A 142,028-nucleotide genomic window follows, 5' to 3' on the forward strand; every position below is an offset into this window, starting at 1 on the left:
AAAAACTGTATACTGTGAAATACAGAGAGATTTATCTGGCGGTGATAGGCTTACTCTGTTCACCCAAATTGCAAAAAAAAACCAAACATATTTTCTCACTGACACCAGATTTACTTACAATGGTTTTGAGATATCTGTCTCTTAGCTTTTTGCCTCCACCACACCACAGTGGAGGTAAATTCTGTAACGTAGAAGTGTGAAGTCTGGGCTAACCTCCGTTCCACCAGCTTATGTGACTCAATGTAATCTCTCATTTACCTAGTTGGTCTTTATGAAGAAAAATGAAACTGGCTGCTGAGGTTTTAAAAAAAAATTTTTACTAGTGTGACTGCACGTAAACGGATGTCATCGTACCTTGTTTTCCTGTGTATATATGATCTGTCAACTCTCTCTTCAAATGTCATTTTCCACCTATTTAACTGTAACCTCTGCTGTCTAAAAATGTCTGTACAGTTCAGTCCTCTATCCTGCTGTTATTACAGACATGTTTGAACTAGCTGTGGCTGCTCCACTTGCTAATGGACTTTTCTATTGGACTTTTCAACAGACTATTCTGTTGAGCTGGTGACAGAGATGTTGTTCATTAAAGGAAAAAAAGACATATTAGATCAACAGTTTAAAAGTCTACCAACACTTTCTAAACAAATTCAGTGAACTGCATGACAACTTGTTACAGGTTATGTATGTCTTTATTTTCTCCTTTGCTCTCAATGAAAATGGCTGTCAGTAATCTAATTCTGATTAACCACAGTAATGTAAGAATGATGTTGCATTTTCTGCATGTCACAAGCACATAAACGGTTTCATTCGCCTCCATTGTGTTGTGCTGGTAACAGAAGTTTCAGACACTAATATCTCAAAAACTATGTAAATGAAACAAAACTATCTGCATGTCTGGACACCACTAGTGAAGTGTTTTGTGAAATGACACTTTAACTTGGAAGTAACTAAATTATTACACTCGTGTGTAATAGGCCATGTTGTAGAATTAGTTGGACTTCCCCTTTATCCCGTATGTATGTGATGTATCTCTTGATCAGCTTGAACTTTTGACTGCTGTTTCTCTTTTGCAATGCACTTTTTGATACCAGATAAAATTGTCATTTGGCCTCCATGACGCCAGCAGAAAAGCAAGTGCAGTCCAGTTTCTATTCTTCATCGGTCCTTATCAAATGACTGATGATACGGACAGAAAACAGGATGTGAATCATTTTTTAATCTTAGCCCTTGAAAAAACTCCTTGATTTATCAGAACAAAGTCTCACTCCATTCAATCAGTGGGTCTATCTGTCCTACTTGTCATCCTTCTTGGAGGCTTGAGTGAACAACAGGCTTTTGAACTTTGAGTGAGAAGTCCACAACTGGGCAGCCCTGTGTAATGCAGCCCAGGGAAATGATGTCCACATGTGGGGAGAAATACATGGCTAAGTTGTCTGGAGTCACTCCTCCACTGGCTTCTATCAGTAGAGTTGGGAACTCCTCCTTCAGTGCACGAGCTGCAACATGGAGCTCCTGAAACAGAGAGACAGGGTGTATTATTTCATGTGGAGGTACTGTAAGTGGCAGAGGGAATAGAAATCAGGCAATGAAAATGAGAAATGACCCGGGCTTGTGTTCTTTTAATATTCTCTACCTGAGGTTGAAAGTTGTCCAGCATAACAATGTCTGCTCCTGCTCTGGCCGCCTCTCTGCCCTCCTCTGTGGAGCAGCACTCCACCTCAATCTTACTGCTGAAGCCGCACACTGACCGGGCAGCTTTCACAGCCTATAGAACACACAAGGTTATTACTGAACACAATGAGGTTAACGTGAGGTGTAACGTGAGTTTCAGCTTAGATTCTGTTAACTTGTCTGTTTGCAACATACAGAAACCAAACTTCCTAAAAATAAATGTGATTGCAACACATAACACCATGAGACTCACACAAAGTTTAGAAAGGAACAATACTGTCTGTTTCATTTTGACCTCTTGGTTATTATTTGAAGTATTTAACTGAAAGTTGAATGCTCATTTCTCAGACAGTATTATTAGTAGTAGTATTTATTAGTTTGATCTTATTTTGATATATGCATGGATTAATTAAAAAAATATACTATCAAAATATGAAGAGCAGCAGCGTGTTGTTTTTTATTCAGTCTTATTAATGGTTTTGCTGTGTGATGTCATTTAATCACTTTGTGCTTGTGAAACTGTGGGAGCAAACAAAGACCATAATAATGTGACTTTCATAAGCAACTGACTGATACTGACTGTGAAATTTGATTTAATTTTTCCACATACTGTAACTTCTCATAAATGGTTTTCAAAGTCAAATACTTCAGTGCTATAAATTCAGAGGTATTCATGCTTATAAACTGCCATAAAAACTGAATTTGATAAGCCACTGAATATCTTATCATGGAATTGAACCTATACTGAATACAATGTTTATATTTTAGATCCACATCTGACTATTGAATTTGAGAAACTTTAATATACTGTAGTTTTTATATTACATTACATTTTATATTTATATTATTATAGAGCGATTGAATTTTCTGTCAGAATTTGAGAATTGTAAAATCAGTTCTTATAATCAAGTTTATGAAACTGTACAACTTTAAAAAGAAGGGAACTGAAATAACTTAAATACAGATAGTTTCCAAGTTAAATATTTTAATACTATAAATTCAATTGTATTTATATTTCAGAATTACATTTTCAGTAAAATTCATTATTACATATTCAGTTATATATAACATTCAAATTATTGAGGCCTTTCTTTGCTTCCATATATACTACCATTTAACTTTTATACACTCCATTGAAAGGTTTGTATCTTTCCAGGCTGTTATATTTGTTATTGGAGAATATACATTGTCTGTGCAATATAAAGTGGACCAGTGGTGCAGTTGCCCACCTCTGTGATACTCCCTGATGCCCAGACGTGGTTGTCCTTCAGCATCACCATACCACTCAGGTCCTGCCTGTGCATGGACACGGCGCCAACCAACATGGCATACTTCTCCACCAGACGGAAGCCCGGGGTGGTCTTGCGTGTGCCAGCCACTTCTCCATGCCAGCGTCCTGCCGTTGCCATTGCTTGGAGCTGAGCACAGCGGGTGGCGATCCCTGAGGCCCGGGCCAGGCAGTTGAGAGCTGGCCTTTCACCTAGGAGCAGGCACCTTGCTGGGCCTCGAACCACAGCGGTCAGTGTGACAGCATCTGGACCTTGTGGAGGTGAAATAAACACAATGAGTCGAATGGAGCCTAAAAAAAATCACATCATTTATTATATAAGTCCAAATAATAATGATTTTTTTTATCCTCAGTTTTATAATCAGGTCATATGAATGTAACTACTTGCCTGGTCAGTAAATTACAGTAAATCTGTTGCATAGCAGCCTGTAAAACATTTGATGACAGCCTGATGTCACTGATGTTGAGAGGGTTATAATACAGCCCCCTAATATGCAGGTCTGCCCATTTCAGGATCCCATGTAGTTTGCTTATAGAAATAGAGTTGGTGTTAAGGATGCATTGCTTTACATCTTATAAACTATTTATAGCCATTTGGAGTCAGCTCAGTCCATGTCATGTTCTTTGATTTCCCAAGTGCATTTAATACAGTACAGCCCCACCTCCTGGCCTGGAAACAACATTTTTATTCACCTATACAGGCATAGCCAGGTGTCATATCATCTTCAGAAATTTTCTGATGATTCTACTCCTGTTGGCCTCATACTGAATGGCGTACACCAAACGAGGCTGACAGATTTGTGAGCTGGTGTGATGTTAATATTACCTCAACTTTTGTATTCCTACGATGAAGGTGATAGTTACTGACGGCAGAAAAAATTATCATCTAAAATTATCACGTTGAAGTTGTTTCCTTTTGAAAATATCTTGATAAAAAATTGAATTGGTCAGAAAATGTTGATGCTGTTTTTTAAAAAACACAGTCCAGTTGTCCAAAGTCTTGATGTCAGTAGGAAGTTTTAGAATGTTTTCTACTGGAGCTTTGTGGCCAGTGCCTTAATGCTGTTGCCTGTCAACAGGCCCCCAAAACACACAGTGCCAGTCAAAAGTTTGGACACACGTACTTATTCAAAGGTCTTTCTTTATTTTTACTATTTTCTATAATGTAGAACAATACTGAAGACTAGAAATATATAAAATAACACATATGGAATCATCTAGTAAACAAACAAGTGTTAAACAAACAGACTTGGTGCTTCAGGCTAAATCCCTGTCTAAGGGCAATGTGCCATTCCTCTATAATCTCTTATCTCCAATTGATGACTCGTCCGTGCGTAAGAGCAATTCTGACTGGGAAAGTGAACTCCAGATGAACATTTCTGATGTTCTCTGGAAAAGAGCATTGGAGGCAGTTAATTCCTCCTCTAGCTGCGTTAGACTGCCTGTTATCCAATTCTGTTATCCAATTTAAAGTTCTCTTTAGACTACACTATAGCAGAGGCAAACTTTTCAAACTTTACCCAGATAGGACCACGGAAGCTTGTGACAGATGTTCCCAGACGCCCTGCAACCTAACACATATGTTCTGGACATGCACTAAATTGTCTAATTATTGGCAGTCATTTTTTAAATCTATTTCTGATATCCTAGACATACCTGTTACTCCATCGCCACAGATAGCCATTTTTGGGGTGCCTCCTGATGAGCTTAAAACTACATCTTTGCAGAACAATGTAATAGCTTTGCGTCCTTGATTGCACGTAGAAAAATTCTTCTCCTTTGGAAATCTTCACAGCCACCTTCCTTTAAATCCTGGCTACATGATTTATTATTCCTATTGAAACTAGAGAAAAATAAATTCAGCCTTAGAGGGCATCCTGAGAGATTTTACTCGCACTGGAAACCACTACTTGTTCATGTGGACAAACTCCATGCTGCTGAAACGTCCCCTTAATGCTGTGCACACATCTTGCCCGGTCTGCCTCCTCCCTCTTGACATGATCTCCTATAATTAGACTGACTTAAGAACAGAGGGTTGATCTGTTGATCATGCAGAGATGCAGGCAGCAACAAACAAACCATCAACTTCAGTGTTTTATCTACATTATTTATTAATTAACTGGATGTACTTATCTACTTAATCTGTAATTTTTTTTCTATAATTTTTATTATTATTTATTTACCTATTTTTTTTTAATTATTTTTGTATATTTACTTACTTTTACTTTTATTACTATTTTTAACTCAGTTCATTTATGTACCCTCTCGTCTTGGTTATCACACTGTTTTTCTGGCTACTAATCACACTAACCTGTCGATGACCTAAAGGTCTGTGGGATGAATATATGTGGGTGGGTGAGGGGTGGGGGGGTATACAAAAACAAAAAAAACATATGTCACTGGATGTATTGTTTACTGAAGCTGTGAATAAATAAAAAATATTGTTATAAAAAAAAAAATCATCTCATGACCCCTCAGATTTATCTGGTGAGCCTTTGGAGGGGCAGGACTAAACTAGCTAACTGTATATAAAGTAGTTGAAACTAGCTCCACCTCCAGCAGCTACAACAGTAACATGCTGCTCTAACACTGATGCTTCAATATTAATAATCTAATGATGTCATATATAATAATATATCAGTCAGAGACTGAGCAGAGACAGAGTCTACTTTTACTGTAATACTTTAATTACATCAAGTGCATAATACTTATGTACTTTTACTGTAGTAGGATTTTTCATGCTTTTACTTGTAATGGAGTATTTTTACGTTGCTGTATTGGTACTTTTACTTAAGTAAAGGATCTGGATACTTCTTCCAACACTGATGGTTCTCCAACAGTCTTGAAAGAGTTACCACATATGCTGAGCACTTTTGGCTGTTTTTCCTTCACTCTGCAGTCCACCTCATCCCAAACCATCTCAGATGGGTTTAGGTCAGGTGACTGTGGGGGCCAGGTCAACTGATGCTGCACTCCATCACTCTGCTTCTTGGTCAAACAGCCCTTACAGAGTCTGGAGGTGTGTTTTGGGTCATTGTCCTGTTGAAAAACACATGATAGTCCCACTAAGAACAAACCAGATGGGATGGCGTGTCGCTGCAGGATGTTGTGGTAGCCATACTGGTTAAGTGTTCCTTGAATTCTGAATAAATTGCTAACAGTGTCACCAGTAAAGCCCCCCCACACCATCACACCTCCTCCTCCATGCTTCACAGAAGGAACCACACATGCAGATACCATCCGTTCACCCTCTCTGCGTCTCACAAAGATATGCCGGCTGGAACCAAAAATCTCACATCTGGACTCATCAGACCAAAGTACGGGTACGGGTCTAATGTCCATTCCTGTTTCTTGGCACAAACAATTCTCTTCATCTTATTGGCCTCCATCAGTAGTGGTTTCTTTGCAGTAATTCCACCATGAAGGCCTGATTCATTCACTCAGTCCCCTCCGAACAGTTGATGTTGAGATGTGTCTGCTACTTGAACTCTGGAAAGCATTGATGTGGGCTCTAATCTGAGGTGTCATTAGTTGGCGATTTCTGGTAACTCTAATGAACTTCTCCTCTGCAGCAGAGGTTACTCTTGGGTGGTCCTCATGAAAGCCAGTTTCATCACAGTATTTGATGGTTTTTGCAACTGCACTCGAAGAAACTTTCAACGTTCTTGAAATTTTTCAGATTGACTGACCTTCACGTCTTAAAGTAATGACTGTTGTTTCTCTTTACTGAGCAGTTCTTGCCATAACATGGATTACTAAAGTATTTGAATAGGGCTATTTGGGCAATGGGGGGCTACATGAACATAACATTTTCAACCAGAGTTGGAGGATTTTGGTTATTTCACATGAGATATTACTGTTTTTGTAGGTCTTCTGGGTGGGTGAAGTGAGTGGGAAAAAGGTGATATGTATAACTCCATGCACCAATCATGATTTAGCAACAACTGAATCAAAATGCAACAATGTGACAGTGGTGGGGTTGTTTGCTGATGTTGCCAATCTGATCAAACTGCACCCACAAAGTCATAAAGAATGAGATTAGCTGAGTTTTTGAGTATTTAACTTTTGATGAATAATAACTGTCACTGTCTTACTTCAGTTGAATGTTTGAGCTTCACTGTGCAGAATAATGTTTGTGTGCAGTTTGACACTAGAAGGTTTTCACATTCATCCGCTGAAGGAGGAAAGTTTCTTTGTTTACCTTAAATCTGAGTTTAAGGCGTGTACCTATGAGCATGATTTGTGACATCACAACTAGTGTGGAGCCAAGTGTGATGAGGAAACTTGAAGCCTCCAGTGCACATACACTGAGAATGGACTTACAGTGAAGTAGGAGACATCTTGTGTCCAGCAGTCAAACTTTTAAAATGAACAATATTTGCATATTCAGAGATTCTGGACTTTTCAATGAAGTAGAAGAAGGAGATGTAATTTTAAGGATCTTAATGGTATAATTCAACTTTTTTTGTGGAAAAAACATATTATGCACAAATTATTATTCAGAGCAGAGTACTTTTATATACAGACTGGTGACAAATTAAAGGAAAAACTTGTACAGGTCTGAATGCTTGACCCCTACAGTGAGGGGATCTGGTGGCTCTGTTATTCTGTTGGGGGAATTTTGCTGGCATAGTTTGGGTCCACTTGTCCCCTTAGAGGCAAGAGTCACTGCAAATCAATACAAAGTTGTTCTGAGTCATTACCTTTATCCTATGATGAAATATTTCTATCCTTGCAGGAGTGGTCTCTTCCTGGATGACAATGCCGCAATTCACAGGGCACGAGGGGTCACTGAATGGTTTGATGACCTCACTGTAGGGGTCAAGCATTCAGGCCTGTTCCGGTTTTTCCTTTAATTTGTCACCCATCTGTAGATCTTAACACATGTCTGGGGGAATCTTTAAGGTTTCATTTTATATCATACAGATTACCTATTTTATTGGTCTCATTTTTAAGTGCATAACTTTTTATGGCCTTTTCATTTAATGGGTCTGTGGGCGTCTGAGCTACACTAATGTCTCCTTGGAATATGTGTTAGTGTGTTAGTGTTAGCACTGAAGTGACAGTATGTCTTTCATTTTTTGACTTGTGTCTTTTGTCATTGTGCATGGGTGACCGAGCTAGTTTTCCCCCTGAGGATTCATAAACATACCTAATATCTTGCTGCTTTGGATGAAAGTGTGCAATGCCTACCAATCTCAGCTCCCTCCTGGTAACGCCAGTCCACAGTGCAGCCGACTTCAGTGAACACTGCTGTGAAGAAAGGGCTCCCTGCCAAGATGCTGTGTGGTGTTTTACAAAGCAGCCTCGCCTCGACTTCCTGTGACCCCACACATACCCCTGCTGGGTCAAAGTTTGGTGTGTCCTCTGCCAGCCACTCTCGTGCCAGCTGGGTCACAGTGTGAGGTGGGATTGAGTGTGCTGCTGTGTGTTTAGGTGGAGACATTCTGCGAACAAGCGTGAAAGGAGGAAACTGTCATTTGTTGCTCCATTGACATAGAAGCAAAAACTGAGAGCAGATAAAGAATTCACAGTACTTTCACAGTGCTTTCTTGAGTTATAATTACGGTGTTATTCAGAAAATATGAAACCATGACTATATGGATGACACATTTAAAGTCTGATGGTAGATGTAATGTTCTTCTCACTTCATTTCTTGAAGAGAATGACAGTAGAGAAGTTGCAGAACAACAACAACTGCATAATCAATGAAGCAGTTATGACACTATGACACTCATAACACTTTTTTTCTAAAAAATAAACAGTAAATTTCAAAATATGCAGACAATATATGGTGACAAATTAAAACAAAACAACTAAATAAGAGAGTGGAGAAACATAACAAATGTGAATGCCTCCTTAAGGACATGAGGGGTTACTGAATGTTTTTATGGGTATAAAAATTATGTGAATCAAATGATATTTCCTGTTAGAATCAACATATCTCAACCCATTTATACAGCTGTGGGAGATTTTGGAGAGATGAATGTTTGTTGGGGTTCATTCTTGCAGCAGAGAAAATCTTTTACAAGGAGCACTGAAGCTGTTCTGGAGGCTCGTGGTGGAACAACACCTCACAGAGACACATTATGTTGTTTTTATGCTAATTTCTCACCCATCTAGTGGCAAGCTTTTGTTTCTGTTTCCTTTCCATGAATTAACTTTCAACATTCTTTCAGTCTAACCTGCACACATAAACAAATGGAAGGACAATGTGGCTTTTTTTTTGAAGAAGTCACTGCTATATCATAAGCCACAACTAGGTTCACAACCAGTTTAAAATCTAATTATTACACCCAGAGCATGTTCTGTCACAAGTGGAGCAGTTTATAGGTAACCAGACTAAGATATAACTAGGTGTATTTAATTGGAGCAGAACAAAAAAATGCAGATGAAAGATCGACTTACTTACATCAGTGGCTCTCCTTTTCCTGTTGGTCACAGACTGAGCTGTAGTGTAGAGCATATAGAGCCACAGGAAAAATGTGATGTGGAGTTTGACCCTGTGTCCATGTTGGAATGTTTACAAGCTGTCAGAGAGTTAACATTGATTGTTTTGACCAAGGCTGGTTTACAGGCCAGAGTGCATATTTGAAAAAAAAGAGATAAATTCAATGTACTTAACCTGCTATAGACCTGCTTACCCACATACTGTGCATTAGTTAAAAATCTGCAAAAGGCCTTTTTCACAGGAGACATTTTGACTTGTTATTGAAGGAAAGCAGAACAGTTACTAATAACATAAAAAATATTCTCTTTATCATTCAAGTATTCCAGGAACCCATGACAGTGTCACAATGATCCAGCAACCACAGTAAACCTTTTTTACAGCAGACATTCCACTCAAGTGTGCAGGAGTGAACTGATCAACCCTGAAACTGAAGCAGATAAATGAAATTTAGCCATTATACATTTTATCATTTACACTTGTTCTTTTCCATCTGTGACATGTCAAAATGTCTTCTGTTTGTGTGTGTGTGTGTGTGTGTGTGTGTGTGTGTGTGTGTGTGTGTGTGTGTGTGTGTGTGTGTGTGTGTGTGTGCGTGTGTGTGTGTGTGTGTGTGTGATTGAATTACAATGAAAGTAATTGGGGATATTGTGTGTAATTGTTATTTCACTACAGCACAACAAACAAGCCTACACCTGCCTGCTTCCTAAAATTGGCTCTCCACTATGATGAGGATGTTTTTGGCTTCCCTTTCTCTCACCCCCCAAGGGCGTAGCCAGTTTGCCAACCATGCAAAGGGAAGTTATTGCAACACCAACTGTGGTGATGAAAAGTAACAAAATGATGTACAGTACAGACCAAAAGTTTGGACACACCTTCTCATTCAATGAGTTTCCTTTCTTTTCATGACTATTGACATTGTAGATTCACACTGAAGGCATCAAAACTATGAATTAACACATGTGGAAATATGTACTTAACAAAAAAGTGTAAAACAACTGAAAATACGCCTTATATTCTAGTTTCTTCAAAGTAGCCACCTTTTGCTTTGATTACTGCTTTGCACACACTCTGCATTCACTTGATGAGCTTCAAGAGGTAGTCACCTGAAATGGTCCAAACTTTTGGTCTGTACTGTATGTGTAGCTTAATGTCATCTCTGGCCGGCCCTACTGTCTCCACATGGGGAAGCAAACTGGAGGAACATTAGGAGCCTCAGACTTCACATCTGATCAGATTATTGAATAGTCCTGTACCACTTTCTAAAATGGTACCATTTACATGGTTTAAAATTTATATCTAATTATTAGAATCTAATTATCTATTAGATGTGAGAAAACTGCAATGCTTTACTAACAATTTCACAGCAGATTTCCTGGCTTCTTAGAGAGTGTAGAACTCACAACCTTTTATTAATAACTTGACATTTTAAAAAAATGGCATCCACTGATTAAATTCTTGGGCTATGAAGTTAAGTTAAACTGATAACAGAATTAATGTTTAGCAATGTTAAATTATTTTTTTCTTTTCTATTTTTCTTTTTTTGTGCTTGTTTTTGTTTTATCCCTGCAACTACATTTGTACCCTTTTTCAAACTACCATGAGCCAAATAATTAATACGTTGAAAAAATAATTAATGACTTGAGTAATGACTCAGACAGTCAGATACATTTTCCCAAACTGGCAACCCAAACGCTCATTAGCTTATAACTGATCTTTAAATAATTAGTAAATTATTCATTAACCATTAGCCATTGGTTATCATTCATAAGTTCATTATCACGGGTGTCTTATTAGGAAGTGGTGTCAATAGTGCTATAACTGCTCCCACAGTCCAGTCATTAAGTGGTTTTGGAAGATGTATTTGCCTCTATTGTGGATATTATTTTAAGATGACGCTGACCACAGTCTCAGTAGCACAATGACAGGAACGTCCAGGCTTGGAGCTATTTCAGCATTTCCCCTCCAGGGTCTACTGCGCAGCGGTGGTGACGTCAGGCAGGCCTGCGCGCTCTCGACGCGTACAAGCACAAGTTGAGGCTTCCTCCTCCACATCCAGAGCAAGAACCAGGAAGTGAAAGTATACACATGGAGGGTGTGTCATTCCCTGCCAGTGTATGTTTTTATTTTTAAAAACATAGTCCTCCTCGGATAGAATAAATGGGGGACTCGGCGAGGACCAAGCGGCGGGAGCAGCTGAAGCGCTGGGCCGGCTCCTGCACCGACAAAGCGCCGGCCGTACCTCGGCGGAGATGGCGGGGCGACGCCGAGAACGGAGCAGCGGAGCCGGAGGCCGAGCTCTGCGAACCGCCGAGGGACCAGCCAGTGTTGGGGAGAGATGGAGTTAGCCCCCTGCTGAAGAGACGGTGAGGAAAAACCTCCTCTGACACACTGTTTGAGCAGTAAGGGCCAGCCTGCCGCCAGATAGCTTAGCTGAAGCGTCTGGAGACATGCTAAAGCACGAATGTAACGTTAGTGCGTGGGCTTCTACAGACCGGGGTTGGACAAAATAACAGAAACACAACACAGCAGCCCTGTAACAGTTTAATAACGTTACCCGTGTACTGAAGCTAATAATGTTGCGGACTGTCGAGGTGTTTGGCCATTTCTGAGGCCGCAGTTTGTTGTGCTAGCTCCCTGTTAGCTCGCTAGTTAACTGTCTTTACAGTCTGTCCTGGTGAGTTTCCTTGTGACCACTGTCTTCCTTCCTTCCTTGGGCATATATCATTATCGTTTCTGAGACTGCCACATCATTTTGCAGTCTTTGTTTTCAAGCAGTCAGTAAAATTCAGGCAGTGACTATCTCTTTTAAACCTTACACTTTAGCCTAATGATAATTGACGAATTGAATATGCCAGACGTGTATTATAATTTAATGTTTAGTTGCTTCCTCAGTTGCAAGTCTATCAGAAAGTCAGAAATGCTGCGAAATTATGAATTACTGAAGATGTGGGGACGTGAGAATGAATGACGTAATGATAAACAACTGCATTAGCACAGAGGGGTCACAAGTAGATCCACATACTAACACTGACTGAAAGACACTTAAAGGGATATTTGTGTGATAACACAGAACATTAAGGCCTCAAAGTGACCAAGTTAAAATCTGGTCATATTCAGCAGTTCCTATATCAAATCAACAGATCCTATGATAAGATCAAAACCGACAATGAATAGATCCTGCTAACAGGAATTGTCTCTGTGTATTCTGATACAGCTTGTTCCTCTGTGCCTCTTGTCGTCCAAATGTGAGGCAACAAGAGGTTGTCCAAAAACTATTAAAACATCTTCAGTAAGCCACACTGTAGCACTGGGTGACATGTTCCTTCATTTCCATGAACAAAGACACTGTAGTCAATCCCACATACATCGTCCTGCAGCTGGAAATACTCACTGGCACAACAGATTCAGGGCTGAAAATAGTCACAAATACAAACATGATTTTGTTCCTGTTAGAATAAGGGATGCAAAAAACTACAGCGCCCAGCTCTTTCAGGAATTTACCAAGCCTTTTTCAAAATTAAAGTATATATTTGTGGACTACATATTCAGTAGGAACTAATGGGCGTGGGGTAAGAGCCACAGACAGGGTAGTGAAGTCTGAAGGTATGTAGAGGGACTATCACATTGATGGGATTTGTTGACAGTAACAAACCATAGATTATCGTCAGCTGTTTCTTTTAACTCAACCTCTCTGACAAATTCATCAACTCAGTGTTTTTTTCTTGCAAAGTTATTCTACTGCCTTAAAAGGTGTTTCTCTTTTGTCTACTCCCTGTATGAACATAGTGGTGCTACAAGGCATGCTTTTCCCCTGAAATTGATAAACCAGCTACAACAGCTAATCAGTGATGCCATCTCGTTGCCTGCATCCTCTTTTTTTTAGCAAAAGGGTGAGGTTTGACAGGGCTGCAGAGTTCCTGGCGGCTTGTGCCTGCGGGGACACAGAGGAGGCCCAGATGATGCTAGTGGAGGCCAGAGAGACCAAAAAGAACAATGAGGAGGACGTACCAGAAATTATCAACTGTTCTAATGCTGATGGAATCACTGCTCTCCACCAGGTAAGACAGTCTGTCTTTCTAAGGTTTCATTGAAATGATTGACTGATGGATAAGAAACTTATTTACAGTTGTATTATTTTGTCTCTGGTTTATTTTCCTCTCTGCAAAGGCCTGCATAGATGGCAGCATGGAGATGGTGTCCTTTCTTTTGGAGCATGGTGCCAGTGTGAACCAGGTTGACAGTGAGGGATGGACACCCCTGCATGTTGCTGCCTCCTGCGGCTACCCTGAAATTGTGAGGTAAGTAGTATATGTCTCTACAGTTAGCAAAACACAACAGCGTAACAGCTGTGTAATACGGTACTATTTGTCACAGTAGGGACTTCAGAATGCAGCGTGGGTGCCAGACTATTTCTGCATTCAACAATACTAACATTGTTGTCGTGTTTGGCAGCACAACAAGCCAGCTAAAGCATGAGTGGGCTGGCCTGGCACACAAATGCATGCAGCTCAAAAGATTTAAGAATTGATGCACCTTTCTTTTTTTCTATGGTTTCATGTTCCTTGCCTGTGAATAATGTCTTTTACAGGGCTTTACAGGGATATGGAGTAGCCAGCCAGTGGAGTGGGGAAAAAGTAGCTAGGAGGGTCTGGAGGCATGCCCCCCCCAGAGAGCATTTTTGGCCCAAATTTGGTGGCCTCTGGCACATTCTAATATACACTGATCTTAATTGTTGCATATTTTCATGAGTTTGCCTACCCGACTGTAAACATGTAGTGAATTATTGTAAAGCAGAATTAGGCTTATTGTTCACTGTGCACACACAGTCTGTAAATAGCTGTAGATATTTAAAACCACATCTATTCCTGACTGATCAGAACTTTTGTAATTAAGAATAATTAGACCTTATTTATTATTTATTTATTGACACCTTCACTTTTGAGTTTATCAAGACATGGCACAGTGATGGACTGACAGATAGGCATGTTTCTCTATCATCATGCTTGCATTGTTTAGAAGCAGAGGCTGGTGATCATAAATGTACATGCATAGCGAATCGCTACTTGATAAACAAAACTATTTTATTAGAATCAAACATTAATATAATAAAGTAGCCTGCTGGGCTTAGATGAGTAGTCGGCCGTTTGGCCGGCAGCCGGCGCTTATGGACAGCTCTGCTTTTGGCCTTCCTTTGAAGGCACTGCAAACACAGATAATGTGATGGGATTTGGTGTTCTCTGTTTAGAGTTGGTTGTCCTTGTGTAGACTTTGTTTCTGCTGTTAAATGGATTCTCACTCTGTCCATGTTTGTTTTGTCAGTTTCCTTTTGCAGGATGGTGCATCTCTCTCTGCTGTGAACTGTGATGGTGATGTTCCTCTGGACATTGCTCTGGATGAGGCCACTGAGTCTCTTCTCCAGGAGTACACTGTGAGACAGGGTGAGCACTGTTCTTTGACAACTGCACACCCCATTTAAAAGGATGTGTCATCATTTGTGCTTAATCTAGGGCAAATGTTTGTGTTATGTTTCGTTGATTACAGTATACTAGCCTGTATATGGTTGTATTCGCAGTGCTGGATATAGTATGGAAAAATGGCCACCCATTCATGAAAAAAGTTTCCCTCTTTGTGGTTGACTTCCATTTTGTCATTCCAAGATGTGTGCCTTTCTGTCCATCTATAGTAATTAGTTAGTTAGTAATATCGCCCTGCCCTTTTTGGAATGTCTTTCTGAAGATTTTTTTCATTTTCAATTCATTCTCTGTTTGTGTTCAGGTGTGGATTTGGAGGCAGCTAAGCGGCTGGAGGAAGAACAGATCATGACAGACGCCCGGACCTGGCTGACTGAGGGCCCACCTGCCGATGTACGGCACCCCAGGACCGGAGCCACCCCACTGCATGTGGCTGCAGCCAAAGGCTACCTGGAGGCTCTCAAGTAACCATCTCCTGATGTTTTTAAAAACCAATATATAATATACTTGCCCCTAGGAATGGTTCATCGTTTTCTTCTTCAGATCATCTTTACCTCATTGTTTTGCCATACACTGTCTCATGCACTTCCTCCTGCTCGGCTCTTTTGTTGTCTAGGATACTGTGTCAGTGTGGGCTGGATGTCTCGGCTACAGATTTTGATGGCTGGACGCCTCTTCATGCTGCAGCACACTGGGGTCAGGGGGAGGCCTGTCATATTCTGGCTGAACAGCTTTGCAACATGGAGGCCCGCAGCAATGCGGTGAGGCCCACAAAATAATGAAAACTTTTCTCATTACAGCCTCACATTCAGACAGAATGTCATATTTCCATCTTGGTCATGATATTTTATAAAATGAACTCTGCAGGGTCAGACCCCCTTTGATGTAGCTGATGAAAGCGTTGAGGAACTCCTGGAGGAGTTATCACAGAAACAAGCCAATGTAAGAAAGTGTTTATCTTTACTTGGTGAATTTATATGATTTTAGCAGATCTTTTGTGTTGATCACTGACAGCTGTATCTCTCTGCAGTGGCGTAATGAACAGTCTATACTGGACAGGCAAAACCAACAGGGCTCCACCGCTGCAAACGCGCAAAACAAACGGCGGAGGTGAGTGTCCACCTGTAATCTACCCTGAATAAGCACATTTTTCCTAAATAAAAACATTTCAATTTTTCATTCCTGTGAACACCAAGGGCATGTTTCCCTGACAGGTATGTTCATTGAAACATGCCTTACTGCCAGTAACACCTCTATATATTACCTACATGAACAGAGCTTGGAAAGATTGTAATAATAATAATAATAATAATAATACCTACAATAAAAGATAAGAGGTGCAATGTAATCAACACAGGAAATTTGAAAAGTCTTCTTGGAGATCCTCTGTGCCAACATCTGTCCCCACTTTCACACCTTCCAGGAGCTCCGTGTGCAGGATGAGCAGTAAAGACAAGATGAATGTGCAGGATCAGTCTAAAGAGAGGGGCATTTCAGGAGGCCTGGAGCTGAGCGAGGAGAAAGAGAGCAGCCCAGGTAAACCATTTGCTATGTTGATAAGTTGGCCTTAAGTAGTTCATTCTCTGTAAATACATGTGATTGTGCTGATTCCCATAGCTGCTGGTTCTCTTTTCCCAGAAAGCTCCACTGTGTCCAGTCCAGACACTGAGAGTGTGACCACATCCACCATCAGCCCTGCTGACAAGGTAAAAATCACAAAGCACAGTTCAGTATGTCACACAGTAGGGCTGGGCGATATGACCAAAATCTTATATCCTGATATAGGTAATTTCATATCCAGATAACAGTACCTATCCCAATATAGCACATTTTAATTCAATGAATAAATAGTTGGTCCATCCCCTCCGTCTCCCCCCGCCGGCATAAAGCCGCCTCTGTGTATGCTTTTACATAGCATGCTGGTGTTCTGCATTCAGAGGCGTGACAGAGATCAGACTGATCAGAGCTGTAAACTCTGCCATGAGGGAGTACAAAAACATTACTAGGACGAGGGGAGGACATTTCTCTTTGTTTGATAACATTAAAAGTTAAGTTAGACTTTTCTGTGGGCTCATTTTAAAAAAGATGAGAGATAAAAAGGGAGAGCGAGCGCAGCTGTGGTCAAGTGAGCTAGAGAGTGAATGAAGACATGGAGCGCTGGTAGGGATTGTTTGTGATTGTACTGATTGTTTCACAGCTGTTACGTTCTAAAGCACAAACACACCCACACACCTCTGCTTAACACCGTGGCTGTACGCCGCACCGTCTGATTTGGTCTGAATACGGGCTAAGAGGAGAGCAGAGAAGAGTAGCGCGACCATAAATGATAGCAAAACACAGTAGAGACTCTCACACACTGAGCTGAAATTAAAAGAGTGCACATGAATTTGGTAAAAAACATAAATAAAGACAGTCTCTACTGCGTTTCATTTATGGTCGCCGTCTTGCAGTTCTCTGATATTTTCCGTGCGGGCGGGGCTGAGCCCTCCGTGTGTGTGCAGCGCAGTAGAGATAGACAGCGGAGATAGACAGTTGGAGAGTTGGCAACAACGTAACTTGTTACGTTACTGTAGGTGCAGTAAAAGCTTCACAAGTAAAAAGCCAAGAAGAACAATTTATCAATGTAATATATGCAAAAGATGGACAGACTCCAAATGATGAAAAATATTGCTGTAAAGAGTGTGATTTGCGTCACAACGAAATAAACGATAGAGCACAATATGACACAATAGACATTTTTCTCTCGTCAAACAATATACATCGTCATATCGCACAGCCCTGTCACACAGTAGCTTCCTCTTGCTCCAGTCCTGTTGATGCCATTACAACTTATATGAAACATATCCTTTTTAAAAAACAAAATTTGCATGTCAGTCGGACGGAAACATAGCTGTTGTTTGGATGGGGATTTTGTCTGAGGGTTTTCAGCTGTGTATCTAATAAAGACAGAAATATAAAAAGATAATTTGAGGATATGAAGAGAAATACATTTTCCATTTTCATTTATATCCTATACATGTCTAATGTATGTACAAATTTTAAACCAACTATGCTCATGAATATGCCTAATGAGGAAGTACATGTATTGAGGTTGGAAAACTTTTCAAATCAGTTTGTTTAATCTAAGAGTGTCAGCCCACATGGTCACTAACACACCCAGCATTTCATCTAAGGTTTCAGACACACCCTTGATGTGTTGAAACTGCAGATGTGTAGACTTTTAGGCCAGATTAAAGAAGGAAGTAAAAAAAAGGTCTCATTTCAACAGTATACTGGCATTAATCATGTTTCCCCACTGGCATGATAAATTTCAAATTTAACTGGTGACAGTTGATGAAAGTTGGGCTTCTGGTCTTTTTTCTTGTCTCATATGTGCTTCAGACGCCAGAGGAGAAAGATGAGGAGGAGAAGGAGCAGGACAAGGCGAACCGCACTGCCAGAGTCCAACCCACTCCTCAGACGAGGGATGCCACAGCTGAGAGTCCCAACACCCCCAGCGCTGACCGCCGCAAGTAAGAAACGAGTTTTGAACAGAAAATAAGTATTATTGTACTCAACGTGTATATATTTATTATTAATAACTCACGCTGGATTTATGCCAGCAAGCCTGTTTTTTTAAAAGTTTTTGGTGGCAGAAATGGTGACACTCCCAAGTGTTAAGAAACGACTTTTTAACAATTTCTTTTCTACCAGTATGTTGTCTTGAGTTCTAATGTTTGGTGTTTGTTTTGTGGATGTTTGTCTGTTCAGGTTTCAAGCTCCAGTCAGAGACGAGGAGTCGGAGTCTCAGAGGAAAGCTCGCTCTCGACTGTTGCGTCAGTCTCGCCGCTCCACACAGGTACAGCTCACTGAGGAGCTCTGAACTGAATGCATCTTTACACTCTTCATTTGTTTTCTGTCTTTCTATTCAGCAGCAGAGACCCGGAATCATTTAGTCACTGTGAATTCTATATAACACATATATATATATATATATAAATTGTTGTTAAGAGTCCATGCTGCTATTAATAGTGACACTTTACAACTTATCACACCCTCTGGTGTTGGTTTCAGAAGCTGTATTAGCTCAGTCTGTGATTCTCACGCATATCACTGTTAAAAACAAACTCTGACCTCGTATTGACTGATGCTCACTCATCTGGTATAACTATCTCACTAATGTGTGTAAGCGCTACACATTCTGTGGATGATTAAACTTTTGTGCGCTGAAAGACAACTAACCTGCCTGAACACAGCAGTGGAATAGAGTGAATCATTTACTGGTTTAATGATGTAGTTAAGCTGATTATTGCAGGACCGTATTGACTTTAACACATATACAGCATCAGCATCTTTACTTATTCTTTTCATTCATGATGGAAAAGTTTCATAATCTTTTTTTGACCAAGAAACAGTTGTGAATGCAGCAGAAGGCCTCTGAGTGTTTTTGTTTTTGCTCTATGCTTGCAGGGTGTGACTTTAACAGACTTGAAGGAAGCAGAGAAGAGTGTGCCTAAAGCTGCTGATCCCCCGCCTCGCAACATCCAGCCCGTCAGCCCCATCGTCACTCTCACGCCTGCTGAAAGGGGTGAGTGAGGCTGAAATGCAAAAGGAAATCTCTTGCTTACAGTCTCAGTGAGCTGTGGATTCCAAAATTCATTCTCCACCTGTGTTATTTTACCAGCTAGATTGATTTTTGTAGACAGGTGTCTGAACAATTCCTCCTTATCAAAGTAACAAACAGTCACCCGGGCTGATATCATCTACTGATTTTAGCATTAGCTTTTATCACAGGTGTATCGGTGTTTATATTGGCTGATGTGTACGAAGAAATTGAAGTTGAGAAATACCAAAAATATATTTGAGGTTACTGTGTCGCCATTGGATAGTTTGTCCACCAGAGATCTCTAAAAAATGTATTTTCCAGCTGTAAAATGTCTCACTCAGTACATATCCTCATCACAACTCTTTAATAACCATGTTCAAGGGTAAAAAAACAACTGTTAGCTGACATATTGCTGTTGGATTTTTTTTAAACTGTCAAATATTGGTTTTGATATCATCTGTCAGGCTTTGTTTACCAGTCACATTGTGGCTAGAGTCTTACTTCTGTTTACTGTAAGACTACTAATGCAGTACTGGGTGGAGTACTTTGTGAGATGGACAGCTTTTAAAGGAAATGATATTTTCTCACATTGAAGGACCACTGCTAGGGTGGTTACCACATACTTTGGGTTGAGTGCATCCTCTAAACTTCGTCGTAGTGGTATCACCCCCTCTCACACTCCACCCTTGTTTTCTGAACCGAGCATTTCCCCCTCTGACATACAGCGCTGTGCAAAAGTATTAGACACTAAAAATGAAGTGAGGATGCTTTCAAAAATAGTGCCACGAATAGTTCAATAAACAAAAGAAACCAAAAGGAAATCAATATTTGGTGTGATCACACTTTAAAACAGCAGTTCTTCTCAGAACACTCACACACAGTTTTTCAGGTACTTGGTGGAAGTTGGAGAAGTTTCCACAGTTCTTCTGTGGATTTCGGAGTCTCAGTTGCTTCTGTCTCTTCATGTAATCCCAGACTGACTCCATGATGTTGAGATCAGGGCTCTGTGGGGACCAAACCATCTGTTGCAGGACTCCTTGTTCTTCTTGTTGATCAAGACAGTTCTTTATTACTCTGGCTGGATGTGTGAAGTCGTTGTCATGCTGCAGAATGAATTTTGGACCAATCAGACGCCTCCCCAATGGTGTTACATGATAAGAATCTAAACACATCAAGTGCCTAAAACTATTGCACAGTACTATGTGTGATCAACACCATTGTTAGGGAAATCAGCATGTGAACTCAGTGAACACATCTGGTCAGAATGGTTTGTACTCCTCCAAACACATCTGGTCTGGATGTTTTAGCTAGCACCAGTTTTCTTTTCAAAGTCAAAAACGGCAGCTTGTTCATGTTATCTGAGCTCACTGATCAAGTCTCAGCTTGCAGTGATCTGGGGCCGTATTCATAAAGCTACCTAGCACAAAGAGTTGTTCCTAGTGTCAAAATTCTAAGAAAATTCTTATGAACTCTGACATTATCTAGAATTTCCCCTTACAGTTGAGGAGAAACCTCTTAAAAGAATGAGTCATATCTAGCATAGGGGTCAACCACACGTCACTGAGGTTAATGTTTATGTCCCTTCCTTGCACAGAGTTGCTTTGAGAATTTTCCTAAGAGACTGAGGCTAAAGATAAGACGGTTTCCTTTTATCACACAAAGTTACATTTGGAAGATGGTGACATTGTTACTGAGCTCAATCCTGATCTGTGCTACAACCTCACTAGCTATGCTTGTTATATGGTTAGTTATTATTCATGTTGTTATATTTTCTCCATACATGTAACATGAGACATATTTAGTTAAAAATGTGACTCTGCTGCAAAGCCTCTGCACCGTCAGACTTCATAGGTGTTTTCTGTCAACCTTTATGTGTCTCAGATACAGACCCGGTGAAGCAGGTGGAGCCGGAGGGAGAGAAGCGTCTGGGAGTGAAGGACAGGAGGAGAGGGAGGAGGGAGAGACGCTCCACTGGCATCGTTCAGCTGGGTGGAGAGGTAAGAAACCACTTGACATCATCACAAACACAGCAGAGATCTCACTGCCAGTCAGGTTGGAGACTTTTGTTCAATTTAAACAAGCCAGAATATGTTTATTCACATTCACTCTTTAAGTTTTACAGCAATATGTGAGTACTGCAAGTAGTGGAAAGGATGGCCAAACCAGTTCCTCTTTCTCATGATGAAATAGAGTATTTGACTGACTGGGTACACTTTCCCAATGGGGGAAGATGACTATGATGATTGGTGTTTCTAGTGAAATGTTTGCAAGACTTGCATGCACTCAATTTTGATGTAAATTAGGTTTAATTTAATTTAAGAAACCACTTTCACTGCAGTCTGTACATTCTAGTTGGCACAGTTGACATTCTTCTAATTGCAGATATTATTGATGAGACTTTTTGAAAGGATCATTTTACATTACAGCATTTTGAAAGAGGTTTAAGCAAAGATAGTAAATATTCCAAATTATTTCATTACTAGTTTAGCAGAACCCTTGAGTGTAACACCAGGCAGTACACATTTTTAATTTCAACTTTGCAAAATGTTTACTCAGAGAAACTTGATACAGCTATGAGTGTCAGTTTTTAGTTTGCACATAAGTTAAACTAACCTGTTATTGCAGGGATTTCAGTCATATTTGAACATTGCATAGAGAAGTATCAGATTGATGTGAAATGTGTGTATTATTTCAGATTAGACATGCCAGTAAAGTGTAACTGTAGTGCTGTGTAGCTGAATATGAACCTTTTTTATTTCAGAATGAAGATGAGGATGCTCATTCAGACGATACAAACAGTAACAGCATTTCCAAGTAAGTGTTGCTGTTTTGGTTCTTGTGTATTTGGTTTCAGTTTTACTCTCCATGTTTCAAAGATGATACTTAATGCATGCAGAGGCTGTTAGAAAGTTAGAAAATAGCAAAGATTTCCATTTAATCCTGAGGTGTAATTAGATGTCAAGTTTGGTGTTTGGACTTTTCTTACACAGCAAGATGTGGGGGATCTGATCATGTCACGTGTGTCAGACATGACTTCTGTACTTGATAAGAAAATGTATATGCACCTGCTGTTCTGCCACGAGGTGGTTGACAAAAAGGTAGTTTGATTTCCAGGACTTGAGGGTAAATGTTTAGTGTTTTAAATGTATAGTCCTGTGTTGCTGTGAAGGCTTTAAGTCTTTGTGTGTCTCTGCAGTGAAAGTCAACTGGGAGACTCGTCAGCTGACTACAGAACGGTACGTGTTTGACCCTCTTCCCACAGCACAGCGTACACATTCCTGAAAAATACACCTAAGGGGTGAAAGTGAATTATAGCTGAGATCTAGATAGACCAGAGACAGGAATGATACCCAACAGGCTTTAAAGAGAAGTGAACAGAAACCCCCAGCAGGCTGTAACATCATATTTCACACCTGCGCACATGAAGCTTCTCTCTCCAGCAGACTCTCCTCTGAAGTGTTTGTGTTTGTTTCCCTCTAGCTGTACTTTAAGGTACTGCAGGATAACCTGGCTATGAAGGACAAGCTGCAGGAGATGGAGCTGCTGCTCTGCCAAAACAAAGTGGAGCTGGAAAGACTCCGACAGGTTGGGCAGGTTTGCTGATGCATCCGACCTTTTGATAGAGAGAGAGACAGAGACAGAGACAGAGTGTGTGTGTGTATGTATGCACAGAGGGATGCTATGTGGGCGAGTCAGCCATAATAAGTAGAGCGTGTCAACTTGGACAGCAACAAAAATCATCCCTTAATAGTTGTTAATGTTTCATTTTATGGAAGTCTTGACTTTAAAGTATAAATCATAAACTCTTTAAAAGTCGTCTTTGTTAGGATTTGTTTATCAGAAACTTCTTTACAGATCATATCTAAGAATTTGGGCTGTTTTTTTTTTTGTTTTTTTTGCTACTTGTTGAGTATTGCTGTCATGTTTTGTGTGTTGCGGATGTTTCATTTTGAAAAGAACTCTTTAATTCAGTGTCTGTTGCAGTTGTCATATCTGTAATCTGCTTTTATCTGGCAGAGTCAAGAGAGCAGCTCAGACAGACCGGCCCTGCTGGAGCTGGAGAGATTTGTAAGTCTGCTTTGTTGCTGTATCAGTAACACATCTCAACTTTTTTTTTTCCCTTCAGTTCACAAGCTATATTTAGAATGTGTGAAAGTCTTTTTTAAATTTTTTTTTTTTTATGCCTCCACACCAGTACCAGCTGCGGCCAGAGGTATAATGTTTTCAGCTTCTATGTCCATCCGTCCATCCATCCCATTCTCATGAATGCGATATCTTAGGAACGCCATGAGGGAATTTCTTCAAATTTGGCACAAATGTCCACTTGAACTCAGGCATGAACAGATCAGAATTTGGTGGTCAAAGGTTACTTTGACCTCTCAAAACAAGATTTTGGCCACAACTCAAGAATCCATACACAAATTTCACTCAAATGTCTAATTGTTGACATTTTATATCCAAATAGTCTCTGAGTGAAGACAGCATGTTTCTCACTGGAATCATACATGTCAATATAGTGATAAGAATCAGATTCAATCAAACAGTGCTTTTGTTTCCTGTTGTGTGAATTCAAACTTGGCTTTGACAGGTGTAATGAAATGTAAGAAGAATATGCGCTCTGTTATATTAATAATAGCAGATGAATTTCTTGAATTTCAGTCAGTTTGTGTGTTCACAATTTTTTTTTTCCACAGGAGAAGTTGGCCCTCCAGAGGAAAGCAGTAGAGCTGGAGGATGAGCTAAAGGTACAGATGTTCACTTAAACAATGATTACCACTGTACTGAGTCAACTGGTTGAAATAATTTGATGCTCTAATCTCATAAGTTTTACATTAAGTACAGCTTTGCATAAATAATGTTGCTGTCAGATGTAAAACTCATTCTCACTAACATTTTATTATAGGCTGTTAAGCAGGTTTTCCTCCTGGGATCCATATAAACAAATCAAATCAGTTTAAAACCATTTAAGAAGAATCACATAAATATAAAAACATTTTTTAAAGTTTCATATGACACCCAAATCACTAAATCTGACCCCTGACCTGTCATTTAGTCTAAACCCAGTGTGTGAACCACCAAAGTACCACTAGCGGTCACTGTATATGAGGTTTAACTTAACGCTACAGCAGACATGTTTTGACTGAGTTTTAAAGTCATACAATTCAGTATGAAGTCAGATGTCTCCAGTTCAAATCATTTTATTAATTCATAAAAATAAATATCTTTCACCATGTATGATCTGATAAATATAACACTGTCACATGTTTGAAACTAAAATGATATTGTATAATTACATTGAATTACATTCACATCAGTCTGCATTCATTTCTGATGACAGAAAGAGGCTTACTGACAAACTACAGAGGTCAGTTATAAATGCACCAGCACAGCAGTGAGGTCATGTGATCAGTCCGACAGTAAAGAAGGAAAGTGAGACAAAAGATCATAGATGATGATAAAAAGACAAAATAAATAATCAAAGTTACAGCTGATTATGAATTATTATTTTTTTCTGAAACCTCAGAAATATCTGACTTAATAATTCACAAGTTTCAAAAAACCAAACACACACGGACGCCTCACATCAGCCAAAGACTGACGTTCAATAACATTGAACCCAAATTTAATGGATACAGTGTTATATTGTGAACCCTCACACTACCAACTCTGTAATCATATAACTGTCTTGATGACGTGAACACTCGCAAGTCGTTATGTAAATCTACCATCCATCCCATATGACGTGAACACAGCATTAGCACTCGCTGTGTTTTAAACATCAGCAAGTTCCCGTGTCGCTGAACTGTAAACGTTCTAAATCTCAGCTAAGCTATTAAGATGCTATGAGACACAGCAACAGCCCCATCAAGTATTTGAATGTCTTCCACATGCCTGAAGCTGAACACTCAACATGAACACATCCCTAACAACAGCACAACAACTCCAGCGATTATCTTGTAAAATAGCTGAAGAAATAAGATCTACAGAAAAAGCTTCATTACTGTTTTTTTTTTTTTTCAAGAGTTTAAAATCTGAAAACATCAATGTGTCATGTTTTTCTGAAGGTTCTGGGAGACCTGAAAGCAGACAACCAGAGGCTCAAGGATGAGAACGCCGCCCTCATTAGAGTCATCAGCAAACTCTCAAGATGAACCTTAACAAAAAAAAAAAAAAACAACCTCCGTGGAGCAAAAAGTATTACAGGATTCGTCTTTAGTCCAACTCAGAAGACGCAAACCAGGAACAGAGACAGAGTCTGATTCAAGACTAACAGCACATTCAACAGTAACTGGAACAATGTATAGATTTCAGGGTTATTAGCCTGTGTTTGGGCCTTTATGTTTTGGCAGATCTACTGTATAACAAGCTGAACTGCACCTCCTGTGGATCGACAGGACGATCCTGTTCACATCCACTTTTATATTAAGTTTTTATTGTTGTATTTTTTAACTGGAATATTTTATGTGCTTTGCTCCTATACTTTGTATAAAATCTGTATTGAGAGACTTAAAGCCATGCACAGTGGGAGCTCATGATAATGTTTTAGATTGCTTTCTTGGTTACCAGAAATATACAAAAAAAAAAAAAAATGACTTAAATGTGCCAAAAACCAGCCCCAGTCTTGCATGTCCTCTGGGGAAAACTCCAAGTGGTCAGTGTTGTTTCTCAGGATGAGTCTGGGTCGATGCTTTCTATTTTAGTTGACTGCTGTAAAGGTGGACCAAATTTGCATGCCCATCTCTCCGCACTCCTCTGAATGTGTATTTAATATACTGTATATATTCATGTACAGGGGCCATCTGTCCTGACTCAGTGACGTGTGATGGTGCGTGGAAGTCAGGTGCAGCTCATGTTCAGAGGGACTGCTACAGAAAATATTTGTTACAAAAGTCAGATCTTTCAAGGGGTTGTGGAAAAACGCATGTTCTATCCTTAGTACTGTAAGTGAGTAGTCATTTCACTTTGCCATTTTGACTGGACGCTTCTGAAAGCAACGACTCCCAAGCTAAGTATTCACCCTGTGACGGACGGCTGTTATTGTTCAACAGACAGGCCAGATGGGTCAACTTCTGAATGTTTACTCCAGTTTAAAGAAAAAACTTGCATGTCATATAGTATTTTTATGCTGTGCCTTTCCATATACATTTGTAAGTAATATTTCTATTTTGCTTTGGCAAATATACACTGTTCAGTATAAAATACAGTATGGGCATAAATGATTCAAGCTCTCTTGTTTCTGTTTCTTTTTGTGAAGCAGAAGTTCAACTCTGGAAAGAAAAACTTGATATTTGATTATGGAGATGAGAAATATTGGAGGGTTGACACAAGAGTCCAGCTGATGTCAGCATATTGCATACATATTGGTGACCACAGACCAATAAATGATGAGAAATAGCCAAAAATATTTTTGAGGTCATTAAGAAACTGTCCCATTACAGCCACTTGTGCTCAGCTGTAAAATGTTCCACTCACTACATGTCTTGGTCACAACTCTTAAAAAACTAAATTGAAATACATCAGCTGTCTAGATATCTTGATTGTATTTGTATTCTTTAACTCTACAATATGGATTTGGCCTTGGTCAGGTTCAAGTCAACATTCAACAAATTTGTATTGAAGGCCTCAGCTGGTGCATTCATAAAAAAGAAGCCAAAACCTGCTCACTGTTAACGTATATTGGACTGCTGTTAATGTCATCAGTCATGATCAAGTTGAGAAGATTCACAGTATGAGCCAGACAGCTCACCCTCCACCAACTTGTTTGTTGTGGACTTTTTTTTTTTTATAAAGCTGGATCTTATTTTTTTCAGACATTTCTAAGATTAGAGGGGACACCAAACTATCAAGAATTCCTTTTATAAAAGAATTAACAAGGTTAAAACCAGTATTTTACTCTATGAAAGGTTATTTTGATTAAAAAGCTGCATGTATGCTATTTATTAACACCTTTACTAAAAAATTGGAGGCTACAATTAATAATTATTGATTAATTTGTTGATTGTTAATCGTTTCATCTATAAAATGTCAAATAGTAAAAGATTAAAAAGATTAAAGCCCATTGCAATTTCTCAGAGCCTTGGATGACATCCTTTTTTGTCTAACAGTTAAAAATACTCTTCACAAGGATATAAAAGCAGCAAAACCTCACAGTTGAGAGACTGGAACAAAATGTTTGGCATTTTTGCTGAATAAATCTCCTTTAGGTCTCCTCCACTCAAAAATGTGTTTTGCTTATTATTACTTCACATGGATGTTTGAGCTTCAAAGTTAGTTTTCTCATTCATCTGCAGAAGAAGCGTTGCTCACCTTAAATGTCAGTTTAAGATGTGTTTCTATGAGCATGACTTATGACATCACTGCTAGTTTCCAGCTAATTGTAGTCCAGTATGCAACTTACGCGCACACACACACACACATATAATGGACTTTTCAGTGAAGTAGGAGACATCTTGTGTCTAACAGTCAAACTTTTGAAATTCAAATATTTACATACTGATAGATTCTGGATTTTTTCAACGAGGGAGAAGGTAGAGATGTCATTTTAAGGATTATAACAAAGTAATTTAACATTTTTGGTGGAAAATACCCCACTAGACGCAAATTATTCAAAACAGCATTTTTTTATGTCTTAAACATGTCTGGAGGGGATCTTTAATGATCAGTGTGTTCAGGTTAAAGCAGCACCACTTGTTTTCAAACCAGCACACATGTTAGAGACCAAGTTGAGCAAAATCTTTATTGACCGAGAAGAGCAATCACAAATGATGATAGAATATACAACCCCACCAGCATGCCAGCGTTTTCATAGAAACTGTACAATGTGAAGGAATGTATGGAGCAGGAATACATAGTTTTCAATATCAGAAGAAGAAAAAAAAAAAAGTTTTACATCCATATGTTCTTTTACAGTACGAGTCGATTTCAATTTAATGTTACTGGTCAGTTTTAAAACCCTCCTCTCTCATTACATACTGAGCATGTGTTTCTCTGGTAGTGTCACCTGACTCTTTATGTCACTGTTGTCTCTGTCTGAGAGGGTCACTGGGTAAAAAGGCTGAAGGCCTGGTCAGTTTTCTCTTCACTACCAGCTCTGGAAGTTAGCGGGTGAGGTCAGACACCGCCGAGGTCTCCGGCAGCAGCAGACGGTGCCTGGCCAAGCCTCCTCCTGTGCTTTCTCTGGTACTACTCCTCCACACAAGGATCTCCTGACTGCAGGCTACGAGTTTGAAGCAATCTGAACGTGCAAGGGGGGGCTTTGTAGGGGGGGGATGATGTACATTAAGGCAAAGGGGGAACAACACAAAAAAAAAGAAAAAAAAAGACACAATTTGAAATGTTTGTTGCTGTTTTTCTCCACATGATCATAGTTGGTGATAAGGCCTCATGGCTAAAAGGAGTGCCGAGATTCATCAATACTGATTTTTTTTTAAATGGGTTTGGTATCTTTTTTTTCCTCTCCTATTCTTAACATTCAGTCCCCTGCAACTACAAGAAATGTTTTATGTTGGGATGCAGTGGGCGTGTGCACAGCTGTATCTGAGTAACCTGTATAAACAGTCTCCACTACAACAGGGCTACAGATGGTTATTAGTTGATAGCGAGAGTGAGCCCTTGATATACAGACTACCTGATAGCAAATACACACAAGGCATGCTAATTCTGCAGAGCTCCTGTCCTCCTCAGGACAGGATAGACATTAAGAAGTTTAGTCGATACATAAGGCAGCTTCTTTTTTACCCTTACTATACTTTTTACTCCCTTGTTCACTTTGGCCCCAGTCCCTATTTGAAGGGGAGTGGGTGAATACATTTAGGGAAAGGGAGGGAGGCGGCGTAGAGCAGCTCTGAATGAATTGTTCTTTTTTACAAGGCAGGTATTGGTAATTATATCAAAAGACAGCAAGCAAGTAGGCAAGCAAAGGAATGCTGAATGTAGCGAGGAGGGGGGGGGGGGGGGGGGGGGGGGGGGCAGGTGGATGTGGTGGGGCCTGCTATGAACACAACAGCTGATTAACAGTGATGTGAATACAGTCACAATACACAACCATTGATACAATTATATAAAAAAGGCAAACAAAAGTTGATTGTACAGTTGCTTTTCCACATGTACTTCATACTGAGAGAGGAAGACACCATTCTGGAGAGGTGGAAGGCGGGGGTTAATCTCTTCAAGCAGCAAACGACTGGGACAAAAGAAACAAACAACGGGGGAGGGGCTGGGGTGTGAGGGAGTAAGGTGCTACATGGCACAGCTCAGTGAGTGAGTGAGTGAGTGAGTGAGTGAGTGAGTGAGTGAGGATGGCAGATTGGTGAACGGGTGTGCAACCAATGAAACCTTAAGGAGGGAGGAGATGGACGGACGGACGGGTGGGCAGGGCGTGGGTGAGTGGGTGGGGGGGTTGGGGTTGATGGGGGACTGCTGCTACCGCTGCTGCTACTGATGTGGACAGAGAGGTGGGAGGGACGCTGAGGTGTTAAGACAGCGAAGGTGGGAACTAAGGCATGAGAGCATGAAATGCACAACAGAGGACAAACAAGGCAGAAATGAGGGACACGGGGCAGGGATGAGGGGGGGGGGGGGGGGGGGTGCTGAGGAACACACAGGGCTGAGGGATTTGTTTCCCTCGCCCCCCAACACAAAGGCCTCTTTTAGTCTTTCCAGTCTTTCTTGATGTTGAGGTTCCACTCCCAGGACAGGTGGTCGTGCTTGTCGTCATCGGTGAACTTGGATTTGATGACGTAGTTGCCGCGGGCCAGAACACCCTTAGGGGCCTCCTCCATCGTGGTCAGGAAGTCGTATTCGGCGGGACGAGGCCCGTAGCTGCCCACCATGTAGTCTGATTTATCAACTGTGCACAAAGAAGAAAGGACACTGTGGTCAGAGAGAAAAAGGAAGGGCAAATGTGTACATGAAATCCTCGTCTATGCACACAAACACAAATCTTAAATTTGCAAGAAAGGCTATTGTCTGTTTTGCTTTCTTGAGATCTTCTTGTAAATATATAAATGTCTCCACTTTGGGTACACGGATTATATTTCTCTCAAGGGAGCGCAGGACATTTATAATAAACAAACCGATGTGGGACGATAATGAAAAGTTGTTTCCAGGATTCTCACATGGTCAGTTGATACTTGACATTTCATTGTTTTTGCCAACAGCAGGGTGGCAGACCTGACTGGAACCAGGTCATTATTTGTTAAATATTTAACATTCAGAGGACGAAGTGGTGTGTTTGTGGACATAACTTCCAACAGGTCAACAAACACTGTTCACTCACTCTTCATTCCTTTCCTGTATGTCTGCTGCACATACTTCAGACCTGAAACAATCTCCCTGTTCACCTGCGGAGACAAAAACATTGTTAGAGACATCTGCCACAACAACCAGTGTTAGAGTGATAACAGGGTAGAAATTAAGAATGGCTCGAGGCTAAATTGTCCCTAAAACTTTATTAAAAGCTTCTGCCGAGGTTGATAATACCCTGTTTTAGAATAACACGTGACCGTGACTAATATCCCAAAAGTACAGCATGTTATTTTGGAATCTATTGGTCTATTGGGGGATCCTCAAGACAAGAAAATAGGGCAAATATTTATCAGAAAAGATAAATACACATCTTAAAGCAGGAAAATGTTGTCACATAAGTGCTGCTATTATTGTAAGAATCAGGACAAAAGTGACATCCCCCAAGACCTGCTGCCTGTTTCCAGCAGTGAGACAGATGTGTGGCATGTGAGATGCATTGACATTTAAACAATGACTACTAATTAATGAAGTATGTTAATACTCTTACATACATTTTTGAAAAAACAAAAATCATTCTTTTCAACTCTTTTACTTCTACCACAACTCAAGTGCTGCAGATGAATGTTTGCTGTGAGTAAAGCTGGAAAATAAATAATATCAATATCATGAGATGAGACTGGATATTTCCTGGGATTGTTTGTTGTAGTATGATATAGTTTTAATGTATTTTGCTTGTTCTTGTGTTGATTTTATATTGACTTTGAAATCTTTAAACGGTGATTTTATTGACACCCGGTAAACAGATTTATGACCTGCAATCAAATCACTATTTCATGCTTGTTCAGTTATCTGTTCACATAAACAGAGATATGCTAAATGAGAAGCAAAATCTTCAACACACAGACTTGAGTTTCTGCAGTTTCCTCCTAATTATGACTTATTAGACATTTTAATACCATACAGAATTAGGGATGGGAATTTATAACATTTTATTGATACCAATGCCATTATCGATTCTGCTTATCGGTCTGATTCTTTATCGATTCCTGATCAATTTTCTCTGTGGAAAAAAGTAGGCCTACACAGGTTCTCAGTGTTAACGCGACTGTTTTGTTATCTCAGCTGTTTATCAATGACTTTGCATGCTGATGAATATATGAAATATAACTGGTAGATAAGATAAATGGTCCACAGCCAAATGTTAACTACACTAATTAATGAATGAACTAATGTGAAAGCATCTTACAGTCTCCTGCCTGTATGAGAATAACAACATGAGGAGGATGAGGAGTGCTCCGCTGTGTTTAACCTTAACGTTATATCTCCAGCAGTAGAGCAGCCTCTCTGCTGCACTACTGCCTTTTCACAATCACAAAGTCCAAAAAGTGACAGAAAACCAGCGGAGACACTAAGGTCTACAATTATTTAGTAATTTACTGACTTTCATGTCCCATTTTTGTCAGTACCCAACTGTATATAACAATAATTTCTATTAATATAATAATGTGACCTAGACCCAGAGTGGCAGAAAATTGAGGGATGGATTAACAAATTACAAAATAATTAATTAACTTCAGTTTTTGCTAAATTTGCCACTTGCCACATTTGAGTGAATGAGCTTCCTATCTACTGTAGCTAGTAGTAGTGACAGTGTTTGCAGCAGGTCTGATGGTGCAAACTGAAACTCCAGAAAACAGGATTAAACAGCTTCTTGCAGCACAATCCACTGTCAGCCCAGTCTGACTTTATAGATGTAGAACGTCTCCTAACAGCTCATTAATGTTGCTTTCTACAGCAGTCAAGAAAATATAAGCTTAGTACTATAGGCCAGCCTAAATAGCACAGCCTGGGTCTGTGATTTCAAAATAACATGATGAATGTCAAATTCATCAATCACCTCCAATTAGTGTATTGGGACAATCACATTTTCACAACTGCAACAAATAAAAAAGGGACAGATATTGTTTGCTCCTATTCCAGAGAAACAGGCTATGACCATATTTCTGTATATATCTGTAGCTACAGCAGCCCTCACCTTAAAGCTGATCTTTATTTTGTATTCAACTCCCTCCTTCAGCACAAAGGCCTGCTTCTTAAAGGCTTCCAGGTCTCCTGTTAGAAAATAAAAGAGAAGAAAATGCACAAGTATGAGTATTAAGTTCATCATAGTCATAATGATTCATTCGTTGGGAAAATCCAGGACAAAATCCAACAACACCAAGTTCCAGTTAACTCCTTGACCGTTTGAACACAAAGATAACTTCTATGAAACAGATGGAGGTGTTTTAAACTGCCGTCTTTACATGATCGTAGCTCATACAGACTAAAGTCTGATGACTCATTCTTCTCTTTTGAGTCAGCTGAATAAAATTTGGGAGACATAAGATGTTCCTTGTTGTCAGCTGAGGGACCATCCAATGCCCTTGGTTGGCTGTTAAAATTCAAAGCTCTTTATCATTTCTTGTTTCACTTTGGGAATATTTTGCTACGAGCAACAGGAAAGCCCGCCATCATCAAGTAGTGTGAAGATCTTTACAAGGAAACATTAAGGAAGCTCTTTAATATTTCCTTTAAATTATTGATCAACTATGAGTGATGAGCATCAGAGACGAGTAGGACACTGTGATGTGAAAGCATTTCATTCTGGCTGGAGAGCTGTGACTGGACTGTATCACCATGAAGAGCCAGACACTCACAGCCTTCTGATCTGTATATATTCAACATTCTATCACTGATATGCATGCTGTTTTTGTTTTTGGTGGCTTACGATGAAATTTAAATATTTAATGTTAAATAATTCTCAAAACTAACAAGGTTATTAATTGGTTGGCAATTAACAACAGTTAATTGTCATGTAAAAATCTGCTGCATGCATATAAACACGCAGCCCCTGGCACCATTGTTGACAATTATAACTTCTCCCATGAGACATATTCTATATTTTTACAACTGTTTTACCAGCACCAAGTTTAGAGCTGCAACAATTAGTCAAATCAATTAGTCAATCGAAAAGAAATTAATCGCCAACTATTTTGTTATCGATCAATCATTCAAAGTAATTTTTCAAGCAAAAATAGCAAATATTTGATGGTTCTGGGTTCTCAAATGTGAGAAATTGCTGCTTTTCTTGGTCTTACATGATAGTTAATTGAATGTTTTGTGGTTTGTGACTGTTGGTCGGACAAAACAAGTCATTTCATGATGTTACTGTATCTTGTGCTGTAGTATATTGTGATGGGCTTTTTTCACTGCTTTCTGAGGATTTATACAACACATGATTACTTGATTAATCGAGACAATAATTGGCAGATTCATCAATAATAAAAAATAATCATTAGTTATGGGTGTCCACGGGAGGAGTTATAGTTGTTGACAAATATAGTGTATTATAAACCATTTATTAACTGTTTACATACTGCTTATGAATGCTAAATGGAGGCTTTCAGTAAAGTGTATCAGGTTGCATATACAGAGTGCTAAAACACTTGCACTCACACTGTGATTATGAGGCCTAGAGGCTTTAAACTGTTAGAGAGAAACACCAGATACTATAGACATGATAATAATAAATCAGGATTTCTTTTTCTATTCCATAAGTCAACAAGCCTCTGAAAATTTTTTTTTGGCAGCCACCATGTTGAGACTCACTGTCCTGTAGTTCCCAAGCCTCTAAAAACAGGCTCTTGATTTGACTGTTAGCTTCCAGCAGCATGTTCCTGCTGGGCAGAGAATGCGTTCTTCCCGAGGGTCCCTACATCACAAGGGGCTGTTACACAGACACTGCAGTGATTCCTTTACTGGAAGTAATCAAAGTTTGTATGACTCATCCTCAGCAGGGTTTAACTTTAACTTCACATACACCTTAAAGATGCATTTCACCCAAACAAAACAGTCAGTTTTCATTTCACAATCAGATATCATTTGTATCCTTGTCTTTATGTAAAACTGCTTCATTATTCCATTTTAGGGAACACTGGCTATACACACACTGAGGTAGTTTATTGAATGTCCTGTACAATCAAATATAACACAATACAATACAAAAGCCCTGCAAAAAATTTTGATGTGAATATTCACTATGTACAGCAAGATCTGTGGATTATCCAGAGTTAATGGAATAACACCAAAAACGTTTTCCAAAGAATCTGATAACCTTTCTAACATTTTCAATCTCCCTTTCCACTTGTGCACATCTCTTTTTCAGTCCAAACATCTCAGTCAAAACACAGTAATTTCAAATTTGGCTTAATCTTCATGGTTCTTAAGATCAGAGGAGAGACAAACACAAATCTTTCTTCTTTGAGAAGCTGACCCTAAAAGGCTTTAATGCATATAATGAATTTAAGTATCCCGTGCTGGTCTGAATATTGTGTTTTTGGGGGTATTTTCAACCTTAATGACTACAATTCAAACCAAATACTTGATGACAATGTGGTCGGATTTTAAGAGCTGAATCTCAGCATTAGCATGAGCTATCTGTGTCTTTGAGCTATCAGTGGTGGGGATACTGACTGGAAAACCCATAGCCAGTCAAACTGTTTTAATTTTATTTACAGAATGGGCAGTCATTATTTTTAGCTGATACAGTAGGAAAAGCTAGACTGATACAGGGAAAGAGGAGACACAGGACAGAATGTTCTATGTGGATTCAAATCTAGGCCAGCTGGGGCATGAGCGGATCCAGAGGTGGGAGTCTTAACCACTAGATCATCACTGGGAATATCATGAATACAGTCTTAAAACAGAGCCAGCGCGGGGGTCAATAGTGATGCTATATTTGACTGGGACAAATATAGTTACTTGTGTTTCGAAATTGGATGTAGAATAAGGACAAAGGTACAGAAGGCAGCATTTCTGCATTGAAATTATATCTGGAGAATATGGGGGAATAACGTACTGTTGATTCTCAGTTCTACTATGAATGTTTGACAAAAGGCACATATTTAGGTTAGAAAGTGGTTAATATCTATTTTTGCTGCATATAACGGTGTGAACAAAGACTCACCTTGCAGGTCCAGGACCAGAGGGTTTGGGGCGCTTTCACAGATCAGAGACATCCGGGTCACCTGGACATTGGGAGCAGTGGGATCTGAGACAGAATGAAAAAACAGACATTTTCAAACCAGAGGTTTGATTTTTGTATATTTACTGCTCCTTATTAACTGCGTAGTGCAGGGTTTCCCATTAATTCATATATTTGTTGCAGCCTGCCTCAATATCAACATTGCCTGCCACATATTGATTTTCTATTTTCTCTCTCTCACACACACACACAAACACATAGCAACAGAGCTGTCTGTGAATAGCATGATGTTACACACTCGGTACAGCAGGTAGCAACATGCACCTTTAACGCTGGGTTATAGTCTGCCAGTAAAACCAAAGAAGAAGAGGAGGGGGTATGTATGGTTGTTGGTTTTTCCGGTTTTTCCCCACAAAGAAGGCTGGACAAATCAGTCTGGAGATCACGTTTGGTTAGTATCATCTGCACAAATTTGTCCAAAACTGATGCATTTAAGTTAATTCTAATAAGTTAGTCAATCTATGTTCTTAACACAATCTCAGAGACCCAACTCTTCAAATAAGTTATTAGCAATTATGTTCAAGCTCGAGCAGACCTTCCATAATCCCGGGGAGGATGTAACGTTAAATTAATTTTGGGATGAATTTGGGACGAGAGTTGGAAATAAAAGGACAAAGTGCGCAAAAACAGAACAAGTCCAACTCCAGACAGCTTTCTGAGACTGTTAGCGTGTTAGCCGGTGTGTGTGCGTGTGTGTTGACGGTAAGTTAGTAACAGCAGCTCAACATGTGTGAAGCCATTAACCCTGCTGTATTCTTGAAGGATGAAGACTTAAGTGGTTAATTGTAGCACCGCTAGTATAAAATATGTGCAGTGGAGCACCTCATATGTGGTACTATTTAATAATAATTTCAGCTTAGGCCAGGCTCAAAACATTTTCAACAGGACTGCGCAAGATCTGTGTCCTCTAACAAGCAGCTGTCCAAGTGCGTGAGCTCAGGGGAGCTGAAATCAGGACAGCTCTGCTGTAGTTGGGACAGCCTCTGCATTAATTAGACTTCAGTTTATTCCCAGTCCCAATGAAGAAACCTTCTCTCTTCTCCCAGAGACAACATACTGATTATCAGGGGTTCAACATACTAGAAAATGTAGACTAAACACACACTACTCCCTCTGATATTCTAAGAGACAACATCTGATCTGATCTGAAAACCTCAAAAGACCAGTTGGACCTGGTGTTGTGCCACTTTCACTCGACAGTGAGGACATTTTTATTTGGGCTGCAACTAACAATTATTTTTATTATCAATTTAACTGCCAATTATTTTTTCCATTTACGATTTAGTCTATGATGATAGCAATTTCTTAGAGCCCATGATGACGTCTTGAAATTGCTTGTTTCATCCAATCAACAGTCCACATTGGAAAAGCTGAAACCAGCAAATACATGGCATGAAAAATGTCTCAAGCCATTGAACAATTTTGTCAATCTACTAATCAATAAATTGACGGTTTCAACTCTCATGTTTTTAACAAAGAGGAAAAAGATCCAAAGCTCAATGTTGTGGGTAAATTCACCTCCAATTACCATCTCAGTAGAAAATAAAGACTCTGACATCAGCAACAGCATGTTTTATGTCATAATATCAGACTTCTTCTTCTGTTTTTCCTAACTCATATACTGTATGAAGTTAATTCCATCATAACAAAATACTGTGACACAAACAAGCCTTGAAGTACCTCTCCTCACAAACTTCAGCTACACCTCAGAACTTTTAGATCAGTGGTTCTCCAGCTTGTTGCACATGTCTATGAGCTGCATCCAGATCAACCAAAGGCTGACTGTTTCTTTGTAAGGGAAAATCAGAGATTTCTTTTTAACACATTATACACAAATGTGTTAAATTATGCTGATACCAAAAATAATTGCTGAAAACATGTGAAAAGACTCAACTATGTAGTACTGAATTGTGGAGTTGGACCGTTTTTTTACATTTCTGTGTTCAGGATTTTTTGGGCGGGTCTTAAATGGTGGATCCATGATGTAAAGGGGTGACTAGCATGACCTTTGCCCCTCTATATTAACACTAGAGCGCACATACTCATAGTTACTATTTTTACACTGAGTAGTTTTACAAACAAAAAAATCGCAGACAACTGGGATTCACTTTAGATAATATGCTGTTACTGGTAAATGGGGCCATCTTCAGTCAAGGTTAGTGCTCAAGGAATTTTTATTTTAATTTAATTAATTTAATTTAATTTATTTTAAACCCAGGTGAAGCATCCGTTGACGGGTGGAGGCGCCAGCAGCTTCTGCTTCAGCACCAGCTGTGCGGCTGGGTGGTCTCCAGCCAGAGGGAGAGCATTTACCAGGCAGCACTTCACCAAAAAGCACGGTGTGAGAAGCTTTTACTCCACGGATGATGGACACAATGACCTGACCCCCAAGGACGTTTCAGCAGAGGAGTGAGTAATGTTAAATGCACCGAACTCCATTCAAAAAAATGACAATCTAACATAATGATTGGTGATGGATCGCTTGTTAACTTGTCATTTAAGTTACATGTTTACTGACACTAGTCCACATTTACCGACAAAATTTGTGCCAAATTAAACAGTGGCTCCTAACGTTACTTTATGTTTAAAATATCATCCATGTTGCTGACCTTACACCCACAAACAAGGCCTATTTTAAATTGTGTATTTTTATACAAGAGTTTGGTATCAGCATTGTTAACTCAGAGGCTGTTCAGTTGGGCCCTGCTTTCAGTGTCTTCAGTTGACACGACACCAGTGTTTCAGACCAGAGAATACTGCTTATTTTTCCACGATTTTGAAAACTTTTTGAATTTTTTTTTTTATACTTGGCGATTTTTTTTGATCGTTCAAATTTGACTGGGTGGTTAATTACACATTTACAATTACACACAAACTCAGAAAACATATTTATTATTGCTTTACATGGACTTTAGAGTAACAATCTCGAAGATCTCCATTTTGTTCTCTTTGGCAGCACCATATGGCGATAAGCGGTAATTGCTGGTGGGTTTTTGGACCTCACTCAGCTTCACTCCCAGAGATCCAAACAGTGTTGCTGTGTGATGTCATGCCAGCACAAACGCATTAAAGAATGAGTCTGTTGTGTTAGCCTACCCTCTCTGGCAGATCAAGCACTGGGTGATGGAAAACGCATCACTAACTGCGCCACATGTGATTTGAATGCATCAATCAAAATGATCAAAATACTGCAAATGCAAGAGCATACATCAGTGCACTCGGCGATAGATAGTGACTCAACAGACATTTATTTAAATGAAAATCTTCAAGATTATAACTTTAACTACTTTTTAGAGGCTGAAGAGGTAAAATTGTGTTGTAATTTACGAGAAACAAGCAATGATTAGAAGAAAGTCTAATCCCCAACGTTATTAGATTATACCTCCATTAAATTGCACCTCATACTTTAAAGTGCAAACTATGACACTCTATTGACCAATCAGGTATCATCCTTTCCATTCAGCAAAGCAGAGAGATTGTTCTACATAAAGTTGGATTAAGGTTTTATGCCACCTAAAGTGTGACAATTATTTATTTGACAACTTCCAATTTTCTTACTTACTTTCACCTGCTCATTCAATTACCCCCTCTCTCTCTCACTCTCTCTCTCACACACACACACACAAACACACACACTGCATTACCAACTTCAGCAACTCCAGAGCCAAGCAGGGCTTCCTTATATTTGCGTAGGCTCTCATCATCCTTATCCAGTTCCTGGATCTCTTTCACGCTCTTTTGGGCTGGAGGCTTGTAGTTCACCGGCTCCGGCTCCTCGTTTTCGGCGGCAATGGCTGCTAGCTGCTCCGGAGTCACCTCATCCTCAGCCATGTCTGGAGACAGAGTGAGAGCAGGGGAGGAAAAATGGTGGGAATAAATGTGTGCAAAAGACAGCAGGTCAGGGATAGAAAAAAAAAAAAAAGAGGCTGTAAACTTCAATTTTTAAATGCGCAGCACGCAGGAAATTCTTCCTGTAATCGTAATGGACACTTGGCTCTTGGGAAAGAGGTTGTAAATCAGTGGACAAACAGATGACCACAACAATAATGCTGGTGAGGAATGCTGATGGAAAGCATGCAGCCTATTGAATCTTTAGATGCACTGAGGTGGAGCTGATAAAACGGCTGCGGCTGATGACCTAATCTAGCTGTGTGGTAACATCTGAGCACACTTCTCTGAAATAACATCACCACTCTACAAGAGTCATGAAATGGACCAAACAAACAGTTCAGTCTGTCACTGCTTCTTCCATGCTATAAGCTCACAGCAGTGTACAACACACGGCTTTAAAAATCAGCTAATGCACTATATTTCTATTTTTGATATCAGGCTACATGACAGATGTTCTGCATAGAAAATACCATTCTGTGAAGAACAATCTGCAGTACAAGCAGAGGAATTCTTGTGCATACATAAAATACTACAATTCATGTCATAAAATGAGGACTAAAGAAGAAAAGGATGGGCGGGTTAAATTAAGAAAATGGGTTTCAGTTTCACTCTGAAAGTGAATGAAGGGCTCGACATTAAGGCTTGTCCACTTGTCTGGGGCAAGTGGATGTTTTGGACGACAAGTGGAAGAGAAATATACTTGCCCCACCAGACAAGTTAAAAATAATAAACAAAAACAAACAAACAGACAAACAAAAAAAATACTGTGTGTCTTCACATTATGTGCCAATTATTACTCAGCTATTAAGTTAAATGAATACATTCAGAACAGCAATTTGAAACAAATGCAGTTTTCTCCATGATACATCCATCTCAGAATGGGATAGATCAGTGCATAGGCTGTGTGCGTAGTGAGTGTGCGGTTGACAGAGACTGTGTGTGTGTGTGTGATGGCGAGCCTGGTGACAGGAGCAGAGCATGAAGTTAGCAGTATAGCTGTGAACGTAGGACATAAGAAACCTCACTGTAATATGATCATATTTATATTTCATGTTTAACCTTGATCAATGTATTTCTCTTGGTGGAAATCTGATGTTTTCACATCACAGATGTTAAAGAACAGCATTACAGTCCCAGTGAAATGGAGGTTAGAGTGTCTTTAACCTCTGTACTGAGTCATTTTACCCAAACAAGTGACTTTTTTGCCTGGACAAGTGAAAGGTAAATTTACTTGTTCAATGGACAAGTTCCTCAAAAAGTTCATGTCTAGCCCTGGAATAACCTGGTTTCTTCATTCTGTATTTCCCTATGGTGAGGTCATTCCTTGCTAAGGAGGGTAGTAGGAAAAAATCCATCTGCCGAAACACAACAAGTAACAAAAGCAGGAAGAGCTTTGTTTATGCCAAAAGATTTGACATTCACATTAAGGCCATCCCACCCTCAGCACTAGACAGGCGCAACAGGCCCCCGATCCCCACTTGAGACTCAAGCAATGCAGTGCAGACAATCAAATCACTACAATTTGTGTCCATTCCTTAAAGTGACATCCTCCTACACCTCCTTAGTGTTGCTAGTTTATCTTTCATCACTTAAGTGTAGCAATTCAGATATTGTAAATAATCATGGCAACATTCTGAGCTCTGATACACCTGAAGAAACATAAAGGGTCACTCTGTGTATAACACTAACTTGCTCAAATGTGGAAATACAAGCAGGGTGAATTAAGAATGTAAACTCTCTCAGGGCATCTGCAATGAGCTTAATCCTTCACTGTCATGCCAAATACACAGCTAGTCAGCTGACCTGAACAAATGGCAATGTAGAACTGTGTAAAACTTGCAGATATGTCAGAAGACATTTTACATTTAGCTGTAATGACACATAATTGTAGGAGCTAACTTTACCTTCATCTCCACCAAACACTTCTCATCAAGTAATAATGCTTTAATACCTATTTGACATCAGTTTACATAATGATAGCAACCACAGAGAGAGTGGTAGGTAAATCATGGAAGTGATTGAGAAAGTTTTAAGATATGATAATAGGGCTGCAAAGCCAATTGTATATTGCAAATACAATTTCCATTATTAATCAAGCAACAAATTGTAATATAGAAGTAAAAACAGCTGTACAATATTTCATATCTTAAGTCACCATAACATATGCAATCATAATCTTGTCAACAACGGTAAACGGTTGCTGTGATTATCTCTATATGGGTTCCTCCTCCTGGTTTGACGTGGGAGTTTCTGAGCATACCCTCTTCCCAAGTCTCTTCTCTGACCTGCCCAAACTAGCAGCCGTCAGAGGAATGTCTGCAAGCATTAGGCGACTCCATCACCTGAGGAGCTGTAGGTCTGTAGTCACAAACGTGCCTGAGCAGGAGCCAATAACCTGCTAAAATTTTCCCTTTTTTCATCCTAACTTTTCCACCACTATACTACATTGTACACAAATTCTGTTACCTGAACAGAGGAACCAATGACTGGTGACTAAATGAGAGAGGGATTCATTTGTAAAATGACCTCAGCTGGTTACACAGATTTTCTGTTATCAAATCTCACTTCATATGACACTAATATGCACTTTTCTGATAGAAATTCAAATAGAGCTTATTAGAAGCAAGTCCCCTGGTACATCTGAATAATGAAAATGTGCTTCTTCTCTTGAAATTGCGATATAGACCTGGTAGACGATTGGTCATATGACAAGGTACTGCAGCAAAGGAGTCCAGACTCTTTTTACTGAACATTCCTTTGATCTCAGAATACACTCCACTGTTTTGCATAACCAAATTTGATATCTGCAAGAAATTTTTTTTACATCAAGGCTGTTTGTAATGACAGGAGAGGTGTTGGTGGGGGAGGGGGCTTCAGAGTGGACGCATTATGTAACTGCTGGCATTAAACCCTCTGTCACTGTGGTGAAAAATCAGTGCTTCTATTTAGGTGGAAAGGATCCTATAGAGTGGTCATGTCTGCTAGCAGGACGTTGGCCTCAATTAATGTTTAGGATTTTTTTGCTACTGTTTTACATACCACTGTGAATTTCTAACATGACATATCTGCCACGCTGTTCTACTTGATCACATGAGCTTTGTTTCTATATTTCAGATGGGTTCAAGAGACCCAAGATTTAAAGATGGGTCAACCAAAATATATAAGAGGCCTCATCATGTGTTGTCATGCAAAACATCAACACAAAGAAATTTCAGGACTGCGCTGGAATCCAAAGTGAAAGGCCCACCCCACCCAGCCTGAGGGGAAAGAAGCAGCCTTTAGCAAGCAAACTGCTCACTGAATAAGACAGGAAGCTAGAAACTTCAAATGCACATAAACAGAGAAGTGCAAGAGAGGCCGGAATGTGACTAACTGAAGTTTACCTCTTCTGTCTGACCTGGGCTTCTTCAAAGTAAATCCATTTCAATGTTAAACACTAACAAACTGCAGAGCAGAAACACCATCTGTCCAGTTTCTTCCTGTTGGTCTGACACAAAGATTAAATATCACCTAATACAGAATGATATATGGAAATATTATTAAAATATTTCGAGGAATTATTATTTATTCCTATTAACAAAAATGTGAAACTCAAGATTTTTTTTCCTGACACATCAAAGCTATCAATCACAGCTTTTAGAAATCAGTGCGAATAATTAAATCACTGTTTGCTGGCAAGAAATGAGCTGTGAAAACAGGGTTATGATCATTTACAAATGTTGCCTATATTATGCAGCGTTATTGACCACGAGAGTATCAAGAGGCTGATCGCAGCTGCCGTAGAGATGAAACAGTAACATGTCATGAATGTAAAGGCTTGCTCCTCCTGTATACCGGCAGCTTTTCACGCCACCGGCTAACATGTTGACGAGTCCGAGTGATAAAAATGGATTTCTATTTAACAATGGGTCTCAACTTTTCTTGGCGCCGAGCCTTTCCTACAGGGTGGGACTGAAGGGAGAGACAAGTGGCTAGCTGCTGGGTTGCTGGGAACAATCCAGCCAAGCTAACCACAGCCTGCGGGCTAACATTAGCCGGACAAGTTATCATCACTTGACGGAGGGCAGGAGGGAAATAAAAACCCTTTTTGCGGCGTGTGCCGGTTAAGAATGCTCTAGAGATGCTGTTGCTCGCTGCAGCAGAAACCGAGAAGACTTACCTTTATATTAAAAGCAGTAGTGATTTCAGGAGCCTCTGCGGTAAGTGCGTTCGTAGCTCTGCGCTGCTGAGCAAGTATGGCGGACAACGGGACTGCCGGCGCCGCCCCGTGCGTCCGGGAACATGTTCGCGCACGTTGCACGCAGGGGACGTGCGGTGCGGTGCGGTGCGGTGCGGTGCCGCGCGCACTCAAAAATCGGTTTTCAGATAAAATTATGGAGCCTTACTCTATCTTCAGTCTTAGAACACTGTAAAGTATCGTAAAATACGATACGAGACGCACAGTTTTCTCCTCTGACGGCTGCAATTAAAGGACGGCTCCGTCAAGGGCACACAAAACTATACAATCCTTTTAACTTTTTACCATTTAATATTTATTTCGGCACTCTTCACGTCTTTGCACTATTGGTATCCTATTTACAGTTCACAGAAACGGTTTTTCCCGTATATAGTCATTCCTCGTGCATATTTCTGAAGATGTAGTATTCTGTGTAAATACAGTGAGAGCCACTAAACCAGAGTCGAATTCCTTGTATGTGTAAACATACTTGGCCAATAAAGATGATTCTGATATTAGGATGAGCTAAATTATAGAATGGATTTTTCCACAGGAGGACTGGAAACCTTGTCCCCACCACTGACATTAGAATCATATTAGGAAAGGATCTCTTCACAGCCAGTATGGACAACAAGAATTACAGTAACTAATAACTCTTTGAAAGTGTACAGTATCAGTCAAAAGTTTGGACACAATTTCTCTTTCAGTTGAATGGGAAGGTGTCTATACTTTTGACTGGGACTGTATGTGGGCATGTTAGTAAAGTATACTTGAAAAATTGTGAACCTGTCCTTTTTCAACCTTACGCTAAAGATGTTTTGCAAACTGATTTGGGCTATCCCTAAATTGGGTTTTATTAGAACATTTTGTCACTTCTGAAGCCAACGTTACTGATAGTTATAAAGAGATACAAAAGCAAAATATTCTTACAGCACAATTCTGTTTTCATTTGGTGATATTTGGTTTCTGTCCATTTTAACATGGCTGACACTGTCATACTTAAGAGCAACAGCACTTTATGTCCTGGGAAGAAACATTTCTAAATAAACGAACACCAGATGATTCAATATAATGATTTATGTACAAAACCCTTGGAAATATGTCCATATGTCAAGTATACAGTACCAAGTGACAGAATTGATGTACAGTAACATTTAAACATCACATTAAACGGTCTATCAAACCACTGAATCATGTTTACATGATTGGGGAAGAAAAGAAAAAAAAAAAAAAAAGACAAATCTATCATGTTGCAGGAAGCTGATGGCCTAAAGGAAAAAAAAATCCTGAAAACATGGGTACAAAAATAAGAAATATTAAAATCAACAGAATGCATTGGTCCATAAAATAAAATGGCTTCAAAACAAGTGTAATGAGGTCCAATTCATCACGTCCGATCAACCAGATAAAAACAAAACATTTTTTAAAAAAACAAAAAAAAAAAGGACTTGATGCAGGTTTCTGTCCGGGTGCTTCTAACTGGTGTCCATCTGAGACTGAAAGATGAGACACAAGATCAGCATTAAATCTTCACAGTAGAAGAAAAATACAGTATAGATAAAGGATTTTATGAAAAGCTAAGGACATACCATAGCATTGTAAGCATCCAACTGGGCATCCAACTCTTCTGCAGAAAGTTGGGGCCTGTTTCCACTTCCCCTTCCCCGACCTCTGGAACCTCTGCCGCCGCCGCCACCACCACCTTGCCTCCGTTCACTCCTTTCACTCCGTTCATTCCTTTCACTCCGTTCACTCCTTTCATTCCTTTCAAACTTGTGTTGGCCAAGCCTGCTCCTGTCGAACCCTCTGTTTGAACTGCAAAAGAACAAAAAGACCAGTCATTTTTAGATGAGATGTCATTTTGCAGGAAATTAAGCTAGCAAGCTCAGCTTGGGCGGTATCTTTTTTTTTTAACCTTCCTGACATTTCACCGGGGTATGGGTATATGACGGTATTTGTGGTTAAAAAAAAAACAAAACAAAACATAAAAAGCTTTGCTGCTGGTGATAGAAGTCATTGTAGCATATATGACATTATCTAGCCTTCAATGCTGTGTGTCTATTATGCAATTAGCCCACTTAGACAAGTCTTACTGTGTTTAAATTCTCATGGTCCATAGAATAATGAGCAGAAAATAAGGAAATAAGCGTCTTTCTTCCACAGATTCTTGCTGGAGGTCCTGATGACACTTTTTTCCTGCAGCCAACACATCAGTGGGCTGAACAGAGATGATGTGCGGGTGTAAGTGGCAGACTAGCATGTGTGGCTAATAATCTGCTTTTGTAGTTAGAAGAAGTCATCTCAAGATCAAGAAGTTATATGTGGCAGTATTTTCATGATTCACTAGCAGTCGCCATCTTTCTCAGCTCAGCTGCCTGATCCACGAGTAGAGACTGACCTCTGGTGGCGTAGCCATGTGCTACAATACATCACCTCAATACAGCATCTCCAGAAGAGTTTAATAGAAAGAAGAGCGCTTGTATTTGACAGTATTGAAAAATCACACAGTCAGGATTTCTAAATACTCTCGTATACCGTAATACCATGATACTGCCCAAGCCTACTAGTAACTGATTACAGATACTTGCATTTGTGACTATTAGTAAAGCAAACTCTGTTCATAAATGTTGTTTCCCCATATTTCACAATCAAGCTTCCCAAAATCTATAGTTTATTCCTACATTCAGAATGAATGACCCCTTTTATGTGACATACCTTTGTGTAGGCTGTCTACTCTGTGTGTCAACCTCTGAAGTCACTTGCTGGATTTTCATGGGGCGGCCTAAAAGAAGAAAAAAAAAAAGTATTAACACATGAAGTGGTGCATTTCTTCTAAGCGCTTTTGAAGAAGCATCCAAAGTAATACAACACCACTGTAGCATGAGAACTGAATCCTCACCATCGAGTGGGACACCATTGTAGTGCTTCATGGCTTTGAGTGCATCTGCCCTTGTTACAAAGTGAACATCTGCAGTTCCTTTACTGCGGCCGGACCGGTCATAGTGTACAGATATCTTCTTTAATTCTCCAAACTCTTCAAACAGCTCCTGGAGGGCAAAACAGAAATGTCAGTCACACTTTCAACACTTTGATGCTAGCAAAGTGGATTAACAGGGTTTTAGTGAATTACCTTCATATCTGAGTCGGAGACGCCAAAGTCCAGATTGGAAACTAGCAGCTTGCCACTACTGTCTTCACTTCTTTCTGGTGCCCTGCGTCCACTGGTGTGCTCCTCAAACATGTCATGCTGCCATTTGTCTGGTAACTCTCTGGGCTGCAAAAAGCAACAACAAACATGTGCTCATGTTCAGATAGCTACAACATGTTACAATTCAAATATAGATGATGGTTTAACAGTCTTGATCAAGATGATGATACAAAGGAAGAACCAAAGGTGAGACCAGTAGATGTGGGTCTGGCAAGACCGAGCACTTTCTGTAGAGCCTATGCTGTTGTGGTGTTTTGCAAAAGTCAGATAACAATAAACCGCCAGTATGGTCATTTTTCCTTAAAAAAATATTTCTGACTCAGGCCAGGTTTTCCCACAGGAAGAGTCCAATTAAAAAGGGGATATTTACTTTTCTTCTGCAACAGAGAAAAACATTAACTCTTGCCTCCCGTTGAGGTTCTGACTGAAGTAGATAAAAATAGTTCAAGGAAAAAGAACAAAGGATTATAAGAGGAAGCTTTTAATTAATTCAAATGTATTTAATTAATTATCAGAATTTAAAAATACCTGGGTAATGTTGGCACATTGCAAAACATCAACAGCCTATCCTCCTCACCGGATAACTTCACTTGAAACACCTTCTCAAAGAGGCACAAAGCGGCCATCTTGATAAAAGAGCAAGTCTCACTCGGGGGACATTTTTTTTAAAAGCCTGACCTGTTGCTTCTGGTCAGTGCTGCTAAGGGAGCGTGAAACATGGTTGTAGTACACAGTCCACAGCTGAAGAAACATTCAGTGTAGACATGTGAACTAATTCTCGGGTAGTTCGCGTACATGTGACGCTGGTTCAGGGTGCCTCACTGTCATTAAAACACACCAGTTACGGAAGTCCCTTATCATGTAATAACGACTGTAAAAAAGAACACGATAAACAACATTTATCCACGTTACTTTCACTTCCGTTCAAAGTGTTTCTCTTTCATACCCTGGTGTACGGTGTGGTTCTGTTGTTTTTCTCCCGGCTGAAGTTATTCTGTCGACTCCGCACCGACCTCGACCATCCACCGGCCCGACCTGAACTTCCCCCCGAGCCGGACGATGCTCCGCCGCGGCCGCTGCCTCCTTTCTTATTCATCTTGATAATGTCATCCAGAGACATGCTCATCTTGTCGGCCATCGTGGCGCTCAAGCTTTTTACCTGAAGCTGAATATAAACAAAGAACTTTGAGCTGTGAAACACGATGGTTTGTCTGCTACTTTCTCCTGTGGCGCGGTGTTGAAACTGGCGGAAATGCGTAAATAGCTTGCGGACGTGACGACATCATGCAAGCCCCGCCCTCTTTTTTTTCCACAAAACACTTTATTGAACAATTAAAGTCGAAACACCATCTGCATTTTTTTTTAGTCTTGATATTAATTTTAGGACCTTGGTACAAATTTATGTAAAAACACAGTTAAATATCTCTAACCTCTGCAAGTTGAAGTTAATATTTCTCTTTTTTAATTTTTGTTTGCCACTGAATTACTCAACCTGTAGGCTTGTTCATTGTCCAAATATTAAAGGAATCAGTGGGTGAGAAGTCATATAATCAGTCAACTTACAGATGGCACAGATGTACTTAGATCTTAGATCAAATACTTAGATCTATGGTACTTTGGTGGCTTTGAAGAACTTTTCAGTGGCTATTGATACAGATTCCTCTGTGTCAATTGTCTGTTTATTGTTGGTACGGAATTATTACACATGCGCATTGGTATTAATTGTGCAAGATCTCATGATCAAATTCAAATTGTTTCAAAATGGAGGAACGTTTTTGCTTGCAGGTGATACACCAATCCTTCCCATGGTTTGGGTTAGGATGGTTAGGTGTACACACAAAAACCACTTTGTTAGGGTTAGGGAAAGATCATGGATTGTATTAAAACAGTAAAAATGTTCCGTCTAACAACACTGAAATGCCCAACATGACGGTCAAAATGTCCAATAAAAATTTCCCATTTAATGACACTAAAATGCCCGACATGATGGTAAAAAATGTCCTGTTACTGGCTACAAGAGGCCCAGCAATAAATTCTGGCAACCCATATCAATAGGACAAACTACTATCAGCATGGAAAATCAGTCCAGACCAACAGCCTGTGGACTACTGGCACAGAATCCCGTTCCTTGTCAATAGTTGGTAAATTATTGCACCGGTTCTGTAGCCATAGCCAGTGCCTTCTGAATAAGCGTGAATTATTGTACGTAAATGGATTGCATTTATACAGCGCCTTTCTAGCCTTCTGACCACTCAAAGTGCTTTACACTGCATGCCAACATTCACCCATTCACACACACGGTAATACACTGATGGTAGGGGCTACCATGCAAGGTGACAGCCTGCTCATCAGGAGGGGAACCTAACCCATTCACACATACTCACACAAGGAGCAATTTGCGGTTCAGTATCTTGCCCAAGGACACTTCAACATACAGACTGGAGGAGCTGGAGATCAAACCACTGATCTTTCGATTAGTGGTTAGCCACAGGCATCTATGCCCATATATACATAACTCTAACAAGATATCTGTAAATGGTATACAAACACTCAATCAATTATCTAGATATTACAATATGCAAAAACTCATCTGACAGAATTAACAAAATTTCACACCCAAATTATCAAAAGCAGCTGTTTTTAACTGCTGGCTACAACATGATCTAACTATTCAAGGCCATATTTTGCTCCCCAAAGCAGAAGATAATTCACAACTAGTGTTGTTAAGCAGTATCCTGCTTAATCATGTTTTGTAGATGCCAAAGCTTGAGCTCATATTGATCACTCTTGTTTAAATTTTTGTGGAAAAATAAGACTAAATAACCTACATTAAAAGGAAATCAATTATAAGAAGTTAATGATGCAATGATTGTTATGGATTTCAGCGCTGTCAACCAAATTTGTCCCTTAACTGCAATTTTTTTTCCCTGGAAACAATGTTTCTCATTTGTTATTAGGAAAGACCTTATAGTATTAGGGCTCTCATATATTTATAATATCAAATAAAGTTAAAGAAATACATGCACAGACATCATCCTTGCAATGCTTTATTTAAAATGAACAGTTCCTTTAACTGCTAATTTTGTAACAATGAGGAATTTTCTATTATGTCCACTTCACTTTTTTTTTTTAAACAAGTTTTGGTGGCTAAAACTTAATCTCCAAAACTCTCCAAAAACTACAGTAATTAAGTAATCATAGTTGGCAAAGTAAAGGCAGAGTACAGAGAAGTAAAACTTATATCATGCACAAACCTTCCATTTAAAGACGGAACTTTATAGGATAGGTTCACAATTGTTTAGGTCTTTCTCCAAACAACAGTCAGGTGCCCATTTGAACATTGAAACATGTTTTGCTCACTGTAATCATTCCTCCTGTTCATACTGAACATTAGAAGATCCCCTCTAAACATGCTTACATTGTAAGTGATGGGGACAAAATCCACAGTCCTCATTTTAAGAAAAAATTATTCAAAAGATTATCTGAAGCTTATATGAGGCTTCAGCAGTTGAGTTAGTCAAATAAAATGGATATATTCACAGTTTGGCATCAAATTCCTTATTTGTTTCTCAACAGACTGACTAATTTGGATGACTGAAACTTCATATTGTCTTCAAATAAACTTTTAAATACATTTTTGCAGGGATGGAGTGCTGTGGATTTTGTCCCCCATCACTTACATTGTAAGTGCATTATGAAGAGATCTTTTAATGGCAGGTATGAACAGGGGGAATGATTTTGGCAAGGAAAAAATGTGTCAATGTTCATTTGGGCATCTGACTATTGTTTTAAGACAGACTTGAAAAATTGCGAACCTGTCTTTTTATAATGAGATAGTGATATAATGCACATGAAATGGGTACAGGGATTTAGGTGAAAAACATTTTGATGACAAACTTTCTATTGTGTCAGCTAGGCTAGGCTCAGGGTCTTTAGGACCCCTTGGTAAAATCCAGAGAGGGTCCTCCTCTTGTCTGTGCAACAAGATAATACATACAGTGCTGCTTGAAAGTTTGTGAACCCTTTAGAATTTTCTGTATTTCTGCATAAATATGACCTAAAACTAGATAAAGGGAACCCAATTAAACAAATGAGACAAAAAAAATCATTTTTTTCATTTATTTATTGAGGAAAATTATCCAATCTTACATATTTGTGGGAGGCACAGGCAGGCACATCCTGTCCCAAAAAGATGCAGAAAAATTAGTCCACGCATTTGTTACTTCTAGGCTGGATTATTGCAACTCCTTATTATCAGGCTGCCCTAACAAGTCTCTAAAGACTCTCCAGCTGGTCCAGAATGCAGATGTACGTGTACTAACAAAAACTAGAAAAAGAGATCACATTTCTCTCATTTTAGCTTTGCTACATTGGCTTCCTGTAAAATCTAGAATAGAATTTAAAATCCTTCTCCTAATTTACAAAGCCCTTAATGGTCAGGCACCATCATATCTTGAAGAGCTCATAGTACCGTATTATCCCACTAGAACACAGCGCTCCCAGAATGCAGGCCACCAGTAATGGTGGTTCCTACAGTCTTTAAAAGTAGAATGGGAGGCAGAGCCTTCAGCTATCAGGCTCCTCTCCTGTGGAACCATCTTCCAGTTTCGGTCCGGGGGGCAGACACCCTCTCTACGTTTGATAAAACTTATAGTTAGGGCCGACCAGGCTCACTTTGGCCCTTAGTTATGCTGCTATAGGCCTAGACTGCTGGGGGACTTCCCATGATGCACTGAGCTCCTCTCTCCTCCTCTCCATCTGTATGCATTCATGTAACATCGATGCATGTTACTTACTTGGCTTCTTCCCCAGAGTTTTTTGTGCTTTCTCATCTCGCAGGAAACCCTTCGCGATCCTTCGCAGTCCTGTTGGTGTCCTTTCCCAGCTATTCCTATTGCTGTTGTTATTGTTATTGTTATGATTGTTGTAATTCCAGCTCACCACGGCTCCAGTCTCAAGGACTGGGAGGCCAATGTCATCATCAGAAAAGCTCTGACCTATTATGGTCAGATTTCTGCAGTTGAAGGACAAACTTACTGTTCTGGATAAAGGGGACCTTCCTGAGCTCAAGAGAGAGGTGACATTGCATATTTGAGATATGACAAATTTATTTTCCATCCACCGACCCAAAACCCACCACAACAAATGAAGGCCAACTCTCAGAGTTTGGCTTATTAGTCTCCACCATCAGGCATTTATACTGCACTTTGATTATTTAACCACACATCTGCAGCACACTATTCTTTACACAGAGTATGGACTACAACAAATCTGATTTTGAAGGCCAGATCTTTAAGCCCTTTGATCCCTCCACAATTGACTCTCACAATTTTGATGTTGATCCAGACCTAGTTTTATCATTTGATGCATCTTTGTAGTTTTTATAATAAAACCCAGTTTAATATGGTATGTAATATGCCTCCTCATATATTCTCTACTTTTCATCTGAATATAAGAAGTCTCTTCAGCAGCTATGACAAATTCATTCATTATTTATCATCACACAAACATGATTTTTCTGTTATTGCCTTATCAGAAACATTGCTTACAGGGGACTCCAGAGAAATCTTTAAATTATCTAAATACAATTTAGTTCACAACATAAGAGAGAACAGATCTGGAGGTGGAGTGTCTTTGTTTATTAAAATTAGGGATGATCTCTCTCTCTGAAGTCAGGGCTGAGATTGAATCTGGGGTTTTTTTTTTAGAGCTCTCTGGTGTCTCTGGTGGAAATAATGTGATTGTTGGTGCCACCTGACTGTCATCAAATGAAAGTTTGTCCAGTTCTCTTCACCTGATAAACAATGAGGATAAACACTGTTACAATTTAGGAGATTTCAAACCCCTTTAAAAATAAATTAGATATTCTTACTGGGGATTTTCTCAATATTCCTTATCATAGTTACTTTTGCCCTCTTTTTCATAAATCTACACAAGTTAAAGAAAATTCAACAACTTTGATAACATCCAAACTAGCTCTTTGAGCGAAGGTTTGAAATCTGGGGTCTTGTATTTAGACTTGTCAGATCATTTCCCCATATTCCAGTACTCTTTAATCGAGGTTAACATACCAAGACAATAATGCACAAAAGAATTATGAGCAAGTCAAATATTTCTAAATTTAAAGACATGCTTGACAGTATTTCATACTTACTTACTTACTTAATCCTCTTCGTTCCCTGTGGAGCATAAGGTTGTGACTATTTGTCCCAGTTTCTGCAACAGGATGGAATCTCTACGGGGTGGAGTTGTAGTCGCATGCCCAACTTCCAACCTGGAGGACCAGGTCCTGCTTTTCGTCTGGCCTTGACCCTGAATGAAACCTGCCGGGCTTGGTTGGACCTGCTGGGGATATGACCCCCGCCAGTACAGCCTTCAGAGTCATGGAGGCACACAGGCCTCCCCACCACAGCAAGGAGGCAAAACAAAGGGAAGCCAGTATTTCATGGATGATCTATATAAAGAAAATAATTCTGATTTTGCATATCAAATTTTTATGACAGTTATTAGCTTTACTTTCAATTAATGTTTTCCAATTGGCAGTCATACCAAGAAATAGAGCTTCAGTAAGCCTTGGTTTACAGTTGACTTACTGAAGCTGTTAAGGAAAAATAATAAACTGTATAGAAAATATGTCTCACTTTCTGGTTTTATTTGATATTATTATTGTTATTGTTGCTGTGGTTATTATATATATTTTGTTACTATTAGTTTGCCATAACTTTTATGTAGTGATATTATTTTCTGTAGCCTATGCTGTGAAATTTTAACATTAGGGGGAGACTGTATATTATTTGTTATCTTTGTCATTTTTGTGTATATTTTAAAATGTGCAAAACATATATATATATATATATATATGGCGCAAAATAAAACTAAACTAAAAAATCTAAACTAGGTGAGTGACGTCATATTTGTCATAGAGTTCTATCATTAATTTTCAATTTTGAACCAAAACACAAAAAGAGCAGGACACTATTGATGCAACTGAACTCTCTAGTTTGTTTACTTTTAGCTAACAAACTGTGCGAAAATGGAGACATCTGAGGCGGATAACAATCCAGGCAGCACAGGCTGCCTGAGGGCGTGTTTGGAATATATTCTTCATCATAAATTTCTGGTTTCAAGCCTGACAGCTGTAGCGCTAGGTAAGTGATAACTGACAAGCTGTTAACGCTAGTTAACGGAAGTTTACTTAGCGTTAGCTAACAGCTAGGTTAAAGTTACTTCTGGTGGACAAAGATTAGCCAATAATACTGACTTTACATCCTGTGTAACATTACATAGGAAACTTTCATACAAGAAGTGACTGAAGTTAGAATTCATCTGAATGGAAAATGAATTATATTCAAATTATATTAACACAGATTTCAATGATAAAACCATTGAGAACTTAACTCAAACCAGTTCTTCATTGTAATAACGTAACATTTGAGGGAAATATATTAGCTGATATTAGCTTAAACAATGAATGTTTTCCAGGATACAACAGCATTAATAAGTTATGTTGTGTAATTATTGTCCGAGTTTTGATGAACATTTAAACCACAAATTCACTGTCAGTTAAAGAGGTCAGAGAGGTCAAGTTTGTAGGAGGTTAAATAAATATGTCACATTCTGTTGCCAGGCAACCAGAGCTGCTAAGTGATTTACTTCAAACTCATCGGGGTAACACCTTTTCAGCTGCCACTGCAAACGTTTTATCATACTTTATCATATCTTATATTTAATAGCTCTTACCAAACGCCACAACAGTAATTAGGTCACAGATTTGGTAACCCGTCAGATTCGGTGAGGCTACATGAAACTTCTGCATGGAAAAGACCCACAGGTTGATCTGATATTGACAGAAGAGTTAAGGACTGTACGAAAATGACAGTCCCTAATGAAGACAACTCTTGCTGAAGAGAAAGGTCTTTTATTTTTTTCGCAGCCCACATTTATATTTCATCCTCCCCTTGTGCAATAAATTGAAAGAAAGAAAGAAGGAAAGAAGGCAAGATAATGGTTGAAATAGTGGTGGGTCATTTGCTATATGTTGAGGACAATAATCTTCACTGTTTCAGGGCTATTTTTCCCATCACTGTCAAGTAGCTGATGGGACCGATATGTCAGTTTTGAGAAACACAACATCTTTATGGATACCAGGGAATAAATGTTATCTTTACCAATAGTTGTTTGTAACATAGTTTTTTTCTAAGTTCAAATTGTCATTGACAGTTGGCCTATGTATAATTGAAGTTTAGTTGCATCTTTTTTCAGAAATAGTTGCTTTTTATGTTTGCCATAATTTTGTTATGTTTGCCATCCCATAACAAGGGATGAATTATGATTTATTATTGTGTGATCTCTGTTTGATTTACACCTAAAGTTTCAAGGCCCTTGCTTTCTATGAATTTCCACCATATGATTTGGGTGGCTGAAAAGATGAAAGCCCTTTTTGTGAAAAAGTTTTTGTGTTTTTTTACGTATTACATCCCTATTCTCATCCACTTAAACACTTTGTTGATTTTGTTATATTTCTTTGTTTTTGTCTTGCAGGTATTGCTCTAGGCTTCATTCTCAAGATTTGTGTCCCTATGTCTGAATTCGACCAACAATACATCAGCTTTCCAGGAGAAATGCTCATGCGGATGCTTCAGGCAGTTACTGTTCCTCTCATTGTTACAAGTGTGATAACAGGTAAGCCAAAGGTATATTTCTCCTTAACTGTACATTAGGCTGCACATGTTATACACTCCACATTCATTGTAGAAGGAACATACTGGTGGTTTGGCAAGTTTAAACCCATTAACCAAAAATATTGCATAATCTACATTAAAGTTGCCCTCTTGAGTTTTCATTGTTTACCAATACAGGTTTAGCACCAAAACACATATCGAGTATCTTTCAAGCAACTCTGTGTAACTTTTGCTGAACACCAGCCACTGCTGGTCATACATTTCATTTCATACAATTCATACATGAATTGAACAAAGTTGTATTTTATTGCTCATGAATTCAGACTTTTATTTTTAAGAGGAAATGTTATTTCTTTTTTGAAACATTACATAGTCTTGCTTTAGGTATAACAATCATGACAAATACATTTCTTACCTCTTAAGTAATTTGCAAAGCCTTTGTTTTGAAAACTGCATTGTTTACCATGACTTCTCTCCCTCTTCTTACCTTCTTGTCCTAAATGTCAACTTAACTGGAACTAAAACGGTCTACTGCATATTCTTATTACAATTATCAAATACTGTATATCATTTATGTATCATTAATTATCCAGAGTAACTGGAGTATTGTCTTTGGAAAGACATCTGGGATATGCTGCCATTGAATGCCAACAAAATATTAGTTTTATCATGTGCAGGTGTTCAAATTTTACCTGCCATGACAGAAGTACACATCTATTTATTTTTTCAGTCATCTTAGCAGTGTTATGTTTCAATTTTTTTTTAAGAACAAATAAAACAAACTTTTAATGTGAAAATAGAGAGTATTGTCTGGCCGAGGCAATTGGAACAGGGGCTAGAGTACAAAGGGGATGAAACCTCAGCTCTCTATAAATTGGGGCTGTTGAACACAGAGGACGTGCTGCCTTCCTTTACATGCAAGACAACATGTTTGACAGCTGGTCGACTCTGCGCTATGTTCATTAAACACCATCTCTGGCTGACAGGAGGCTCATATAGATACAAGCCAATAGATTTGACAGATCTGAACAGTATACTTTTTTTTTTTTTAAATACAGCGCTGTGTAGTTTGTGTAGTCTAGATAGTGTTTATTGATTAGTTGCCAGGTTACAGGTATAAAAATGTTTGTAAGTTTTAACATAAATATGTTTTCATGGAAAAAATAACTAATTTGACATCAACTTATTTTTATTATTATTATTTATAAATTATTATTATTATCATAAATAGTATATGTAATATACAATACAGTGACGTATGGTTTAAAATGGTCCTCACAGAGGTCTTAAACAACACATCTGAACTCACATATTTGAGATTGTACCTGTGTTGCCCTAACTTTCCATTACATAGCAGTGATGCCACACCCATATATGACCTTATTGATCCTTAAACCTTTCATCTGCAGACCGTACCTTATGTTGTTATTTTTTATAGGTGTTTCTGGTCTAAGTGTTGAAACCTCCAGAAGAATCGCTGGACGTGCAGCAGCATACTTTGTCTCAACCACTGTAATTTCTGTGACTATAGGTAAGACAAGTATTGTTTGGTTTGAAGAGTAACATAACACTTTATTGATATAACACATAACCTCATCTGGGCAACTCCTACTCTTTAGTTAGTATTTGGTAGTGCCAGGAGGAAGCACTAACCCTTATTCAATTTAATTAATGAATCAGTCTCATAACTGTAAGTTCTTGTCCTGCCAGTGACCTGTGTTTACTATGCTTACAGAAAACAACCAACCACAGCTTCTTAGGATATATGAAGACATTTATTAATAGCTAAACCTGAGGATACATGATAAAGCATAAGATAATAATAAGCCCTATGAATTATAATAAAATAAAATAACAAGGAAATTATTCAGGATTAGTAGCTTGAAGTGTGACTTGAGGCTAACATATTGCAACAGGGAATGCTAAAGGAAAGCTAATTCAACTCCTCTAAAGAAATTATCTTCTTACGTTCAACCCTGGATTATGTGTTGTAGGATTAATCTTGGTACTATCGGTCCAGCCTGGGATTGCTTATGCTGTTAAAAAAGGTGAAACAGAAGATGAGGAGTCCTTTTCCACTCTCGATGCCTTGTTGGATCTAGTGAGGTAAGAAAGTGTATGTTCTGACAACCAGGTTTCTCTACTTATTCATGTTGCAATCTCCAGTTCAGCAATGTTTAGTTCAGTCAGTACCATTTCTGGGAGTGCTGGAACATGTTTGTCTTAAGCAGAAATGATTCTGTACATCAAATGCTCTATAAAGTTACAAAGATTTGGTCGCATTTCTTATGTTGTTGGTCAACATTTACAAGCTTACTGATAGTGTGACTTTTTAAAAATTGTTTGTAGAAACATGGTGCCACAAAACCTGATTCAGGCTTGCTTCCGACAGGTATGTTTCTCATTCAGATACACGATATACTAATCATTTCCTTGCATTCCATGAAGAAGACATTGTAGTATTTATGATGTGACTACTGATCAATTTTCTATCATAGTATAAGACAGAGAGGGTGGAGTTTGAATCTGAAACAGATGAGCAAAATTCTAGTCTGGAAATGGTAAGTGTATTTCCCTCGTCTCTATGAAGACTGATCTTTGAAGTTTTCATTTGCTGTAACAATCTTTGATACATTGAGTTGTTATGTTGTATACATGGACCATTATATTTAATGAGTGCCTTATTACAGAATGCCACAGAAGTGCGACTGGTGGGCCACTATGTGGAAGGAGCCAATACATTAGGCCTGATTGTCTGGTCTTTTATTTTTGGCCTGATCCTCAACAGGATGGGAGAAAAAGGGGAAGTACTTGTGGATGTCCTTACTGTCCTCAATGAGGCCACAAAACGCATGGTCAACTTGATACTGGGGTAAAGTGAAACAACATAGCCAAAATATATGGCACTCTTTCTCCATAATTTAAAATATTTCAAATACAGTCCATACTCAGTGTGAAGTCAGTGTTGATGCTAAAATACTGAATGCAATGTAAATATTGGGTATTCTCTGCTCACAGTATTGCCATTAGAAATAGTAAAATTGTCTTTCAACAAAACATAGCACTATCTGTTACTGTTCTACCTCTGGTAGACTTGTGCTCTAAAGGGGTTTCACATCATTTTTCAAGTTTTGATGTCCAACAGTATGTATTCTTTATCACATTTGATTTATTCATTTTCCTCATAACATAACATAATTTTTTAACAGTCATTATCAAATTTCATTAACTAAGTCACTTAAGTATTCCCTTCACTTTTTCACACCATTGTTTTCTTTCCAGCTACTTGCCATTTGGAGTGTTGTTCTTGATTGCAAGCCATGTTGTTGAGGTTCATGACTGGGAAACTACCTTTAAACTTGGAAAGTTCATGGTAGTGGTTGTTGTTGGGTACGTTAACCTTCACTCTTATTGCGCTGTTGCCAAAATGGTACTTTGATTCTACATTTAGCGACATCTCTGCCCTTCATAGCAACTAATGGGTGAGAGCAGGAGGCTATGGCCAGTATATTCACTTTCAAAGTCATCTGCCCATTGCTATGTTTTATGAGAACAGGTAATACTGCCCATAAAGTCCCAATCCGAATGTGAATCAAATGGTAGATCTGCCCAACAAAAATCTAAACAGAGGACTGGAACCTACTAATACTCTCAAATTGATTTACTGGTATTTTAGTGCAGGGATTCAACAATTGTTATTTATGATTTCTGGCCCTTTAAAAGGTTGCAACAGTGATGAAAAAAGGCCTTTTTTATGATCAGACTATAAGCCACACAAAAACATAAAGACTGGTCCTTTAAAGTAAGTCTATTCAACTTTTTAAAGATTAAACAAATTCCTCTTACAAATGAAAAGTTTAATTCATCAATAAAACTAGAAGTCTATATGGACTGTAGGTAGACATTACTTTTCTCTACTTGTTTTATTATTAGTATTATGTTATAATATCATATTTTAGCATGAGCATTATCAGTGGCAGCTGTTTAGCAAGTTAAATAGGTTACACTCTGTGTTGTGAGTTACAAAGCAATATCTAGGTAAAGTTTGCTTACATTAGCCACCAAACATACCAGACCAAATAAGACTGTAGCAGCAAAATTCCTGCATGTAATGAACTTAGAAATTGTAAGTTTCACTGCTTATGATTTCAGCTTTACCTTTTTAAAAGGAGGGACGTGTTATTTCTTCTTTCAAAAGTTACATGGTCTCACTTTAAATCTAGCAGAGCATTGTGAATGTAAACTCTTGCTGTTGTCAGTAATTGTATTTGATATAATCAGTATTTACTGTGTGTTTCAGGCTTATAATACATGGAGTGATAGTTTTACCTGGGATCTATTTCCTGTGTGTGAGAAGAAACCCTTTTTCTGTCATCAGAGGGGTTTCTTCTGCCTTACTGACTGCACTGGTCATCTCATCCAGGTAAGGTTACTTAACAGTAAAGTGTCTTAGAGAGCTGTGTGTTCTCAGTGTTTTCTTGACCACAGCTTATTTTTTCATTCATAATCAGAACTGTCCAAGCCAAGTGGACAAGAGCAGTTAACATTTTTAAGATGGTTTAAATTGATATTTTTTTCAATCATTGAATTGTGCACTTACAAAGTATGCATCGTGTCTCTAAGCTCTGCCACACTGCCGCTCACTTTCCGATGTTGTGAGGAAAAACTCATGATCGACAAAAGAGTCACTCGCTTCATGCTGCCCATTGGAACCAACATCAACATGGACGGAACTGCCCTTTATGAAGTGGTCGCAGCAGTTTTCATTGCCCAACTCAACCACATCCATCTGGACTTAAGCCAGTTATTAACACTTTCGTAAGTCACTCTCCATGTTCTATTGGAAATCAAAGAAAAATCATGAAAAAGCAATGTTAAGATTCATTAAAAGTGTATAATATGGAACCTTTAAGAAGAAGTGGCTTAAAAAATGGATGTTGTGGTTTGTATTATTCTCCTCAAAAACCCACTAAAGAGTCTTTGTGTTTGATCTGCAGTGTGACATCAGCAGTGTCCAGCATAGGAGCAGCAGGGATCCCAGCTACAGGAGCAGTGACCACTCTCTTTGTTTTGACATCCATTGGTTTACCTGCAAAAGAAGCTACCATTCTGGTGGTTGTAGAATGGCTCCTGTAAGTTTAACTTGTAGTTAAATAGATGACTGCAGCTGCTCTCTCTGCATCTGGATTAAATCCTTTGCTATGTTTGTGTGTAAAATCCATCCTAAATTCTCAGTAACTACTTGCTAGTTTCAAGCTAAGTCTGGGATTAAGGGATTTATTAAATTGGGTTGCACCATTAAAACTTAAGAAATGTCTTAGCTAGTTAAGACTTTAGTAATGTGTGAATTGGTTGCTGGGAAACATCCGTAGTCCAATCAAAAACGGTGTAGACGGAAAGACACTGCAGCATCACAAAGCAATATAACTTTCAAGTAACTGTTTTAAGTCAAACAGTTTTATGATACTTTAAACTTAATAGCCATCCTTTGTAGGTATTACATGATTTAATTTACGTATGCATAGGTGGATAAATCTGTGTTTCATGCAGTTTAAAATGAGTAGAAAATGCCTGATTATGCTTATCTTACTTATTGTATTTGGGTCAGTTACTCTATAGTTACTCTATTAGTAGCATTTTTTTTATCTGCCCGGTTCATATCACGCATTATTAAACAGCATAGTTTGATCATTTTCATATTAACCTCTTTTATTTCCTCCATCTAAACAAGCAAGCTAAGATAAGTTTAATTGGTTAGTTCAGTTGGCAGCAAACAGTTACATCTGGCAGTTATTGTGTGTAATACAATGGGATCATCGCTACCATCTCATTGGCAGGGAGGTTCCCTGCGTATTGCATAATATGGATGGCAAGAAATATACTTTCTGTGTAAGAACTAGATTGCAGTGGTGGAAAGTAACTAAGTACTCAAGTACTTGTACTTTACTTGAGTATTTCCATGTGATGCTACATTTACTTCCACTCCACTACATTTCAGAGGGAAATATTGTACTTTCTACTCCACTACATTTATTTAACAGCTTTAGTTACTTTTCCGATGAAGTTTTGACACAATGGATAATATAACAAGCTTTTAAAATACAACTCATTGTTAAAGATGAAACCAGTGGTTTCCAACCTTTTGGCTTTTGATGTCTTACAAAAAGCAGTGTGTAGTCGGGGTCACATTTCAGATGTCTATGAGTTGTTAACATCTCCATCAAATAGTAATTTTTCCCTCTAAACTTCTCACGTTTCATTTCAATAAATGTTCAAATGATCCAATATTTCACCAAAAATCAAAGATTAGAAAAAAACTCCAAAAACTGAAAACAGGTTTGTGTATCAGAACTTTTTTTTTTCTTCTTTCCTCTCCCATTAATCATCACACGACCCCTCAGATTTATCTGATGAGCCTTTGAAGGGACCAGACCCCTAGGTTGGGAATCACTGGACTAAACTAGCTAACTGTATATAAGGTAGTTGAAACTAGCTCCACCTCCAGCAGCTACAACAGTAACGTGCTGCTCCAACACTGATACTTCAGTATTAATAATCTAATGATGTCATATATAATAATATAACAGTCAGAGGGGCCAAACCACTACTTTTACTGCAATACTTTAACTCCATCAAGCTCATAATACTTATTACTTTTACTTAAGTAGGATTTTTCATGCAGGACTTTAACTTGTAATGGAGTATTTCTACATTGTTGTTTTGATACTTTTACTTAAGTGAAGGATCTGAATACTTCTTACACCACTGCGAGACTGTGTGGTGCAACCTGTTTTAAGTTAGTGATCCGTAAATCTCAATTTAGTAGAAACTGTTCTACTAAATTGAATTTAGAAAGTTTTTCAATTTAGAAAAACATTATAATAAGGCTAAGTTTGAACTTATGAGCAGCTGGTGCAACCACCTCCTGAGTAGTAGGAGGAAAAATTAGAAGTAATAAACATACTGAAAAAAATACAGTTTAATCAGCATACAGCCTCTCCTTTAATAATTTGGTGTTGTTTGTGCCTTTCAGAGATCGCTGCAACACTGTTCTTAATGTCATGGGAGACTGCATTGGTGTGGCAATCGTTAGCCATATGTCGAGAAAAGAACTGGAAGAATTGGACGAGCATGGACGGAAAATTACAAGGTAGAACTGTTGATGGTCTCAATTGTTGTTTTTTTTTATTTTCAGTTACATTTGCTGAAAACATTGGGTTTGCCAGTGTTTATTCCAAGGAGAAATACTCAATACACACTAGTAGCACTTTTTGAATATGTGAGCAGAGTAGAGCAGCAGAAATCTGCTCACAGACCAAATCTAATATGCTGATCCTTAAACACATCTACATTTCAGCGCAACAATTTGTCTCACACCATTGATGACCGTGCTATACTTTGTCTGGATAGGGTACATGACAGTGATACTGACAGCGGCACCCCGGACGAGATCCAGGTTAACATCAGCAGACAGGACTCTGATGACATCTTGTACCTACCCCAGGACAGTGATGCATTTGAGCACTTCCAGGATGCGGACGAGCCCAGTGAGGATTCTGATCTTCAGATTCTATGCATCCCTGCAGAATACCTGTCACTCCATGACAGTGATGCTGAGGGCTGCAGCCCAGGCGAGATCCAGGTTCACATTAGCAGCCAATACTCTGATGATGACAACAGTGATGATGAGTACATTTAGTGTCAGCTCAGCCTGAACAGGGACTGGGCATCAACAGAGGAAACAATGCAGATTGTCTTATGTCTTTAATTTGTTATTATTTGACTTGTTTGGTATCACATTCATTTGATTTTGTGTTTTGTGTTAGTGATGTAGTTGTCTATGGTAGATTTATACATTGTAGTAATAGATGCAGTTACTGAATTGAATTGAACTGAATTCAATTTATCTTAAGTGTATTGATGTAACAGATGTATTGTAGTTAGTGAATTGAATTTAATTGATGTAATATTTGTAGTATTTGTAGTATTTGATGTAGTATATGTGGAATTGAATTGAACTGAACTCAGTTGAATAGAATCACACTGAATTGATATGATATAGTTATTAAATTGAACTGAATTGATGTAACAGGTAGTTATGGAGTTGATGTAACAGGTGTAGTTATTGAATCCAATTGAATTGAATTGATGTAATAGTTGAGTTCAGCGAGATTTATTTTGGTATTTATTGGTAAATAAACATTAAAGATGCTGCAGTCGTGTGTTTTAATACATGAGAGGATAGGCAACATCTCCATTTAAATACAGAGGTATTTCTATTCTATTCACCACCAGAAAAGAAGAGAGAGGACCTTCTGTCTTAATATTTTAAAATTATTGTTAAATCAGAACAGTGAAGGAAATGTCAATCTGAAACTATTCTTCTAATTCTGCTATAGTACGGGGCGTGTCTGTGGGGGGTTGAGGTTGAGATGCTGTGTTTACTGCGTTGAGTATTTCTGTTTCCGAAGCATAATTCAGCTAGAAAAAAGACATCAAACTGACAACATATTTGGGGTTATGCATATTTAAAATTTGTGTAAAAGGCATTCCACCATTAATGTAGGCCTACAATTATTGTATACAGCCAAGACTGTGAGGATACAACCAACTTTCAACTTAGACCCCTGTGCTCATTTCTATAGCTAGAAATGAAACAAAGTGAACAGTGGGGTAACATGTTACTTTAAGTCCCCCTATTCAGCATGTATATCTTTATCTTAGCCCAAATAAACATTCTAACTATTGATAATATGTAGTTTATTATTTCTCAGAAGCAGGGCAATCTTTAAATTTGAGGTGTAACTCATTCAAACATGTCCAGACAGTCCAGCATTACTTGTTTTCTTGCAGTAAATACATCGGACTGCTAACATTCAGTGCTGTTGTTGTTTATTAGAGGAGTTTTATCAGTCACGATAAGTTGATTTGGTTTACCATATAAATATTTTCTGATTTTATCCTGCCAACCCCTTTCTTTGGAAGTATGTGTGTACTGCAGTTTTTGTATGTGCCAAAAGGCTGCTAAAGCGATAAATATGTACCTCAAATGACTTCTTTCTTCAAATAAAGTCATTAAAAACAGTTATTTATCAGTTATTTGCGCTCCAGCAGCTTTTACCTACACTGACTGTAGAGGGCAGCGTTTCACCTCCCAGCATGCAGCCTGCCGCAATTCCAATAGAAGAAGAAGAAAAAGGAGCGTTTCTCCCGGGCTGGTAAAGCAGAAGCTGCTAGTTGTTGACTTCTAACATCAAACTAGACATAAAATGATTTGTTGTTTACAAAGAAACATCAAAACGTAACTCGTGTTGGATATCTGAAGGAGAGGCCGCCCAGTAAGTCAACTAATATCTCTAAACAGTTAGTTAACTGCAGAAGTTGGTTGTCAACAGTAAGTTAGCTCACATGCTAACTTATGTGTGATGATGAATGTTTTGTGCTCCTGTCAGACTCAGAGGATGAAGGTGAAGATCCGGCATTGGAGCGGAGTGGCGTCCTGGTTGTGGGTGGCCAATGATGAAAACTGTGGGATCTGCAGGATGCCGTTCAATGGCTGCTGCCCAGACTGTGAGTAACCAAGCCAGCCTTAATGCTTCATGGATAACTGTTAATGCTAAAGATGGTACAGCTGACAAAGTGTTGTGTATTATGTGTCTGCAGCAGCTGTTCAGTGCTGTTTTCTAGACCAATGTAAGCATATCAGAATTAGAATGATGCAAACATCCCTAAAGTAAAGAGATTAACTAAAATATACAATCAGTATTGTGGTAAAACATTCAGTAATGCTTTCAAACAGTAACTAATTCTCTTAAAGTTTTCAGTGGTCATTTTCTGAAAGATTAAGTCGTATAAATAACAATGATAACGAAATGACGACGCTGAAGTTGGCTTCTGATTCCGAGGGAATGGAAACATAAAAATAATATTTAGTTATATTTAGTTAGACATCGTAGCAAAAAGCCTGTTTGAACCCACTTTCAGATTTATGAGACCTGTATTTTGCTTATGAAAACAGAACAAAAATGGGCGATTTCACAGCTTTTTCCCATTCAGACCAGGTTCATATCAAAAACCACTAGATTAGATAGACTAGTCCAGATTTGACAGTTTATAGTGGTTTTTGATCTGGACCTGGTCTAATGTGGTCTGAATGGAAAGGGGGGGGGGGGGGGTACAGAAACAGAATCAGCTGCTAAATATCATTAATTATGTTTCCCTTAACTTCAGCATCAGCATTGTGAAGAAATGGGTAGGAGTCAGTATTTGAAATGATGCCGAATTAGAATGACTTAAAAAACATTTTATTTATTGAATATGCAGTTTTGCTGTAAAGATACACAATGAAGTCTAGAGCCTGACTTTACACTACGGAACATCTTATATTTATACGAGGGAAATGGGGAAACTGTCCCATTTTATATGGAGCAGTTGGTCCAGGTGTATCTGTGGAATGAAGAAGTTCACCTCCATGAAGAACTGACCGTCCAGTCTCAAAACACAATAATGAAATTCATGTGTGTGTGTAATGAGAGACGTGTCTGTCCAATCAGGCAACAACTACTGAAACTTAAGGTACAATAAAAAGTTACTTCTTTAACAATTTGACATTTTGTTCAGTATATGGAAACACTTGTGTGCGCAGTAATGTCACTGAAGCAAGCAGAAAAACTGAAAAAAAGATAGGGGAGGAAACAGAGTTTGGACTTTTAGCTACTTAAAATAAAAATATCAGGTGTGTAGAAGAACACTTATCATTACCGTTAAATCCTGATCGATTCTGTCAGCGTGTCGGGAGATTTATATCATTAAAGAAGTTACAGCTGCTTGTGCTTCGTGCGTAAATGCGCACAGAACCGCTCTTAACGTAAAGACGCATTTATCTTTTCAGCTGCTGTGAGATGCTGCGGGGATTTAATAAACTCAAAGAAAGAGTTAAAACACAGCCACTCGTAGGCAACAAACAGAACCTCAGTATTACAGGCCTGTTCAATGACACGTGACATTAATTAGTAAGATTCAGACAATAATCCAACCTTTTACAGACCTGCCTGCTCTGAAGCAAACTAATAGTTGTATGTTGACCAACATTTCAGTGGACTAGATGGGAAATACTACAGAGAAGGCAAAACTCAAGTGGATTTGTGACTTTGGAGAGACCTCTGCTAATCAAAGCCATGCAAACTTTGTCTTTTTGCATTCTCTGCAGTCGACCAATCTCAGAGCTGAAATGTGGAGAAAACTTTGAAACACTGGAGGCAGCAGCTCAATGTAACTTGCTCCCCATCCCTCTGACGCAGAGTTCCACTCTGTTACATGTAAACACCAGGACCAAATATATTCAAAATATTAGAGGCTGAAGCCCAAAACGATCGTCCCTAACAACGCCTTATGAATCTCATATTAATGGTTAACATCCTTTATCTCCCACATTACACTGAAATAAGACATCTCACACACAACACCACCCTCTCTTGAGTGTGAGTTTCAATATTAAACTTGTTCTGCAGGTAAAGTGCCTGGGGACGACTGCCCACTGGTCTGGGGTCAGTGCTCCCACTGTTTCCACATGCACTGCATCTTGAAATGGCTGAACTCACAGCAGGTGCAGCAGCAGTGCCCCATGTGCCGACAGGAGTGGAAGTTCAAAGAATGAAGCTGTGGAGGCGGTGGTGCAGCTGTGCACCCACAGAGACTCAGAGAGAAAGGAGCTCTTACACAGGCCTCTTCATGGATGTTGTTTTTGTATCAGCTGTAAATAACTATGTTTTTTTTTTTACTTCTACTTCTCATCTAATTCAGTGGACACATATATAGAACATATTCTGTCAACAGAATTACTGATTAAATAAATTAAAAAAATAACATATAACTTGTAGTGTATGCCTCTTGCTTTTCATGGTGCATGTGAGTGACAGTGTTTCATCAGTGTGGTTGATTGCATGCAGCTCTGTGCTGGTGGTTTTGAAGCATATGACCTGAATTTCAGTGTGCTGCTCAATGATTCTGACTTTAATCCCTCTTGATGAGATTAACCCGATTGTTTTGTGTTTCCAGTAATGACTCTCAAGAGGCACAAGAAGGTAGTTTATATCAGAGCTAAAACTTTCCATCGAAATGGGATTGGAGATGTTTATATGTTTATTCCTTTTGGCATATATTTCTATTCAGAAATTATAACTTTAAAGTTATATTTATTGATTGTTTTTGGCCATTCTGGACCAGCAGAACAAGGTGAAGACACAACATTGACATATTTTCACCTTATAAAGTTAGGGCAACGTGTTGGCAAACACGTTTACACATCCAGCGCACACAGAGCAACACTGGTATTAGTCATAGTCACGTTTCTGTCCACCTGATTTATCTTTACAGCTTTGTTTTGATCTCCACCAACTGAAAAACTAAAACCAGAGCAAAATATCTGTATTTTTAGCTGCTAAATGCTCACTAGTTTCACCAGCTATTTGCTAACTTTGTCTGTGACCTGTTTGGTGCTGAGTAGGTAGCATTTAGTGGGTTTGTAGAACTTTTTTTGTTGAAAACAGTCGCCTGCTGCTGGAGACAAGGTTGATAGAAAAAAAAAAAAGTTAAAAGAGGCTAAGAGGATGAGGTGAAATACAGAACTGGGTGACATTTCTTTGTGGGTTTGACATTAAGAGTGATCTCTCACTTTACATGTTGAAATAAAAAAAAAAAATTACTATTACTAAATTTTTAGCAGTCCTGCTATCAACAAAACATAGCTGGTCCTGGTAAACTGCATGATTTTGACACTGTTATATGTTCTGTACCAAAAGCTTTTGCTTTAGAGATCCTTTTGAGGATCAACTTTATGAAACCAACACATTTTGCCGATAGGTCATGAATAAAGGTTGTAGACTGAATGTGTTGGTTTTGACTATCTTCATCTTTTAGATGGTACCATGTTCATTGCAGTGCTTTGATCAGTTTTGATCTTCAACTGCTGTAAAATGAAGGAAATGGTAGACAAACTGAAAACTATTTTCTAATAACTTTATTTTTAAAAAAACAGTATAAAAATAATATACAAACAACAAATTAATACAGATACCTAAATGTTATCAGGAGGCAAGAATAAAAAAAACACTGGGTTTATAACTTCTGATTGACTGTAAGCAAATTTGCTAATAAGCTGGTCAACACAAACCTGTTTACACTTTGCCTGACCTCATACAGAGGTGCTAATGACCTGAGCAGCAACAGTTTCAAGTTTCACAACATACAGAAGTCCTCCTAATTCCAGCGACATGCCACATAAAATCAACAGCTGAAAATCAAATGTTTCATTCAATTCACTGCAGTGTAAAAAAGATCTGAGGCTGTAAATCTGTTAAGCTGGAGACAACTCCACTCAACCAGCTCTGCCAGCCCTCCTTCCGCCAGACATCCACAGTCCTCGACCTCCAGAAATGAGGCCGCTCACAAAATCAGGATGCTGGATTGACGTGGCCTTTTCTGTCCATGTCTGCAGTCAGAAACAGTCAACTGGGCAGTAGGTTTGAAATGAGTGTGTGGCTTCAAAAGCCAGGTGTTCTCAGTCATCGACAGCTACGCCGAAGAGCTCCAGCAGCTCCTGGTTCTCCGGGTCGATGAGGTCAGCTGGCCTCTCCCCGCAGTCGTTCTCGAGCTCAGGGTCAGCGCCCAGTGAGAGAAGGTAGCTGAAAGAAACAAACAACATAACCTGGCTTAGTAAAAGAGATTGAATCTTGCTGGTTTGCCACATTGGTAAACTCAATGCGAGTTTCTGCCATACTTCAGCGTCAGGGAGGTCATTGAGGTGCAAGAATGCAGCATATCCTCCAGCTTCTCTTACCTCCGTGGCATATGAGAGCTATGGAGCCAATGCATGTGTGTGCGTGTGTGTGTTGGTATGTGCTTTCAAAGTGTCAACATGTAATGTCATACCTCCTACTGGCTATGTTTTGAGAGAAAGTAGAATAAACAGCAGCAAACCTTTGTTTCCCCACAGTGTTGGCTTTAAACTGAAATAGAGCTTTGACTGGTTTGTGTGGGACTAGATGCTCACCGTGCAATATGTGGGAAGCCGTCGCTGCAGGCCATGTGCAGTGGGGTCCATCCCTCCTCGTCTCTCTGGTGGATATCTGCTCCGTAGTTGACCAGCAGCTTCACACACTCCAGGTTCCCGGACAGGACGGCCTCGTGGATGGCAGCCATGCCTGCACAGAAAGAGCAGTGAGAAATCAGCCTCAGCAGCAGCAAACAATAATATTTGTAGTTTAAAAGTAAGATCTTTAACTGCATAAGCATTTCCCAGATCAGAATGTTTCATGGCATCTCACCAGAGTGATAGATGGTGTCCAGGCTGACTCTTCTGGCTCGGATGAAAAGTCCAATCCTCTCCAACTCGCCGTGTCGGACATAGTCCTGGAAAACGATGTCATTGGGGAAGTGCACATTGCGGATGGGCTTCAGAGAAGAAGAGGAGCTCTTGCAGCTGACTGGGACGCCACAGTCCTCAGTGTAAGCCTTGATTCTCATGGTCTTGGAAACGGGGCACTCGTAGTACTTCATCCTGGTCAGACTTCTTAGTTCTTGCAGAAAAACTGGTGAATTCCAGCAACAAGATTACAACAATTAGGTTAAAAATGAGAGCAGATTCTTCTTTCTTCCTGCAGAGAGATCAAGTAGTTCCTCTCAGTGTGGCTCTCCTGCTGTCTGTCTAGTGTGTCAACTGTGATGCTGTTCCTCTGAAGACCAGGCCTCCCTGTGGATCCTTTATACTCTCTGTCAGGCTATTTTAGGATGTGACACCTCACAGATCTCAGTGGCGAGATTTGGAAGATGAGTCGCCCTCCCGGGTCAGGGCCCTCCCACTAAGTCTGTCACAAGCCAAGTTCAGCCAGTAACCTCTGGCTCTGTTTTCAATCCCACATACCCAGATGCTGCCCACTCAAGATAGTGGTGACATCCCAGCAGCAGAGAGGTAGGGGGAGGCTGGAGGTTTCTAGTAAACACCATAGAGGATAAAAGTGGTTTACTGCTGGAGTGTGTTGCTGCCAACTGCAAGGGAATGCAGGGGTGAGATGTCATGTGAAGGCTGCTGACCATTAACTGCAATGACACTGACATAAACAATCTAGAAAGGCTGCTGTCTTCACAGTCATACACTATCTTAATCACTTATGTGTGACACAGGATGGGTAATGATCATTTCCACATGACATTAGTTTACGTAATCCTTTCTCTGAGTGACAGAGTAGTGTATGCTTTATAAATACTGCCATTTTTACTGAAAAAAACCCTTGATTAATCTATTAGTTGATTCACAGATGATTATTTAGCAACAGATTCATTGTCTTAAGTTCTGTTTCATTCAAAAATTCTTTCCAGCTTCTCAAATGTGAAGATTTTCTCTGTTTATATCACGATGAATTGAATTTTGGGGGGTTTTGAGTTTTGGCTAAAAAAAAAAAGGTCATTTTTCACAATTTCCTGATATAGTTAGTTCCAGTTAGTTTCAAATAGTTAGTTTCAGCTTATTTTCATTGTCACGTCCCACAAAACAAGTCAAGAGTGTGACAACAATGTAGAAACGGTTTTGTAGCTTCCGTTTAGGATACTGAGGTCATGCCTTCTGTATTTGTTCTGAGAATTTGGGGGTTTTAGCAACCCTGCGTGGGCGGGGGGCGTGAAACGTGGGGGTGGGGGGAAAACCTCATACGGCAGGTATTTTTAGACTCATATTTAACTTTTACAACAATGTGGATTTAGAGACCTTCCTTTTGGTGTACATTAATAGATAATACAACAGTGGTGGGAAAAGTATTGAGATATTTTAAGTAAAAGTATCAATACAACAGTTAAAAATACTTCACTAAGTGGTATATTTGGTAAAAGTACATAAATAGTAAAATGAAGTTGAAGTGTCAAAAGTAAAAGTACTCATTATGCAAAATGGCACCATTCATAGTGTCACATTATTGTGTGTATATACATACAGTATTCATATTTATTATTGGGATACCATGACTAATGCAATAACATGGCAGCATTTTAATGTCGTGACATTTGACATTTTCTATGTACTGTTGGGTACTTTGATCTATCAAAATGTATCTTATTTCATAAACTGACATGTTTTACTCATCTATTATCTATAATGCTTATCCTGTTTTGTTACACACATATATATGTTAGATTTTACACTTAGCATCTTAATATGTACTAGAATAAAAAGTTAAATATTTCCTTCTGAAGTGTAGTGGAATAGAAGTATAACATTGCATAAAATGGAAATTTGCAAGTGAAGTACAGATACAGTACTCAAGTACATGTAGTTATGTTACATTCCACCACTGGATGTGAATATCTGTTGCTCGGACTAATCGTCTAACAAAACAAGCTCTTTTTTTTTTTTTTAAGATGCCACTTGATAGTTACTCTGCTCAGAGTCATTGTTGAGCCAGTTTGGACATAGATGTTGAGAGTTCATTGGTCTCTAACTGGTGCTACACTGTTTGAGTGTCACAGATAGATTCTTCATTCTTTTGGTTTTTATTCGTCCTCATAAATTCTGATTAGTGAACGAGCGTAGTGACATCTTCCCCACTAAGGTTCATGTGTGGAACAATACAGGTATAAATTTTGAATTTACTTCAACACAAATCAACAAAACTGAAGACAAATGTGTTTTTATAGTTTTTTTGTTTATTGGCCACCATTTCACGTTTTCCACATCAATTTGGATATGATGGAATGCTTTGTTAAGTTTCCCCCACCGCTGTACAGCTGTCAAACCCATCACCTTGCTCTACTCAAGCCTCCCCTCCCTGCCAAAAAAACCCAGTACAACAATCACACAATACATTCATTCTCCTGTTCACTGACCACCAAAAATATGAACTAGTCATTCCACTCACCACACAGCAATTTGTACATCATTCACACAGCACACAATGCACTCACACACTCACACACCGCTGTGGCAACAAGGGTGTTTGTTAGAGCCAAGAGGGATGGAGGTACAGTATGGGTGAGGGGTGGGGCTGTGCAACTGTTCCCTCCCCGCTTCAGATAGAACAGACACTTCTCTCAGACCTATCTTAAATGTACCAAATCTCTGTCTGCTTTATAACCACAATGAATCTCTGATTAGGCATGAATGCAGTGCGACCTATCAGGACTGGCTCCAAAAACTGTCCTGAGTCTGAGAGTGTGTTCCAAGGGCCAACTCTGCCCCAACAAGGCCAACTGGCTACAGCTGGGCACAATGGTACATCATTAAAAATGACAAGTCCTAAATTAAAAAGAAAAACAAAACAAAAAAACTCATAGTGAAAGCAATTAAATAAAATAGAGGATCTTCCCAAAAAAAAGTTAACCTTTGTTCCTTTTAGAAAATAGTCAGTAGCCGTGCTGTAAAGAGGAGAAATTGTTTGGGAATGAAGAAAATGAAAGAAAATAGACTCTTTATCCCCCCCACCCGAAAGAAAGGAAGAAATTGGTCTCAGCTACAGTTGGGGGGCCTTTTGTGCTACACTGGACAAGCTCTGTGGAGTTTATTTTAGTGAAGACTTGCAAAATAAAAACACATCTATAGGATGGCCCCTTGTCCCCTGAGAGATCAGTCCTTACAAAACCGCCACGCAAAACCCTGGTCCTCTGGATTCCTACAAGAGGGAGAAGAACATTGGCAGCCCCCCCTTACCTACAAATACAGGTTACAACACTCATTTAGCTCATACCCACACTGATCAATGGCAAGGCTTTTTTTAAAGAGGAGGGGAGCAAATTCAGCTGGAAAAAACAAACATTTTGAAAACTGGATCTCAATGCCATTTTTACATTTGGTTTAAAATATACAAGGCAAACAGCTGATGTGGAGCTTTGTAGAGAAGGCATTGAGGTCTCCCATAGAGGTGGTGCACTGTTCCACAGAGTCCCCCCAGGTGGGACAAGACCAGTCTGGCCAGAAGTTGCGAGGTTGGAGATGTGGCTGGCAAAAAGGCCCTGCCACACCATTGATGGACTGACTGACTGACTGACTGACTGACTAACTGGCGGGCCGGCTAGCAGGCCGGCTGACTGACTGAGAGGCAGTTAAAGGGGAAGTATTAATGTTCACAGGACAGGGAAGGTCCACAAGGAAGTGAAGGTGGTGATGGTGACTGGTTGGAAGGGTTGGGGCGGGACTTGTCTCCTCTCTCCTTTTCTCTCCTCTGCCAGCTCTTACAACTCGTCATGTCCATCGTCATCACCTCCATCCTCAATGTCAGAGTCATCGTCCTGTCCATCTTCAACATCGTCCAAATCCTGAAGAGCAGAGGAGGAGAGGGTTGTTAATTAAGACATAATCTCTTCAATCTGCCAAGCATGCTAGTTGATAATAAATGGATCCTAAAGTAGACCTGCAAGCTGCATGTTTTTATGGTGGAATTAAGAGTCATGAAAATGTCAGTTAAAAGTACGCATCATTAGTAAAAAAAATAAATTATGAGGTTGTGACACACATTCAACTAAAAACAGTCTGAACTAATCAAATCATTCATCACTCATCATGTAATCAACACTGTCACAACCACGGCTAAGCATAGGCTAAAGATGACATCTTCGTCTCGCACGGCCATTCCTTTATGTCTAGTCTGAGGACAGGTGTGGTGAAGAGATGTATGAGATACAGGAAGGCACTAATGTTGACTGCAGCGCTGCACGTGCTGCTTTTATCTGGAGGCTCAGGTCTCCAGGCAAAGCCTAGTAAACAGCTACAACAGCTGCAAAAGATATTAGTGGACAGCAGTCGGCTGTGCTGTAATTAGACTTCTGAGAAGGGGGCGTGGTGACAATAGTGGGGTTGAAGGCTGTGCGTAAAGAGGAGCCACAATAGTGTGCACCGGATCCAGCAGAGTCAGTAAGATATGGGAGAACTTGCCTTCTCTGCACCTTTGGTCCACCTTAGAGTAAGTGTAGGAAATGTGCCCCAAGATGTTTTCCTCAAATAGCTATTAAATCCAGAGACAATACAATGCTGTCTTTTGTTCTGTCATGTCCCCTCTCAAAAAAAAAAAAAAAAAAAAGCCAAGTGGGTCAGTTCTAAGGTTACAATCTAAACTCCAGATGGGAATTTGTCCAGAGAATCTATTCTGCAAGGCTTCAGACAAGATGCTGAATATGCCTCCAAAAAACACTAAAGGTTCAATCAGAAACATACGTATGCACCTAAACCTGATCTTTCAAATCATTAAGAATAATTATGCACAGGTTATAGAAAAACGCCCCTTTGTCAGTAGATACACTTTATGGCAAGGTTTTGACTGCATACTGTCAGTACATTTTCTATTTCATTGCTATTTCCTGTTTCCCTTTGGACTTCAGAGAAGGTTTGCCTCCAGTGGAAAATATACAAGGAGCCTCGGGCCTATACATCAAATAACAAGCAGATAGTCCTGCTGCATCTATCAAAGCAGACTAAGGAAATTTAGTGAACTATTCAGACATGTGTATGATGGGATTTTTCTGAGCAAGGTAATTTTTTTTTTTGTTTTGAAAAAAGGCACACCCCAGACACTACTTTTCCTTTGCAGCTGATAAAAGAACAGTCGAAATAAAGATCATATAAAGGCTACAACTATGCTGTAATTGTGCTGCTTGCTATAGTCTAAAGTGCGTAGCTGTGTCTCTCAGTGGAGACAAATCCTACCTCTGCATCTAGATCGTCGTCCTCGTCCCCTGCAGGGGCACCGCCATCCTTTCCGCCACTCTCCAGGAACTTGGTGAAGCCTTCCAGTGTTCTCTCCCCGTTGTAATCAATCACCTGTTGATGAGATTTTATTTCTGGTAAATGCATGAGACCGTGTCTCATCCCCAACCCAAAAAAGGTCTATACAATGCAAACACTGCAAAAGCAAAAAATAACCCTAAGCCTTTGACCCTCACTGTGCCATTTTAAATGTAGCCAATAACCTTTGGCACTCAGTCTCCAAATGATGCCAGTAAATTGCCCAGATGTGATGTATTAGCAGTGATTCAGCAAGAAGTCGGTGGCGTGTTGATTTCACATGCAACCTTATTTTAGCAAAGGACAATCAAAGGACATTTGCAAAGCTACCATTTTAATTTTTAGTTACTTAATCCAGCCATAATGACCTGCCACTCAGCTCCATCCTTTCTTAAGCACCCCCAGTCTTCTGCATGCTTCGTCTAACTAGGGTCACGGGCTAAGCCTTAGACTTACCACGGGGTAGCCCCAATAAATACACCGCTCATGTAAGATTGCTGAACTGAAGGCTGGCACGAGAATGTCTGGTCGATAAAGTAGCACTGTGGAGCGTGGCAGGTGCAGGTCTGAGCACAGAATCTCAAAGTAAGTGATGTCATCCAGCAGGAATCTTTAAAGAACCAAACACCAACAGAATGGTGCAGAAACTTACAAGGCCAGCAGGCTCAGGTTTCTACACGTGTTTAACGCTGCTAAATCAAGAGGCAATAATGATACTTTGGAGGGCCCTATGGCAATGATTTTGGATCCAAATAACCACCCAGATCACTGTAGCTCACAACTGCAAAGGCATGTAATGAATAAGAAAGCAAACCCGATAATTACGGGTGGAGGGGAGACGGATGGATTACGATCAGTCAACACAGATGGAGATATTTACAAAAGAGCCATGATCAGATTAGAAGATGTGATATTTAATCTCTTTCTGTTTTCTGTCCAGTAATTAAAGCAAGAAAGCATTAGTAGAAAGAAAACTAATACTCAATGATCGAGATCTCACCTGGTGCTCATCTCCTGCAGGGAAGAATTTAAGAGTGGGGAAGCTGTGGACTTTGACTGCCTCGATCTCATTGGCTGTGGAGTCCATCTTTGCGATGACGATGTCTCCGCTATCCTTGTACTTCTCCCCCAGCTTTTCCCAGATGGGAGTCAGCTGTTTGCAGTGTCCACACCAAGGTGCATCTGGAATATAACAAATAAAGAGAAAAGAGGTTAAGTGTTGAATCATTACAGACAAAATATACAGAGCATTTAACTGCAATACCATGCTGTGTGTTTTTGTTTAACCCATTAAAGGAAGATGGGGTGTTGGATTTCAGACATGTGTACATCACTATACATCATATGGCTCAGAGCTCCAGAATAATTTTTTCCATCACCGTCACAGAACCAGATAAACAATTTTAACTGTCCCAAAGTGAATGTAAACCATCACAAATCAAAATGTTTCTTCTCTTTTTGCATGGGCCCCCGAATCACTAAATCTGCCCCTGTTGATGTGTGTTTTCTTTCATGATTTACTTTAAAGATTAGAGATGCTGCTTTCAGTAATTGTAAACGTTTCCATGGTGAACTGTGCCTTTGCAATACAGTTTCATATTTATGTTCTATGTCTGCAGCGGTTTGTTTCTGCTCCTGATAAGCCATGCAGTCTAGAAAGATTGTAGCATGCTGAGTGTACCAATTTCTCCGGCAATCTCTCTTGTATAAGTGTAGAAATAATTGTTGTTAGTGTCTGTATATTTGTTAGTTTGCTTAGGTGTGAGTCAGTAATTCGTGCCTGACGAAAAATGAAGCTGAGCGGCAGCGGAACACAGCTCTGCAGCTCTGCCATTTTCACATTTTAGAAAATGTAATTAATATTTTCCTTATTATTGATGTATTATTTCACCACCTGTGACCCATCCACAATTAATCAGAATGTTCATTTTTATGACTCGACCTGCAGATTAACTGCGGTGCCCGCTGATACAGTATAAATGCAATCCACGCATCACTACTGTCCATGTACAAGTTATGTTTGTTAAATGTTTAGAGCTAAATTAACAAAATAAGACCACAATATATTAAAAATCATCTAAATGTGTGCTTTAGCTAACATCAGCATTTCTCCTGTATTCATTCTGCAGCGGTGCACCGCCACTGCAAAACTATAACCACTACTGCTAAAATTTCACACAATCATTTATATCAATGGGCTACTAATGATTTTCACTTTCACACTGTGTGAGCACGATAACACCCTACATCTGCAGTGGAATTGTTTTGAGTCATCCTCCCTCTAATCATTCCTCAAAAGACATCTACGTGAAAAGTACTGTTGTAAGAGTAGCGTAATTCCTTTAAGGAATAGGGCAGTGCATAATGTGTGTGCATAGCGAGTGTGTGGTTGAGCGAGTGGTGGAAAAGTGATGGTGAATGCAAGTGGAGCAGAGGAAAATGTCAGCAGTAAGTTGTCAGTCTGGCAGTTAATGTACAGTACAGACTACAATGTGTCAGAAAAGTCTCGTCTGTTGTTTCCCCCCAACTGCTGGAAAAGTGAAGGGGGTTAGCCCCGAAGTTAGCGACAATGGGCTAGCCTAACCTGACCAGGCTCATTTAAGGTGGACTGAACTTCAAGGTGGACCAGCTATTCTCATTTTAGTGTCAATCTCAGCCGCTCTTAAACAGAGACCAGAGAAAAGTCTGGCTGCTGAGTCTCTTCCAAGTTTTTCTCAGCCCCCACACCAGGGACACACTGAGCATGTCACGTGCAACCTCAACTTCATGGCCTCGCTCCCCTTTGACTGGCTAGAAAGCTCCCCTGTCACCTGTCAGGGAATACGGGCCTACCCTGCTGTGCATGACTAGCCGTAAGCTGTATTTAAACTGCCAGCAATGGAAAATTCCTCCAAAAATAGTGCAAATTTGGATGTGGATCACTACAAAAATAATCCAGCAGCTATATTTAACCGGATGTTTTCAGCATCGGGGTCAGGTAACAAATTAATTTGTGGGCGGTGACGGTCAGAGTGAGGCATCAACTCTTAGGTATTTGAAAATGGCTCAGCGAGGGCAAAGTAAGGAAGGGCAAGTGTTAGATTTCAGACACTGAAGATCAAGTCTTTGCCAAATCTACCACTTATGAGCAACAACGCTTGACTGCCAGGAAATAGCTCTGAAACAGGTGAACCCCTTTACCACCTCAACCCGAAGATTATAAACAATGGTGTTTTCATGCAATTCAAACTGAAACATCTGCTGACTCTCTGGTCATAACAAAAACGTATGCAGGATAAATCATGACGAGTCAAGAGGAAGCTCTTACAGAATTCCACAAAGACGTTCTTAGCGGGATTGAAAGCGACCTCCTCGAAGTTCTTGCCGACCAAAACCTTGACGGGGTTTTTGTCCCAGTCCTCGGGGATGTCCTGGCTCATGAGGTGGGGCTGTGAGAGAAGGTAGTTGAGATGTGAGATACATAATGCTTAACTGTGACAGAGGTCTGTTACAGGTGTTCACCACAGACATGTTAATCTCATAGTCTTGTTTTTACAGCACATTCTCAAGTGTATAGCTCAGACAGACCATGGCATTAACAGGATTAAGGATTTAATTAGTTGTGGCCATCCAAAAAAATATCCACCAAGTCTAAAATGAACTCAAACCTAACTAAGCACCATTATGGATGTATAGGTGTATCTATAGCTTACATGTGTTATAACCAACCACTCCTGCCCTCACCTTCAGTTTGCCCTCAGTGAACTGTTTGCAGAATTCAGTGATGCTCTCTGCGGTGATGGCGTCGCTACTGGGCTTGTACTTGGTCATCTCGTCCTCCAGGGTGATGAGGCGGATGGCGGGACACTCCTCTTTCTTTAGGCCGAAGAACTCCAGGATGCGCTGGTTATCGTCCACGTCGCTGTCGATGAAAATGAACAGGATCTGGACAGGGGAGATGAAAGAAGTCAGTGTTTGATTTTGAAATATCCCGGCTGAGCAAAGCCTCGGATTCAAAGGTGTGTGTAATGTATACAGAACGTACATGTATCACATTTGACTGATATAGGAAACTGAATTAACGGCCCCCCTAGCAGGTTGAAGACCGGCATGTCTCAGTTCAGACAGTTCACCTACCTGACCCTTGAATCCTTCTGCAGCTTTCTTAAACTGGTCCATTTTGTCCTGGAAGTCTGAGGCAGTTTTGGGCAGAAACATGAGGATGTGGGACTTGATCTCTCCACCGAAGATTTTAGGGGCAGTCTGCAGGAAATAGACATATACAAGTTTCACATATAGGGATCACATTTAGACTTGAACTGCTTGTTGTCGTGGACAGTAGGATGGAGTGGGGAAAAGAGATATAAATGGTCACGTTGCTGTGCATAATTACCTGCTCAGTGAACTCAATGACCAGGGGCAGCTGGTTGGCCTTGACAAAAGCCAGGAGTTTTTCTTTGGTCAGCTCTCCATCAAAGGTATTGCGTCCCTCATCAAACTGTAAACAGAAAAAACAAATAATAAAAAAAAAAAGATGGATACAAGTATTATTCACGCAGCTGGTGTCCCATCTAGTCTGCCTGTGAACACCAAACATAGATTTACCAGACAGACCATTTTAAAATCCCCTGGTAACGAAAGAGCCAGAAGACCAAACTGACTTTTATTGAGTGTTAAGAATAGCTGTGGTACAGCTGTGCCAAGTAGCTCTTACTGGTACACAATAGGAAGGACATTTGGCTGGTGGCTTGCTGTCAGACGTGCATATACTGACTGAGGCTGTCAAACTTAAGCCCCAAACACCCGTTGCAATAAACAAGTGAAAAATGCCAGCTGTTTATTAACATTGAGCCCCTGCTTTGAGAGGGTTCGCTTAAGTGCGGGCAAGGAGCCCACATGTCAGCGGTGTTTTCATCAGAGTCAAGTTACAAACATGAATCAGAGACCAGACAATAGCAGCAGGAGGATGGAGCATGTGCCAACACGAAAAATAATCATCAATAACTCAACGCACTGATATATTTAGAGTTTGCAGTTTCTTGCTGAAGCAAATAGGGCTGCTACAAATTATTATTTTATTTATTATAATTATTATTTATTGATATACTACCAATTATAAAAATTAAAAAAAACAAAAACAAATGAGGCATGAATGTTAAAAATGAAACTGAAATGAATGCTCAAAACTGAACAAGGAAGTACATAACATAAGTCATCTGCATAAAACAATTAGCGAAATAAAGTGAATGGACTACAATAAAATAGCACCTTAGAACAGTCCAGAGTACAAAACGTTTACACTGCTCCACACACTGGCACGTTCAGTGTGTTGCTGCAAACTGAATCACCTGTGAGTAATTAAACATGCACTTTATTTTATAGTTGCATTTCCAAATATGTGTTGCTTTTTGATTTTAAAAACACTGATTAACTTTTTGATCGATAGTGTATATTGTAATTAGAATTGATCCAATATATTTTTTGTGAGCATTTCAACTGTGAAGACTTTTCATTCATTGCACTGCAATTAAATCAATCAGCGTTTGCATTTCAGAAGGACATTTAAGAGCGTCACACACTTTTGAACTTCTTACAAGAATACAAAACTGAGATGTGGTCCAATTTTAGTAAATGCACTTCATTGTCAGCATGACACATTTTACCAGTTTTATGTTAAAAAAAAACTGAACGAATGACTAAGGGAAATGCAAAAAAAAAAAAAAAAAAAAAAAAAAAAAAATTACCCGGTTGCTTAATTTTTATTGACAGACACGCTGGACGTTGACCTAATTTGATAAATCCACACACTGACAGATACAGTTTTGCTGATAAGAAACCTCATTGATCTCTGACCTAAGAAACTGCACCGTCAATAATGTGGTATGAGACGAACATGACCTCCTTTTAAAAAGAAATCTCAGAGTTCGTGTAAATTTCAACAATATGGAGGAAGAGTTGAAATGCATGCAGCTGTCATTCATTCCTCATCTGCTCGTAGCCAATGAGGCTACTTGAAGGAAGTACCACTGCCTTAAACAGCTCTTTACCTTTCATCACCATTAGCTCAGCATGCTGAGGTCATACACCGAAAAGGTTTAGCAGGAGGCCCAAAGGCAGCCACACGTCAGAAGAAATATTGAAGGACCTCAGACAAGCCAAGATTAGCAATGGAGAGCGGATACTGTGAGGTCAACAGCATCGCATTTCTGAAGAGTAGATCAAATACACTGGAGTGTCTTCAGCAGTCTCGCCTGTGAGCACTTACACATGTGAGAGGTGTGTCTCAAAAGCCTGATGCGAGGCCACAAATAACCTATTTACAATATATTTTGATTACACCTGTCAGTGAGTAAGTACTTAAAATAACCAAGTCATTCAATTTGTAACCTGTAGATTTGGGAGATGTCCTGTAACCACAGTTTGTCCATATGATGAATGAATATACACAGATGTGTCACCGCATGACATCTAGTTACAAAATGAATTATTTTAGAGCAGTGAAGAAGAACTTGAAGTCACCTTCTTGAAGAGGACGACACTGTCCTTGGACACCTCAAACTTGGAGTAAACAGCATCGTCAGAGGTCATGGCGAAGGGAATGTCGTCTATTGCTTCAGCTGCTTTTTCGTAGGCCTTGGCACCAGCGGACTCAGCATCCTACAGACACACATGACAACCTTCCTTTAGATGAAGCACTGTGCAAGTGATCCCCTGTGATCAAAACTTTTAAACATTTACAGCAGTGTGGCTTTTGAGACACTTGGAAAGCTTATAATGACATCAAAGCGTATTGACAAAGATGATGCCAGGAACATTGTGTCTAACTAATGAACTTCTGGGTTAGACTAAGAAGCATTTATTGAGCTTTAGAGATGACATATTGATGATATAGGTATATGGGAAAGTGATTTTATTACATAGACCATCCAGGAACCTGATCATGAGTGTATGAGCAATATTAGTGAAAAGAAGGGCTTTATTACAAAAGGTCACTCTTACATATCTTAATTTGTATTTTAGACGTTGAGATCAGAATCGCACCTTAAAGAATCCGATGACCGCCACCTCGTTGTCAGCGATCAGAGACTCTGCCTCAGTGACTCCTGCCAGGGTGGCAACAGCTGGGCCTGTGCGCTTCTTCAGCCAGCTGACGATGTCTTCTGCCTGCCTGCCAGCTGTAAGACAACAAAACACAACAACTTGAACACTTCGGTGCACAAAGACAGCATGTGACCTGCCGAAATCCACGGCTGAAAGACTAAACCTCAACAGGTTTATTCAAGCATGGAAAAGGTGCTCAGCTGACAGCCATCGTCCATATTAAGAAGGCAGGAAAAACTTTTCTCTGTATTTGAACAGAGTGAAAGTGACAACATCTTTTCTCAGACAGTTGGAGACAGCTGACCTCAAATTCAAATTCTATAGTGTCTGAGGGGAACAGATGTTTAAGTAAATTTTGCACTGCCTCTATTGTAGTGAACTCAAAAGATTCATAAATGTACTGGTGTGAGAGACAGTGGTAAAGCAGAACCAGACCACTTCTGTATTTCTGGGGATCACAGCTCCTACAACTTCAGCTCATTTGTTTCTGACTTTATTGTTAAAATTACATTTAACAATCATTCCAAGTCTTTGAAGCTGCAGCAACACATTTACCTTTATTTGGAATAAGCCTGTTGCAATTAAACTGGACTTAAGACAGACCTGGCTGTCAGACTGAACCAGTGATGCAACACAGTAGCAATCACACATTGATGAAGTGATACCGCATGTAGTCTTAGTGCAGACTAGTACTATGAGATTTAAGGCAGTGCATGGGAGACGAGAATAGGGTGTTTCTAGAAGCTGGGCTGGAATCAAGAGTGGTCATTTCAAAACCAAAAAAAAAAAAAAGGACTTCCCAACTTATTCTCCCCTCCCTTTCCAAATCCAGCTGGGCCACAAAGAAGAGGCGACGTGAAGAACTGCACATCTCACTACCAGGCTGAGAGGCCGGACTCAGTGTCAGCATGAGAGGAACGTGCAGGGGAGACCCAACCCACTTTCTGTCTCAGTCATGCTGTTGAAAGCTGATTGGCTGACTGCCTGTTTATGCTGCTGTGCAGATCATATTACCAGAATGAAGAAAGTCAATAGGGCCTGGCTCTGGCTGCCTGATCTGACTCTTTTTACTATTCAGGAAGCATTTAATAAAATTTTATTATGACATGATATCCACTCGCTTAACTATGACAGGGGTTACTCAAGATTATGTCAGTTTGTGGAGAGAAAAAAAAGAAACAAAAAAAAAAATCTCAGTATAACACAAAGAAACACCTACCTGCAGTATATAAAATCAGATTAATTTCCCCACACTGCCTTAAACTTTTGAGTCATCTACAGTATCTGATGTAAGTACTTATAAATCACATGAATGCTCACCAGAGTACTCTTTGGGTGCCTCTTTCTCTCCACCCTTGAAGAACTTGATGGTGGGGTATCCGCGGACGCCATACTCTTGGGCCAGTTCGGTCTCCTCTGTGGCGTCCACCTTACCCAGGCGGATCCCTGAACCCTCGGCCTTCAGCATACCGGCAGCCTTGGCGTACTCTGGAGCCAGGGCCTTGCAGTGACCGCACCATGGGGCATCTGTAGGAGTGTCGGGAGGAGATTTAGCCAGGCACATACAGAGTTTTGCACTGTTTAAGTAAACCTGATGTACAGAGGTGATAACTTTTGGCACAAAAATGTCTATCAGGGTGAATAGAGTTCGATTTTATCTTATAATATTGTTGGGAAACAAAACGGCAACATGGCAAAGACAGAGCTGCGACAAGCTATTGTAATAATGGATACTCAAACTCTGTAAGAAACACTGCTTAATGTCCATCACAACAGCTCAAACAGATGTCTTCACATTTCCTCATTTGTCTGAACAGCCGAAAAACTTTCAATCTATGCAACTGAATTCTTTGCATTTGTGTATTGCTAACCAGATTTTATTTTATTTTCATAGAATAAATGACTAAAGTTCTTTTTAAAATAATTTTCTGATAATCACCCACCAAAAAACACAACATAACTGTCTTAGCTCTTGTCCAAGACAAAGTCCTGCTCATACAAAGCAGAGCAGCATATATTGATATGGAAACGATTGCTTGATCAACTGATGGTCGATCGACAGAGAATTTATTGACAACTATTTTTATAAGTTATTATCGTTTGTGTTATTGAGCTATTTTCTTCATTTTATTTAATTGTAACTTAAATATCTTCAGGTTTTAGACTGTTGGTCAGACAAAACAAGCAATTTGAGAACTTGTAATGGACCTTTTACATAATTTTCTGACATTTTAAAAACTAAACAATAATATACACACACACACTGTTGCAGCCCTACATTATTATGTTTCAGGACAACTTTTATTTAAGTTAGTTTGTGACCTTTTTAAAAGGAATAGTTTGAACTCTAAGGGAACTCCTTTGGAGTTTGTGGAAACATATCATAGTGGCCGGAGTAGATTGCCACAAATATGTGGGATAATTTAATTTCTACTGTGGCTTCACGTGTTAATAATTTCTAAGCCATGGTGTCCAATTGTAAGTTCAAAAGTCTGACAGCAACCACTCAACAAATAATCACCTAATCAGGGATGACACGTCAAATATTATGACCTGCATTGCATCACCTATGGTCTTGACAAATAACAAAACTTCCTCGTTCCACTTCTAGTCAATATAAACGCATAGATGAACTTTTGTAAAGTACACGTCAACCTAGCTCCACATCTCCACAGAGATCCCGCCCAGCTGAGAAATACGTGGGCCAACAAAGCCTTCATCCCTCCCATCCCGAGCTCACTGGAGAGCTCATTGGAGAGTCTTCTCCTCCGCCACCTCTGACTGGTCCACGGATCAGTCACATAATATCTGAGCAGGTCAACAATCTCACTAAAGTGTAGCGGGATGGGCCTGCAGGCTATGAAGAAGTGGATCATTAAAGCTTGCGTTACAACACATAAATTAATCCTTAATTACTTCAATGCAAAATTTGCATGAAAATTACAGGTTAAATGACTGCTCAAAAATGAAACTTAATATTATATGAAACCACGGCAGTCAATCGAAACTCAACGCACTGTACTGATTCACCTTCTCCTTTCACTTCTGGTGTTTATAATACTGATATTACTGCATCATCCCGACGGCAAATGTGATCATGTTCACACTAGCAGATTTCTCCATATGCAATATGATGAACTGCTTCAACATCCTGGAGTTATAAAACATATATGTTAACCAGGTTAAAGTAATAATTTGGCTAAACAAGCGTTGTAGTGAGATTAACGACAGTCGTAAAACAACCTGGGTTGTGCTGCAGGTTTTACAGCCTCGTCAGAGTCCGTATAACGTTTTACTCCGAAGAGACTCGATGCTAGCTAGTCAAATGTGATGAGAAACAGTCTGACAAAGAGAAAACGCCGTCTGATAAACAATACCGCGTCCATTTCCACACAGCTTGAACTACGGTGAAATAGCTGGTGGGCAACTATGTGAAATAGCTTCACGCATGGGTGCAAAACTGTGCAGACCATCAGAAAGTTAGCCTCTAACAGCAGCAACTTGTCAGAAGTGTCAAAGTTTAATGCTAACACTAACCGAGGCTTCATTTAGCTAACTTAGCTAGCCGGGGACCGGTGAGCCCGCTAGGGGCCAGCTAGCGTTAGCTGGTAGGATTTAGGAGCTATTTTTACTTACAGAATTCAACCAAGATGTTCGGGTGAGCTTTCAGAGCCTCGTCGATGTTACTTTTCTTCAGCACCAGGACATCTTCTTCCTCAGCGATCTCAGCCCTGCTGGCCACAGCCAGTGTGCAGAACAGGAAAAACTTCAACATAGTTACCGTCGAGTATTCTTACGGACAGAGAGACGAGAGCTGCAGACACGGTCGGCTAAGGTTCAGCGGAGAAATTGGTCTTAGCTTTTGGTCTTTGTCCCTGTTTGACGTTGGGAGAGTAGCTGGTATTTTGTGCGGACCGCTACTAACGTGGCATTGCACGCAGAAACCGGAGGGGTCAGCTGTTGTGCGCATGCGCATTTATTAGGCCGAAAGCAGTTCGTGTTGAAATGTGACTGGACCACGGCAGACTGCACCTGGAAGTGAAAGAGAGGCGCTCCCTGCTCCCTCCTGGCGTGCCTTTACATCAGCCCGGGGACTTAACACGAAAACCAGGCGGGAAACATGAGTTTTAAGCACCTAAGCCTTTTAAACGGACACGAATATTTACATCTATACACAGTTTCAATCTCAATCATATTATAGCAACATAAGACCGTATTTTAGTATATCTACATATGTGAAAGACTATATGAACAAAAAGTGAAATATGTGAGGTATGTTGTAACTTGGGTATTTACAATATTGATCTGGCTCTGGGCTATGAGGTGTATGTACTCATGCACGTATAATGGGGAGGGTGTTGTTTGGGGATTTACTGTAGGTGTTTTAATGTTTGCAAAAAGGACAGGGTAAAGTCTGAATGATGAGTAACATTTAGTAGTCAGTCACATGATGTTTTTACTGAAAGTGCCCCAGAGAGTGCATATCATATATTACTATTGATATATTTTTTAATTTCCCTGGGAAGTTGGGATTAAAGGGTCTGTTCTGGTAACAAATAACAAAAACACAACTCACAAGGTAAGATATCTGCTGCCACTCCCAATGAATGAGTTAGTGTTGGTTTTATCTGAGAGTCACAGTGAATGAAATCAGGCACATTTTGTTTGCTCTGACTTGTTACTTTATCTAGTAAAGAGGGGATGTGTGTCTCATAAGCAGGAGTTAAGGAACCACACGGAAAACGTGACAATCAGGGATGTTAAGAGGAAGTTTTTTTACAAGGAAGTCAAAGTAAACACTATTCTCAAGAGCATACTTATGAGGATATAATAATGGAGATGTGATTACACCAGTTTTAAAGGCAAAAGCTTAGACATATGGTGTGTTCTGACATGAGATAAGACACAAGGTAGTTAGAGGCATTAAGGCCATAGAGAGGTCAGGAGGACTATCAGGCAAGTTAAAGTTGTGGTGCTGATACAACTTGGTAAGTTTTCTCAGCTAAAGACAACTTAAACTACGCAGATACTAAGAGACACATTAAACATTAAAAAAGCTAGTCTAATCCATCTTATGGTGTCTAATTGGTGTGTTTTACCAATCCTTAGCTGGGTCACTTTACTGTAGTTTAACAGAAAGGTTCAGCTATGCGCAAGCACGTCTGGTTACGACACTTGTGTTTAGCTGCTATGAGTTGAGCATCTAATGTATCCGTGAATGAATGAGGAACCTGAGAAGCAGCTCAGCAGGCAGTCAGTGCTCACATCCACAAATACTGTAGGATATGTTCAACTAGTGCATAAGAAACTGTCCCTGGTGCAACCTGCAACAAGCTGCTAGTTTCTTACTTTCACACACAGTCTCTTCCTGTTATGTCATTCCTGTCACCATGTTAGCAGAAACTGAGCAAAAAGGGACATAATGTATGTTTATGCATCTTTGTGTACAGCTAAAGGTGGGTAGGAATTGGCTCGAGTTCTTTTTCAAGATTAGATTTCATATTCAAAAAGTTTCTGAAAATGAACTTTTATGAAAGTAGTCAAATATTCTAAGGAGGGTTGAATCGAGGGCAACTGGACTTGGTTGTAGATACTTGAAGACATTTTGTGTCTCATCCAAGGGCCTTCTTCAGTTCAAACTGACTGGCGAGTAGTCCCAGGTATATAGTCAAGTATTCTAGCAAATACCTGTTCATTGCCAGACTTAAAAAATAAAAGCTCCTTAAATGCAGTAATTCTGTAACATGAGGTGTTCAGTGAAAAGTGCTACTTGGCTGATGGTCCAGCTGAGCAGGTACAACAGAACTGCTTGCTGTCATTTATTGTTACTGTAAATACATTATATTTTATGTAATCCGTATATAGTATTTAAGTTTGACTTTTAATGCTCTTACTGTGACACTAACGATTGATTTATTATACTGTAGTGTTTTGGTAAATTAGTGTCTCATTAGAAAATATCAGGATTTGACAAAAAGGCACAAATCCATAACTCTAACTGTTTCTTTGCAACAGAAATGATTGCTTATCATGTGTTTGACTGATTTGCATTAGAAATATATCACACACCATGCCCCCGGTTTGTAAGGATTTCTATTAAAAATTAGGAGCTTCCAAGCCCAAATTGAGATTTTTTTAGACATTGGAGCGCTCCATTATTGCCACAGAGTACACTATACAACTGTTTTCACAGAGTAAGTAGTATGACCCATGATGAGTAAACTGAACATGTGTACCATTGGTGGAGTACAATTTTAAGAAAAGATAGGTGAAAAACTTTAACAAACAATTCTTCCTGAATGATCTGTATCATAGTAATATTTACCACGGGTCTTAAAACCCTTTGGCTCATTTCTCAAAGTCTTTTCTCTCTGTCATCATCACCTTTTAAAACACAGACTAAAGATTTACTAAATTTATACTCCTGACTTGTCAGTGCGCTTCAAGCAGAGGTGTATAGCCTGGATGAGGTGATCCAACCAACTGGTCAGAAATTAAGGAATAAATGCTGCAGACTAGGTCACACTACTACATCAACTTAGTCAGAAGTTCCTACTCACACCCAGCTGAACTCCAGGTAAGGAGGCCAAGTTAAATAAGATGCCTCCAGTTATTAAATCTGATAGCTGTTTATCATCAAATCAGAATTATATCTGCCCAAATTTCAAAAGACATAATGCTGCTTCTGGCCGTTTGAGTATGATTGCACAGGGACGCTCTCTGCAAACAGCAGTTATGTGCATGCAGAAGACACCAGCTCTCTGAGGGCAATTTAGATTCTTTCTCTTTGCATGAACCTGCACCAATAATTATAGAGCCTATTACATAACCTTTACATTATATCTGACATACTCCCCAGAATTTGGCTCATGTAATCCCTCTACTTAAAGAAGGAAATTGCAGTGATCTTATTGCCTCACAAGTTCAGTCATTTCTCATCAACTATATTTTAGAAGATGTTTTTAAAATGGAGGAACTCTCGTTTTGGAATTCAAGTATTTGGCTCCATTTAACAGTTTTTGGTCAGATTTTATGCATATGGGCTGCAGAGGTTGGTTCTGTTTCTCTCTGACAAGCTCTTCTGATTGAAGTAACTGTGTTTAGGCAAATTAGTACTCACCCAGAGCTCCCTTAATTCTACATGTCTGACTTTGGAGCTGTTGTGACAATGTCATATGATATGGTTGCCATAGAATCATATCTGTTAAGGCTGCTAATGTCATGTTTACCTACAGTCTTTGAACACAAGGTGTTCAGCAAATGACTGCAGTTCTATGTGGACTGGTGTTTGCTTTACTTTAACTAGATTCTGTCAATATTTCACAGAGAATATCAGAATTACTGTGTGCTTGTTCAGTAATAGTGCTTGTAAAACAAATATAGTATATACTGTAGCACTTCAGTTACTTTTCTTTCCAGCAAGGACAAAAAGACACAAGGCAGGTCACTCCTTGTTAAATGCAAATCATCCGTGTCATGAACTTCTGGCACTCCTCAGTTTGACACAGCAGAGAGATCACAAGCTGATTAGCTGAAGTAATTTGACAGTTTGTCACTTTTACACTTGGTTTGTCCACGTCATGCAACCTGACACATGAGAGGAAACTAAAATAACTTCAAGCCAAAATCAAACTTGCATTATTGTACATAATTTTACAAAATGGTTTATATAAGTTAAAACAATCAGTACAATAATGAATGCACATTCATACACAGGATCTCTATTAATGCTAAATGTGAACATTTTCCTCTCACTTTCATTAAACTTCATGTTCATTTTACTACTGTTACAGTACAGTCCTACAGTAGTTTTCACTGTTTATGATCTTGAGCAGCTGCACCTTTCATGTTAACTCTCAGCTTTTGCAAGACATGAAACAATTAAATCACTGGTGAAGGGTGAGGCTATTTGTTTATTTTATCAGGGGCAATTTCTAAATGCAAATATTGCCCTTGCTGACTGCAAATTTCATCTCCTTTTTACTATTTGTTCAACTTTTATGTAATCAGGCAGGTCAACCCTGAACAGTCTGCTGTGTATAATGATGGGAGATGGTGGGACATGAATGAAGATTAAAATAAAGTGATATAACAGGAAATATTTCCACGACAGACTGAACAAGCAACACAACACTACTCCAGCCGATCATTCGTGCTGGTGCACAGGGTAAGTCATCAGACAAATTCACAATTTCAAGTTTCAAAACAGGTTTGAAACAGGTTTTTCTTGCTGTAATCATTCCTCCTGTTCATACTGACCATTAGAAGATCCCTTCATAATGCATTTACAATGTAAGTGATGGGGGATCAAATCCACAGTCCTTCTGTGCAAAAATGTAAAATCTAAAAGTTTATCTGAAGCTGATATGAAGCTTCAAATGTCCAAATGTGTCAAATCAAGTCGATATCTTTCTTTCTCTTTTCTATGTTACAGTCTGTTTAGTGCCAAAGTTCCTCTTTTTGTTACTATACTTCCACTGCAGCTCAACAGGGAAACACTGAGGAAACGCGAAGAAGAAATTTGATGCTGAAAAAAAAAGTAAATATGGCAGATACCCACTTGATATGACTAACTCAGACTGCTGGAGCCTCATATAAGCTTATTTGCAAGTGAAACAGGAAAGACAGGTGTTACATAACGTTGGGAGGAATGTGATTTGAATGTTGAAAAGTGGACGTGTCATAATTAATCTTAGCTCTGTGCCACTAAAAGTTGAAGATTGATTGATGAGTGGATGTCATGATATTATTGGTTGAAATGGGTTCAAACCTACATAAGCACACATCATATTTTGTTTTACAGGGAGAAGAAAGAAAGAAAGAAATTGATTTTTTTTGTATTTTTTGGTATATATTGTTAAATAGGTGCACAATATGACTAGGGATGTGATCTTAAAAGGTTAAAAAGGCATTTTTTATTTCATCTCAACTTTAATATTACAAGTGTTGCTGGAGTTTTGACCAGATTAGAAATGTGCACTGACTGGACCAGATATTCAGGTAATTGTATCAAATTAATCCAGGTTTAGTCCATAATCCTGTTATATTTACTTAAAATGGGCATGTAGAGAATGAGAAAGAGGCAAGTTAGAGAATAATTCTTAAACTTTGAGACTACTGAGCTTTAATTTAAAATGTTTCTAATATTTTGTACAGGTGTGTTATCACTAAAAGATATTTTATAAATGGAGAACACAGCTCTGTGAATTCAAAAGATGATTAATCAGGTCTTTGTTTTCTCCTACTAGGGATGAACAACAGGAGACTGCACCAACCAGAGGGACGTATAGAGCTGGTGTAGAGAATAAATTTAATTGTTCATATGAATGACTGCAGCAGGAAGTTCAGTAATAAGCAGGATTAATTCAGAGAGGAGGACAGAATAAAAGATGAGGACACGTTGATTGACGTAAACACGACGTTTGAGCTCATGTTCTGACTGTTTGGAAGAAGTCAGGTTATTAAAGCTTAATGGGATTTTAATGAGGATGTTGGCAGAGACAGAGAGATAGAGGAACATTCAACCCTAAATGCATTTATTTAAAAAAAAATAGAAAAAACCTCTAAGTGCAGTTGCCATGCCAACGTTACCAGTGCAGGCCCCAGGAGTCCTTGAGGTTATTGGCGGGTGGACATTGTGAATATGATGTGAGTTTCTAATGAGGACGCTGATGTCATAGATTAAATTACTGTGTGCCTTCATATTTCATTAACTGTTTACAACATGTGAAAGGATGCCATTTAAATGTACCTTTAAAAATATGTGTAATTCTGTATCTTACGTCAAACAATGTGTAATTTCCTATACGAAGAGCTATTTTCTAAGTGAGAAAAAAATTAGTAATTTTAAACACAGCTTTAAAAAAACATAACATTTTAGCATATTTGTGAATTAAGCAGCACAAATTTGAAATTTCAGCAACATATTGGCACAACACATGATGTTATTAATATGTACAGTGTTGGAAAGTATCAGAAGGTTGTGTTTTCACAAATTAGAGATCCCAAAAATGTGCTTTTTCAGGCGACTTAGTGCATATACAGCCACATTAGAGACACAAGATATCACTATGGACGTCCTTAAGAGTCTCAGGGTCATATTGTACATTACAGACGTTTTTTGTCTACCCACAAAGCTGTCTGCTCAACAGCCTTGCCTAAGACACAGTGACAAGACAACATCAGCTTCCTCTATTAGTGCCACATCATCCTTCTGCTTCATCACTGCTACAGTTTCTTCTGTTAAGAGCCGTTTCCTATTAGATTTTCAGATTGATCATTACGATACAGATAGATATGAAGCAGGGTGGATATTTTTGTTGTGAAACAATGCAGTAAGATACGTGTGTGTGTGTAAGTAAGACAAAAAGAGAGAGAGAAAGATAGATTAATATTAGCAGCTTCCCTCAGAGCAAGCCCTTTACAATAATGTGGCATTTGCACATACAGTACCAGTCCAATCCAAAAGTTTGGATTCTTTCTTATTCAAGTACTGTATTCTGATTTTAGATGCCATGTTCAAGTAGGAAAACCAAATTCTGTGTAACTCCAACTTCAAAGTTGCATTAATTGAAAATTAATGACTGTTATTTTATTATACACACACACACACACATATATGTGTGTATATATATATATATATATATATATATATATATATATATATATAAAACACATTGAAAACACAAAAACCTGAGCTCATGTTGATATATTTAACATATTTATATTATTTTCATCCTTATAAAGTTGTTCTGGCGAATGTGTTAACAAACAGTTGCCTATTTAGATTCAGCTAACATAGAGCAACATTAGCATTTAGTGGAGTCACTAATTTTGTCTGTATCCCTTGATGCTGAGCAGGTTCTGTAAAAAGTGTTTATCTGAGCTTTTTTACTCAAAACAGCTGTCCTCAGCAGCTAGAAATGGGGCTTATGAGAGAAAAAGTTGCTGGCCAACCAAAACAAGGAGCTAAAAGAAGCTAAAAGGCTCCATAGAGCTGAGGGGAACTGCAGTCAGGTGATTCTTTTCTGTGGGTTCATCACTACAAATGATCCCTTTCACATTATACAGAGATTTGATCCATTGTTGATATAAAAGTATTGATAAGCCCAACTTTATCAAACCACATAATTTGAGATTTAGTATATTTTGATAAGATGTGAAATAATGTAGCTGGCCAATGAGCATTTCCTGATTTGGTGATTGACCGATAAAATTATTAAATATTAAATGTCAAAAGAGGTCATATCTGTGAAGATAATACAGTACATCTGACCTGCATTGTGAAGAATGTTCAAATTAAGCCTATTTTAGTGAAACAATTCCATGGTAGATTTGTAAAAAATGTGAAACTGAAAAATCAAGCTGCACTGGAGAATACAGGAACTTCAGACACGTGCAGATCACTGCAGGAGCACATGAAGTACATGAAGATTACAGTACAACATTACCGCTGTAATCCACAAAAAATACACCAGACAACAGACACCGATCTTAATGAAACTGGTTACATGACAGTAAAAAAATTACAACAACCAAAAAACATCACGTCCAAAATGTAGTCTAGAAATGCTTCTGGTAAAATATCACATCTTTTGACATGATAATACAGGATTATATGGCACTAATGCCATGTAGATTTATTGTTTCACAAGTCACACTGCTCTAATGTTAACCTGTGTTATTTTAGCATGATATTTAGTTTGCATTTATCTCATACCCATTGCACATAATCATCAGTGAGGAATACTTTTTCTATATTAATTGTGTAACATGTAGCTGAAATATTTTTCAAGGTTCTACCACAAGATGGATCCATGTAACAGCTGCACACATGGAGACAACAGTGCAAAGTGAGGAGAAAAAGAATCTGTGGCACAGTACATTGTTGGGGCAATGGTGCTCTCTAGTGGTATATACTAGGAAAAGCTGATTAGTGGACTATACCGTAGATTGATGTAAATACTAAATTTGAGGGGTGTGGGTTAGTGGGAATAGGCCTTTTTTCACAGAAGACATTTTGACATGTCACAGTAGGAAAAACACAGGTGCAAATAATAAAAATAATGATGGTTGAATTCCATTTAGCTGCTTCCGTTTCAGGGTCCTAGTATTATGCATGCTGGCTCACTGTCACACTGTCATGACTTACTGGGACACGTGAACAGAACAGAGTCATTGTTAACGTTATAAGTCACACGTGTGCTTATCAAGTGAAGTGAGACAAGTGAAAACGTCTGCTGTGAAAAAGGCCTATTACTCACAAAACATATGAATGATGCAGAGATTGTACTTCTTCTCAGCCATTACTCGCTAACTCACATCTGACACATTTGGGTGGGACAGGATGTGACATCACTGAGCAGCTATCTCACCAGTGGGCAGCAGCTCTCAGTTGCCAGGCTGTTGTATTTTTTCCAAGAGTGATTCAATGGAAGGAGGTGAGTCTGAGCCTTACATAGCAATTGACTGGTCACACCCAAGACACAAATGTGTATGTGTGTGTTGAACAGATTAGCTGAGGTACAACCCAGAGTCCCAGGCTAACAACTGAATTAAGATGTACCACCATCTGTGACTACACTGCACCATAAAAGATCAATCTCTGATTAAAGTTTGGAAATGACTGGAAACTTCTACACAGTCACAGCTGATCAGTCTGATATTCAGTTTTTTGCCATGATGTATTGTAATGTACTGTTTTAGTTTAATCATTTTCCCTCCACCTGCCATGTTTATTTATACTTTGAGGCTATTGTAACTGCATACATTTATATTACTGCCTTTTCTACAATGGATTTCTCTGTGTATCATTGTGAGATAAATCCTCCAGCCCATCCCTAATCTTCTCTACATATTATCATAAATGATTGCACACTGATATACTGACATATATAGATGTAAATATTAATCTTCATGTAAATATTGATTTATTTACACATCGGTACATAGAGCTTGGTTCATCATTCATTTCCTATAACTAATATAAATTCTCTGAATATTGTCATCCTGTTTTTATTTTGCATAAATGTATACTGTATGTATTATATCATAGTAGTTTTACACTTTATGTATCTACATAACCTAAAGGAATAGAATCATGATCCATGTGCAGTAGACATTTTTATTTAATCTTAACTTCATTTTGCTCCTTTTTTTGCTCAAAGAGTGACCTGTGAGGACTGTGCACTTGTATTCTGTATGTGTGAAAATAGCAAAAAGTCACTTGACTTTGAGGAACTAAACACTAAAGGATGATATTATAGTTGATGGTCATAAAGTTATTTTCTGCTAATCAAACTTCTTTGTCGCTGTTATATCTTGACCTGCCATCACACTCCACCAAACAACACAGGAAGGATGTTTCATGCCTTTATTAGGATCAAAAAAAATATTTACAGCTCACATACAGTAGCAGTCAATTATTTAACCGATTGGGGAGTCACAAAAGTAATTGGTAGAGATGTTTGGATAAGAGATGTGAGTGGGAGGGGAAACAGAGCAGTGTATGTGTATATGGAAGAAGAGTTAATCCACCGGCACCGGCAGGTCCTGGTAGTTGTTGACCTCTGGACTGCAGTGATTGATCTCAGGTTGTTCCCCGTTGAGCTCAGCGTATTCTACTGAACCCTGCTGACACACAGAGCACACCCATTAAGCACTGTCACAGCTAATTAAGACATAGTGCACGCAATGCAAAGCAGTTCACACTGAAGCACACATCAATGCTGCCACTAAGTACTACATTTAAACCCTCTCAGAACACAAAATAAGTTTAACAAAATCGAACAAAAGCATTTTCTGTGGCCTCTGGTAAAATATGCACGACAGAATTCCCTCTGCATGTGTTAAAATCTGATTATAAGCTGTATCTTCATCCATCTCCCCAAACACTTAAGTGCCAACCAATATTTTTCATGGTGCAAAAACTAACAACACTCTCCAAGAGGATGCTCTGTATTTTTTTCTCCCAAAACACAAACTGCAAATTGTCAGTTCAACATCAACTTCCTGAGGAGCAGACAAACCATAATAAGGGTAGATATTTAACTGAGGCTACTGTCAGACCAAACCGCACAATCTGTCATCAAGATGATACACTGATGAGAGAGTCAACTGCTTTTAGATCATGATGTCACATCCATAGTTTATTATTTCAAATTCCTCTGTTTAGCTGACTCTAACACCATGTAGGGACAAAGAGTGCAGTTAGGAACAGTGGTGATTAAGGCAAGCTGGGGGACAGTATGCTGGCTGAGATGGCCCTGGAGGTAATTTGACTGGGCCAAAGCGCTGATCTGACTGGCTGATAGGGAAGGAAGCCCCGGCCCAAATGCCTTTGTTCTTTTCTGGAAACTTTGACAGCCATTTCCCTCTCGCTCTGGATTATTGGCCTTGCAGAGAGTCACTGTGATCGGGAGGGAACGAAGCAGGCAAAGCAGGGACATGAGGATAGTTTTAGTAATTGTACAAGTAACATACATGAGTAATGAGACTATTAAAAACTTGCTATTTGACTTTTCATGTGGTTAATGTGGAATGTAAGGTTTATTTCAACTTGAAAATTGAGATTTGGTCATACTAATTCTCTCGACTACACAGAGAATAAATTAAAAAATAAAACCAGTGTTAAGGTTCAACTAGAGCAGCATTTCCTGAAGAAAATGTATGTGATTGCTGGAAGTACTGATTCTGACTGGCATCATTTTCAGATGTCTATAATCAGTTATAGATCAGTTATATAATGAGTTATAGATGCAATAGGATTGAATGGGAACTTAAAAACACATAATATATGCATGAGTCTTTAAAACATTATGGTGTATAACTCAAAGTGCATATATAATGGATTGGTGTCCATATACTTTAATGCATTATATAACTCATAATGATATATACAGTTGATTAGTGTGTCATACCGAGCATTGTGACATATCAATACAATGTATGTTTATAGGATTGTTTTTAAAACTTAACTACATCACAGCACTCATCTATAAAAAAATTAAGTATGATTTGACACAGCATCCAACTACAGAAGATGCAAATCAAATTTGTCTTTAAAAATAATGTTTTTCAGGGATATCTCATTAACTATGCAAATTTTTCAGAAAACACAGGAAACTGCACCAAATTATGCACATGCAGATATATTGATGGTACATGTAGTGTAAACGATTCTCAAGTTACAGGTGACAAACAAAGCAAGGAAGAAGTACTGTAAGCATGACAAACACGAGTGCGATAGCAGCTTATTACTCACATAGTCATGATGGTCAGCAGCACCTGTAGGGAAAAGCATCACAGGTTAGGTATGTGTGTGTTGGATGTGTGCCCTGTTCACTCACTGGCTGACCTCAGTGTTATTAATTAGTCATTTGACAGTTGTGACGACATGGCTGGCCTTGATGATTCACTTGTTCCTCCTTCGCAGAGGCCTTTGTTTCACCCCAGAGAGAAGGAGGAGTCTGTCACTGTCGTCTGAATCAATATTTAGAATATTCTCTCTCACTCTTACAGATGCTATCTCTCAACAACTTACAATTCTTTTGCCCCTGTTGAACAGGAAACATTAGGAGTCCGATAGACTGCTTGATAGAAACATCAGCATTTAGGTGCTGTTCTAATAACAGGAAGTTCCTGCCAGTAGTAACAGGATATAGTCACTGTTCTGTAGCTGGCCTTGCTAAACTCTCCTTCCATTAGAAATACAAGTTCTCACCTTGGAAATAATATTTGTTATGATCAAGAAGTTTCTCTAATACCACCAGGTTGCAGTAAATTATTTAAAGCTACATTCATTTATTTTTTTGCCACTTGAGGGCAGTGCAATAAGCTGAAAACACAACATTTGTATATCATCTTATAAAGTTTATGTGGCAAACAAGTTAGCAAACAGTTGCCTATTTACACAAACAACAGGCACAGAGTGACATTAAATCCATTGGGAGTGTTTCTGATCACCCAAGTCAAATTTAATTTTCACTCTCTGTTTGGCTCTGTTTTGTTTTCAACAAACTCCTGACATAAATATCGGGTTCTTTAGCTTCTAAACACTCTACAATGTTCATCAGCTAGTCGCTAACTTTGTCTGTTTTCTGTTTGGTGCTGGGCAGGTAGTGTACAGTGGGTTTATCGGAGCTTTTTTTGCTAAAAATAGCTACCTGCTGCAGCTGGAAATGACTCTGATGAGAGCCGTGAGAGTGAACCAAAACAATAATGTTGTGGGCCATAAAACAAAGAAAAACAAAACAAAACAAAAAAAACAAAACTGGAAGATGCTCAAACGTTCAACAGAGCTGAAGGGAAGTGCAGAATTGGGCAATATTTTCTGTGAGTTCATCATTTTAAGTGACATCTTTCATATTACACACAGTCATTTTTTACAGTGTTGATGTGAAAATATTAATCAGTGCAGCTTTAAAGATTTAAACTCACCATGTGGAGCGTTTTGGAGCTCGCTGTACACAGTGTCTGTGCCTTTTCTCAGCGGAACTGTTAATGTAAAAATCAACACATTAGCCTGCTTGAACTTCCAAAGACAAAGTTTACATTGCAACTGTAGATACTGTTTGTTTGATATATCATTAACATAAACCCAAAAATAGATGGACAATTGTCACATTCTGTAACTGCTGTCTCCAGCACATCGGGACCTCGAGCACAGGAGCATAACGAAGAAGGGGCTGGTATCATAAACCAGCCCGGCAATTAGCTCAACCCTTCCTGTTTATAAGGTCTGCAACGGTTCTGGAAATCCCAGCAGTTACAACAACCTGGAGATGTCTTAATTATGGGTAATTAGGCTCCTCCCAGGAAGTGTTGGTCTGTCTTATCAACTATTAAGGAATGTTGGCAATGCAGGAAAAAATGGTTTTAGCAAGGAGATGTGCAATGGAAAGGGAGATAGTGCAGGATGGTTAAAAAATAGGGGATACAAAGTTATCAAAGTAATGTGAGTGAGTAATGAGTTTGAAGGATGAGAAATAAAGCAGGCAGACAGTGTGTTTTTTATGGTGTGTGTAAGCGGTTTACCTTTGGCAGAATCTGCTGCCCGGGGATGCACTACCTCAGTGTACTCCACATCAGGCTCGTTGGACACCATGCTGGTCTCCTCGTCATTGGCTGCTTCGAGCACAACAAACAAAATTCTCTATGAAACACACTAAATAGTCAACTGCATGATTATTTTATTGTAATGAAGATAATGTTTCCTTAAGCATAAAAGTTCATTCTTGACAATGAAAGTAGTAGTTTGACAAAAAGAACTTTCAACCGTAAAACACGCTTCAGACTTTGAGTTCATGTTTGTTTCTGAGGTCAGGAATGAACTTTCCTGCTTTACTTTTCAGCCAACAGTATGTCCTGAAAGTACTATAGATGAAAATTATAAGTTACAGAGCTTGCAGGTTAATAGATTCAACTCCATGCCAGCTGGTCAAATTCTATCCACTGATGAAGACTGTGTGATACAGTTGAAAGCTCTGGAAAAAGCTAGTAGGTGGAACTTGAGTTGGGATTGTTGTATTCTACGGATTTTAGTGGTGCTTTGAAATAGTTTGACTATAGTTTGACTGGTTTAGGAACATCTTACACTTAAAGACAGACTAACTTTTGAAAGAAGAAATAACACATTCTGTTTCTTAGCTTAGCTTATAGTGGCTAATGTTAGCTAATGTAAGCAATCTTTAAATAAATACTGCTGTGTAATTGACGTTACTGACTGTTTGCTGACTTTATGACTCTTTTCTACTTGTGTAACTGTTACACTACATTTTACCATTCACCGTTATTCCATACATATCACTTGAGGACACAGTGAAGCTATCCAGCAAAAGTTACATAGGCTTTAAGGAAGTTTTAACCTTTTTTTTTTTTTTAAAGAAGAAAGATTAAAACTCTCTGAGGTTAGATGCTCAGTTTCAGGTCAACCCATGTAAATATACATTCTTTCATGTCACTGTTAGGTATTTTAAGTAAAAGCATTGAGCAAAAGCTGATTGACAAGCCCAGCTCACCTTCTTCAGGCGGTCGCTCGCTCCACACACTGGTGACTGCTTTGTCCACTCTCACTATGAGACACAGGAAGACAGACGTGTACATAAGGCATCTGACAAATACAACCCACTGTAATGTACTTGTACAGAATCTGCAACAATGAGAACAAATAAAAACATACCTCAACAGGTAATTAACTGTAACTGTAAAATCATGAATTACAGAGCCGCAGGTTTGAATATCACCTGACATCTAGGTGATGTGTTTGAATACCTTTTTAAGGAATAGTTTGACATTTTTGGAAATACACTTATTTGCTTTCCCAGAGTTAGATGGGAAGACCAACATCACTCGCATGTCTGTCCAGTAAATATGAAGTGAGAGCCGGCTCACTTTATGCTAGCTTAGCTTAGCATAAAGACTGGAAACAAGGGAAAACAGCTAGCCTGGCTCTGCCTGCAAGTTAACATGTAATATCTTGTTAGTTTAATCTAGTTTTAAAAGTAATTTTGGTTTTAAGGGGAATTATGTGCAGAACTGCTTGTTGGCCAGGAGCAGCAACTTCATCTGCTGGTTGCTTGGCAAGTTACTACGCCTGGCAAAGGAATAGTCCTGAATGTAAAGTAACCCCCAGTGAAACCACAAATAGTATTAAAAATTAAGGAACTTATTTTTACTTTCGGACAGAGCCAAGTTAGCCGTTTCCCTTTGTTTTCAGTGTTTACACTAAGCTAACCAAACCAAACCAAACCAAACTCTCTCCCGGCTGTAACTTCATATATAATGGACAGATATGAGAGTGGCATTGATCTTCTCATCTAGCTCTCAGCAAGAAAGCTAATTTCCAAAAAATGTCAAACTATTCCTTTAATATTTTCAGATTTTATTCTGTTCTAAAGGTAGTAATGGAGAGATAAAAGACATGTATTTGTGGCATATCTCCACATTTTGGCCTCATAGTGTTGAATTTATTGCTCCTAACAAAACAAAAAACAAAATCAGTAAAGGAGCTGATTTTAAAGTCTTCATCTCATATACACACACATCTTCCACTGCCTTGAGCACAATAGGCTGTTAATTCAGCAGCGACTGCACAGTATGTTCTGGCAAAACAACTTCCATTGCAACTTCCTGGTTGGTAATGTAATCTCACACAGAGCTCAACCAAGTCTTATGTGATTAATTTCCTCCACCTGCTGCATGCATTCAAACTTGCCTGGCCTGAAACAAAATAAGCCCTATCCACCCCGACACTACCAGTTTTATCAACAGTCACCCCCCCCCCCCCCCCCCCTCCCCTCCCCCAACCTGTTCTGTGCCAACTTAGGAAGTTTCTTGCAGACTCTATTGTTTCAACTTCTAAAGGAAGTCTCTGTTGTGCATTCCTTTTTAGAGAATGAATCGACTTAATGTTATGTTGGAATTCTCACTTTGGACCCGTGCTGGTATGATAACACCATCCAGAGCCCATAATAAAACATTCATACATGCATCATAATAATACACATTCTTGCACTTAGCAGTTTTTGCACTTCAAAAGTTTTCAGCATATGAATTTAGCCTCAGATGCAACAGCTGGAGCAAAATGAATGGTAATGACACGCTTCTAAATAAAACCAACTTCTTTATTCTACAAGTGTCTCTTTCAGACAGTCAAGGGATCAACCAAAAATATATACACACATTTCCTGTGATGGTGATAAAAATGTATATACAAATCAAACATTCACCAACTCCTTTTAAAGATGCTTATCAGACAAACAGAGCAGTTGCAACATTTAGAGGACATGCAATCGCACAGACATGGCGAACGAAGAAACAAAGGACAAAGACAGTAATGTTAAGTATAAAATCAAAGGCCATCTAGATTGCAGGAGGAGGGGAGAGGGAGCAGCGGGTGCTGGTTCATTTTTTGGTTGTAACACACCCCTCCTTTTCACTAAGAAATCCCATCTATGAAGAGAATGTCCAAATCCTACAACACTTGGCGTGACAAGCACGATTACTGCCATGTGTGTTCCTTTTGATTTTTTGCTCTCAGTCTTTTATTAGAACTTCCTTTTCTCTGAAAGTTTTTTAAAAATTGAATTCAAGTCCCTCCCACATCAGGGTGTCTCTACACTGTGGCTGGGATACTGTAGCTGCTCCTGTTGCTGATGTCAGCGGGAAGCGACGCCACGCTATCTCGCGTCCCATTGGTCACTCTCCCCTCCATGCCATCATAGTGCGGCGCTGCGTCTGGAAGAAGATGATAATGGGCGCTCTAAGCAGTTTGCAACACTTGACAGTCAAAGCCATGTTCTATGATTTTACTATTTAAGCAGCTTCTTCCTGCATAACACTTGCTTGTACCTTGTAGAGTTTACTTCCTACTGCAACTGTGTTCTAACAACATCCTACTTCTCCTGCCTCCGGAATACACACACGAACACAAACACAATGTACATGCAAAATGTCAGAGACAGACGAAGACAATGCACTCAAACACACAGACATGATAATGTGCTTGCATGTAAACAGGATATCTACAGCAACATGGACAGTTACATAAACAAAAGTAGCCAGGTTACAACAATATGACCCCTGCATGCATATTAGAACATGGATCATGGAAGTGAGTATGACTACTAAACAAAACATGCTATAACTGTTGAGGCAAAAGAAATGACCTATGGCTGTTAAAGTAATGACTGATGAGGACAGTCAGTAGTAGGCTACACAGGAGAATAGTAAAACCAAGCTACCTGTGGCTGCTTTATAAACCTCTGTGTCGTGGGTTAGATTCAATCTTAAAGAGTCATCTGATTTAGGGCTCGAAGGCTTTCTGAGAAATGGTGAAAATAAAGTCAACTCTGGCAGCAGTGAAAATCAAGCAGATATCTATTAAATGCCAAATGATCTAAAGCAGAAAAACTATTTTAAAAAATTCTGACACAAACTAATAATGCACCTAAACAACTATACTTGAGGTTTTGCATGTTGTAGCCTATGAAAGGTGGTGTCACTCTGGTGGCAGCCTGTTGCTGCAGGTACCCTGTGGAGTTTTCTTTGAAACAAAGTTTTGTTTACATTCAGTGTTTCTCACCAAAACACACTATGCATTGTGCACTATGTCATGTTTAGCACATGGGGCTTAAATGTGTTGAATGCATTTCCTTCCTTATAAAATATTTGTAAAGCAATCTTTTTAAACCTGCATTTTTTACATTCATGTTTGCTAGCTTGCAGTCATCTTCTTCCTTCCATTTTGCTGAGGCGTTGCTACTTTTCTTGGCACATTACCACCAAATGCTGTAGCGTGAAACCATTGGTAGGAATGTGTAGCGTCAGTGTATACCTTTCTTTATGCATGAGATACAAACAAAGCAAGGCCCAATTATCAAAACATTGCTCCATAGCGCTACTAGTGGTCAAAGAAATTAACAGGGTACCTTTAATATCTGAGTATTCTTGCACTTTTTTGTGTGTTTCTTCACTTTTATTCTGCCAAACAACTATTTTTTCATATTACATACCAGACATACTCTATATCTACTTTCCTTACATTATTAATATGCAGTATAACACTGAGCAGTACCATTGTACAATGTATATTCAATACATATAAGGGTTTAAATTATGATCCCACTTTTAGTCTCTATTCTGATATTTTGATCTATTTCAGATATTGCACATTATTTGGCTTTTTCAGATTTGATTTAGTTTCTTATTTATCTCATTTGACTTTGTGATTTATGAGAGACTTGGGTGTTCTGACACTGAAATTGCCTTTAGGAATGAATTAAATACGTACCGATCTATCACAAACCTCACATTCTTTACATTACTGCTGACAATTTTCTAAGGTTATTTACAACAACTCAAATTTGAGAGCTGGCTGCCAACCAGTAACCTTCTTAGCTAAAGTTATACTTCAAGATGTCCATATTTGCTTATTGTTTGTCCTACAGGTCTGGTTTTCTGACAAGTTGTTCTTATTTACACAACTTATCAATGAGACATATTTCAAAAGCTGTCTCTCAATGGGCTCAAACATGCAAAACAACAAGTATGGTTCTATAGTAAGTCTATAAATAATAGGAAATAATAGGAAAACAAAACACTGTCATAGACCATCAGCCATCTTAGCCAGCTAATAAAACTAGATACACTGTCACCTCTCTACAATATCTGTCATATTCAGAGGAAGCAAGGAGTCGAGCCAACTCACACTGACAATTCAGCAGCTGCTTCTCTTTTACCTATAATAAAAGAGGAGAGGTGAGAAGAGCAGGAAGAAGGAGGAGGAGGAAGGTTGGTTTTCATACATAGTTAGATATAAGAGGCCTGAGTTGCTGGAGGACTGTAGGTCTCTCTACCTCTCTTGGATCTGAAGCACAGCACAAGTACCACCACCAGCACCGAGACCACCAGCAGACAGAACCCCCCGATCAAAGCTTTCTTCCACGTTGCCAGGTTAACTATGGAGAGAGAGAGACACACAGAGAGAAGAGAGAGTCAGTGACAAACAAAAACACAAAGAGGAAGTAGGATAATGAATAAAACAGGACAGTATGACAAAGGCTGCTTAAGAGGAGAGAGGTGAAGGAGCAGAGTGAAAAACAGGGTTGAAAAGAAATGAAAAAAAGAAACAAAGAATAATGTGATACCACAAACTGATGTCTATAGTTCACCAACTCCTGTGTAACTGCATTGAATATCTGCTGATGTGATATGATGTTAAAGCTACAGTATGTATGTTCTTTCTTATATCTTTTTTGTTGAAATATGCTTCAAAGCATATCTTAATGTGGAGAGGTGTTCTGTGACTCGGGCTCATTGAACAGCTCGGCAGCAGTACAGAGATATTCCCTTCTTAAGGTTTTAAGTGAGCCTCGCCCTTCTAGCCAATTAGAGAAGGCCAAAGTCATGGGTGGGAGCTCACAGCTGTCAATGAATACATTAACATACTTCTGGCCTACTACTCCTCTTGTATCGACGCTCCATGTTAGCATTAGCCTCTGGAAGACGCTGCTATAGCTTACTCACAGGCTCCAGATACCTTCATTAGTTGAATCTAAGAGCTCCTTTACTTCCAGTCACTGCAGAGAAATCAATACCTCAGGTGCATGCTATCAGCAGGTGCAGGTGAGGGGCTGGTGGAGTGCAACAGAGCAGGGAGAGGGAGGGGAAGGAGGAACGCAGAGGTTTGGTTTAGAGTCTTATGCTAGTGTATTTCCAAAACCTGCATAGTGTAGCTTTAACTATTTTATGTTTGTGCAGTTATGTGAAGAATTAGAAACTCAATCACTGGAGTGTCCCTTATGTTTAATGTTGACTATAAAATAAAAAAGCAGACATTGCAGTGCCAGGACTTTCAAGGACTATTCAGACTGAACACTCTGTAAGTGGCACCAATTTAGTAAAGATGAGTCCATATGAGTTGAAAATGTTTCAGCATGAGTGAAAAATCCACCCTTATCCTGAGGCTATATGACTGTTTCATGAAGAGACGCAAAAAAGGGTTTGGAGGAAAATACCAGGAAGAACTGGACTTCCTGGTAAGTTTTGAGATCAGTGTGAGTCTGAGCTGAGATACACACACACACACACACACAGAGTCAGTCAGTGCAATGGTCGCTAGTGGTAAAGGCTTCACACTAGATCTTGTATGGATGAAAAGCATTGCTACACTGACATATTACGGGTTGAAAACTCTGTTGAATCTGTGATGACGGCCTACATCACATCTAAGTGTGATCATGTGTGATCTGTTGTAATTGTGGCCACACCCAGTTGTGATTTGCTGCACAGGGTTGGTCACATGGATGTATAAAGAGAACTAGATACAGCGCCGGAGGCAGGGCCCCATTCATTCCTATGAAAGTTGCTCAATGGCGCATGAAGCCAAAAAAGTTCAACTTCTTCCTCATTGCTTCTGCATCTGTGGGGCCCATAGAGTAATCGCACTAGTGACTTTCGCCGGCTGAGTCGGCTACTTCCAGTTTTGCCCTTCGGCTAAACTTGAATGGGGATAAAACAATTCAATCGTGTGGCTCTTCTAGGCTTTTGAAATGTGATCAGACTGAATAGATCAAATTCTCACAGTGAGACAAGTCATTTTGTGGGGGTGTGACGCTGTATTTGTATCCGCTGATTTACAGACCTGTCTTTGACAATGTAAGTCTATGGGAAAAAGTCTTTTTGGGCCAGTGTGCATCACGTGACATAATTACATGGTTTGGCCGCTATGTCAAATTTGCGTCAAAGCCCAGGCCTCTTCCTGTATCCAGTTCTCTTTATACATCCATGGTTAGTCATCTCTCGTTAGCTTGGAGCGCAAGCAAGATTGTCTACCTGGGAGCAGTTAGTCTTTAAAGTGAGGTAATGAAATTGCTCTGTGTTCAATCTGAACACATTTTTAAAAAACTCTCCCTGGATTATTTTGTTTTGTTTTTTACTTTTGCTTTTGTTTTGTGTAGATGCTGAACTTGATTCTCACCACATCCATGAAAAATGTGCTAGCCGACTGAGCGTCTGGAGCTTAACTATCTTTCTCTACTTTTAGTTTAAAGCTATTTTTTGCAAGCCTGTTTTGATAGGGATGTTAGACATCAAAGATCAGAGACCACAGAAGCGCTGGGTTCCCTACAAAGTGTGTATACCCCTCAGTCTTACCCTCTATGTCGACCAACTCGCTGCTGACAGCATTGTTGGCGTGGTTGACGGCCTCACAGTAGTAGGTGCCGCTGTGCTGTTTGGTCAACCCGGAGACCTGGTAGTTTGTGTGATTGTTGTTGGAGGTGGTGGTGAACAGCGGCTGTTTGTTTCCAACACGGTACCACTTAAAGGTTACCGGCGGGGTGCCTTGGGTACCACATATCAAATAAAGATGATCTCCCTCAGAGATTTCGGGCAAGGGGGGGATGACGGTCAGAGTCGGCCTCGAAACAGGCACTGGGAGAAAAAAAAACATATTTATAAACAGATTTTAACTTCATTTTCATTAATTAATTTATATGATTAAAGGGTGTCTGTAAGTGTTTTTTCAGGGTTATTGTTACTGTGCAAAACTGCATGCAGTAACCCATTGACTGATTTGAATATATTATCCAGTGTTGATGAGGCAAATCAAAAACATAGTAATCAGATTTGAATATTTACCTATGACAGTAGCGTTGAGTTTTTCACTGACCAGGCTTTTCTTGTGACTATTCTTTGCCTCGCACGTATACTTGCTTATTTCATCAGTATGGGTGACGGTGACTGTGAAGAGCGCTTTTTGAATGGGCAGCTTGACGCTGATGGTGCTCAGTTGGCTTTTGTCCTTCAGCAAGGTGTAGTTTATTGGCAGGCTGCCATTGTCCGACTTACAGAGTATCTTGAAGGGCTGTTTGAGGACCACCTTGTCAACCACCGAGATCTTTGGATTGGAGACAGGAACTGAAGAGGAGAAAGAGAAAAGTAAAGTGGGGGCAAATCCTATGAAGCAAAAACAAAAGCTCTTTTCAAGCATGAAATATGTAATCTAACCTGTATGCTTTTTGTGTGTTTTGTCTGTCCATCTGATTAATGTAAATCCAATTTACATGTAAATTCAAAACCTTTTAGCTCGGTCTTTGGTCTCCAACAACTCCTGAGGGAAAAATCTGTTTCTTTAGCTGCTAATGCTCAGCTATGTTCACCAGCTAGTTGCTAACTGTGTCTTCCTGTTTGGTGCTAGACAGGTAGAGTACAATGGAGTTTTAGAGCTTTTCCCACTAAAAATAATTGCCTGCTGCTTCTAAGATAACAAAAACAGTTGTTTTGCAGACCAGAAATCAAAACAATGAGCTGACAGATACTAAAATCCCAGCAGAGCTGAGATGAACTGCAATTGGTTTATATTGTAATTCTCTGTGGGTGTGTCACTATGAGTGACCCCTTTTACATTACACAAAGTCATTGGATCCATTGTTAATATATACATATATACTGATTATAGCACCTTTAAGTTGGGATTAATTTGTATTTGCTCATTTGCTTAAAGCATTTTCTGTATACTAAGTCATACATCCATGCAGTTGGCATGAATAAAAACTGAAAATATAGAGAGATGGTCTAATTACTACAAGGGTTTTTTAAACCTCTTTTTCCTGAACTGTGAGGGGAAAATAATTTTTACAGTCTGATCTGACATGAGAGGAATCTCCTCAACAACTTACAATTGGCTTGTTAGCAGTGTCTTGTGGTTTACTAAACAGATTATTTTATAAGAGATATGAGGCCAACATGTCAAATTGCTGACACTTGAGCTTGAGTCCACTGTTAATCTGTTTCTTACATTTTGCATCTGAAAGAGGCAAGCAAGCTCACCTTTAGGACGAACAGTCAGGGTGTTACTGTGTTTCACGATGCCCTTGGCTCGAGCTATGCAGGTATAGTTCAAATCATGCTGCAGGGCCAAGCCAGAAAATTCCCCATTGTTTTGGCTCAGTGCGTTTTTGGATGGATCCAGAGAGTATATCAACTCTTCCCTGCGGAGTTTTTCAGAGGCAAAGCTTTCACTTTTGCAGGTTAGTTTCATATATTCCTTTTCAAAGACTTCAGCAGGAGACATGGTGAGAATGGGCACTGAAAACAGCTCTGTGAATAGAAAAAAAGTCCAAGTCATTATATAAGAAACACCTATAGACATCAGTACTTTTAAGATGAAAAGCATGATATCAGAGGTGAAACACAGGTTTACTCACCTGTCACTGAAATCGTCTTCGTGGCAACTTTCACTACATTTCCCATCACTAATCTGCACTCAAACTCCCCTGAGTTCTTTGCCAGTGCGGTCATGTTGTGGCTGACTTTGGTTTTAGTGCTTTCACTGCGGAGAAGTTGGGTCCCCTGGCTCAAGAACAGTTGGATACTTTGAGAGCTATGCTGAGACTTTATGATGGTGCACGAGATGTCGAGTCTGTCTCCTTCATAGATCTTGTACGTAGGGGAAATGTCCAAAACCAGTGTGATGGGATACTCTGTGGAGACAAAGTCAATGGAGAGAAAGTCCTGAGGCGGGTCTGATGCTTTAAAAAGTAAAGAAAGATCAAAACTCTACTTACCTTTGACTGAAATGGGGACAGTGTTGCTATCTTTGGACTTGAAGGAGTCTGGCATCACGAGGACAGTGTAGGCACAGTGAACTTTGTGGATGCCAACGCTGTTGAAGCGATGCTTCACCTCAGTCTGGTTGGAGTTGACCTTCTTCTCCAAGATCTCTTTGGAGTCTTCGTAGAAGTAGAAAATGATGGAGCCTGTCTCACCAGGTGCCATGCACCTGGCTGTTACCTCCTCCCCCTCACTGATCACAGCCTTGTTAAGGTGGACCTCTGGTACTGACAGGCCTAGAGACCCAAATGCAAAGGAATATGCTCAAATTGTAAGCATAAGTGCAATAAAGCTTGTAAAAGCAGATGGAAATGAAACACCGTCATCTTCTGCCAATGTTGAATAAATTCTCCTGCTTGCTGTCGCTCCCAGACACATCATTCCAGTCACATAAAATTTAAATTTATTTCATGATCATGCAAACATTTGGAATCAAGCCTTCACTAGTTTCACTATTATGGCTAGTAATGTTTGTGTAAAGGCAAAACTCCATAGATCTGTTTTTCTTGCACCAGATTCCATTAAAATTTTAATACCTTTTTAGGAATATTCTGCAGACAGATGTTTAAACACACTGTAAAAAAACTGTTGTGGTATTTTTAAAATAAAAATTGCTCCCAATTGTAGCCTATTAACTTCATCTGAACACATTCAAATTCATGTAAACTTGTCAAACTGCTATTAATAACATCCAGATAGACAAACGAACCTGTTACTGTGAGTCTCTTAAAATCGCTGATCATCTTTTTGTCCTCAATGGTGATCTGGCACTTATATTTGCCGGTGTTGGAGACTCTGGCCTCGGGCAGTCGGTACAGAAGATCCTCCGAGGTGCTGGATGTCTTGGTGTAGACTTCTTCCCCGTCCTTGTATATGGTGTAATGACGACTCAGTGGCTCCTGCCCTGAGCTGCTGACAACGGCCTGGCATTTCAGTATCACACTGGTGTCTCGAATGACATCATCACTGGGCTCGATGGATAGGGTGATGCCTTTTATTGTGAATACTGGGGAGTGAGTTTAAAAAATGTATTAGCAATTAGCTGATTTACAAGGTAAGCTACTACACTGAAAAAGAGTAGGCAGTTTACTTTGAACCTAAAGGTTGAACTTATTCATTTGACCTCAGACTGAAAGCTTTATGTAAAAGCTACTTAATTAAGTGAATCTTAAGTTTAGATTTTTTTGTAGTAGCGTACAATTTCCTCTATTTCAATGGTGTTTCCTTCTCTATATTTACACAAGAACAATTCTGACACAGGATGGAAACTTCTAACCGTCACACATCAATGTGAGATAATTTGACTTCGGAACACAATCGTGAACATGTCTGAACAGAAGCTCAGTGGAGATCATTAAGTGGGACATTTCAATCAAACACTCTTGGAATACACAAATGAAACCTTTATTTTGCATTATTAATTTATTTCTTATTTTTCAAAACAGGTTACAGTGTAATATTAATATTAAAATGACAGTCAGTGCACATTGTTCATTATGTAAGAAAAGATGTTTTGTTGATATTTGGTAGAAACCTAAATGACATACTGTCGCTAAAGTGTAGAACCTTACGCGTACAACATTTGATCTTGTTAAAAGTCTGTGCAGTTATGTTGAGATACAAAACAAGTGAGTTTAATGGTTTCCCTGATGAGGCAAGACTTTGTTTGTTATGTGTTTAAGGTGAGGTTGAAGATGTCCATGTCCATGTTTTATTGCTTATTATATTCAAGGAACAATTTGACATTTGGGGGAAATACACTTATTAGCTTTCTTACCAAGAGTTAGATATGAAGTTCAGTCTGTCATCTATAGAGCTTTGGGGCGACACAGGCTAGCTGTTTCCACTCCTTATGCTAAGCTAAGCTAGCTTCAAATTTACTGTACAAACATAACAATGATATCAATCTTCTTATCTAACTATCAGCAAAAAAGCTACTAAATATACTTCCCAAAAAGTATTACTTTAAGGGCTAGACTATATCTTTTAGTAAAATGTCTCTCATCTCTCATTATGTTGTCTGATTTGATGATTATTTAAATTTTTTTTTGAATGAATTTATTTTTTTTATTTGTATAGACTGGGAGAGGAAACAAAGTCCTTTGATAGTGATGTAATGTTATATCTAAAATGTTCTTTTCCGTCAAAATCTTCACCACTGCAACAATAATCTTGGTTTGTAAGTCCATGTGGGCTGACACAGTAAAAAAAGTAGACTTATTGCTTCATTTGAAAGTAAGCTTGTAGACGATTTTCTAAGTTGTGATTTTTGTTGCTTTTTTCCATTTTGTATTCATTGGCTCTTGTGGATGTTGAAGTCCTTTCTTGACCTCTCTATGAGTCTATATGTACATCTTGATTCCCCTTTGTTACATTTGTCCTGTACTGAGTATATATACAGTATATGTCATTCAGATGTCCAGACAAAGACAAGCTGTGCTAAAATACTTGTGATGGAGTTCTGTGTGTGTGGCTTTCCCCTCCTTCCTTTGAGGTTTAACATCCACAAATTATGCATTACCTTGTTAGGCGGAGATTTCTGAACCACGCTTTGCATAGAAGTGGATTGAATAGAATTTCCTTTTAATCAGTCCCCATTCAAATCAACACTGGCATATTTATAATGACGCCCACTGACATTTTTCATTTCTGTTGCCTTAAAATTGGGTTCTGCTTAGCAGGAAGCAGGTGTGTTACCATGGAATCATTGACAGCATCCTATGAGACTCATACAAGAAACAATGCTCTCATGCATCACTGCTAATGTCTTTGGTAGCGTTCTGATGTTACAAAGCAACAACAATGTCACAGTAGATAAGGAAGAGTGCTTTCTATCTGCAGCTGGAGCTGATGAAAACAGCCCTGATGCTTTTGGAGAACCATTTTGAGCAGCTTGTTTGGCGATCAGAGGAAAAGGACTGGGTGAGACCTGATATGTGACTGCGTGTTTTGCCATCCTGACCCACTTGATACACTAACCAGATTTATGATTTCTGTATCCACAGTCTCCTGTATACTATCTATATCACATCTTGGCCACAACTTGTTATCAGGAAATTAAAGCCTCGGTCTGGACAACAACAAGCCACTGTCTTGTCTTCCTAACACAATTTAAAGTCTTGTAATAACCTGCATCAGCCCTCATGAGTCACTCATTTCATATTTCTGAAGAAACTTTTTCAATCTATTCATGGTTATTAATCATGTTTTTTTTCAGGATGCTTTTCAATTCTCAGCCTCATTGTCTCTGGTTTAATAACAGCAGTCGAACTGCATCGTTCACACGGCCACATGTGAACGTTTTGATAATCACTTGCACCAATCCCAAAGCCACGAATCAGCTCAAATGCTCATGTGGTTTGCAGGAACGAACAGCTGAAAACTAATGAATGATTTACAGGAGATACGTGTTCATGTTCACAAATGTTGAAGAGACTGTCCAAGACTAAGACTAAAAGCAACATTTTGTCTTTTAGGATACACTTTTTATTTCTGATGCTCATGTTATCTGCATCCAGAGAATAGGGCACTTTCAAGTAACTTTTAGTGACAACAGCTTACTTTTCCGCAGTGTAACCAGAAACAAAAAGCATCTGTACGTGCACATCAAGCCTCGCCACCAAATCACCCATATGGTCGAGTATTAGACAACAGGCTGCTGTTGTGACTTCAGAGTGGGGTGTTGTGGGGCAGTAAACAAACCAGGAGAACAAAAAAAAGGGCAGGAAAAGCACTTTGTTAGACAAACAGGCCACTCGGGAGACCTATCACCATCTCAGAGCCTGCTGAATCTGGCCCACACCCAACATCATTCAGCAGGATCTGGCAGGCCTGATGATGAGAAAAATCAGGCGTGCAGAGCAGAGATTTGCTATGGGCCCTTGATACATAGTGTGAGTCATACTGAGCACTGGCTGCATCCATATAACATGGCTGAGACCAAAGATATAAGAGATACAGTGGGGATTTAAGGGTGGATATGAAGCTAAAAATAAATATTTTTTCTCATTTGGGAAAATAGCTCAATAAACACTTGCATCGACCTTTCAAAGGCTTTTGATACAGTTAACCATCATATTTTATTTTTAAAAGTTGCATAAATATGGTTTTCATGATACTACATACAAATGATTAAAAAGTTTTGTCTCCAACAGAAAATAGTGTGTTTGTGTTAAAGGTTGCTTGTTACTCTGTGTTACTCTCTCTCATTATTTTTCTTTATTTATCTATATTAATGATTTGTCCAATGTCTCAAATATCCTTTCTCCTATAATCTTTGCAGATGACACAACCCTAGTTCTCTCTAATGTTGGTTTAACTGCCTACGCTACATGGTTCAGATTAAATAAACTATCTTTGAATATAAAAATCTAACTTTATCATTTTCAGTGGCAAAAAATCATGTTCTAAAGATTTATCTAAAATCACAATTGAGTCTGTTGACATGCCTCAAGTGTCAACTACAAGATTCTTGGGAATTATTGTTGATGAGAGTTTGACTTGGAGAGGTCAAACTGACCGGGTTAGCAGAAAAATAAATTAATCTATTGGTATAATAAGGAGGGTTAGTCATCTTGTCACCACACACTGTCTCTACTCTTCATTACAGTCTAATTCTGTCATATTGTAATATAGTTTGGGTAAGTACTTTTCCTACTACTCCACAAAATGTTGATCCTTCAGAAACGTTTTGTTAGGATTGCAACTCGATCAGTCACACATCTCATCTGCTTCTCCATTTCAGAAACTCCATATTCTTACTATTTATAACATCAGTATTTCTCAAATATGTGTTTTAATTTATAAGATACATTCAAGTGAAGGGAATATTCCTGAGCAGTCTCAGACTTACTTAAAAGCAAATTCACAGTCCATTCTTACTCAACTTGTCAATCTTCAGATTTTGATCCTCCTAAATTTCTCACTTGCAGAGGTCAAATTTCGATAAGATTTAGGGATACCAAATTATGGAATGGCTTTTCCCACATTTAACTGCTGTTTTGTAACTGCTTTTCTCCGTGTATTTTTGTCCACTTATCCTTGTTTTATCTGTTTCACCCATAGTGACGTATAGTGATGTATCATAAACAGGTGTATAAACGAATATCCCCCTCACAAACACATGCACGCGCTCATGCACATACACACTTTTGTTTTTATTTTTGTTTTTATTATTGTTGTTGTTATTATATATATATTGTTACTATTAGTTTTCTATCACTTTTAAGTAGTCATAATATTTTCTATAACATTTTGAAATTTTAACATTTTTTGGATGGAGGCTTCAAATAAGCCCACTGATTTTCTGCTTCTCCCTGCACTGTATATAATTTGTTCTTTGTCATTTTTGTGTATTTAAAAAAAAAAAAAAAAAAAAAAAAAAAAAAACTAAACTATGAAATTTCCTTTTCACCTCTTTATCAGAGCCGCCTATAACATTCTGCTTGACAGAGAAACCACAAAAACACAATAATCAAATCCACAAAGCCACTTAAAATATGGGTTTTACTTCCAACCTAGATTTGCTAATTTTCCTGCAGCTCCATAACACGACCTAATGCCTTCCATCACCAACTGCCTTGAGAGGACAGGGAGGCGTGTGACACTGCTCACCAACACGTTCCCAACGCTTCCTACCACAACTTTTCCACTGTACCACACACTCGCCATCAGAAAGCTCTGATAACAAACAGGACTGTTTCCACTGACTCATACTGAGTGAATGTTTTAGTGTTTGACAACTGATTGAAGAGTGTTCACACTGAAAAGTGCTCAACAGAACAATAACTTTGCACATATGGAAAGTAAAGCGATGAGTCAGTGGTCTAATCAGTAAACTGTCTCTGTGCAGGTTGTCTTAACCTTAATCCAGAACACATTATACTTACATGCCTGCGCGTCCACCACTCTCCATGGATGGAAGTCTTGGAACAAGATAAGAAAAGCACCAGATTAGAGACAAATCTATCAACCATCTCCTCAAAAAGAAATCCAAAGAGATCCTAAAACAGCAGGTAAAAGAGCAGGAGTCTTACAGCTGGACAGGAGCGTGGAGGTGAGCAGTAGTAGGAGGCCCATCCTGTTGAGGAACACTGCCGACTGTCCTGTAAGTTAACGGACTTGTGACTAGGCTGGTTGATGGGCGGTGGGCAGATGTGGAACTGGTGGGTGGGAGCTGATACTAAGGTGGTGCTCTACTACAGCCACTCAGTGGTCAGCGAGTGGTGGCGGTTATCACCCCGAGCAGCCGTCGGCTTGGCTTAATTTGACAGGAAGTGAGTGTTGTTTCCTCAGGATGTTCGTGCCGCCCGGTTCTTTGCTGTTGTGGAATGTTCTCCTCTGGTCTCCCACATGTATGTGTGTGTATGTGTGTGTGAATCAGTAGTCACAATAATGTTGTATTGCTTGGGGTGCAGTAGTCAGGCCTTTGACCTCTGGCCTTGGCTGGCAGGGCCTGAGCAGGTAGAGAGAAGAACAAGAGCAAGACAACACTCTTTGTGTAGCAAAGCCCATTTCCTGAGATGAAGATAATCGTTTGGCTCAGCTACTGAAAACTGTTTCCTCTGACATAAATTTCAGCCTGGCTCTTACAGGACACAAATAGGTGGAACTACTTTCACTGGTACACACACTTTCCATCATGATTTACCCAATGAAGAAACAATCAGTGGAACGTCATTTTTGACTTCAAAGATTTGATTCAATTCCAAAAGTGACAGTTTTCTGGTCTTTGGAGGGACTATTGAGTCTGTGGAAACTATGCCTTCTGTGGCTCTAGAAGAGCTTTGTCGAGTCTGAAAATAATAAAAATAATCCTGATAATCCAACATTTTTGGATGTTGACTCATACTAACGACTTCTCCAATTTTGACTGTTCTTTTAAAAACTAGTCACACCCAACTTTATGGAGGTTTAAAACTATCTCACTTAGTACCCTTTAATTTTTTTTCATCTTAAATAGGGCTGCAACTAATGGTTGAAATGATTTTTTAAAAAGTAGTAAAAGTAATAAAAAATGTAAGGTAAAAATCTACACAAATTCTACACCACTACTTAAATTTCAAGATCATTTCAATTTTGTCTTGTTAATTTGGTTGTTGAGAGCACAACCAAAGCACATTCTCAACTTCAAAGATGATATTCAATACGGTGTACTTGACTGTTCCCAACAGAATCTTATGAAGACTATTAAATTCACAGTATTGATGTTTTTGAGAAAACGTAGTGCTCTAATGCAGCTAGACACGTCTTAATACTTGAAATGATTTCTTGAAATATTCAGTATTCCTGATAAGTTAATTATTTTTCTATTTTAGAAATATTAAATTAGTCCACAAATCAAAATCTGCTTTTCTATACAGACTAATGTGTCTCATACATGAAACGTTAAAGTTGACACGAGTTAAAACTCAAAAACATGTAAAATGTCAAAAACAAAACAAAATCAGGTGTTGTATTTGGTTTATTTCATCGATTTCATCTCCTGTCTTATAAACCACAGTCAGCAAAGCAGTCTAAAGTCACAGAGACAAACCTGATTGTTTTCATTTTTCCTTTCTTACTACTTTGTTAAAGTCTCTTCTTTTTCTCCAGGTCTAAAATCTTAAAACTCAAAGCAGGATACTTAGAGATGAATGTGATTCTGGGCAATGCTTTTGGCTGAGCCGGTGAAGCAGTTGAGGCCTGCTAAACCACGGAGAGCACTACAGCTCAGTGACTGGGTGATAGTGGGGACTGATACTGTAGTCGCTTATATGGACTTCATGGCATGTGTTTCCAGTTCATTTTCAGTCCACAAGTCCGTTCCTTCTGCGGGGAAAAGCAAAGCTTGGGACATCTGATGCAGAGGGGTGAGGTGGGCGCGGCAGGAAAGAAAGGAGGGGGCATGATAGAAGGGGGTGTGGCGGGAAAGACTTCAGTGCAAAGTGTGTGTGTGTATGAGTGTGTGAGACTAAGGCCATCCCCATTCTCTTCCCTTCATCTCACTGAGGCCAAAGCAAACAAAATGCTAGCAGAATTAAAAACACAAAATTACAAAACAGAAAGAGAGTTATGATTTAAAAAAAAAGGTTAAATAAGCAAAGCTGCAGCCCCAGAGAAGAGGCACGTCAATGGTGATAATGCACAAAAACAGGCATCTTTACCAAACTGCACCACGATCTCTGGAGTGACACTCGGCCAGGTCATGTGACCGACCTCGCCTGTCCATCATGCTGCGGACACCGGGAGGCTGGCAGTTGCTCGACAGTGGTTTGAGGTGGTTGAGGTACCTGAGCGAGATTTAGGACACTGACTAAAACCTGATACAGTGGGCATGTACAGGTACAGAGTTAAAGAGAGTGCCACAGGTCTGATGCCACCCTTGAACATGCAACACGCTTTATGCCTCCAACTTTGTTAAAGAAAATCAAACCGAACACCTCTGGCAATAAAAACAAAATAAAAACTCAAAGACAGGAAAAAAACAAACCTTACAGAAGGTTTCATCAAAATGAAAAACAGTCCCAACAGTGGGGCGGCAGGTGATCCCTGGTGCAATGAGTCACATGGCCTAAAGTACTCTAAATCTACAATACCGTGTGCTCAAAGGGTGCCTTTGACAGTCTAGACATATGAAAGCTGCCTCACTGTGGTTAGGTAAGCTATCAGGGTCAACTTCTATTTATGTATTCAGGAGCCAGAAAAAGATGTGAGCTACGGGAGAGCTGTACTTGACTGGCACACAAGGGGAAAAACAAACAAAACATGTGCTTTTGGGACCAGTGTCGTCATGTCACATTGGCCAAATAATTTGAATTGCTTTTCTCACCCTCTTTTGATTCCACATTGGGAGGATTTGGACGTTCTGATTAGCAGAAAGTTTAGACAATCACAGGAAGATCAATTTAATTGATATATTTCCTGTCACTGATGTGAGCTGCACTGATGGGGTAAACACGCACCCATCTGGTACTCTAAGAACACAAAAAGAAACTCAGAGGAATTACACTGCTGTGAATGGAAATGGGTGTGTTTGTATTGCTGTAGTGAGGCACCTCTGGGTGCTGGGGGACAATCACAACCGTCTCAACGGCATATGATACTGCTATTGCCTTCGATCTGAAACACTATTTTCTATCTGAAAAGTCGGGGGAGGAGCTTGAAGCTAACTCATGGGAGGTCTTTATTGCTTTGCAGGGCAGATAGGCAGGTGCTGCAGGCTCCTTGTAGGATTGGATGGGAGTTGAGTTTAGCTTTTACCGCTCTACTTCTCCTCTCACTGTGCTAGATAGAAGGGTATGTATCATCCATAGGGCAATGAAGGTTTTCCCTTAAGCTATAAGTTAAACAAATAAACCCACAAAAAAAACCCCTCTGAGCCACAACAAGGGGGCTTTCATGGAAAATATGATTATGTTTGGCACGCTGGGGTCAAGAAAGCAGGGAGGAGAGTCCTAGCATGGTAGCAGGCGTATTTTTTGGGGCATCACTTAAGTCCAAGGCTATAAAGTCCCACTGTGGGGCTCATCTGTGCTATAGTCCACTTTAACACACACACACACAGGCACGCACAAACAAACACTCATCATGTCTGCCTTGTTGACATGTCAGGCAAAAATGACCACAGTCCAATCTCTGGGTACGTCTTGCCAGCGGTGTAGCGGAGTAGCAAAACTGTGTGTCCTTTGACCGAGAGTCAGTCTTTAAAATGAATTCATAAACACACTGGGGTCCAGCAGAGGGCAAGTCCGTATTTCTTGCACCAGTGAATGTGTTTTAACAGTGTGTGTTGTCCTCTGGATGACCCCTCTGTCGCCACATCTGGTTGGGGGGGTTGTCACAGTTCGTTCAGGTAGTGAAGCTCGCTGCGTGGCGAGGAAGAGCCCCAGTGATCGGTGGGTACCACTTCTTTAAAATAGAACCTCTCTTCTTCTGTATATGCTATTTAAATATACACACTCCTCAGCACAGCCAAGTCTACAATCATTAGCTTCATAATAAGAATATGAATAAACAATGAGAATAATAATAATAATAATAATAATATATATAGTCGTTCGTAGCATGAGTTTTTGTCAGCAGCCATCACTAGAACATTCAGGGTGGTAATTGCATATGTACAACAAAAACGTCATTTACATCCCGGTGCTCGAGGCTCAGGGTCAGAAGTCATATGTGGTGGTTTTGGTAGGAAGAGGGGGCGAGGGGGGGTTGATGAATGCTGGTGTGTTATCTGAGCCTCTTCTCTGCTGAATAGATGGACATGTAGTAGTCGTTGCTGCCTACCGCCAGGTGGGGCTGGAGGGAGACAAAGAAAAGGAAACAAGGGAGATTAGACAGTCATGACTTACTACATGAGAATTGATGAGTGTGTTCATGGAAACTGAGCAGAGGAAAGGTCTCAAGTTTAAACTGTAACAAACACAATGCGTTGACAGTATACCAATAATGATACAATTCATGTTGTATTTCCTTCACATATACAGTGGTAATCTAATAAAGCTCTAAGGCCAGCTAATGTAGTGATATAAAGTTAGCTAATACTTGCCTTAGTGGCAATGAGCTAAAGTAAAAGACAGTGAAGGTTCCTGCACAGAGAAGCGATTGCGACATGACATGCCGGTTTGAACCTGGAAGATTTCTCACACAATTCAACTCCTACATTTATGATCGGAGTAAAGTTAAAGTTACCAACATTCACAGAACACTGAGGTACTTGTATCTCAGATTATACACAGGAGTGGTGCCGAGGAGTGCTTGTAGCTAAACAGCTGCCAGCAGATGACTGCACAGAGGCAACAACAGCAACATGAACAATGAGTCTGACTTGATAAAAAGATACTGATTTAATCAACATGGTAAGACATCAAGATGCTTATGGAATTTTGCTGAGAAATACACTTGTACTCTGTTGGGGTCTTCACTCGCTCTCAAGGGAGATATCTGGCTCTTTACCTGCTAAATGCTAATATGTTCACCAGATAGTTGCTAACTTTGTCTGACTGCTATTTGCTGCTGGGCAGTAGGGTACGGTGGGTTTATCACAGCCTTTTCACTGAAAGGAGCTGCCAGTTGTGTCTGGAAGTGATGCTGATTAGAGTGGTCAGCTGAGAGGAACCGCAGAGTCTATTTTCTGTGGCTTTGTCCCTATGAGCAATACCTTGTTAATATAAAAACTTAGATTATAGCCAATTAAAATACAGTTTTGAGGTACCGTACTGTACTCGAGTATTTTCATTTCATGCTGCTTAATCCTTCTTTTTTAACTATATTTATAGGGCTGCAAATAATGATTATTTTCACAACTAGTCGAGTAACTGTCTTGTCTATAAGATGTCAGAAATTAGAGAAAAATTACTGTTAGAATTTCTTAAAGCTCAAGGTGACGTCTTAAGATGTCTCGTTTTGTCAGATCAGCAGTTCAAAATCAAAAGATATTCAGTTTACTATCATGTAGAAAAGCTTCAAATTCTCACATTTGAGAAACGGCAACAAATTAATGTTTGGTATTTTTGCGTAAAAGATGACTAAAACGATTATTCAGTTATCATGTAGTTGCAGATTAATTTTCTGTTGATTGACTAATCGATTAATCAACAAATCATTGCAGCTCTATACATTTCGTGCAAGAAATATTTTACTTTTCACTCCAGAACATTTACCTGACAACTATAGTAACTAGTTACTTGAGTTTTCACACATATTCATCAGTCTATAAACTATGATGTATTGTTACACAGCACCAGTCAAAAGTTTGACACACTTTTTCATTGAAGGGAATAGGAAGGTGTGTCCAAACCCTTGACTGGTGCTGTATATGAAAATACCCAAACTCCACAGACTTTCAGTGCAAGTCCTGAGAGTAATACTGAGATGACTGATAATTATGGGCCCAGATATGAAACTGCATGAAATCTGTTGTAGTAAGTCATCATCAGTGTTGGTTTACCCAGTGAGGATGGAAGGCTAAACAGCTGATGGCCCCGATCCTTTGACCCATGAAGCCATCATAGTACTTTATGTTGCTGATCACATCGCCGTTAGCGTTGTAGACTGCTATGAACTGGTTCATCGATCCACTGGAGGGCAGAGGATAAGACAGAAAAAGAGAGAGAGAGAGGAATGACTTGTAGCAGAATGTCTCAGCTTTAAACATCACATCAATCATAACACGCTGTCTTTACTGTATGGGATTTCTTTTGTGGTGAAATTTAACCTCGTGGATGGATGTCAGGTATTTTGTCCAGCTATATATTTTTTTTTGTCTGACTTTGGTGAAAGCTTATTGGATATCAATTCAACAAAAACAGAAAATCAATATATTTTTCTTTTTTTTACTAGGAAGACACAAGAGGAAGACTGCACTTTCAGCTGATCTTAACACTGTGGACACTTGATGACCTTTTCTGAAACAAACTCACCAGGCGAACAGGTTAGCCTGTGGGTGGATGTCCAGGGCTGTTAACCCCTTCACCGTCTGCAGCACGTTAATGGAGTCAGGTGTCCGTGGTTCAAAGAATCTAACGTCTCCGTTAACGCTGGTGGGAGAGCATCAAAGTCAGTACAGGCAAGAAAACAGTGAAGTTATAAGACTCTCACCAGAAAGAGAAAGAATGTACCTGACGCTGATAATATGTCCATCTGTCTCCTTCTGTAGATGAGCTTTCACTACCCAGGCTCCGTGCTCCCTGTAGGTCATCACCCGACTGTGGAAACACATGACAGATAGAACAAATTTAACATCTAACTGTGCATTTCTTCAGAATAGCCTGATGGGAAAAACAGGAAAATAGCAGCACAGCTGTGAGACTGTGAACATCAACAGCTCCAATATGCTCGGAAGCCCAAAAAAACTTGTTGCAAAAAAAGGAAAAGGAAAGAAAGTTTCTGAGCTGAAGTAAGATTAACAGATGATGAGTGAATTATATTGTTCTAGATTGTAAGTAATTGCTTAAGTAATAACACCAAAACTAAAAACTCTGGCTTAAAGTTGCTTTTGAGGACTGGCACTGTCACATGTGGGAGAAACATCTGTTCCAGTAAAAAGAAAACAGCAATGTGTAAAATGTTACAAGCGTCTCTCTATGCTATAAAATATAATAAAGGTGAGTGAACACTGGGTGGCAGTGTGTGATCATGACAGAAGAAAAACAAGTGTGGCTCCTTGAGCGGCTGAGACGGCATGAGAGCAGAAAACAAAACCAGTCTGATCATCTTTGTAGAACTGAGCTGTGCCACTATGCATGATAAACTATGAAACTATGTCTTATGCTGTGCTGTACATTCTGACTGCAGCTGTGACAGGAAGCACATCTGATCTTCCTTTAAATAGATTTCATGAAAAACACTTGAGACACAAAATTAAGCATTTTTTTCTGCCAGTACTGAAAACATAAAGCAGAAGAAGAAGAAAAACTAACACAAAAACAATTAACAGCAAGTTTGAAATTTCCTCCCTAACATACAGGCCAAAGCCCAAACATAACTGCTGCATATGTGAAACATGCAAAACAGTCAACATTTCATCAAGAATATTCAAAACATGACCTGCTTGTGCCTGTCTACTAGTCCTGGACTACTCTCAGGAGGTGCAACATAGTTGCTTAAAGATGTAATTCCTTGCCTGAGGGGAACTATTAAATTAGCTTTACTTAAAGATTTATGGGGCACTTCATGGTTTAACTGCTTTGTTTTCCCCCTTTGGGATTGAAATTAAAATAATGTTTAACCAACTGGGGGGATACAGTACCACAAGGGTCCATTAAAAGAGGTGGCAACCCCAAAGGGAGATTTACAGCATGCTATATATAATAAATATAGATTAGAGAAGTGAATAATGTAGGACTCTGTAGGAGTTAAAGCTTGCAGAAACTGCTGTGTGTGTTCTAGTGTATTTAAATAATGGTGAGACAGTTAAAAAAAGAGCTGGGAATGAAACTGTAAATGAATAATCTATTTAACCTTCTCTATGATTAGCAACTGATGAGTTCAGAGGTTGCATGAAGATCTGAGAGAGATTGTGTGTTTTACCATTCATTGGGACCCATTCTCCTGTCGAAGACGCGTACAGACCCGTCACCCAGACCGGCAACGATGAGCGAACGCTGGGAATCACAGGACAGGCTGGTCACACAGCTGTCTGCTCCTGTTGGGATGTCCTGGTGGACATACAGAGAAATCCCCTTGTAAAGATTTGTCAAGAAACCTACCAAGCTAACTGCTGTTACAACGCTCATTTCACATTTAACAGTCTTTGAAATAATCAATCATGTGCTCTGTTGACTGTTGGCTCGTTTGAAGCTGGACCCTGCATCAATATGCAGCCACGGGCGAGGCTGGGCCATTTGTACTTGTATTAAGTCCATCCATCATGACAATGATTAGTACACTAAGGACCACTGGATGTGTAAAACAAAGAAAAAAAGAAAAAGAAGAAACCACACTAATGGTGTACAGCCACAGATTTCCATTACTGTTTACCAAAACAACATGAGTACAGTAGACAGTTCAGTGCTAAAGTAGCTAAAAACCACAGACATGATTCATTCATATTTTAGTGTAAGCAGAGTTATTCAGGCTGTTTTTGAGGAATACTACGATAATACAGTTTTCAAAAACTCCACCTGAACATTTACAGATACTGGACTCTGTTGAGGAAAGTTTAGTATTAACTGTGACATCATCTTTTATGCACAAATATGTAGATCAGGGTTCTGCTTCATGGTCAGTCAAATGTTACATTGCAGTATTTTAAAGGTGTGAACTGATGTCTTTATCCCTCTATTATACATTCATGTATTTATAGAGGTTGATTCTGATAATGATTAAGTTGCAGTCAGAATACCACCATACTGTGCAGCTCTTCACTTGATATGTTTTAAGTTGAATGCTAATTCTAACTTTTGGCATGTTATTATCATGTTGTTGCTTATGCTATCACTTATGTAATTTTGTGTTTATATGTAAGTTTATATGTGGATCCCTCCTTCAAAAATAAGACTGTCAGCAGCTTCTCTATAGAAAACTAAAGACATCAAACGATTAAAAGAAAGGTGACTGAAGGGAACCTGGTGGACAGCAACCCATAAGCACGAACACAATTCTCCAACTTTTCCAGAGAGCAGCCTCTTAACAATTTGTTCACTCATTTACTTTGGATTGGATGCATTTATCAAAAAAATAAAAGATGACACAATGCTTTTTAGTAACAGACTTGCAAGTCCTGGATGCGACAGTTTCTCACCATCTTCCTTACAAAGCCATAAAATGTCATTTTTGAGCCAAGGGCTTCTCTATGCACCAACTCTCAGCTATATATATTGTGACCTTTTTGAGAAAGTCAGACATACAGACAGACAGGTGCACTGAATACAATACCTGGACTTTCATCTCTCTGTCAGTGTCCCAGATCCTGATGACTCGAACATCTCCAGAGGTCATGAGGAGACCAGTCTCCTGCTCCCAGTCCACGACCATGCCTGCACCTACAAGACAGGATGACACAGTAGTTATAATGCACAGTGCAAACACGCTCCATAAAACATAAAGCAGTACGGTGTTGTTGTTAGACAAATATCAGTGAACTGGCTTCACTTGATTCAATTAAAACAAAACAGAAGGTGGCTTTTTATCAAAATTAAAACTAAAACAAGCTTCAAAAGGTGCCCAATAGCTCAAATATGAGCATAAAATATTTAATTACTGAAAATAATTTGCACACAATATGTGAACTGCCGTTTTCATTTACTGTTTTTAAATGAGTTCATTTAATTTATAAGTGAACCTTTACACACAGACACAGCTATTAAACACACCGAGCATGTATTTATCCAGCCTAATACACATCACACACAATCTGTTGGAGGTTTCAGAAGGCTCTTGTTGCCACATGTAGCAAGTCAAATAAAATATTAGTGCAACAGCTCACTGCACCACTGTGTAAATAATAAATAGAGCACAAAGGACTCGACATAGAGCGGAAAAGCAGGTCAGTTTATTTAATAACATAATTTTGTTAAAAGAAATGTTAACAAATCTGTGTTTTTACTAAAAGTTTCTCATTTCGGAGTGTATAAACATGGACTACACACAGACGGAAGTGTAGTTTTGCATTTTGCATCCTTCCCGTCAAGACAACCACTGGGAGATGCCAAAGCTGACCCTGGAATTGAGCCTGTCAGCAGATTCTAGCTTCGATGAGTCAAACGGCACTCAAATGAGAGAGTGAAGCGGGAAGACGCTGAAGACAGCAAGACTCTTCTCCTCACATGTTGGCAGTCACAGCAGGAATCAAGTGAGCAGTGCTATCTCAGCCACATTTGGCCTGCTGGCTCAGTGATGCCTGGCAGAGGCCTGCAGGCTGCAGCCTAAAGGGGTCAGTTTGCCTCAAACCAAGTATTTGCTGGATTGTTGCAGGGCTTCTGAACCTCTGTCTACCCACAGCTTTCTGATGTTGGAATTAAGGAGGGTTGTCCCACAATTTTTGACAATCACGCACACTTCATGAAGGGATTTGCCTAGTGTGCAAAGAAAGTGTAAAGTAGATGGGATTTAAACTTTTCCCTTACGCTCTTCTTTCCTTCTTTACACAACTATTTTTGTGACTTTTTGTTTGTACAACAAAGAGACCCACAGCAGATGAACAAATTGTGTGACATTGCCTCACCACTTTTCGCTCAATTCTGTGGTCGTGTAAACGCTTGTTGAAAAATATTGTGTAAATAAGCAACCTACGACGTTCTCCAGCAAATTTTGTGAATCTGTGCAAACCAAAACATTGTTTCAGTTAGTATCTGTAATCTTGGAGGCAAAGAACAAAACAAAAGAGGGATTCCAGAAACTAAACGGTAAGGATCTTCTCCTTCACAGAGATGTATTCACCAAACTTCCTGCATCACTTCTTTGTTGTTAGTTTTTGGCAAATCAGTGCAGAGCCTCCAAACACATTTCAGCCTTTTTTTTCTCCACATTTTCCAACTTTCAACTCCTTTTCTTTCATGTAGCTTGAAATCCCACAATGTCTTGCAAAGTGATTTGCTCGCATCCCACAGAAAATGTTCAGTGGATCTTTAAGGTCTGATGGCAGATCTTTCCCCCTGCTTATGAGTGTGGCCATTCAGAACAGGTATTAACACTTGCCTTTATATGTGGTCTGATACAGACCAGTGGGCCTGGTTTTGTTTGTACTTTACTGGGTGTCTGTGTGTGCCAACGTGTGCAGTTAGTGCAGGTGTAGGTACATATAGTCCATGTGATTCAAAACTTGGTCTGTTCACAAATGTTCACATAGGGGTTTGCAAGGACCCTTGAAGACTTGAACAGATGACAAAATTTACCTGTCAGAAAGTTAATCAAAAGTTCATCAAAGTTTTTAGATGCATCTCAAGGTCTTTGAAGATTGTTGAAAGCTTTGGATCCTTGTTTCTACCCTGTGCCATGAGTCGAACTTAACCATCGGCAGCAGTAGGAAAATCACATTTCCCACAAGCCACGGAGCTAAGAAGAGTACAGGTGCTCTTTTGATAATGGAAGTTTATATGCTGGAGGAGGAGAGATAAGAGAGCCAGGAGGTACTCCAGAAAATCAAATGCCCATAAACACTCCTCGCCTTTCTCTCACTAGGATGCTTTTACCACAGATGCTAGGACAATAGCATCCTTCTCTCTCTGTTTGAAACTCATCATGGCATGCTTCATTTCCTCCCTCCTATTTTTTCACAATCAATAACCATCTCGAGCTCACCCACCTATGTCACCAGCTTGCTTTATACATTCACTTCATGCTTCAAGACTATTTTTTGCCCCTAATTGGCTCCTTTCACACAATTTTCAAGAGGAGATAGAAGAATAAGGACTCCATTACATTACTTTTCTTACAGCCTTGCAGAGCAATAGTGACTACGTGTATTATTTGAGATCCTTTCCCTCTGGTTATCTCCTCAGTGTGCTTCCTTCATGAGTTGTGACTTAGCTTAACTTTCCTCTACTGAACCATCTGTACCGGGGCTTTCTACTGTTCTACTTGGCTTGTGTTATCAGGAAAGCCCAAGCCCCATGTGGCGGCTTAAAACCCTCCACTGTGACGTCAATGGGCCTGCTCAGGCATCACGACATCACACTGCCGGTAATGTGGGCACACGTGGGTGGATAGCATGCAGGGAAAACCATCTCACAGAACTGTGCTCAGTCAGTGACACGTTCAGTTGCACACTTTATGCTGTTTCATTTCAGAGGCGGTGAGAAGAAAGGAGGCATTCCTTTTGAAGCTGGCAGCTCTGCGATGAGGAAATGTGGGTTACAATGAGAGGGCGTGGAGAACGGAAGATTTCCCAACACACAAAAACAATTGCATGTACGTTCTCTAAAATAAGGAGCTAAACCTTTCTTAAGGCTCAGTTTTATTGCTCTTTACTCATTATCCTTCCATGTTGTCCCGTATATAAAACACAGTGTTTGTACAAGATCCCCAACAGACTGAGCACTGCTATGGTAAAACTGTTTTTGTGTTGGGGTTCTATCTTAAACATGGCTGCATTAATCTGCTACGGGCCCTGGTCCTCCCACATTCTTAGGTCTTAAAACTATTTTGACAAAGAGCCGCAAGATTTAAGGATAAGCCCAGTGTGTTACATTATGGATCTTATTTTATAGGTCTGGCCATTGTTTCTATCTGTGATAATAACTTACTCAAGAAATTGCTGAGATTTCAGAACTCAGCAACATCATTAAAAAGAAATAAGCTGGGACAAGAAACACAAGTAGTCAGACAATCAGACAGATTTTAAACTCTGGAAGAGAAAACCAAGGTGAACAATCTTTACTCTGCCCACCTTAAACACCCCAAATCCTTCAACATGTGACATTATACAATTCATACATACTCGTGCAAATATAAATTAATTAATCGGATTTGGAAAATCACATTTAATCCCTTAAAGATAAATTATTTTCTGATTTTTATTTTATAGTTCTATTATCAGAGAATTTTTCCGCAAACTGTTTTACATGTGGGTGTTCACTTTCAGAAAATGAAGACTGTGATAATTAGTCATGTGACTCAAATGTATTTATCACACCTGTGAGTACTCAGCAGTTGTAATGAGCAAACCTGAAGAAGCTACAGGCGAAATGCGTTGTTCGCTCTTAATAAAGTCACAGTAAAGTCATTACAGTGTGCGGTGGTTAATTTTGATTTTCACCTTATATGTTCCTGCGACCGACCAGCACCTGTCTGAAAATACTGGCTGTGCATGGGGAGTTCTGTCCTTTTGTTTTACACGTGGGTTTGTCGCCCAGCAGACTTCTACCGGCTCTGTTCAGAATGTCTGACTGAAAAAATGTCAGCTGTAGCAAAAAGCCAATTAACCTGGTTTCAATTATCAATTAATACTGTCCATTTGTCAAACCCACAGTCTTGTCTATTAGATAAGATTGTAACTGCTTGCAAAGTGAATAATGTTCAGCCAGCAGTAAACATGCTAGCAAATAAGCTAGCTAGCACTAACTATCACTAAGGTTTATGCATGTACAGTATATGCAGGTCATATGGGTGTGTTGAGAGTCTCCCTCCGGTTTTTGCAGACCAATTTCCTGGTTCAACTTTGACCTGCAGTACTTACCATACTTGTGCACACACAGTTTTCCTGTGCTATGAGAGATTATAACATTTGGTTGTATTCACTTTCGGTTTTACCTCTAAACAAAGTGGTTTAGATAATTTGGCTAAACTGTTTGCTTGTTTAAAATCTGTCTGATCATCTGACTGCTTTTGTTTCTTGTTTAATTGTCCTGATGATGACACCATGTTCCCACATGAGTGAGTACAGTGATTTCATAACCAGCAGAAATGATGGGCAAAAAAAAAAAAAAATCCAAGTAGTAATGAACTACAATTATTTTTTGAGTAATAAAGCAGGGTCCATGCCATGTCAGTTGATTTTGCACTTTGATGACGCATATAATTCAAACCAATTTTGCATAAAGTGAACATGATCGATTCGTTGACACAGTAAACCAGAGGCTTTGGAGCTCCTGGAGTACTGGGATCCAAGGGAAGTTGCCCCTTTAGCCCAGTTCAGCCTTTCCATTAGTCTTTCAATCCCTTCCATCAATCTCTCTGGCTCTATATCCGGCAATCCACTTCCTCTCTTATCCTAATCTTACTTTATCTTCCCCTCATTATTTTCCCCTCTTCAGGCGACTGAATCCTCCCTAACTCCCATCAAAAAAGTTTACTAGGAGTTCAGGGGGTCAGAGCTCACAGATCTGCAACCTCAAAGCCGACCCTTCAGTTTTGTCTCTCGTGGTCATCACTCAGCCTCTCAAAACGGGAGAAAATTCTGCCTTAGAGGGAACCTTTGTGGGCCTGACTGGGTCTTAGTTACCCACACAGAAATCAATACAGACATGGAGAATGGAGATGTAAGACTGAAGAGCGGGAGCAAAGAAGTGTGAGCAATGTTTCCGCAGCTTTAAACATTACCACTTTACAGAGGTGTAGGTATAGATAGCTTCGGTGTGTATCCTCTCTTTATGGCTCTGCTCTTTTTGTCTCTGCTTTAGTTCAAATGTTTTCCCCCAATAACGATATCAAAAACAATAATTATATTGTTAGCAGAATGGTTTTTCCCTTGTTGAATCTTCAAGAGCTAGTTTAACCACCATTAACAGTCGGCCTGCCAGCAGTTGTGGTAGATCATCTTGCTCCTGTGCCAGTGTGCTGAGACAATCCCTAATTTGTGATATATATACATATCTATTCTTTTGCATAAATATCTTTGTTTCCCTCCTCTCTTTTCTCTGTGGAGAAGGCAGCTTCCTTTGTATTCTTATTGTGCACCATTATCTCCAGTGATGGACTAGCTCTCCCACACACTGCAGCTCATTAAACCAGCGCAGCGGCCTTCCTGGTTCTTCTTTCCCTCAGTGTTTTCTCCTCTCTTCCCTTCATCCTGTTTGCTTTGAAAAGGTCCTCCAGGATTCCGGTAATAAACTTTGTCCAGGTTTACCGGGGACTTGCCCGGCATGTATGTGTCTCTGATGGAAGATGACGTTATCTATGGGACCACTCTGACTGGCAGGACACTTCACTGCCATGGCATTTGACTAACCTTTAGCTGCCGGGCCCTGACATTCTGAGAGCTAAAAAGCTTTGACCTGCCTGGTTGACATAGACCCTGTGAAATGAGGCATAACCTGCATGACATTAACACTTGCTGACCTAATTATGGTGGACAGGAGACTAACCCTAATTTCTCAAACTGTTTTGCATAATTCACAACAGGGGAGTCCCCCAACAGTTGTGAACAGAGCCTGTAATTCTCAGCAGCTGCACACAAAGGCCAAACTAGGAACAAGCTTTCAGGAGACCTTTCATAACCAATTGCATCACATTATAACCTTATGTGATGTCAGAGTCCTTTAAAAATACTGAGCAGAAGATCATCTTGTGTCCGTGATAGATTTTCCAGTACTGTTCAAATTAAAGGGGTACTCTGCACTCCCAAGCTGAGATAACCTTGACGACATCATCAGAGTTATTTGTTTCTGACTGACGGAAATTTATGTTTGTTTTTATAGAGTAATGCTCACCATGACGAGTAAACTGATCTTGATGTTGATGTTAAAAGGCTGTGTGTACATGTTTTCAACAAGCTCTTTTATAAAAAGCATTATTCAAGGTTGTCTGTGATCTAAGTTCAGTTTCACTATATTAAGATTAACAATCTACTACTGGTGGCTTTGGAGAGAGAACTTGATATCACCTGATGGTTTTAGATCTCCTACCTGCCTGCTGCAATCCCACTTCTATACCAACATGTATGGACAAGCACATTTCTGTTGTGTGTCTTCTTGGGGTTATTAGTGTCCTACAATACACTGAAACCCCTGCAGCAAACAAAAGATGTGAGCCTGCCTCAAAGCTTTTTGTCTCATTTTCCTGACACTTCCAAGTCATGTGCCTCTCTCCAAGTCCTCACCGAGCCCTCGGTTCTGGATTTAGCAAGTTCCCAGAGCCCCGATCTTAACAAGGCACCAGGCAGCAAAGCCAAATGTAGAGCAAGACACAGCGTCTGCCTCCCTAAAGCCAAAGAGGCGACAGCTGCCCTACTTTCACTTCTGCAGCCAAAAGAAAAGGGACAGAGAGAAAGAAGGATAACAAAGGAAATAACATATCCCTAATCATGAGCAGGACTAAGAATAAACAGAGGGAGGTAAACGAAGAATGGAATAAAAAAGCTGGAACATTATTAACAGTATGTGGATCAGACTTTAATTAGATTGGCTCTCAATCTAATCTGCAGAGATGTAAAGTCTGTGCTTCACTCCCTCTGACTCCCCAACAAATGCTGAGAACTCAAACGTGGGTAACGAGTATCTTTGTTTGTATTTTGTTGTGCGTGCGGTTGCTCCTTGCTCCTAGCCTGAAATAAACACTATTAGATATATATATATATATGACCTTCTTTTAGCGCAGTCTCTAACTTTTTGATTTGTTTATTTTCTCTCCATCAAGACTTTTTCTTCCTCTCTATTTTCCCATTTGATTCACAGCCATCTCCACTATCAATCTCTTTGCCTGTCCAACTGTTTATCCGACTCTTTTAACCCTCTCTCTGACCTTACTTCATAAGAAATCTCCCACTTTTACCCAGAAGCCATTTTCCTCTTGTTTTTGCCCAGACCTCTCCTTCCCCTCTCTCCCTTCAGTGACACGCATTGCATACTAATGCAGCAACAGTAGCTGCAAGAATAGTTCTCCAGTCTGTGCCAGCTACAGTCCCCTAATTTCACTGGTTCCTCTGGAGTTTAACAGGCTGATCCCTCCGGTGAGACGGATTGGGTGGCTCTGCGCTATTAAAATCACACAGCACCGACACGCTCCCAATCAAACACTGACACCTTTGGGACCAGCTTAAATAAGTTTTTTTTTTTTTTTTTTTAAACATGAGAGAAACCATTTTAAGGTGAAGATGAGTAATGGGGGAAGTGGCTGTTTGGAGGAAGAGCTTGACCTTATTGAAGGCAAAAGCTATTTACTTGTTCTTTAAATAAGCCTCTATCTCAATGTAGTTTTGTATTTAGATTTCAGCCAAATATCAATGTACAACTTTGCTCTGCCACTGACTGTTAGCTAATCCCCTATTAATCAAACAGTGACTGTCAAGTCATAGCTTAGTAACTGTAACCAAGTACAGCACCTCTGATAAACTTGTAATTCCTCCACAAGCCAAAGCAGTGTGTGTGGGGCTGTAGTAAGAGTGAGTGATTTAAAGAGTTTTTACCCACTCATATATACATAACAAAAGCTACAATAGTTAACATGTCCGGCTAACTAGCTAACTACCTACAGTAGTAACAGAACATTACTACTGAGGCCAAGGAGCACATCATTAACTAACATTGGTTTGTGGGATTACAGCTTACATGAAAAAACCAAGTTCAGGACTAACACATCCACTGTGTAGTATTTCCCCACTGTGTGGAAGCTGAACCTGGATCAGCGTTGTCAGTTGGGAAAGTATCATATCAGTGGCTTAAAATTCATATTTTGAGGAAGATGATTGTATGCGAATCACATCCAAGAGAACAAATAGGTATAAATGTGTAATTTCAGAAAAAGTGTATTTATTGAGACGAACAACTTTTTGACACTGCCTACAAATCTAGCCACATTGTTAAAAAAAAAACAACAACTTGCTGACATTGTTATATGATGTGTGGAAGGGGGTAGACTTTCAGGACTCACTCAAATAAAAATGTCCAAACACTGAAAACGAAAGCATAGTTGTTCAATAAACTAAAGGCTATAATAGTAAACTATAACAACACAAGCTGTGGAATGTTCAGCATCTACATGGAAATGAACAACATACTTACCCCTTCAGCTCAAGTGCCACATAGTCTACCATTGTGCAATCTTCAAATAGGCTACTCTATGTGTGTATGACTCGGTCTGATTCAGCACTTCTTTTCAATACTTTTTTTTCACATGGATGCAGCAGTAAGCTATCTCTCATGTAGAGTCTCTTCAAATGAGCAAACCAGCCAATCATGCTTGTGATGATGATGAACATGAGTCACGTTCATCATCACAACAAGCATGATTGGCTGGAAAGAGGTCATGTGAGAAGAGATGAATGAACACCGACGTAGGATCGATATTTTACTATCCTGATGTGTTGAGAAATTAATTAAAATGAGATAGCATAGACTGCAACTACTAAGTGTCACAAAATGATCAAATTATCATACATTATGGGACTTTAGGCATTATTGATCATACATTGTGCAGAGGGCAAAATTATCTTACAATAATGATCTTACATGTGGCAACGCTGTCCTGGATGTTGTCAGAGTTAAGTTAAGTTTGTGGCTCTGTCTGGCTCATTTTTGAATTCGGGCAAGTTTACACTCAGCAAATGCAGCCAGCGTTACCCCAGAGAGTGTTACCTTTCCCAAACTCATTGGTCCTCATCTTTAAAGGTTTTACTCTTGTAACATTCAAAGTGAAAAAATATTGTTTAAAAAATAGGAACTAACATGTACACTAAGAAATAACATTCTGATCTTACATTGCTCCTTATAATACTTAAACAAAAAATTTTTTAAAAAAGGACTAACTAGTTCTACACTGCAATGCAGGAACATTGTGCTGTTTCCTTGTTATATCTTCTACATGGTGAGAATGCTGACTTTTTTCCTTGGGAATGAAACTTTTTGCGCAATACCATGTATGCACCCATCAACTGTATATTTAAGACCCCTAAAATGGTGTTCTCATTTTAAAATGAGTCAGCTGGAAACATTAAAAAGCCAGCCGAATGTTTAGCTTAATTAGCAAGTTAGCTCTAGCTGATAGCAAAAGTTGTCATTTCAGCAATACAGATGGTTGCTGGCAAGAAATGAGGCACCTTCGTTTGTCTACCTCTGTCTGAAATCAAGGACTCATTGTTTAATTTAAGTAAAATTTTAAATTTTAAGTGATAAATCTCACGCTGTTGTCATTGTAAACTTCATATACAAGAGCAGAAAGCCTGATAGACGCAGCCAAAAAGGACTGTCAATTATTAGAACTGTCTATCCAACTTGTAGGGCATGTTAGCATTTGTAGAAATACAGTACTCCAACTTGTTGTGTCTTAGTGAGTCTTCTAATCTCTGGGTGAGTAGCAGGGATGAAGTGATTGAGCACCACCGGACAGATGAAGGGATAAGGAGTGGTGGTGGTCAGGGGGATAAAAGTAAACAAAAACGAGGCACGCTGCTGGCTGTTTAGTGCAACACCTTTGCTCTGGGGTTGAGGGAGTAGAGAAAAGAATGGCGACACTCACCTCCTTGCTTACTCCTGTCAAGATAGATGGAGACCCTTCTGGCCAGACCTGCGAGCGGGAGGAGGGGGGGCAAACGGAAGAGGGGAGGAGGAGGGAGGGAGGGAGGAGAGCGGGAACGCAACAAAGCAAGCAACAAATTAGCAAGGACCCCTGTGCATGCAGAAACACACATTCACACACTTTCATGAGTGTATTCCACACACATTCCAATAGCAGAGGGATGAACAAGGCTGCTGTTTCCCAGTGTGGCGTCTCCCAAATGACTAACAGTGATACGCCAGGATCAAAGTGTGTGATGAGAAAGACAGAGAGAGAGAGAGAGAGAGAGAGAGAGGCCTGAGCTGAGCTGCTGCCTCTGCATTACAAAAAGGAGCTGTGAAAGCTGCACAGAGTCCCCAAACTCCAAGCCTGCAGGACACAGAATCCCAAATCCCTTCACCACAGGGCAAAAAGTAGGCAGGGTGGAGCACTGCTAGAGGACTCTGAATGTGAGTATGTGCAAAGAGTCTGAGAAACATCAATAGTAACCAAGACCTATGGAAATAATTGAACTGGATATGAAGGTGTGTGTGGTTACAAGAATCATCATATATCCATTTATGTTATTAAATGAAATGACATAACAATAACAAGATTTGTTGCTGTGGTGGGTGTATGTCATCGGGAAAACTGGTCGCTGCCTTGTTCAGCCTCTCTGTCACTTTGGGGGCTGGGGCACAAAACAATATCAAAGAACCAGCAAAGTAACAACAAGCCAGACGGTCACAGAGTCTACAGAGATGGTTCAATGATGAAAAACAGCAGACAAGCATGTCATTGGAGGACAAGAATGGGATGAGTGCAGACAGGTTGTACAGGGACTGGTGTGTATGTGTGTGTCTGCCAGCGTCTCCTTGAAAAACATTCTCTGTCTTGTAGCTACTGCCTACAGAGGTAGAGCGGGTTTTCTGGCAGCACAAAGACAGACTTGTGTAATATTTTATCAGGTTTTACATTATTAATGCTGGCGAGGCGATGCTAAAAATCTAAAAGAGTCCAAACAAACGCATATAATTATTGTACTCCTGCTGAAAGATGTTCCAGGAAATGGTAATAATATTATAATTAATACTGGGCCAGGAGGGGAGGTGGCCTGTGTGCATTAAATAGGGAAAATCGTATGTGTGCGCTTGTGTGTATGTGAGAATAAGATGTGTGGAGACAGGGAGTTTGCAGATGTTCTTGAAGTATCTTGCCGAGTTGGAAAACATATTTGAACACCACAAGCTGAAGCTGGACTCTTCAGTAAAACTTTTCCAGGAAAGATCTCGAGTGGCTGTTTTTATTAAAATTGATGCCTCCACTGTAGACTGAATGCAGTACCTACACAGTGACTGTCACTAAAGACACATCCAGGATAACAAGCACACCATTAAATGTTAAAGTCTTAGTGAAAACAAGGCTGTGGCTTGCTGTGGGAGAGTCCTCTGCAGAGGATGAATCTCTCAGGGCGATTTGTGTCGTGAGAGGCAGCAAGACAGTGATGCTAGTTAAGTGTGTCGCCTCTCTGCAGGTCTCTGCAGAGCTTTAGTGACTCTGTGGCTTTGTAATGATGGAGACACACATGTGCACGCAGTGTGTGGTCCACACAGATAACCAATCAGCCAGTCACTCATCCTGACAGCTCTGCTCCTGTTGCTACAGTACCAATTAGCCAAATATGTGTCTTACAGAGATGTGCTCTAAAAATGCTATCAGAAAGTTGTCCACCCACATAAGCATGTGCTCATGCTAACACGATGGGTCATAGATCATTTTAAAACTTTTTCAAAACATACAAAGGAGTGGAAGTTGATTTTTGCATTCATTGAACAGCTTATCAAGTATTCAGAGAAACATATAGTCATTCCTACAGCTGCCACAGTTTCCCCAAAAACTTCCATGACCCAGAAACGACGGCTAAGAAACGCCCGAGGCAGAGCGATGGAAATGTGGAGCAGTGGAGAGAGTCGAGAGAGAGAGAGAGTGTGTAGGTAACCTGACACAACGCAGAAGTGGGTGGATAACTCTGACAAGTGTGTACTGTGGGTGTCAGGCCTGGTTCAAATATTTGCGAATAACTCTGCCTCACAAACTATGGAAGTTTGCCAACACCTAAGGTAAACATGGCAGCACATCCACCGATATCCACAGTCCAATATTATATTCACACAACTTAAACAACCCTACAAGAATGATGAATCTACCCGTTACATTTTGATTAATGTAGTATTCTTAAATAAACAGACTTTGAATGTAGGTTTCTGAACAGATTAGACTTTCAACCCTGTCAGGTGTGAAAGATATGTGATGAATTCGGCATATGTCAAATGGTAAGACAGGTGGAGCTGACAACGGGGGGTAAGTTAGCTACATTAGTTTTGACTGATGGAGCTAAATACAGACTCCTGACTTACATCCAAAAACCTGCCACCAGTGTGGCAGGAACAATCATACAATGTGGAACTTAGGATCAACTCAGTTCATGTAAAGAAAGCATGTGACCTCCTCTCCTGGACTTCATGTGGTGACTATTACGTCATGTGTGTGTTCATACCTAATGAAAACACTGATAACTTGGTTCCACTGTGTGCTACCACTAGAAATTTGACATATTCAGTAATCCGAATGGCTCTCTGGTCGGTTGGCAAAGGTTCAGAGATCACTACTATCGGATGTTTTTGCCAAAGTCGTGGAATCATTTAAAACTTCTCTTGGCAACTGCAGAATGGACAGCCATTAACCTAAAATGTCTTACCTTATTAAAAGCACATGCCTACAGTATTTAAGACATTTATTGTGCTATTGCAGAGTGTGAACAAAATACTTTGGCTAGGTTTGATTGGGATGCTTCAGAGAGCCATGCCATAACTGAGTGTAACGAAGACTTGTGATAGTCATAAAAGTTGTTACATGATTTCATTTTCACAAATGGACAATGCACTCAACAGTATTAAAGTGCAAATAATATCAGCTAATGCTTAACCAACGTACTATAAGGAATGTTTACACCAGAGGTCAAATGGCTGCAGTGTCACCAGCACTTAAAGCTTCTTCTTCAGGAAATAATAGTGTGGTTCAGTTTCTATGACTGTTAGCTGTTTACTATTACTGAATCAGTTCACTGACTTAATGACTCTTCTCTAACTTGTTTTAGTAGTTCCCATTATGTTGTGATATTCAGTTGTGGCCACACTGGTTGCTATTCAGCAAATACTTTCACAGGCTAACCTTAAAGTAACAAAATGTGTCCATTTAAAAGTTAACATTGTCTCACAGAACAACATGTGAAATCCTACCTGGTTGTTCTTTGGATGGGGAGGTGTGGAAGTGTGACTGGGAGGGGTATACAGTGGGGCACGTGGTGATTTACTACAGGAAGTACTATGAGAGTATGGGTTGGTGGGTAGAGGGGGGCGGATAATAAAATAGAGCGTTGGTCTTTACTGTGAGCGCTGGAGGAGGGCTGACCTCTGGTAGTGGGCAGCATATCAGACAGGCCCTGCCAGGCCGTCACCATCTCCGGATTCTTCTGGTCGGCGAAGTTCTTCCAGATACGCAACGCTCCATCATCTGGAAAGAGGGGAGGGGTGGGGTTAGAGGTGGAGAGGGAAGGGAAAGAGTGAGAAAGAATGTGGATAAAAAGTTGCAGCGAGGTAATAAGGCCAGAAGGAGGTGAAGCACACAGACTCAACACTCGTTTGTATTCTTTTTGGATTTGGAAGTGCATTTTGAACTGTGCAGAACATTTGATGTAAACCTTGAAGTCAGACTCTTTCAAAACATGCAACACACAGTGCGACCTGACCATGACCACACACACAGACACAAAGAATCAATAGAAAATGTAGAGCAGCATCTTCAAAGGCTTTTTGCCTGAAAGAGTACAACTGTCAGTGGGAAACAACCTGAGGCAGGAGTCTCAAACCCCAAATATCTCTGTCAGAACAGTGTAGCTGAAACACAGCTAAGACACAGAGCTAAACATAAAACATGTCCGTGCACTCTTACGAGGAAGCTATTACAATCCATAAAGGTCTCCGCTTGATTTACATTCTGCATTTTACTTTTTTAATGCTGTATATTTTTTATAACTAATGTTCTCGCTGACATCCCTCGTAGCATGACTGATGGAGTAAAGCTGAATGAGTGCACATTACATTTTGATGAGAAGGAATTTAAATGTATTAATCCCTGAGCTTTTATCAAAGTTTCAGAAGGTGTGTAAGGGAATGCAGCATTCATTCTCAGTTTAATGTTATACTGTAAAGACAAAACAAAACAAATGTGTGTTTCTGTGGGTGTTTTCTACAGTTCCTCTGGGTTATGAAGATAAAGCCATGGAGGGTAATTGCTTTGTTCCGTTGATGAAAGATGATGAATACACATGAGTGTTTTGTGTGTGTCTGTGGGGGTAAGAGTCAAGTGTTTAAGGCTTGTTGTTGCTACAAATGAGTCGCATTGCGATTTCTACTGTGCTGGTGGGTGCGAACATTTGAGCTGCTCAAATGCTTTTTACTTTGCGCAGTAATGCGTGCACCTGAGTCTTCCATGTGAATGTATATATATGCCTGCATGTGTTTCCAACCTGTTGCAGTGAGCAGTAATGAACAGTCATGTCCGTTCAGGTACTCCATGGCTGTGATGCGAGTGTAGCGAGGGTTCCCGTTGTAGAAGTAGTCCAGCCTCTCGCCTTTTTCCCAGTCCCAAAAACTACAACAGGCATACAAACATAAAGTCTTTAGAATATAATCTCTTAACCTGTCTCACATTTTAAACCAGTGTGTAAACTCAATTATTTTGTGTTCAAGTGTGTGTGGTGCTCTTTGTCTCTGACCAGATGCTGTCTTTGTCAGCCACAGCAATGCAGGTGTTGAAAGGGTGAAACTTCACAACAGACGGCACTCCAGGGTTGCGGTTGATGAATATTTGATCATCCAGACGGGAAACACCTGTAAGCGGGGACAAGCCAGGACAGAAATAAGTGTAAAGTAGAGCAGCCAGTCCCAACCATGGGACTCTGATGGTATCTCTGCAGTAACCAGGAGGTACTAGGAAAGATTATAAAGAAGAACACACATATATGTATAATATTTTGATAAAAAAATATATAAACCTAGTACCCAGTGACCTTACAGCTGTCAGCTGTAAAACTTTAAGAGTAAATGTTATCAAATTGTTATCAAGTGAGCAGAAAGGTAAAAATAGATTTGCATAAGTAATAAATACGTTGTTGAATCGTCCAGCTTCTGCAGTAGTGCTACAAATGCTACCTTAAGACTTGAGACAAGCATAAACATCAACAATTCCAGGAGTCTTGTATGGATTCACATGCAGCCATGGTGGAAACATGGCTCTTCTCTCTCTTTGCAGAGAAATACAGCACCATTAAATAATTCCATTAAGGCCATTCATTGAAAGGGTATGATGAAGGGGTGCTTTAGCCCATCTGATTGAGCTGTGGGAGTGTGTCAGACAGCTCTGCTCCTGGTTCTGTACATGTACACTTACTTCAGACAGATATGCAAAAATCTACTTGCTAAAAAGTTAAATAGTATCAAGAACATAATTTCCAGCAGGGATGCAGAAGAGCTTCTCACTTCACTTTTCAAAGTGCCTGTTTTGCCTGTTTTCACACTAGAAATGAACCGAACCATGGTTCAGTTTGATCCGGAATCAGACCACCTCTTTTTGTCGGACCAAGGTTCGGCTATTTTTTGACATGTTCTTTATATAAGAACAGATTTTCTTGGTTCTTAGTTTGACATTATTCACTTTCTTGTTGAGAGTTAGATGAGAAGACTGATACCACTCACATGTCTAACAGTGCTATCAATCTACTCATCTAACCCTCAGCAAGAAAACAAATAAACGTATTTCCCAAATGTTGAACTGTTTTAAAATTAGATTAGCTATCAAAAAGTGTCAGATCTCCATCAGTGAAACTAAATGTGATTTCATGTAGGTTTGATGCATTAATTGTAGACTTACTAAATTAATACAGAATTTAATCATTCTTTTGAGAGTTCTATTATTATGGAAGGCACAGCCAAATGGTTGATGCAACTACAACTGCAGATAATAGCAGTTGTAGTTGTTTCATAGGTTCAGTTTTTTTTTCTTCCTTTTTTTGGTTCATGAACAACCCCTGGTTTCAGTGTGTGTTCTTGGCTACTACCTTAAAGCACTCATTGCAGATGGCCATCTTAAAATGCTTTGAAAATGAAAATGTTTTTCCTAAATTAATATAAAACTTTAATAATGCCAGCAGCTTTTGTAGCTGCAAATAGGACAAGACAACAGAGCCGAGGAAAAACAAAACAGAAATAAATAAACAGCAGCGAGGCCTTTGTAACACAATTTTAGAACCAGAACATACTGGAATATATGATTGAGTATTGGATAATTGCAGCACTGCAAAGATGTTGTTACAAAACAACAACAGTAGGACTTGAGGCAAAGCAAGAGAGGAAAAAGAAACAGAACATATGACAATATTTATTAGTGATCCAGGGAGGAGAGACAAAAAGTCTCGTTATGTACCCCTTTGGCAGGTTTCAACGGGAGTATAATGCAGTGCCAACACACTGATACAACCGATAAGTTCACCGCCTCACCATATGTTGTCATGGCAACACCATGTCGGTTTGCCAGCCTGTCCTTGGCTACCTGAACAAACTCTCGAGACCGCCATAATGAGATGAAGAAGAATGAGGAAAAATCCACCATGAATTCATCACTGACGCAGCTATGTTGAAAAAATGTAGTTGGAGGGAAAAGTAGATACGAGTGTTTGAGTCCTTTGGTAAAAAGCTGGGCAAGATCATCTTCATTGATTGCTTTTGTTTGTGCTATTTGACAGCATGTTCAATACGGAACTACTGTAAAATCTGAAACTACCCTGAAGACTTCAGAACTGCTTGGTGATTTGTGTAAATTTTGTATCAACAAGAA

General features: G+C 39.5%; 10 protein-coding genes and 1 long non-coding RNA gene across 33 annotated transcripts in view; 3 read left to right on the top strand and 8 right to left on the bottom strand.

Annotated features, from left to right (window-relative positions):
• Positions 1-779: 779 nt before the first annotated feature.
• On the bottom strand, positions 780-9,824 carry LOC121884316 (nicotinate-nucleotide pyrophosphorylase [carboxylating]-like). Of its 2 annotated transcripts, XM_042393084.1 has the most exons (6): positions 9,604-9,824; positions 9,372-9,489; positions 8,153-8,406; positions 2,901-3,211; positions 1,634-1,765; positions 780-1,512 (listed from the first exon to the last, which is right to left on the bottom strand). In XM_042393084.1, the coding sequence occupies exons 3-6, from the start codon at positions 8,403-8,405 to the stop codon at positions 1,300-1,302; spliced, it is 909 nt and encodes a 302-aa protein (XP_042249018.1). In that variant the 5' UTR covers position 8,406; positions 9,372-9,489; positions 9,604-9,824; the 3' UTR covers positions 780-1,299. The 2 variants fall into 2 exon arrangements, with proteins under 2 accessions (XP_042249018.1, XP_042249010.1); XM_042393076.1 differs by lacking the exons at positions 9,372-9,489; positions 9,604-9,824 and adding an exon at positions 8,608-8,639.
• A 1,563-nt stretch (positions 9,825-11,387) lies between these two features.
• On the top strand, positions 11,388-26,686 carry ppp1r12c (protein phosphatase 1, regulatory subunit 12C). 2 transcript variants are annotated; one of them, XM_042394196.1, is made up of 20 exons: positions 11,388-11,773; positions 13,294-13,468; positions 13,578-13,708; positions 14,730-14,848; positions 15,186-15,345; positions 15,498-15,642; positions 15,749-15,823; positions 15,912-15,991; positions 16,305-16,417; positions 16,520-16,587; positions 18,263-18,393; positions 18,632-18,719; positions 19,331-19,448; positions 21,348-21,463; positions 22,228-22,280; positions 22,663-22,702; positions 22,947-23,060; positions 23,484-23,534; positions 24,161-24,211; positions 25,532-26,686. In XM_042394196.1, exons 1-20 carry the CDS (start codon positions 11,568-11,570, stop codon positions 25,616-25,618), a joined length of 2,121 nt encoding a protein of 706 aa, XP_042250130.1. In that variant the 5' UTR covers positions 11,388-11,567; the 3' UTR covers positions 25,619-26,686. The 2 variants fall into 2 exon arrangements, with proteins under 2 accessions (XP_042250130.1, XP_042250140.1); XM_042394206.1 differs by having other exon boundaries at positions 11,389-11,773; positions 22,947-23,051.
• A 1,503-nt stretch (positions 26,687-28,189) lies between these two features.
• Positions 28,190-43,946, bottom strand: LOC121885912 (rho GDP-dissociation inhibitor 1-like). Its single transcript, XM_042395743.1, has 6 exons — positions 43,847-43,946; positions 39,441-39,629; positions 35,719-35,802; positions 32,749-32,825; positions 30,745-30,808; positions 28,190-30,315 (listed from the first exon to the last, which is right to left on the bottom strand). Exons 2-6 carry the CDS (start codon positions 39,625-39,627, stop codon positions 30,116-30,118), a joined length of 612 nt encoding a protein of 203 aa, XP_042251677.1. The 5' UTR covers positions 39,628-39,629; positions 43,847-43,946; the 3' UTR covers positions 28,190-30,115.
• A 1,019-nt stretch (positions 43,947-44,965) lies between these two features.
• LOC121912560 (THO complex subunit 4-like) lies at positions 44,966-48,370 on the bottom strand. The gene is made up of 6 exons (XM_042434769.1): positions 48,058-48,370; positions 47,034-47,177; positions 46,803-46,950; positions 46,619-46,685; positions 45,493-45,718; positions 44,966-45,399 (listed from the first exon to the last, which is right to left on the bottom strand). The coding sequence occupies exons 1-6, from the start codon at positions 48,247-48,249 to the stop codon at positions 45,379-45,381; spliced, it is 798 nt and encodes a 265-aa protein (XP_042290703.1). The 5' UTR covers positions 48,250-48,370; the 3' UTR covers positions 44,966-45,378.
• Positions 48,371-52,136: 3,766 nt separating this feature from the next.
• LOC121887486 lies at positions 52,137-55,614 on the bottom strand. The gene is made up of 3 exons (XR_006092984.1): positions 54,852-55,614; positions 53,266-53,565; positions 52,137-52,905 (listed from the first exon to the last, which is right to left on the bottom strand). It is a non-coding gene; the product is annotated as an uncharacterized LOC121887486 (long non-coding RNA).
• LOC121887478 (excitatory amino acid transporter 3-like) lies at positions 54,045-64,008 on the top strand. The gene is made up of 13 exons (XM_042398272.1): positions 54,045-54,259; positions 55,653-55,793; positions 57,231-57,323; positions 57,787-57,898; positions 58,142-58,184; positions 58,291-58,353; positions 58,483-58,664; positions 59,075-59,182; positions 60,093-60,215; positions 60,416-60,610; positions 60,790-60,924; positions 62,826-62,942; positions 63,203-64,008. Exons 1-13 carry the CDS (start codon positions 54,145-54,147, stop codon positions 63,489-63,491), a joined length of 1,716 nt encoding a protein of 571 aa, XP_042254206.1. The 5' UTR covers positions 54,045-54,144; the 3' UTR covers positions 63,492-64,008.
• A 957-nt stretch (positions 64,009-64,965) lies between these two features.
• anapc11 (APC11 anaphase promoting complex subunit 11 homolog (yeast)) lies at positions 64,966-67,544 on the top strand. Its single transcript, XM_042390374.1, has 3 exons — positions 64,966-65,130; positions 65,245-65,362; positions 67,303-67,544. The coding sequence occupies exons 2-3, from the start codon at positions 65,254-65,256 to the stop codon at positions 67,446-67,448; spliced, it is 255 nt and encodes an 84-aa protein (XP_042246308.1). The 5' UTR covers positions 64,966-65,130; positions 65,245-65,253; the 3' UTR covers positions 67,449-67,544.
• A 1,257-nt stretch (positions 67,545-68,801) lies between these two features.
• On the bottom strand, positions 68,802-70,932 carry ppp1r27b (protein phosphatase 1, regulatory subunit 27b). Its single transcript, XM_042394733.1, has 3 exons — positions 70,117-70,932; positions 69,843-69,993; positions 68,802-69,474 (listed from the first exon to the last, which is right to left on the bottom strand). The coding sequence occupies exons 1-3, from the start codon at positions 70,346-70,348 to the stop codon at positions 69,351-69,353; spliced, it is 507 nt and encodes a 168-aa protein (XP_042250667.1). The 5' UTR covers positions 70,349-70,932; the 3' UTR covers positions 68,802-69,350.
• Positions 70,933-72,464: 1,532 nt separating this feature from the next.
• p4hb (prolyl 4-hydroxylase, beta polypeptide) lies at positions 72,465-86,613 on the bottom strand. Its single transcript, XM_042394542.1, has 11 exons — positions 86,268-86,613; positions 83,952-84,158; positions 82,572-82,705; positions 82,050-82,187; positions 79,924-80,028; positions 79,668-79,793; positions 79,275-79,475; positions 78,859-78,979; positions 76,552-76,733; positions 75,474-75,587; positions 72,465-74,089 (listed from the first exon to the last, which is right to left on the bottom strand). The coding sequence occupies exons 1-11, from the start codon at positions 86,404-86,406 to the stop codon at positions 74,006-74,008; spliced, it is 1,551 nt and encodes a 516-aa protein (XP_042250476.1). The 5' UTR covers positions 86,407-86,613; the 3' UTR covers positions 72,465-74,005.
• Positions 86,614-95,988: 9,375 nt separating this feature from the next.
• Positions 95,989-116,176, bottom strand: pecam1b (platelet and endothelial cell adhesion molecule 1b). 19 transcript variants are annotated; one of them, XM_042397626.1, is made up of 16 exons: positions 115,781-116,176; positions 115,634-115,669; positions 110,455-110,751; positions 109,700-109,981; positions 109,340-109,615; positions 108,963-109,232; positions 107,772-108,050; positions 107,286-107,564; positions 104,987-105,088; positions 104,839-104,869; positions 103,373-103,452; positions 100,649-100,702; positions 99,666-99,755; positions 99,069-99,125; positions 97,894-97,916; positions 95,989-96,260 (listed from the first exon to the last, which is right to left on the bottom strand). In XM_042397626.1, the coding sequence occupies exons 1-16, from the start codon at positions 115,821-115,823 to the stop codon at positions 96,159-96,161; spliced, it is 2,301 nt and encodes a 766-aa protein (XP_042253560.1). In that variant the 5' UTR covers positions 115,824-116,176; the 3' UTR covers positions 95,989-96,158. The 19 variants fall into 19 exon arrangements, with proteins under 19 accessions (XP_042253560.1, XP_042253553.1, XP_042253577.1 ...); XM_042397619.1 differs by having other exon boundaries at positions 99,666-99,758; XM_042397643.1 differs by lacking the exons at positions 103,373-103,452; positions 104,839-104,869.
• A 1,013-nt stretch (positions 116,177-117,189) lies between these two features.
• rptor (regulatory associated protein of MTOR, complex 1) overlaps positions 117,190-142,028 on the bottom strand; it is a 179,817-nt gene continuing 154,978 nt past the window's right edge. Inside the window, exons 27-36 of one of the 3 annotated variants that reach the window (XM_042427078.1) lie at positions 139,912-140,026; positions 139,663-139,787; positions 138,546-138,647; positions 135,057-135,104; positions 125,103-125,209; positions 123,756-123,883; positions 122,345-122,431; positions 122,147-122,263; positions 121,675-121,804; positions 117,190-120,023 (exon numbers count right to left, since the gene is read on the bottom strand). In XM_042427078.1, coding sequence (XP_042283012.1) covers positions 119,955-120,023; positions 121,675-121,804; positions 122,147-122,263; positions 122,345-122,431; positions 123,756-123,883; positions 125,103-125,209; positions 135,057-135,104; positions 138,546-138,647; positions 139,663-139,787; positions 139,912-140,026 — 1,028 coding nt within the window. In that variant the 3' untranslated portion in view covers positions 117,190-119,954. Of the gene's footprint in view, positions 120,024-121,674; positions 121,805-122,146; positions 122,264-122,344; positions 122,432-123,755; positions 123,884-125,102; positions 125,210-135,056; positions 135,105-138,521; positions 138,648-139,662; positions 139,788-139,911; positions 140,027-142,028 lie in introns of all 3 variants that reach the window. The other 2 variants (XM_042427071.1, XM_042427087.1) reach the window with 2 other exon arrangements.

Source organism: Thunnus maccoyii, chromosome 2 (assembly GCF_910596095.1).
Source record: "Thunnus maccoyii chromosome 2, fThuMac1.1, whole genome shotgun sequence".
NCBI classification, from domain to species: domain Eukaryota; kingdom Metazoa; phylum Chordata; class Actinopteri; order Scombriformes; family Scombridae; genus Thunnus; species Thunnus maccoyii.

What these genes read in the sequence shown, in the direction of transcription:
- ppp1r12c (XM_042394196.1), top strand. Translation starts at nt 11,568, where the DNA reads ATGGGGGACTCGGCGAGGACCAAGCGGCGGGAGCAGCTGAAGCGCTGG. An exon ending in CCCAGCGCTGACCGCCGCAA is followed by an intron (nt 18,394 to 18,631) that starts GTAAGAAACGAG and finishes TTGTCTGTTCAG; the next exon opens with GTTTCAAGCTCCAGTCAGAG. An exon ending in TCGTTCAGCTGGGTGGAGAG is followed by an intron (nt 21,464 to 22,227) that starts GTAAGAAACCAC and finishes TTTTTATTTCAG; the next exon opens with AATGAAGATGAGGATGCTCA.
- LOC121884316 (XM_042393076.1), bottom strand. An exon ending in CCAGGAGGGAGCTGAGATTG is followed by an intron (nt 3,212 to 8,152) that starts GTAGGCATTGCA and finishes CACCTCCACAAG; the next exon opens with GTCCAGATGCTGTCACACTG. An exon ending in TGGACAACTTTCAACCTCAG is followed by an intron (nt 1,513 to 1,633) that starts GTAGAGAATATT and finishes TCTCTGTTTCAG; the next exon opens with GAGCTCCATGTTGCAGCTCG.
- p4hb (XM_042394542.1), bottom strand. Translation starts at nt 86,406, where the DNA reads ATGTTGAAGTTTTTCCTGTTCTGCACACTGGCTGTGGCCAGCAGGGCT. An exon ending in GTGTCGTCCTCTTCAAGAAG is followed by an intron (nt 80,029 to 82,049) that starts GTGACTTCAAGT and finishes TTCTGTTTACAG; the next exon opens with TTTGATGAGGGACGCAATAC. An exon ending in ACGACGATCTAGATGCAGAG is followed by an intron (nt 74,090 to 75,473) that starts GTAGGATTTGTC and finishes TCTGCTCTTCAG; the next exon opens with GATTTGGACGATGTTGAAGA.
- pecam1b (XM_042397619.1), bottom strand. Translation starts at nt 115,823, where the DNA reads ATGGGCCTCCTACTACTGCTCACCTCCACGCTCCTGTCCAGCT. An exon ending in GCAGCTGCTGAATTGTCAGT is followed by an intron (nt 103,453 to 104,838) that starts GTGAGTTGGCTC and finishes ACCATTTCTCAG; the next exon opens with AAAGCCTTCGAGCCCTAAAT. An exon ending in GGCAGCAGATTCTGCCAAAG is followed by an intron (nt 99,126 to 99,665) that starts GTAAACCGCTTA and finishes TTACATTAACAG; the next exon opens with TTCCGCTGAGAAAAGGCACA.
- LOC121912560 (XM_042434769.1), bottom strand. Translation starts at nt 48,249, where the DNA reads ATGGCCGACAAGATGAGCATGTCTCTGGATGACATTATCAAGATGAAT. An exon ending in GAACCACACCGTACACCAGG is followed by an intron (nt 47,178 to 48,057) that starts GTATGAAAGAGA and finishes TGCTTTTTGCAG; the next exon opens with CCCAGAGAGTTACCAGACAA. An exon ending in TCTCCGACTCAGATATGAAG is followed by an intron (nt 46,951 to 47,033) that starts GTAATTCACTAA and finishes TTTGCCCTCCAG; the next exon opens with GAGCTGTTTGAAGAGTTTGG.
- anapc11 (XM_042390374.1), top strand. Translation starts at nt 65,254, where the DNA reads ATGAAGGTGAAGATCCGGCATTGGAGCGGAGTGGCGTCCTGGTTGTGG. An exon ending in CAATGGCTGCTGCCCAGACT is followed by an intron (nt 65,363 to 67,302) that starts GTGAGTAACCAA and finishes CTTGTTCTGCAG; the next exon opens with GTAAAGTGCCTGGGGACGAC.
- ppp1r27b (XM_042394733.1), bottom strand. Translation starts at nt 70,348, where the DNA reads ATGAAGTACTACGAGTGCCCCGTTTCCAAGACCATGAGAATCAAGGCT. An exon ending in GGACACCATCTATCACTCTG is followed by an intron (nt 69,994 to 70,116) that starts GTGAGATGCCAT and finishes CTTTCTGTGCAG; the next exon opens with GCATGGCTGCCATCCACGAG. An exon ending in GGCTTCCCACATATTGCACG is followed by an intron (nt 69,475 to 69,842) that starts GTGAGCATCTAG and finishes TGTTTCTTTCAG; the next exon opens with CTACCTTCTCTCACTGGGCG.
- LOC121887478 (XM_042398272.1), top strand. Translation starts at nt 54,145, where the DNA reads ATGGAGACATCTGAGGCGGATAACAATCCAGGCAGCACAGGCTGCCTG. An exon ending in TGTTACAAGTGTGATAACAG is followed by an intron (nt 55,794 to 57,230) that starts GTAAGCCAAAGG and finishes TATTTTTTATAG; the next exon opens with GTGTTTCTGGTCTAAGTGTT. An exon ending in AGCCAGTTATTAACACTTTC is followed by an intron (nt 60,611 to 60,789) that starts GTAAGTCACTCT and finishes TTTGATCTGCAG; the next exon opens with TGTGACATCAGCAGTGTCCA.
- LOC121885912 (XM_042395743.1), bottom strand. Translation starts at nt 39,627, where the DNA reads ATGGCTGAGGATGAGGTGACTCCGGAGCAGCTAGCAGCCATTGCCGCC. An exon ending in AAATAAAGATCAGCTTTAAG is followed by an intron (nt 30,809 to 32,748) that starts GTGAGGGCTGCT and finishes TTGTCTCCGCAG; the next exon opens with GTGAACAGGGAGATTGTTTC. An exon ending in ATACAGGAAAGGAATGAAGA is followed by an intron (nt 30,316 to 30,744) that starts GTGAGTGAACAG and finishes CTTTGTGCACAG; the next exon opens with TTGATAAATCAGACTACATG.